Here is a 139,445-nt window from a genome sequence, read left to right as displayed (position 1 = left end):
ACAATCAAACACGATATATAAACAACACACAACACATAAAAAAAAGAAATATGAATAAAAAGTGGTCGCACTGGTCCGGATGAGTTACAAACATGTGCAATGATCACAGATTAATGTTGGGAGTGTACTTTTGAAGGAGGAGAATGGGATGAATGTGTGAAGTTTAAGTGTTTGCTGCAGATGATTCCAATCACTAGCAGCAGCGAACTGAAATGAATTATGGCCAGAAGGAGGTGCGGGCTATTGGAAAGACCAGGTTAATGTAACTGCTTGAACGTAGGTTTAGATTACTGATCTTGTATTTAAGTAGTGAGCCAAGATATTCATTTTGTAGATGAAGTGATACCAGTGGAGTGAAGTGAAGGCCAGTTGACAAGTGAGTCGAGGTTACAGTGATGGGTATTAAAAGGAGCACCCGTAACAAAGTGGATGGCGTGAGGTGGATGACGTCAAGTTTATTGAGAAGAGTTTTGGAGGTAGACCTATATACTATATCACCGTAATCTAGAATTGGGAGGATTGTCATTTTTACCATGAGCTTTGTCTTTTTATTTTATCTTCCATCATTACTTTCTTAACCCTGTTAGTCAACTCTGCTATGATGTCCACCCTTAGTTGTATTGTTATGTGACTTAGTTTTCATAAAAGTGATATACCACCATGCATAACTCAGTTTTTCATTCCTAAACATGACCAAGCAGTTCATTCCTAAACATGACCAAGCAGTTCATTCCTAAACGTAACCAAGCAGTTTTGCTTGCTAAATATGACTAAGCAGTTTTCACAGGCCTATATGAAGAATGTGCTTCACTCCTAGAAAGGGTCAAAAAAGCCACAGATTTGTGTTTAACAACTGACTGCTAGATGTCCCAGACGACCACATCCTACATGTCAGTTACAAACTACTTTGTTGAACATTACAAAATGATGTCCTGTGTCCTCAATGGTTTTCACTGACAGATACATATCTGAGAGGGGTTGGTCAAAGTAGCAAAAGAAGGAGTTGTGGAAAACAAAGCAGTGTGCTGTGTCATGCACTGCTGGTGAGGAAGACTACTGTGGACAGTGCAGACAGGTACAGTATACAAATCTCATCATTATTAATTTCCATCCATATCTTGTTTATTAATTGTTGGCAGATTCATAGGCATGACATGAAATATAATAAGATATTAAACAAAAAACATATTTTTAACACCTATTGTTTACTCTTTTTCAGCTATGTTACAGCTTCTAAAATGTTAATCCTGTGCAAGGGTCTTCAGAGACTGACGGCTAAGCACAATACCACAGGAAGCATGGAGGAAGTGAAGGAGTGAGTGGATGCTCTCTGTGCATCCATTAGATAAAAAATGTCACAGAATGGCATATAATGCTGTCCTGTCAGAAAACACCATTCTTCACTCAAGGTTCAAAAAGTTTGCCTTCAGTGGCCATATAGTAATTGAGGAAGCTATTCAAAGAACAACTGCAGCAGCAGCAAGATCCAGCCAGTCGACTGCACCCTCAGGGGGCCAAGAACGACAAGAGGGAGAGGAGGCTGCAGAGCATGAACAGGAGGAACCACGAGCATCTGCTGTATGGAGGCTCTTTGAAGAACAAGCAACTGGTGACACTTTAAGCGGGAATCCATCAGCATGCCATATTGGAAGTGAAATCCCATCTCGAGGATTCCCTTCTCCAAATCAATCAATCAATCAAATTTTATTTATATAGCACCTTTCATCCAGGTACATGAAATACAAAGTGCTTTGACATTTTGACTGAAAAGTGAGCGTAAAAACAAAAAAATAAAAACTGGGAGACCAAAAAAAATAAAAAATAAAATAAAAACTGGGAGACAAATGCACACTGACATACAATATACTTAATTAAAATGAAAAAATGATAAAAGTTCAAGGATTAAGGCTAAAAAATCATCAGTCCACAACAATAAAATATAATAATAAAAACATTACAAGAAATAGATAAATAAATAAAACAAATACCTTTAAAAATGTTAAACAGAATAAAATTATAAAATTTGATGCTACATAAAAGCCAGACCAAAGAGATGGGATTTTAGTCTACGTTTAAAAATGTCCACATTTCCAGCTCCTCTCAGATCCTCCTGCAGGCTGTTCCACAGTTTTGGAGCATAGTGGCTAAAAGCAGCATCACCAAATCTTTTAGTTCTACTCTGTGGAACAGCTAAATAATGAAGAGCCAGAGGATCTGAGGGCCCTTCCTGGTTCATAGAATAAAAACATCTCTGAAATATACTCTGGCGCAAGCCCATGTAGCACTTTATAAACTAATAAAAGAACTTTAAAATCAACACGAAAACTAACAGGTAGCCAGTGTAAGGATTTTAAAATGGGCCTAATGTGTGCTCTCCTTCTGGTCTGAGTCAGAACTCGCACTGCAGTTCAAAGAAGTGTTCAGTCTACCCACATCCTTTAGGTGCATGATGGTACATAGACTCTATACTGCAGCAACATATGTCCCTTCAGAGAGAATATTCTCCAAAACAGGACATACAGTATCATAACAGAAAATAAAACAGGATCAAACCTTCAGAAATGAATCACTTGGTTCCTTTGAATGCAAATTTTTCTCAAAGACAAGCAACTTTTACCTGGACGCTGCTTTTTTGTTTTTGCACATTTTAATTTATATTTTGTTGGTATGTCCATGTTGCGTTGATCACTATAATTGTTAAACAATACGGAAAAAATATTACACATTTTGATAAGTTTTTGTGTTTGTATTTTATGGTTTATTTTTTGTAGCACTCAGAGTATGTGGACCAATAAAGCAATATAAAATAATACATACCCAATATAATGGGTTTATCATATCAGTAATTCATTTTACACATCATTTGGTAAAACTTTTATTGAAGCAACAAAAAGGAGGAGCCACTTTGGAGCCAAAAGAGACAGCTCTTTTTAGGGAGCATAACCAAAAAAAAACCCCATCTCTCTAAAGAGAGATGAAATTCTCATCACTTTTGTCGAGTCCTTACCAACAATTGTAGCTTTTTTTTTTTGAGAAGCTGTGAAATGTTTCAGATATGCTCATATACTGTATGTCATATTTTGCGAGTGGATGGGGCTGGGCCCTTTCATCATTGCCAATAAGCAAGAGTACACAGAGATCCAGAATAGTGTTTTATCAACAGAAAAATGTTAAGAACTTGCGAATATTATACACAGAAGTGCAGTAAACAGTTGCAAGCTTCAGACTATCTGGTTCAGATACAATTCAGTTTGTGAACAAACAGATAACTGCACCATATGACCTCAAATGCCCCTAAGCAATGAAACTCTGAGTCATTTGCAGACTTTTACTGTATGTCTTTTCCACTGATTCCGGTCCCTGTCCATTTTTTATCATCATATAAAGGCAAAAGTTACTTAATCTATGTATTTAATTATTTTCAATTAGAGCCCTCAGCACAAAGGGCAGATGACGAGAGATCATCCAAGCCTTTTTAAATCAAAGACATCATGATGGCATATACACGTATAACAACCAATCAAACTGGATATAGCACAGTTATAAATACAGTCTCGATCCAAACAAAAAACATTCCAACACCAAGCAGCTAAGTGAAGCAGCGTAAAGAAGAGAATTCCAAATGCTACAAAAAACAACACTAAATGACCAGCTGGTACATTCCTCAAACTGAGACCTCAGACGATACCAAGAATTTAAGGATGGCCACTCTGAAACAAACAAAAGTTAGCTGGAAGCCAAAGAAGAGCTAAATAATAATAATAAAAAATAAAACACCTTCACATTCTGCAGCCCAAGTCCGACGTTGGTTTTATCTTTGATGTTTTGACATCGTAACTTGATTTCTGGTGCAAAGCTGTCTTCAGTTGATTTTGTATCAAGTTTCTGAGATAAATCAAAATGATGTATTATAGAAGGCATCTAAGGAACATACAATCTTACTTTGTTCTGAGTGAATAATTCTCAAAGTAACATTTTTTTCTGAACTGTCTGGTGATTCAAATTCAATGGGTGTGTCACTTACCCTAATCCGCCAAGAAGTTTACGAGACACGATCTTGCATAAACAAAGCTCAATGAGTGCTCCACCTAGTGTAGTGTACCTACTATACACACACACACACACACACACACACACACACACACACACACACACACACACACACACACACACACACACACACACACACACAGACACAGACATACATACATACATACATACATACATACATACATACATACATACATACATACATACATACATACATACATACATACAGTACGGGACATTAAAAACCTCAATGTCACAGGTATATGTAAATGTCCCAAAATTAAAATGTGCTATAATAACCAAATTAGAAAGTACTCTTGCAACTAAAAATTGCAGAGAAAATACATTGTAGTGGGATCCATAAATGGATGTTAAAGTTATCGCGCATAACATTTTCAACATTATAAGATCCTGAAACCACCTTTTCTGAGCTGCAGCTCATTGGTGATAGACTGTCTAAATCTAAATCTGAATAAGAATGGCTTTAATGGAGAGGGGAAGCCAGGGTACCTAAAGAAAAGCCTAGACTGGCATAAGGAACACATGCACACCTCAAACAGAAAGGCCCCAACTGAGATTTAATTTTAAACCGGGCTTTATAAATATGCTTTATTTTCATTAAAATGAGAGGTGAAATTCAGAAGCTGAGATGAACATCAACATTAAAAATGCCCTTCCACTCAGTCTAAATGGTGTGTCTAGTTCAGTGTCGCTCACAGCTGCTGATACCCTTAAACTAGCGCATACTAGTACACTGGAAACTGGAAAGTGCTGTTGGGGAGCCCAACACTGAAATCAGAAGGTTGATTCTGATCTAAATCTGCTTTGTGTGCAGTTGGATTACATTAAAACTTTCACATTGGTCAGTGTTTAGCCTCCCAGATTTAGTGGTGATTAGATGTGTAGCCTCCAGAAATATGGCTGCAATCTCATTGAGCTAATTACACACAAATGATTGGTGCTGTTTTTTGTAATTTAAAATTGAGATGTTTTGAATAATTTAAAAATACCCAAAACTAAAAATCTAAAAATAATATACCTAATGTTGAGTTACTTGCAGAAAAAGGCATAATTCTTGTTACACATTAATCTTAAATCCATTACTGTGCACATTACAGAAACTTTATTACTTTTTTTTTCTTGACGGAGCTCAGGCTGTGGTAATTCTTTATTAATTATTGATTGAAAATAAGTAACCCTGCTTACTCTTGAGACTAACAGCAGAGGACTCCTATTTCAAATCTACATTAATTTTCCGTGCTTTATTCAGGTCGGTCAGCTTGTGGAACATTTGCTCCAGCTGCAGGTGTAAATCTGGGAAGCCTGTGCCCCAGTTTCTTAATAAAATAATCCTGCTGGAATTTGTGCAAGCCCTCTCCAGCTGTGACACCTGTAAACATCAACTTTAACCTCACCTACTAATGTCTATGTGAATATGTCAGTTTCCGCTCAGGCTAGCAGTGCCAGACTGCACAGAGAAGATGGGTTCATTTACGGAGCGAACTGATGAATGAGCTGTGAAGGTTTCTAACTCCATTCGGTCTGCAGTTTAAAGTGTTGCAAATGCATGATGGTGATTACAAGACCAGCTTAATGTCACTGCTGGAGTGAATATAACATATTGGCATTTTTACATGGGCTTTATGTTGAGAGTAAGCAAACTAATTTCAAACCCTATTTCTATCACAATTCAAATCTAACTTTCACTTAAAGTCGTGTGTTGAGATTCCTGTGTGCATCAACTTGAAATACTCAGCATCAATGCTACACTTTTATAGTGGTGGCATTTATTGGGTAGTGTGGGCATGCTACATGCCTCATTATGGACATGTTTTCTAAAGTCTGTATGTACGTTTCCTGCATCCTATGGCCAGAGGGATCATTTACTGTAACATTTAAAGTGCTTCTACAGTGCGTTAAAATGTATTGCTTGTTGCTTGTATTGCTTGTTGCTTGTTGTGGGCTTGCCTCCCTTCAGGCTGCAAATACTAGAAACAGGTTTTACAGTACAAGCGGTCTTTAGGTGAATTAACATTTCAACACAGCATGCCTCCATGTCATTCTTCCACAGTGCAGTCATGTCTCCTAACAGAGAACTCCATCTGCTGGAGAAAGAGAAGTACTGGTGGGTGAATGCAGGCAGACGTTTGTGGCCACTGTTCAGTCCTACTGGACAGTGTAGAACCTTGATTTATAGATATGTTTGATATCAGTTGACATGTGACATATTTCACATTTTGGACACACAAGACAGTGACGCACAGACAAATGTTGATCTCAAACAGTCAGCATGTCCAAATGCTGTATCAAGTCTTTCTATGCGCTTCAAAGTGCAAGGGACTAAATAAATATCTGATCGATCATGAGTGATAGGCAACCTTTGGACAAACATTACAGTCTAATGAGCTGAGTGAGACCACTGATCCACGCTGAATGAATGAACGCACATAGAGCAGATGTTGACTCGCAGAAGAGAACATGTTGGTTTTGCTTTGTTACTTACAAAGCAAAGAACTATATTACATGTAACTATGTTACAACTATATGTTTACAACTGAATGCATACGGAGCAACATTGTCCTTAAAGAACTCTCACCAGAACACGTCTTACTGCAATTTAATCCCCTAAATCAGGGATTTTCAATTCCTTGGGCCTCCCTGTCTTGCATGTTTTAGATGTTGCCTTGCATCAAAACACCTGATTCTAATTAATGGTCCTCATTAGTTTGTCATCGAGGTCTGTACAACTCTGTTGATGACACAGCTCCTTGTATCATGGTGTGCTGAAAGCAGGGTAGCATCTAAAACAAGCAAGGCAGGGGGGCCTGAGGACCGGAATTGAAAACCCCTGCCCTAAGTTATTAATACTTCTTTTGCTAAAGTTTTGTACAGTGAACTATGTTTACAGACAGTGTTCCTGAGTCCATGCAGTGATTTCCAGTAGAGAAACAAACCTGTGTTGAATGCAGTACTGACCGAGGGCCTGAATATAATGAGCATTCAGTTTTGAACTTCAACCTTGTCCAACGTGCATCTTCCCTACTGATTTTCTGACTCTTTTGATGACTTTACACACCGTATATGGTGGGATTGTAAAAGTCTTTGCTATTAGGGAAATTCTCCTGAAATTGTTCCACAATTTTTTGCTCCAGACCGGTGAACCTCTGCCCATCTTTACATCTGAGAGACTCTGCCTCTCTGAAATTCTCCCTTCATACCCAGTCATGTTATTCATCTGTTGTCAATTAACTAAATTAGTCAACAAACTCCTTGATTTTGTTTTGGATTTATGCCAATTATGTTTCCAAGCTTTTGTTGCCTCTGTTCCAACTTTTTTTTTTGATGTGTTGTTAAGATTAAATTTAAAATGAGTCAATGTTTTCCATGAAAAGGTTAAACGTCTCAGTTTCAACATCTGATATGTTGTTTATGTTTTACTGGGAATAATGCATTGGTTTAAGAGATTTTCAAGTCATTGCCTTCTGTTTTTATCCATATTTTGCACAGCGTCCCAGCTTTTTTTGGAATTGGGGCATAAATAAAATGTATTTTTGAATTTAACTTAATTTCATTTTCTAATCGTAAACCCTTAGGATTTTAGAAGATAATCAGTTTGGTTACTTTCTGGTATAACTGCATTACAAATCCCCAGACCCTTACAAGACCTTGATATGATTAAACTTCTTTCTTTCTTTTATACAAATCTAAGTATCAGAAACCTGTGAATATCAGACTGGAAAACAGATGTGTATGTATCTCCATGTATCTGAAGGTTGGAAAACATCAGCGTGGAAAATACCTCTTCTTTGTCGATATAATCACTTCTGCACACCCACTTTTTCTCAGATGACTTTTCAACTACTCTCTTTTTGATGAGTACAGTCTTGTAAGCTGCATTAAGTTATTTTCATTACGATTCTGGTCTAGATCTTAGAGTGCATATCTTAAAGGCATAATTCAGATTTGCTTTGCATTTGTGATGAATGCACCACTTGCGTTGTTGTCATAAACAATCGGTGTGTCTGCTATAAAGAGTGTGGAAAGTGTGATGCCAAGAAAAGTTTCCATTCTCAATCTGCTTGGTGCCTTGTGACAAGTCTCAGACAAGAATTAATTTCTTCTCATTGTGAGCAAAGATTTCTGTCTTGTTGGGCCGTTTTTCTTTTCAAAGGTGAACTCATCAACGCTGATGGAAGCCAAGGACAACAGAAGTCCATGGATCCCCGAATGTTGACGAGGGGCTCCTTTTTAAGTTCCTGCGTCCTGTGCATGATTTTTATTCTGTGCTCTTGGAGAGATTTTGGCAGAAAGAGTTCTTGGAAGATTCAGCAGTGACTCGGACTTTCTGTGCAACTAAAGCATGAAGCTGGCTGGGATTCAAAGGAGCCCCAGAGCTTCTGGAAAGACATCAGAAATACATCCAAACTGACAAGCATCAACTTCATTCCTCTGGAGATGTTGAATGATAGCATTTGATTTTAATGTGGGATGACTCTTAAAACTGTGTGCTTGTGACTTTTTTTCTCATGGTGAGGGCCAAAGACTGTAACTGCACCCGTGAGATCTGGTCCGGGAAAATGTACAACAGAACGGGGCATTTTATTTTGCTTTTACAATACATCAAATAATATAATATTACCTGACTCCAACTTATGTTGAAAATTAGGTAGTTTCCTTTTCATAGAATAGTTTTAAATCGATCTTTCAAATGTAACGCTACAGCAAAACAAAAAGTATAACCTTTATGATGGACATACATCTTTTCTATGAATTTCTAAGTTGTTTTTTTTTTTTAAAGAATAATAATGGCTAACTAAACCCATACTGAGCAGTGAGGTGTTGGGTAAATCAGCTTTCTTCAGATATAACATGAACGTTGAGGCCGTACAACTAGTCTATAGTCCCCCGGTAAACAACCTGTTTCAACACTTAGGTTTTAAGTATTCGGACAAAATAAAGAGTCATTTATTCCCTCTAAGGTCATGAAGCAGGGAATGCAAGATGTTAATCAGTATAATTATTTATTGAGCAAATCTAAGCCAAATGCAGCAGTATATGAATATAAAGAACACACCATAATTCCATAGCTTGCAGAGCCATTGCCTTTATGACTTTATCAGTGTCTCACATTATTGTGGAGGGATTTCGATCCACCCTTCTTTACAAAGTTGCTCTATTCAATCGAGCTTTGTGGGAGTTTAAACCTCTTTTGAAGTACAGACAGCATTTCAGATTCACTTCTCATCATAGGTTGAGGATCACCAAGACCATTGCAACAACTTGTTTATTATCACTCTTTAAAAAAAAAAGAAAAAAGTGTTCTGATGTAGATTTACGGTTGTGCTTGAAATCTTTGACTTGCTGCATTAATTACTTTTACTCAAACTGTACCTGTTGGACAGATCACTTCACATTTAACTCTAAAATACCATGGTCAGTGTGATGGTTTTGTGAGTACACTCAAACATGGTGGGCTTACAGGAAATGATGCTAGTGAACATTCTCCCTTGTCTGCACTAGCGGGTTATTAAGATGATAGACAATATGTGTTTTCACAAATTCCAAACGAATGAACCAAATTTCCCTTGTTATAGATGTAATCTCTTCCAGTTTTAGTAAATGATTCAAGTTGTGCTCTCATCGGCACAGAAGGCAGATGAGCAGCATCTCTTTAATCTAAAATGTTGAATATTCCACAAGATAGAAACCACTGAGTGTGAAGCATCCTGAGTTCAACGCTTACTTTTCTGACCGTTGTGACCTTACCAATGACTACAATGTCTCCAGGTCCTGGGGCTGCAAAACGAAGCATCACCCCCTCACCACCACACTTGCCAGTTGGTTTGAGATGTTTACACTAAAAACACTTCCACTTTGTTATCTGTCCATCGAACACTGTTCTGCAATGCTTATAAATACGTAAATTGTTTAAACAACATTTTACAGTCTTAAACTGTACTGTAAGTAGTATTTCCACTGACAACCTTTCCAAACAAGTCACACTTGTGCGATTTATTTTTAAGTGTACCATCATGAAATGTAATATTTAATATGCACGTTTAGGCCCATATTGTTTAAGACCATAGCTCTTGGTTTTTGGTGTATTTCTTCTGAGCACTATGCAGTTCTAGAGCGAGCTTGCTGGGATGTGCACCCCTGAGGAGATTGGCAAGTGTCTTGACTCTTTTCCACTAGTGACTCATCTTTCTCACTTTCTAGAAATGATGGATTCCAGATTGTCTGGAAACAGCCATATACCCTTCCCCAGACTGATGAGCAGGATTTGCTTCACTAAGATCACTACTGATGTCTTTCCAACACCCACCAGAGTGTGAGAAACAAGCGCCTTCCAAAACGTCTTTAATACATGTGGTCACACTTGCTCGTGATAAATTAATCAAGTCCGTGCGATCAGCAACACCTGGCTGCTCCTCACCCTCTTTCTTCCTGTGGAAGCAGTGAGACTGTGCTTTCACTTACACACACTGCTTCTGTATTTTGTCTTTGTCAAACAAAAAATGACGTGCCGTGATACGTCATGTTGCTGTTCATCTGTACTGGTTGTATTTTCCTCATTTTTTCCTCATTTTAAGACCAGATGATTTTAATTATGTCCTTAGAATTAGAGAGAGGAAGAGATTGATGAGCATCTCTCGGAATAGAAAATGCCAGAAAAACATAAGGAGAACACAAACTTGTGAAGACAGCAGTAGAATAAGCTATCACAGGTGTCACATTTCTCTCGTGTGAGTGGTTGTGGTTCCAATTGACTTGAAATTCTCTTTAAAAAGCAGCTCTGTGATGCGGCTGCTGTTTGACATTGTGAGGGAAATTCCATCTTATTAGAGCTAATTATCATTCTTCAATCTGTTTCTTGTTAAATAACGTCCTGACAGCAATCAGCAAACGCACACAAACACACTCTTTCCTCAGCACACACACACACACACACACACACACACACACACACACACACACACACACACACACACACACACACACACACACACACACACACACACACACACACACACACACACACAAACACACACACACGCACACACACACACACACACTCAATGTGGTCTTAATTTTCATTAACATGAGGGTGCTCTGTGGGTTGGCAGCGGGGAGGGTGAGTCTCACGGTATAAACATAAACCATATCTAATGCTGTGATTTCATTAGCAGAAGTACATAACATAATTTTTCTCGGCTCCATACCACACACAGGTGGTCAGGCTCAGTGCTCCTGAGAGTTCACGCTCCGCTCTCAGTAACACTGAGATTGCCACAGGAGGGCAACATAGGGCCATAAAAACTGTGCGGCAGTTACATTTTCATAAGAAGTCTATTTGACCTCATTCACCACTGGCTGAGCATTTAGGAAACAGACTGTGGGCTGAAAGAAAACAGTTTCTACAGCAGTTATTAGCCCCTGGTAAGATGTGGAGCAGGACCTTTCTCCTTAATGTCATCCAGCACCTTCCTCAAACAAGGGAAACTAAGCAGGGATACATCTTTTTGACGCAACTTTTCCCTTCTTCTCCCCTCAAGGAATTGGAAAGGTTTTCAACAATTTTTCACCACTAGAACATAACTCTTGTTTTTCTCTATTATTGTTTGCTACAGAAGTTCTTTGCACACGTTATGAAATGACAGTGCATGAAAGGTACGCTTGCTTTGTTGCGCCACCAGGAGCCCAACAGGGTGCAAGTAGGCATGTTTGGCTCAAACATGACACCCATCTGCAGGTGTCTTTGGCCCGTTGTGACTGTGGCTTTCTGAACTCCAGCCACATATCCACCAGACATGGACCAAATATTCAATCTCTTCTGTCCTTCGGGACATGCCGTTACCCTTCTCAAGACTAGTTCATGCCAAAACCCAAAATGGCCTAGTTCATGACCCATGAGACATGTCTGGCTGGTATAACACTTCCCAGAGTCATAACTGGGCCATTATGGTCCAAAGGGAATCCAGATTAGGACCAAAAGTGATCTGGGTACTCTACAGAGGGTACATTTTAGGAACTACTTGTCTCAGCATTTAAGAAAACTATCCTGTGCTCGAGCAATGATGTAGCTTTTAAAATGGTTATCAAATAAGGAAAAAAGTGAAATAGTGACTAAATTTGATGAAAAGAAGCTGTGACTCACAAATTGTAATGAAAAAACTAATTTCATTAGTTTAATAGTTTGAAAAAACAACAACAACCCAAAAAATAGCTAACAAGAAAGTCAAGTCTGCTTGTCTACATTAAGCACATATCGTTAGTTGTGATGTTTTTGTACCATAAACACCGCTTTTCTGTCTCCTGAACCTTGGCACCAGCTGCTTCACTGATCATGTAATTTACACAGACTTAATAAAAATGGCATGCATGAGCAGCCTAAACGTGTGTTTGTCAACAAGCTAATGTGTGAATTTAGACACTACATGAGGTCAAAGCTGATATCAAAACTGTTGTGTAAAGTCACATGTTTGAAGCAAACCGGGATTTCATTTTCATCACTATTCATCATACATTGTTTTCGATTACTGACAGTTTAGTAGATTTCTTTGAAAGTTTTGTTGAATTTGTTGAAAAGAAAAAAAAAAAAAAATAAATAAATATATATATAAATATATATATATATATATATATATATATATATATATATATATATATATATATATATATATATATATATATATATATATATATATATATATATATATATATATATATATATATATACATATATATATATGTATAGGATTTTGTGCCAGTTTAACTGAGGCCTTGCATATTTTGATCAACATAAGTAATCTGAATGAATAACTGGAAAGGCTGGAGCTGCTTGCTCCAGTTTACTTTTTGCATGAAAAAAGGATTTTCTTTTCTTTTAAAGCTTCCTACTGAGTAGATTTTTTTTCCCTTATATGAACGTGTTCGCTTTTCAATCCTTCAGTCAAAATCTAAAAAATGATGGTATTGAATTATTTCAGCTTGGTAAATTCTGAATCAGGCACAAAACAAAAATAATATTTTTCTGAAGATGGACATGAGTTGTACTTTTTTTTTTCTTCATGATACTCAGCACGCCTTTCCAAGTAATGGATTTCAGATGTACGCTGCTTTGTGCCTGAACCACAACCTGTGATGCTGGACTGGACTCAGTACCAACATACATCCAGCATGCATTGTAAGAGGATGTATGTAAAGGAACACCATTTGTTATTTCTTAATAATGTATAATGCTTGGACCCAACACAATGTTTCATTTGCTTAAATTTGACTAAACATTGAGAGAAAGTAAATGTGGAAAGTATGAAATCTGATGGATTTGACAAGAAATGAAACACTATCTCCAAAAATGAACTTTTACACTTTTTAAAACTTGAAAAACAAATGTTCCTAACATTCATCAATCCATCCATCCCTCTATATTTGTGTACTATACCCCCTTTGTATGGTCACGGGAGGTTCCCGACAGTCAAAATATTGAGACTGAATTTCTAGATTAAATTGTTTTGCATACATGTATTTATTAACAATCATTTTGTTCAATGGTTTATGTTTTACGCCAGATTAAGACAGTGTTATATACATGTAGAAATCCAACAGTAGTTTTAGTAATGTCCTCCTACAAAAGCCTTCTGGTCAGATTTTCTGTTCAGATGTGAGTTAAACTCCACCATTAGTTAGTTTGGTTTCAATCAGAATTACGGGTGTTTGTTCATACTGTATCCCATAATTTGTCTACACCATAACAAGGCACACAAGCATATCTGACACATTTTTTCTAAAAGCACCGTAAAGTCGAGCTCTCTTAAGTCAGGGAAGGGTCAGGAGACTAAAGTTCAATACCAAACTGTTATTTCAGATTTTATTTGAATTTCAAAGCCTACAGCATGCTACAAGACTTCATAGTGTAGGTTGTACGGTTTACAGATCCACAGAAGATTCCTCATGGGAATCTCCCGGTCACTAGACTTTACAAAGCTATTTTAATTTGTAAATTACGGTTCATAACACCTGCTTGGAAAAAAACTGTATGGCCCCATTTATTTAAGGAGGATAATTTCATTTCTGGCCCTGAACTGCCCTGAAGCCTTGTTGCCTGCAGGGACAACTCCAGCTTCAAGGATGCTTTTTTCAAACACACTGCACACATGTTCAAAAACAAATATTATATCTGAGCTTTTATTCTTAATTCGCTTCTCTCTTATCTTACATTTAATCTGTCCGGTGCAGTTTTTCCATATGATTTTATGGTCTGCTTATAACTTGTTAGGGCAGGAGCAATCATAAACTTGAATTCCAACTATTTATTATTCTGGGGTGTATCGTATAATGTTTTTTGTTGGTCTGCGATATTTGCTTTCCATTTGTGTATCCTGTTACATACCCAAGTCAAGTTGAGTTCTGGGATGATAATCAAATCTTATCCTATCTTATCTTATCTTATTTAGGTGAAATCTGATGGGTTTAGATTGAAATATTTAAAAAATGTTACCTTTGTATCCACTGCTGACCTGTTCAGAGTCTACCCCCCTCTCTAGTGTCAAGGGGGAGACTCCAGAAACGAGTATGGACAGTAGATGGATGGATAGACTTTAGATCACAATCCTAATCCTAAAATGTAGTACTAAGAGAATACAGATGTGTGGAGAAAAACATTTTGTCACGTTACCATTATATGCCATATAAATCTGGGGAACACAGGAACCCACGAGAGAAACATCTCTCCTTGTGGAGAAGCTGGTTTGCAACAGGGAAATTAAAGCTGTTTAAATAGTTTGGTAGCTGAAACTTCTCAGCTGAAACAAACTCAGTCTTTCCTGCTAATGTTGTACCAGAACAAAAATCCACTGTTGATTTTGTGGTGTAAAAAAAACCCCAAAAGACAAACAAACAAAAAAACACCTAATTTGTTCAGAGTTTGCATGACATGACATGGAGATGTAAATCCAGATAGACAGAAATCAGAAGCTGCTCTTACTTGAAACACGAAGGAGAAGAGGACGGAAGGAAAAAAAATGAATGACAGACAGAAAGAAAGTTCTCATGGACTGCCTATCCATCATTAGATTAAGATTAAATCAGATGAGGCGGAGACCATAACCTTTTGAGTTTCATTTTTGGAATGAGGAGATGCCATGCTGGCAAGAAATGAGATGAAACTTTTTTTTAAGTGATGGTCAGAATTGAAAGAAGATGTGGAAATGGAGTCCAGGTTGAATGTGGCCTGAATTATAACTTCCAAAGAACACTGAGACCTTGAGGGCACCGTATGATTACCGTTGCTGTTTCTCTGCACGCTCCTGCTCTGAAGTTGAATGGGCAGAGCATGGCACTAGCTGTGCAGTGGTTAGGGGTTGGACTCCCACTGTGGCTCCTCAAATTGAGACTGTATGTTTGCACAGTACTCAGAGGCCAGTAGTAAAAGCTACCCTCCAAATTGCTTGTGTTACATTTGTACCCTGTGAGGTATACAGGTGCCTAATAGTAATTAGAAGAGTCATTTTTTTCCCACAGGGACTCCTGCTGCATTAAAACGACACCACCGCTGAGAATCAAAGAGATTCTGCTGTGCTGTTGAGCCCGTTTGCCCAATTGAATATCTCCCTCTGGCTTGAATTATGACATGAAGCTTTTTAAACTGGAGGCATAGAGTGAAAGGAATCCTGAATGTGCATAAAACCAAGCACAAGTACAGCACAAGCATATTCGCATAAATATGAGATAATTACATGACAGCGCTACCACCGCCGGCGACAGCACATGATGGATGAGGCAGGGAAACGAAAACATGAAGGAGGCGAGCTGAGAAAGAGACGGGGCTACTGGTGTAATATTAACTCTGGATGGAGGTATGAGAATGAACGGAATAACAAAAGATGGACTAAAGCATGTGGAGGTAATGCTGAAGGTCTTAGTGTCTCAGGCCTCAAGTATTAGCCTCCACTCTCGCATGCCTGCGGTTTCTGCCTTTTAAGGAAGTTCATAACTTCTAGTAGATAATGAGTGCCTTGAAGCAGATGGAGGACAACGATGGAAGAGAAGAAAAAAAAGGTGTGTGTATGTTACAACCTGATCTCACAAAAATCCGTGAAATGCCCACGACCTCTCACCACTATTTTCCGTGGTACCAACACGGAAACTGGTAAAATTACGTGTGGGCACCACGGATATTGTACCATGCAAAGTCAATGGGATCCGTGGTCGTGATATATACACGGATTATGACATTATTATTATTTATATATTATTCTTTGTTATAGTGGCTAAATTATGCGTTTTTGTCGCGCAAGGTACGGTTTTTTACTGTCAGTTTGTAAAAACATGTTTTTAACGCTGTTTTAGCAGTGTTTTAATGAGGTTTTAATCTGAGCACCACGGATATAGTACTATGCAAAGTCAATGGGGGCGTGGTCGTGATATATACACGAATTATGACATTATTATTATTTATATATTATTCTTTGTTATAGTGGCTAAATTATGCGTTTTTGGCGCGCAACGTACTGTTTTTTAATGTCAGTTTGTAAAAGCCCGTTTTTAACGCTGTTTTAGCAGTGTTTTAATGAGGTTTTAATCTGAGCACCACGGATATAGTACTATGCAAAGTCAATGGGGGCGTGGTCGTGATATATACACGAATTATGACATTATTATTATTTATATATTATTCTTTGTTATAGTGGCTAAATTATGCGTTTTTGTCGCGCAACGTACTGTTTTTTAATGTCAGTTTGTAAAAGCCCGTTTTTAACGCTGTTTTAGCAGTGTTTTAATGAGGTTTTAATCTGAGCACCACGGATATAGTACTATGCAAAGTCAATGGGGGCGTGGTCGTGATATATACACGAATTATGACATTATTATTATTTATATATTATTCTTTGTTATAGTGGCTAAATTATGCGTTTTTGTCGCGCAACGTACTGTTTTTTAATGTCAGTTTGTAAAAGCCCGTTTTTAACGCTGTTTTAGCAGTGTTTTAATGAGGTTTTAATCTGAGCACCACGGATATAGTACTATGCAAAGTCAATGGGGGCGTGGTCGTGATATATTCACGAATTATGACATTATTATTATTTATATATTATTCTTTGTTATAGTGGCTAAATTATGCGTTTTTGTCGCGCAACGTACTGTTTTTTAATGTCAGTTTGTAAAAGCCCGTTTTTAACGCTGTTTTAGCAGTGTTTTAATGAGGTTTTAATCTGAGCACCACGGATATAGTACTATGCAAAGTCAATGGGGGCGTGGTCGTGATATATACACGAATTATGACATTATTATTATTTATATATTATTCTTTGTTATAGTGGCTAAATTATGCGTTTTTGTCGCGCAACGTACTGTTTTTTAATGTCAGTTTGTAAAAGCCCGTTTTTAACGCTGTTTTAGCAGTGTTTTAATGAGGTTTTAATCTGAGCACCACGGATATAGTACTATGCAAAGTCAATGGGGGCGTGGTCGTGATATATACACGAATTATGACATTATTATTATTTATATATTATTCTTTGTTATAGTGGCTAAATTATGCGTTTTTGTCGCGCAACGTACTGTTTTTTAATGTCAGTTTGTAAAAGCCCGTTTTTAACGCTGTTTTAGCAGTGTTTTTATGAGGTTTTAATCTGACCACCACGGATATAGTACTATGCAAAGTCAATGGGGGCGTGGTCGTGATATATACACGAATTATGACATTATTATTATTTATATATTATTCTTTGTTATAGTGGCTAAATTATGCGTTTTTGTCGCGCAACATACTGTTTTTTAATGTCAGTTTGTAAAAGCCCGTTTTTAACGCTGTTTTAGCAGTGTTTTTATGAGGTTTTAATCTGACCACCACGGATATAGTAGCCTACTATGCAAAGCAACCTGATCTCACAAAAGTCTGGGAAATGCCCACGACCTATTTCCGTGGTACCAACACGGAAAGTGGTATAATTCCGTGTGACCACCACGATATAGTACTATGCAAAGTCAATGGGATCCATGGTCGTGATATACACACGGATAATGCCCACGACCTATTTTCCGTGGTACCAACACGGAAAGTGCTATAATTCCGTGTGACCAACACGGATATAGTACTGTGCAAAGTCAATGGGATCCGTGGTCGTGATATATACACGTTTTTTGACATTATTATTATTTATATATTATTCTTTGTTAAAGTGGCTAAATTATGCGTTTTTGTTGCGCAAGGTACGTTTTTTTACTGTCAGTTTGTAAAAACATGTTTTTAACGCTGTTTTAGCAGTGTTTTAATGAGGTTTTAATCTGACCACCACGGATATAGTACTATGCAAAGTCAATGGGAGGCGTGGTCGTGATATATACACGTTTTATGACATTATTATTATTTATATATTATTCTTTGTTATAGTGGCTAAATTATGCGTTTTTGGCGCGCAAGGTACGGTTTTTACTGCCAGTTTGTAAAAACATGTTTTTAACGCTGTTTTAAGAAGAGACAGGCGATATTTAAAGTTTCTCCCATTTCGTCAACCACAGGGGATTCCCTGGGCGTCCCCTCTACGTCATAGAGTGACGAGGGGGGATCCTGATCACGTGACGGATCCCCCCGAATAATAATGATAATGCTAATGATAATAGTAATATTAATAATAATAATAATAATAATAAGAAGAAGAAGAAGAAGAAGAAGAAGAAGAAGAAGAAGAAGAAGAAGAAGAAGAAGAAGAAGAAGAAGAAGAAGAAGAATGATAATAATAATAAGAATGATGATAATAATAATGATAATGATACTAATAATAATAATAACAATGATGATAATAATAATAATAATAATAATAATAATAATAATAATAATAATAATAATAATGCAGAAATTAATTAATTATTTATATTAATCATAATATTAATATTTAGTATAATAATAAATACACCTGTAGCACAAACCAGTGTTTATAGCAAACATTCAGAGACATTATCAGACAATGATTAATGACGCAACACAGTCTCACTCCGGAGGCGCAAATAGGCTCCTATTGGCTGCAATGTAATCCCGTCTGCGGCTAGATTTGACGCTCGGAGCAGGTGATCACCGCGAGCGGCTTCCCCATTCCTCTTTTTTTTTTTAAATGCATATACTTCAATTTAAAAGATGGTTTGATGACATTTCTAGCGAGAAATTTTCAGACACAAATAGAATACACCAAATTGTATGACACTTCCAATGTAATCCCGTCTATATGTGACGATCAGAGCAGTACTTCAATTTAAAAGTGTGGTTTGATGACACTCCTAAATTAAATACTTACCTGCTGTATTCTACTGCCCTTATTTTTAACAGCTTGTGCTCTTACAACGCCATATTAAAACAAATTATAAACCACATTAACACTTCATAGAAACAAAGATCGAGGGATGAGGTCTTGAAACGTTGTTTAATACGTTACGCCACTGAACGCAACCCTTCCTGTCGCCGAGATAGGCAGCAGGACAAAACGTTAAAATAGCACTAATAAATGCATATATTGATCTTTTCCATCACATACATCTACTCACGATATAAATATACATTTTATGGTCACACTTTGTCTGTTGAAAAATGAGCGGATATATGATTTCTGAACCCTAATGTCAACATCTTAACCCTAAACCGGAAGAGGTTACAGAACTACAATTTGCGCCAAGTTACAATACACAGCATTGTGCTACGTCATAGCTTTTGTAGTTCCAATGAATTAGCGCTTATATAAAACTGTGATCACGAACTTTGCAAGCTTATTATATGTTTTTAAGGGTGGGAAGCACGCCTGTTCGGTCTGATTTTGACTTTTGTATTGGTAAGAGGGTGAAATCATGTTTTTTATAGGTTTTGACCCTATTCAGTGGCGCCCCCTATTGGACTACTGTCGGGCATGATAGTAGAGGTGCAGAGCTTTCCAAAACTGTTGACCCCATGTCTCTAGCATATTTTGTTGTTGAATTATAGGCCTTCAAAAGTGTCACAGGTACAAGGTTCAAAGGGCACACCTGGGTAGCAGGAATTGCCCACAAATCTCATATTGACATATGTTGCTCCTGAGGTTAAGACCTTTCCAACGATGTCTTCACTGTTGTCCTACGACAAAGTTTGATTTTCTTGTTGGTACAGATCATGGATGTTTGACTTGTATATTCAGAGACCTATTTAAGGGGCTGAGCTGGAAACAATCAGTCAAAATCTTTTAACGAGTATTTTGTGGCCAGATTTCTTTAAGATATCGATGATAGTATTATACACAGTCATACTATTCAATTTGGACCAGTTCTGAGTTTATTTTCCCCTTTAAATACTGATTGTTTCACCTTTTGAAATTTTCCCATTAACTTAACATGGCTATTTAGAGACCCTTTAACCGCTTCCCCAGTCTGACAGGATGATCCTGGATGATCAAGGATGATCAAATGTATAATATATCATAGTGCTAATACATTTCTGTGTGTTTAAGTTATGCAAACACATCTTAAAAAATGTTTTTAAAAAAAGTTCAAAAGTTCTGGTAACCTCCTTCCGGTTTAGGGTTAAGATGTTGTTTGTGTTCAATAAATGGAGAGGAGACATGGAGCGTTTCTATCACTTCAGCAGTACTTTAATCAAAGATACGCTATACAGTTTATTGAACGTCTCTGCTTTAATTAACGTTCAACGGTTAACGTTCGAGACATCAGCTGTACAGCACTTCCTGTTTAACAGTCGGGGCAAAACGTTACCATGACAACACCGGAGGGGGCGGGGCCTCCCACTATAACAGAATCTCATAACAGATGTTGACATTAGGGTTCCGAAATAATATATCCGCTCATTTTTCAACAGACAAAGTGTGACCATAAAATGTATATTTATATCGTGAGTAGATGTATGTGATGGACAAGATCAATATATGCATTTATTAGTGCTATTTTAACGTTTTGTCCTGCTGCCTATCTCGGCGACAGGAAGGGTTGCGTTCAGTGGCGTAACGTATTAAGCCACGTTTCAAAACAGATCTTTCAGACCTCATCCCTCGATCTTTGTTTTTATGAAGTGTTAATGTGGTTTATAATTTGTTTTAATATGGCGTTGTAAGAGCACAAGCACATGCCTCCGGAGTGAGACTGTGTTGCGTCATTAATCATTGTCTGATAATGTCTCTGAATGTTTGCTATAAACACTGGTTTGTGCTACAGGTGTATTTATTATTATACTAAATATTAATATTATGATTAATATAAATAATTAATTAATTTCTGCATTATTATTATTATTATTATTATTATTATTATTATTATTATTATTATTATTATCATCATTGTTATTATTATTATTAGTATCATTATCATTATTATTATCATCATTCTTATTATTATTATCATTCTTCTTCTTCTTCTTCTTCTTCTTCTTCTTCTTCTTCTTCTTCTTCTTATTATTATTATTATTATTATTATTATTATTATTATTATTATTAATATTACTACTATCATTAGCATTATCATTATTATTCGGGGGGATCCGTCACGTGATCAGGATCCCCCTCGTCACTCTATGACGTAGAGGGGACGCCCAGGGAATCCCCTGTGGTTGACGAAATGGGAGAAACTTTAAATATCGCCTGTCTCTTCTTAAAACAGCGTTAAAAACATGTTTTTACAAACTGGCAGTAAAAACCGTACCTTGCGCGCCAAAAACGCATAATTTAGCCACTATAACAAAGAATAATATATAAATAATAATAATGTCATAAAACGTGTATATATCACGACCACGCCTCCCATTGACTTTGCATAGTACTATATCCGTGGTGGTCAGATTAAAACCTCATTAAAACACTGCTAAAACAGCGTTAAAAACATGTTTTTACAAACTGACAGTAAAAAACCGTACCTTGCGCAACAAAAACGCATAATTTAGCCACTTTAACAAAGAATAATATATAAATAATAATAATGTCAAAAAACGTGTATATATCACGACCACGGATCCCATTGACTTTGCACAGTACTATATCCGTGTTGGTCACACGGAATTATAGCACTTTCCGTGTTGGTACCACGGAAAATAGGTCGTGGGCATTATCCGTGTGTATATCACGACCATGGATCCCATTGACTTTGCATAGTACTATATCGTGGTGGTCACACGGAATTATACCACTTTCCGTGTTGGTACCACGGAAATAGGTCGTGGGCATTTCCCAGACTTTTGTGAGATCAGGTTGCTTTGCATAGTAGGCTACTATATCCGTGGTGGTCAGATTAAAACCTCATAAAAACACTGCTAAAACAGCGTTAAAAACGGGCTTTTACAAACTGACATTAAAAAACAGTATGTTGCGCGACAAAAACGCATAATTTAGCCACTATAACAAAGAATAATATATAAATAATAATAATGTCATAATTCGTGTATATATCACGACCACGCCCCCATTGACTTTGCATAGTACTATATCCGTGGTGGTCAGATTAAAACCTCATAAAAACACTGCTAAAACAGCGTTAAAAACGGGCTTTTACAAACTGACATTAAAAAACAGTACGTTGCGCGACAAAAACGCATAATTTAGCCACTATAACAAAGAATAATATATAAATAATAATAATGTCATAATTCGTGTATATATCACGACCACGCCCCCATTGACTTTGCATAGTACTATATCCGTGGTGCTCAGATTAAAACCTCATTAAAACACTGCTAAAACAGCGTTAAAAACGGGCTTTTACAAACTGACATTAAAAAACAGTACGTTGCGCGACAAAAACGCATAATTTAGCCACTATAACAAAGAATAATATATAAATAATAATAATGTCATAATTCGTGTATATATCACGACCACGCCCCCATTGACTTTGCATAGTACTATATCCGTGGTGCTCAGATTAAAACCTCATTAAAACACTGCTAAAACAGCGTTAAAAACGGGCTTTTACAAACTGACATTAAAAAACAGTACGTTGCGCGACAAAAACGCATAATTTAGCCACTATAACAAAGAATAATATATAAATAATAATAATGTCATAATTCGTGTATATATCACGACCACGCCCCCATTGACTTTGCATAGTACTATATCCGTGGTGCTCAGATTAAAACCTCATTAAAACACTGCTAAAACAGCGTTAAAAACGGGCTTTTACAAACTGACATTAAAAAACAGTACGTTGCGCGACAAAAACGCATAATTTAGCCACTATAACAAAGAATAATATATAAATAATAATAATGTCATAATTCGTGTATATATCACGACCACGCCCCCATTGACTTTGCATAGTACTATATCCGTGGTGCTCAGATTAAAACCTCATTAAAACACTGCTAAAACAGCGTTAAAAACGGGCTTTTACAAACTGACATTAAAAAACAGTACGTTGCGCGCCAAAAACGCATAATTTAGCCACTATAACAAAGAATAATATATAAATAATAATAATGTCATAATTCGTGTATATATCACGACCACGCCCCCATTGACTTTGCATAGTACTATATCCGTGGTGCTCAGATTAAAACCTCATTAAAACACTGCTAAAACAGCGTTAAAAACATGTTTTTACAAACTGACAGTAAAAAACCGTACCTTGCGCGACAAAAACGCATAATTTAGCCACTATAACAAAGAATAATATATAAATAATAATAATGTCATAATCCGTGTATATATCACGACCACGGATCCCATTGACTTTGCATGGTACAATATCCGTGGTGCCCACACGTAATTTTACCAGTTTCCGTGTTGGTACCACGGAAAATAGTGGTGAGAGGTCGTGGGCATTTCACGGATTTTTGTGAGATCAGGTTGGTATGTTAGTGGGGTGAGTGGACTGAGAGGCAGTGAGAGACAGTGGAAAGAAGAGGAAGATTAGAAGTGATGAAGCAAGAGAGGCCAAGCTGAACGGAGATGTGTGATAAGATCATGCATTAACTTAAAAGAGACAGAGATACAAAGATGGCTTTCAGGAAGGTTGGGAAAATACATGTCCATAGCTGACGTTTTTAGCTCTACTTTTTGTGTTTAACCTGAATCCCAGACTCTTATCATTCTTCGCACTCATCACACCTCCATATTTACACTCTGCACAGCTATAGATGGCTTCCTTTTCCTTCTCCACCTGTCATTTTTGTTTTCAATTTACAGACGGAGAAAAAAGAATGAACAATCCAAAACTTCCTGTTCAGATTCAAGGAGGCTATGAATTCATGATCGGTTTCAAAACAGGAACTACTGGAGGATACTAGAAAAATGTGTACTCCAATGGTTTTGTAGTTTCAGAAAATTGGCCGTAGAGAACTATACTTAACTTGAACAAAGTCAAAACATGAAAACCTCGCTGCTGCTGCTGCTGTCCTGTCTGGGTGAGTAATAGCAGTCTCTAATTCATTATAAGTTAATTTGCTTTTCAGTGGGTAAGAAAATGGATTTGTGGTTATGAGAACCATTATGAGAACCATAACCATGTTTTTTTGGCCATTTGCCGAGTGAAACATAAAAGGACTGTGAAAAATGTTGTGTTAGAAGGATGCCGGACGCAGGAGGTCTTGCATGAAAATCTGCAGACTAACATGTTCAACCCCCCTGCATCTATCCATTCATCATCTACACCTGCTTCTTCCTGTTAAAGTGGCCTGCTGGAGCCGATCCCAGAAGGCAGGTAGACACTGCTGGAGAGGGGGCCAAGCAGCCACACACACACACTCCAATGGGAAATTCAAAATCACCAAGTAGCTTAACAAATACATCTTAAAGGAAACCAGTGCAGTTTGGAAACCATGCAAGTACGTATGCAAACAGAGGAAATGCCCCAGCCGGGGTTCAAACTATCAACCTTTCAGTTGCAGCCACCGTGCTGCCTTCCTCATAGAGCAAGGCATGAGCTTTGTTTCTGGAGGGAAGTGAGCAAAGAAAACACATTTTTAATCTTTGGTGTGAAAGCATACCACATCAGGTTCTGCCGTGACACAGAGCTACAGACAGAATCCCTTTTGATCTCTGCGTAATTACTCCCATTTACACCATTCGCCAGGTGAGGACATGCAAAATATCTGAACAGATATGTGTCACTTAATCAACTATGTGTTGCTAAATCAAGAAAATGCACTTTAGGCAGCTTTCCATGAACTTGGGCTGAACTAGTCTGAGAAGTTATCATACCAGAAGGTGGCAGTATGAGCCAGTTTACACATGGCTAAAAATAATGAAGAAGAAGTGGTGGTTTAAAAACCAAAAGTCCCAAAGAGTAACCTAACTAGCATAGATGGCTTTTGCATGAATAAAAATAAAGATATATCTTTAGTTAGTTACATTTTTCAGTTTGCAGGGGATATGCTTCTTTTAAACAAACAGAAGTTCAAAATACACTTGCAAGTAACTTACGAAAACCATATAAAAAAAAAAACACAATAGAAAAAAATCAAGAATCAAGCGTTTTTGGAAAAAATATGTGCATTTTTGCAATAAGACTCGAAAAACAAACTTGCTTAATAAATACTGGATGAAATACATCTATCTTCATTTATAAGGCTGGCCATAGTACCTAAATTACAGCAGCTGTAAAGCTAAACTGATGTTTCAGACCCAATCAAAACCCAATCATACTAAACCAAAGAGAAAACAGAAGATTTTCTTGTCAGCTTCTTTAACCATAACTGTGACATATCTTGGCATCCCTGAGTTAAAGTTCAACTTTTCTTCTTTTTTTTGGATACCATTTCCATTTGAAGATTACAACAGCTGAATAGTAATCATGTGATTTAAAGGAGAAAAGAAATCAAATCTTTGTCATTATTTAAAAACTCTTCCTCTGCTTTTACAGTGTTTATCGGTGCTTTTGGCTCCCCATTTGTTCTTTGCTGTTTTTAAAACAGCAGTTGTAGGAAATCAGTACCAGCTGTCAGCACTCTGATTTGATTGTAGAAAGTGTCAATCAATGCCGACCAAATTGCACATAATCGAACTCTAGTCGGTCATTATTTTTGGTTGCACTGCGGTTTTTGCAGAGGAATTAAGTTTGACTGTGAAACATAACCACGAAACCCGGGCTAAAACTGACCAGCACTTGTGATCTCTGCATGAAAGCATGCTTATTAAAAACAACTTCTTCTGGGTTCCTTTGAATACTTCAATTCTCCCACTAATGACTTGTGCATAGCAGATGAGTTTATACTTTATAAACAATGAAAAAAAAAGACAAAAAGAAAAAAAAGGATTCAAATGGATTCAAATGGACAGGAATGAGATAAACAGGAAGTCGGCCCAGTTACAAACTCTGGGAATCCCTTCTCTGGATATATGTAGTGGTTGTTCTGCAGGTTTGAGATGCAGAGTTCTGGTTTCAAATACGGTACAAACTGTAAATGAAAAGTGAATCCAGCCCACCAGTTCATCCATCTAGTGAGGTCTCCGTTTCTTCCCCTAAACTTTTCTTACTTGCTCATCCTTGTCTGTCCTTTCAGGCAGACCCAAGCATGCCTCACTTGAGTTTGTTTTGGTCCAGTCTTGTCTCAGTGTGCTCAAATGATGAAAGACCACAAAGAAATTAAAGCAAAAGCAACTCAGACAGCGTGACGGAATGAAGAAACGGTATCATGTTACCATTTTTTTTAAAAGACAACCGTAAAAAAATATGCCTGGTGGACCTTCCAAGCACGGAACAGGAAAATATGTCTGTTTTTCCAAATACTGCACAGTGGGAGAACAAAACGGTCAAGATTTAAAGAATTTAGAGAGATAAAAGAGGAACCTGAAAACAAGCATGACGAAGGAAATGTGAGTTATATTTGTGTAAGACCCTGCAAGGTTTGTGAGTCGTGTTTATGTATTCTGTTTTTAGGATCAGCTCGGAGATCACAATGAGATTGTGAATATATTTAAACGAGGTTAACTGTTCTTGAATTGTTCTTTTAAAGCTGGCTCATATCATTTCACTCATAACTCATAATAAGGTTGACAACTAACAAGAAACTTTCAAGCTCTCAAATGTTTTTGACTCATAATCCATTAGTCCTTCACATTTTGGTTGTTCAAATTATTTTAACATTAAAGATAATAATATTAAAGAGGATAGTGTATTAATAAATTCAAGATTCTTGTGTTTGAGAGCTTATATTTGGGTGTCTGAAAGGCAACTTAGAAACACAACCACGTAATTTTGTCTGTAGATGTCTAGGTTAACAAATATATAACACAGTGAGTTAAAAGATTTTTTCTGGTACATTTCAAATAATATAAAATAAAACCTTCAGAAAAAGATCTACCACGGTGTTTAACAGCATATTGTCATGATCCGTTTTAGCGTTAGTTTAAGCTTAAAAGGTGAGCTAATCATCCTCTATCAATGTTTATTTCCTTTTTTTTTATACATTCTGAGTTCTAATTTGACAGACTTGAATTTTTCCCAGACAGTAACTAGAAATTACAGTTTCCTTTTAGTTTTTGAACGCGGCACCTTTGTTCGCGGCATAAACAATACACATGAGAATGGCTTTTATAAGGGGGGAGAATTATACCGTGATTGTTATCTTACTTCATCGTTCCTGCAATGTTTTAACAACTTCACCCAGTTCAACACAATTTACATCAAATTAAAAAAAAAATATGAGCATCAACTGCCTGTAGCCAAAAAAAATTGTGTAGGTATCAGAGCCCGAAATGTAATATTTATATTTTATCAGTTATTGTATTGTAACCCAGTGTGAACTCTTTAGTACTGCATGCTCTCATATATGGATCTTATTATGTCTCAAGACGTATTGAGTGGTCTCTGGAAAGCACCTGGAGACAACTTGTATTGCAATAGACACTATATAAATACAACTGAGTTCAACTGAATTGAATAGAAGATCATGCTGTGAAGGAGAACGCTGGAACAGACTTGAGTGGATGTCGCAGGATGCTGCAGACTTTTCAGAATGATTTGGGGAAATTGTTTCAACTATGGGGAATAAAGAGCATAACTTGCCTCCAATAAAACTTTAAAAAGCAGTTTTAAGCAAACTACTGCAGTGTTTATGGCGGACTGTTTTGAGTTATGCATTAATACTTCTTTGATGGTGTAAAAGTTAATTTTATTTGCAGAAATTGTGAAGCCCAATTGGTTTTGAACAGTTTTTGGACAACACTGGATGTCTGTGAATTATTAACACGAGCTACATCATGCTATGGCACACATGTCTCGTGAAAAAATACAACAGTATATAATTTAACCTTGACACAAGTCATTCATGGACACAACTGTACATCTCGGCACACATGAGTATTTGTGTATCCGTGTAAACCAAATAATGTCTAGGGGTGATGACCCACCCTGTATTTTTAGCTTTAAACTTGATTTATAGTTCTCTTTGGTTCTTTGCAATGCCTGAAATGCAGCCTACGCAATCGATTTGAACTGTTGTGAGCAATTGTACAGACTATAGTCATAAACACCATCCGGTGTTTATGACTATTAAAACTTCTGACCCTATATAGCTCAGAATAGCTCTGAAATAATGAAAACGGCATGTAGCTACACAGGCAGAGTTATTGTGTTGGCATTGCGAGGATGTCTTGTGCAATAACCGCCATTTACATTTTTTCCTTTTGCTTGCTTTTTTTTCTTGAAAAAGTCATTATCCTGTATTTTAACAATGCAATAGGCTGCACGAACAAAGAATACCAAGCAGGCCAGTTACCGTTGTTGTGGTCTAAGCTGTCAAAACGTGTAGTAAAACTCGTACATTTACATTCATGTATTCAGCAGATGCTTTTATTCAAAATCACTTAAAATTGAGGAATGCGTGGAGAGTGGTGCGGGCTTCAGTGTTTTTCCCCCAAAGTACAGTCTGACAAGTAAACAAAGAACGCCAAGGATCAAACTAACCTGCCTGCTGCTGGACGAGCGCCGTACTTCCTGAGCTACAGCTGCCTGTTTATAGCCAGGTGCACATCAGGGGATGGAAAAGCTATGACTGCCGTTACGACTTCATGGATGAGATGGTTGTCTCTGCATCCATCTGATGGGGAAGCACAACTTAACTATTCTGTATTCATTTTAAAGCCGTTTAATGAGAATCAGCCAAACTTGTAAAGATGAAATGTCCTGAAGTGTGTATTTTTCTGCGATGAAACTGATGTTTCTTTTCTTTTGTTAAACTACAACAGTTATTTACACATTTAAGGCTGGGATGTGACATGTACTTTTAAGGGTTAAGATGGGTCTCTGAAGCTTGAATGTACCATCTCCAAAAACAAGTGTCTTATTGTGTATGTATAGGGGTGTCTGTAGTTCTTCCATAATCTCCTGTCTTTGTGTGACGCGCAGACAGTTTAAAAGCCCTTTATTTACCTTTTCTACCATTCTCTCCTTTTTCAAGTCATGGTGGAGGTGTTTCTGTCAGTGTGTGTGCGTGTGTGTATGTGTGTGTGTGTGTGTGTTGAGGGAAAGAGAAAGAACAAGAGAGAGCACTGTAAGTCCTCCTTGTGTGGGTGGACAGCTGGTCCAAAGCAGGCGTTTTAGTCTCTAACAAACCGTGACACGTCAAACATGTAACTTCGACTGCGAGTCTGCGACACGGCAACATCTAAAACGCCTCATTAACTCCCACCCAAAGCCTAGGGGGAGAAAAAAAAATCTAATGCTCCAACTTATACCATTAATCATCTGTGAAATATTACAGTGGATGTGGAGGAATATGATCATAAAGTGTCATAAAATGAGCAAAGCAAATGCTCCGAGGGATGTTCCTGGCGTTAGCTGCTGGAATGACCTCAAGACAGTTTGGCTTAGGTAATAATCATGCTGAGATATAACTTGTGTTTGGATATGTGTGTTTACCTCGATCTGTTTCTCGATCCCCTGCACGCCTCTGCTTTCCCCTCCTCTGCTTTGCCTTTATTCATCTGTGCTTTTGTCCCATTCCCAACTTATTAAATGACATCAAATGTCTTTTGGTCATCCCGCTTGGCTTTTGTTTGTTTCTCTCAGTCTCTCCCTTATTTTCTTTCTCCTCATTAGAAAGAAATTCATTCATAAATGTTCCATCCCTCCATTCTTTATAAAAGCTTCAGTCCTATTCAGGGCCACTGGTTGTTGCCGGAGCGTATCCCAGCGATCACTGGCTGAGAGGCACGTTGCACCCCAGACAAGTCAGCAGTCCATCACAGAGACAGATGAGACAAACAAACGTACACACTCACTCCTACGCTCACTTGAGCATCACTAATCAGCCTTACTTTCGGGTTTTGGGATTTTTGAGGAAACTTCACTACTCGGAGAAACCCCAGTCGACCGTGGGGAGAACATACAACTCCACACTGAAATGCCCCAGTCTTTCCAGCTGTGAGACAGGCTAACCACCGCACCGCCACGTAGTCATATTAAATGCAAATCCTAGAAATAAAGACAATCAGACATAAAACAACAACAACAACAAAAACCGCTTAAAGCACATTTGCATTTCAGTTTTTAAACTTTTTAAGCTTCATGCAGAAAGATCTGCACACGAGAATACAAAAGTCTCACAAGTCTGACATGACTTAAAACAGATTTACAGCAGCATCTCCTTTGAACAAAGCAAACACGATGTCTGATTGAGCCCATGTGGTAGCATAGCAGGTAGTGGAAAAATTATTGATAGCCAGTGTTGGTGCTGATGATGTTTCCATCATACGACTGGAACATAACTAGCAGGATACAAACCTCTGATTGTGATGAAGAAAGGTTGGAAAACTTCAGAGAAATAAAAAGAGATTATTTTGTCAGGTTACCAATCCAAACTTCTGTCACGAAAGCTGGACCCCAAAATTGTAGGAACCTCAAAAGACCGGTTGAACTGGATGTGATTTTATTTTGCGTTGTGTCCCGCCACCTGCTTACTATATTGTTGCCACCTTTTCCCTTCATAAAGCTTTATCTGAAGTTGTCAGAATACAAATGATAATCTCATTTCTCACACCACAATTTAACCGATTTAAACGCAACAAAGCTGTTGAGACTGATTAAACCCATTTATTCCAAATGATTGTTGTTAATTGTATGAGTTTTAACTCTGATCCAGATCCTCCTGTCTCTGTATATGTTGGACACATATTATATATACTAGATACTAGTTTTATTGAGCGCAACAAGCACTGTTGCCTCACAGCGAGAAGGTTCCCGATTCGACTCCCTGGCCCAGCGTGGGTCTTTCTGTGTGGAGTTTGCATGTTCTCCCCGTGCTTGTGTGGATTTCCTCTAGGTACTCCGGCTTCCTCTCACAGTCCAAAAACATGCATAGTAGGTTAATTGGTGATTCTAAATTGCCCGTATGTGTGAATGTGAGTATGACTGGTTGTGTGTATACAAGGCCGTAGGTTTGGTCTCAACATTGGTAGGGACGATATAACAGCATAACCTGCATGTTCACTTTTTGCTGGGGACAGGACATTAATAAGACCAAACAGATTGGGTGAACGGAGGTCAGGGCTACATTTGTCACGAATATGAACCTAATTAATTGATAGGCTTAATGATCAATGCAAAATAAATCTGTATTGACTTATACTAACTTTCATGTGTATTGGTTCACCAGATACACGGTTCCATTCAAACCTTTGTTTTCAAAAACTACTAAAGAAACATTTTTAAAACTTACAGAATATTCCAGGATTTTATTAGCAATTTAAATTGCAATATTTGAACATAATGTAAATTATATTAACATACACAATAAATGTATTAAGTGTACTTATTAATAATCTTTTAACTATCCAGAATGTAAAAAAACATTTAAACATTTGTCTTAAGACCACTCAACATTGTCTGTCTAAATAAATAAATAAAATATAACTGAAAAAAAAACAAAAATAAATATAAATGGAACCTTCCTTTATGTTAAACACTACTGCTTTTGTCCACAAGCACAGCCAAACTCAAGTCATCAGCCAATCAAACGTGCGTTTGAGGAAAAAAATGGACCGGCAAATTCAGCGAGTGAAAAGGGGTAAATGTAAGTCTGAACATAATGAAAATAATTCACTTAATAATGGTAGGGTCAATTCTATCCTTACAACATTTGGGAAGACCATTTAAATTACCTTTATATCTGAACTCATTATATAATGCAAATAAGGTTGCTTAAATGTTGGTGGGGACAATTTGAGCCTCCTGAAAAGTTGGTAGTGTTATGTCCCTACCGTCCCTATGCAAACCTACGCCCTTGTGTGTATATATGTGTCCCTGCGATGGACTGGCGACCTGTCCAGGGTGAACCTGCCTCTCGCCTGTAATGAGCTGGGATAGACTCCAGCAGACCCCCGGGACCCTGCAAAGGATAATGTGGGTACAGAAAATGAATGGATGGATAGTTTTATTGACATTACACCCTCCTACACATACTTCCCCAGGGTTTGGCCCACTGACGGCTCACCTATGCTCGGTCAGAAGACTCCAGCCACTATTCTGATGAACCAGAAAACATCAGTGCAGCCTTTAACCATATAAGCCAGCCTAACACCAAACAGAACCAGATCAAACCCATCAACTCTCCTAAGCTGTTAATCTTGTCGAGACTGTTTTTAATAAGAGTGTGAAAAAGAAAAGAGTCAGATTCATGTTCAAAAAATACTTTGGATTTCTTTTGACACCTCAAAATGTTTTGATCTGATCGTTATTTTAAGTCAAGCCATATGAGGCAACAGGCAAGCCGCGGCTCAACCCGACGTGTAAGGAATTCATACTTTGTGCCATCGTGAGGATCTTATGCTTTGTGCAGTTTTCTTTTCCGCACCTCTTCCTTTGTTCTTGTTCTCTTACTCAATAATTCTGTTATAAAAGAATCACATTGCTCTCTTTTGCGTAAAACGGTTGACTGCTGAAAATAACTGGCTTTGATTCTGCAGACCAGTTGTATCAAGAGTACAATTCCTTTTAGTTGTCAGAGCTGTGGACAGCAGCTCTCGGCATGTAAGTCTCTCTTCATCCATCCATCCATCCATCATTCATACCTGCTTTATCGTATTCAGGGGTCATGGAGGTCTGCTACCCCATCTGTCTTCAGGCAAAAGGTGTTGTACATCCTGGACAGGTCCCCGGTCTTCAGTCCTCTTTGACCCTTTATGAATGATAACGAAAGACTTCAATTTAACTGTCAACTTAATGTTTGTCTCTTTCTGTCAGTTTTAACATCTGATTTTAAACTAAAGCAATATAAATGGGCCTGACCCACCAGTCTGGCCCTCGGCAGGAGGGTCCCCCCTTATGAGCCTGGTCCTGCTCAAGGTTTCTTCCCTCCTAAAGGGGAGTTTTTCCTTGCCACTGCTTGGCTTAAGGTTTTTCTCCCACTAGGGGAGTTTTTACCTGCCATTGTTTATGTAATAACTGCTCGGGGGTCATGTTCTGGGTATGGGTCTCTGTAAAGCGTCTAGAGACAACTCTGTTGTATTAGACGCTATATAAATAAAATTGAATTGAATTGAATTAAATCAGTCAAATACACCAATCGGCCATAACAATATGATTACTGATAGGTAATGTGTGTAAATTAGTGCTAATTTCGTTACAGTGCAGTGTTTCGCTGTGAAAACTGGACACATGACATTTGCATACTCTTTTTCATGTTCGTTATCTTGAACCTACTGTATGTGTCATTAATTATCATTGTCTTTCTCCTTCCTATCACTTTACACTCCAACCGGCAGAGACAGATGACAAGAATCTGTAAGTTCAGTAGTGTTTGAGGTTTTTTTTAGACCTGGTAACCAGACTTTTCCCCCTCTCCACTGCTGCTTGTGCTTACTTGCTTAAATTAAATACTTACTTGCTGTACTCTACTGCCCTTACTTTTTAACAACTTGTGCTTTTTATTATTTTACCTCTTTTCTTATCATTTTATTTAATTTTATTAGTTATTTACTGTTTAATTGTGTCTTGTTGCTTTTAATGTTGATGTAAAGCACTTTGAATTACCTTGTGTTGAATTGTACTATACAAATAAACTTGCCTTGCTTAGGATGGTATTGCACCAAAGCAATGAAGCAATCTTCCTTTCCTTAGCTACTCAATTTTGGACTAAACTGTAATGAAGTGGATTATGTGTTGCACGGTGGAGTTGGGTCCTAAAGGGTTGTATTAGAGTTTGTTTGAATATGACAGTGCTGTTTTTATATCTGTTCTTTGTTTCTTTGGCTTTTTTACTGACTGCACTGGAACCTGAATTCACATGTGTAGATTATCCCTGTCACTGGAAATTCCTGACCACCAGTGGGAGGTTGGGCCGGGACGCCAGTTTCAGGACCAAAAAAACTTTAATAAGGTAAACAAACAAACAAACAACGTTTCGGTCCACAGGCCCTGTGGACCGAAACGTTGTTTGTTTGTTTACCTTATTAAAGTTTTTTGCATTTGACTTTACAGTGTGCGGGAGACCCCTTTTTTCCTTGATTCACTCCTACCTACTCCAACGCACCTGTTTTACCAAGTCTTTTTTACGTGTGCATCAGCCTCCAGACCTTTACTGCAGTTACATTTGCAAATCACTCGTTAGCAGGGAGCAAGTGTCTAACAGTGGTAGAAAGTAGGGGGTGGTAGGGCCAGTGGGAAGCCCCCTACTTTCTACCACTAGCCCTCCCTCACTACCACTACCCCTAAAAAAGAAGCCACAGATTTTAGGGCACAATCTTCCCAGGGCCCTGTCCCAATACACCCACTACCCCTACTTTTCAGCACTACCCCTAAATTTTGCGTGCTACGTCACTGCGTGGTTTACGTTCGGGTACGTTAGCGACTGCGTAGTTACGTTTGCACATACGTCACACCATATCAGGAAGCCCAGAGCCAAAAGCTGTTTTAATTTCAGATGTAGCGATGTTAATATGCCACTTTATTACGTTTTAATATTTTTTCAGGCGTAAAAGTAACCGTTAAGAAGATGCCCAACCTGGGCTCAGTTTATCCAAATAACGCCTGTTAAGAAATTTGATCCGATGTTTTCAGAGAAGAGCCGCCGGCCCGGGGCGCAGCAGCAGCTCACGGCCGGGTCAACCTGCGCCGTCGTCCCGGGGAGAAACCTGCAGCTCTGTGGAGAATTACCGCTGGCTGAAATAAATCATTTAGGAAAATAAACGTTGGTTTAATAGATGAAATCTAACAGTTGTAGCTATGCCTGTTAAGAAATTTGCTCAGAAAATTTCGGGATCAAAAAATGCCTGCCAGCTCGGGAGCTGATTTATGGTTCCGCGTTAAATCGACGCAGAGCCTACTGCGTAGGTTACGGCGCGCGTCGCTGCGTAACCTACGCCGTAGGCTCTGCGTTGGTGTAACGCGGAACCATAAATCAGCCTTTGTTCTGGCGAGGTTTGAAAAAGACTTCGCAACAACGGGCAAGCGAGTGATTATATACATTCACTGAGTGAATATTATGAAAGTAAAATATATATTTCTCGCTAGAAATGTAATCAAAACGCATGATTATGCAGAAACTAATTCAAAATATTGATTTTATTCACTAAAAATAAGAAATGTCCGCCATGTTTTTTTTTTTTTGATTCAGTCCGCAAATGACGTCCACAAATTCTGGCAATTTATTCTGGCCCTAGGTCAGCTAGTGTGCATCTGAAGACCCTTGCTCTGTAGGGCTTGATTCATACCCCCTAAGCCTCGATATGTGCACTACCCTAGATGAAAAGAAGAATTGGGACACCACTACCCTCGCGGGCAACGTGCAAAATTTAGGGGTAGGGCTGAAAAGTAGGGGTAGTGGGGAGTATTGGGACAGAGCCTTACATCCCTCACTTATTTTCTGAAAGATTTTTTTTTCCTTTTCTTATCTTGAGCATCTTTTTGAAAACTGTTTCCCTCATCTGCTTGCCAGTTATAGCTGCTTAGCATGGAGTACAGGAATATTTGATCATATGAGGGGAACTAAATAATCAGACAGATTTCCTTTAAATTATTGAACAGGACACCTTTACTTCGAGTTGCGATTAAAAGATATTTACTGGTCAAATCAGAATTAAGCCTCTTTGTGACCTGAGTCACATAAAAAAAAATAATAATAAAGTAATAATAAAGAGCCAAATTGCAGATCAAAAGTAGGGATTGAGGTTGTGGTTGACTTTTCCAGCTGAGATCTTGAACATAAAATGTTGTTTTTTAGTTCTCTGTAAAACTTGAACAACCAGATAAAGGAGCACACGCTGACACACCATTCAACCATCAGTTGAACCATTTTCTCCCTAATTACTTTTAAAAACATAGTAAGGAGCTGAGGAACATGGGGAGTGACAGCTTGTGGTGTTTTCCCGCAGGACTAAGTCAACTAGCACAGACACTGACATGAAAGAGCTCACACACCTCTGTGGTTTTGCTCACTCGCACAGACAGCCAATTGATTAACTCGTAAATCAGCCTCATCCCAGGCCCCGGGCCCTGGAGAGCCCCTCCACCCCACCAACCCAAAAATAACGTGGTGAGAAGGTGCAGCCCAACCCTGCGCCCTGCAGCTAAGTAAGTGGAGGCGGGATGTTTCACCTCATGGCAGAAACCCAGCAGGAGGGAGAGGCCAGGTGGAGCAGGTAGAGTGGGTGCTATAAAGGGAAAAAAATAGGGTGGGGTCATCAAAACGACAGGTATGGGATTAGTTTGTGTTATTATAAAGACAGGAAGGGATGGAGAAAAAGAAACACTGAGGGATTTAGAGGGATATAAATGTGTTAAAAAGACAAAAGACAAGATAGAGCTAATCAAATTCTTTGTAGTGCTGCCAAAACTCAGAGAAAAAAAGGGAGACAGATATGGAAACAAAGAAGGAGAGAAAGCATGGAGGAATGCAGTAAATCCCTGAGCGACTGAACTATCCTCTGGAGAAAGAAAAAGAGGAATTTTTATGTGCTGCAGGTGAGCCGAGCAGAGAGGGAGGGAGGAAGAAGAGAGAAAGGAACAGACAGATGGAAAAAGATGGAGGGAACGCGGGGGTGGCCGAGGGAATTTGAAGGAAGCGTGAAAGGGTCTGATTGTAACAGAGAAAAGTGGACACATGGGGTGAAAATGAAGCAAAAGTGAACCGAAATGAAACAAAATGGCAACTCGTGGCGTTGGAGAGGCTGGCACACGTATGGACACAGAAAAACAAGGCAAATAGACATGTGGAAAAAAGATTGGGAAACAAGAAGGAGGGAGCAAATAGGAAAGACACAGACAGAGAGGAAGAGGAGGTCTGGAAACAGCTCAAAGTCTTTGTGTTTGAGGGAAATATAATGGGTTTTAGGAGATGGACTTCGAGGAGTTCACACAGCAAACCTCCAGCGTGGCTGTCTACTACTGGCCTCTACGTCATTATCACTACTTCATACGTGTTCTAGGTATTTTGGTTGAGAGAGTACTTTAGCGTATTTTATTGTAAAATTCAAAGTCATTCATGGACATTTCGGAATTACATCAAACATTTTTTTTTTTGATCAAATTTTTATTTTATTTTCTTTAATTTTATTTTCATTTTATTTTCATTCAAACAGCATCAAACATTTTTTTTATTCATAATTTCCTTTATTACATCCTCATTCAGTGTTTGCTGAATTAAACAAATTCATTATGAAATGAATTCAAAAAAAGGGTAGGGTTAGGATTAGGGTAATTCTTTATTAATCCATCATAGGGATTAAAATATAAATGATCAGGTAGAAAATATTGAACAAAATTATGTAATAAAATATTTAAAAAAAACTTTTGGAAAGTCAGAAGTGTAGTCGAGAGAGCGGTGGAAATCTCCAGAGACCACGGTGAATGTTTCAGGGTGTTGTGTCAGTAGCCTGGCAACCTCTGAGCTCATGATATCACTTGCAGTGTCAGCGGATAACATGGACGAACCCTCTCAGTAGACAACGCGGATGGAAAGAAACAGCTTTCATATCTGGGGGTGCAGACACTCCTTCACAGTAACATCTCCAGGATTAAACCATCTCGCTGCTGCCGCTCCTTCTTTATCCACACCACCTTGGTATTCACCAGAAAAGCAAAAGTGCTCTTTTCCAATTATGTGTCAAGTGTACATTAAAATATCAGGGGAGCAAAATGACCTCTCTGTATTATGTAGTGGGAAGCTCGTCTGCAAAAACCCAGTATCATTTCAATTAATTACATCACTAATGGTTCTTTACAGAGAAATAATAAATAATTGGATCTTGTTGGGGAAACGTGGAGAAGAACTCGTTCAGCAATTTGAATTCATTTTGAAAATGAAAAATGAAAAAGTTGAATGCAATAAATGAAATCACTTGAATTTGCGTCAAGAATTGATGAAAAAAAGGAACAACTTAGTGTTCATAGTCAGTGCATTGGCATCCATTACGTTTGTGGGGGTCATTCTCGCTTGTTTTATGCCTACAAGAGTTGATTTACTGACAGGATTTGGGGAAACTGAGTGCATCACTTAATATTCTCATTTTCATCAGAATCAGGATCAGAATCAGACTTTCATCATGACATTTGCAGTGTGAATAGCAGTAGTACTTTTGTTGCTTTTTTAATTTAATCCAAAAAATGCTTTTATGTATTTGACTGGGCAAGACACCACCTGGCTTCAAGTGTAGTGACTAGTTTTTTGGCTGAGTGAACTGGCACTACTTTCCTGTAGACGCTTTGCTTTGGCAAAACACACTTAAATCAGTGAGAACTCAAGTCCGAGAACTCAAGTCCGTCAGACCTCTGTGTTAAGTTAGGTGTTCGTGTTGCACAAAACTGACTTAGCTTTGTATTTACTGCCAAAAAGTCATATCAGAGTTCCCTATTTGTTATGTCAGTGAATCATCCTGAGGGGTTTCATGGCCTTAAAAGGAAAAAACAGTACTTCTGGTGAGGATTAAGAGCTCACCAATACCACAGAATTTATAAATAAAGATACACATTTTTATATATACAAAATAACATCAGAAAATAATAAAAGAGCAGGACATTTGGCACCAAAGCGTGCATTTTCTGTGTCATTCCCTTGAACAAAAGTTAACCTACACGATAAGAATCAGCTCAGCTCTTCTTCTGCAATAGATAATGGCCTGTCGATCAGAAAGACATGCTTGTCTGAACCTGATACACCCAACAAGCCTAAAACATCTGAGGTGTCAGTCGGTATCTGCCCTTATCGAAGGGCTTGCCTTCTGAGTCATACTAACAGGGCTCCGCTGTCCTGTTACGCATTAGTTCCAGGGTTTCTCTCCACCTTGCCGCCAGAGAGTGACAGGCAGACACGCAGAGAGCGAGACAACGGTGAGTGATGGCCGTTTGATAGTTATGCATGACAAGCCTTTCCAGCAAAGCTCTGACACATAGAGATAATGATTCACACACGTGCTGCACTTGCAAGCCCACACACAGGCAAACAATAAGCACACGCACTGATAACTGTGCACACATAGACCCCACAAAGCTGCCTTTGTTGACGACTGGAGGCCCCTCAGTCACTGCTTACTAAATGTAAAAAAAAAACACACAGCGCCTCGTGTGTGTGTGTATACATGTGTCATGTGTTAACCGGTTCTACCTCTTAGTGAGAATCATGACTGTGTCACATCAGCACTGATACACTTGACCTGCTGTATTAATCACTTCCTGCTCGGCTAAGTCTGCTTTGGAGGCTTACATGTGCACCAGTCTGCCAGCGTAAATGTCCACTTGGTGTGTTTGGTCCAGGGTGGGAGAGTGCGGTTATGTGCAGGTGTGATGGAGGGGGATTCTCATTGATCCTTAAATGTCCGGCCCGAGGCGAGGAGGGAGAGCCAAAGATTCATGCTTCAGAGCATGTGGGAAACAGTCTAGTCGATAACAATGAGCCCAAACAACGGGGAAGGGACAGAGATAACAGGTGAGCTGGCGATAAAAGACTGGAGGCAGAGAACGTGCAAAGACATTGACAAACAAAGGAGGAATAGTGGTGTTGACACAGACACAACAACAGATTAAAAAGGGTGTGTTTTGTACCTGTATGGATGTACTTTTCATAATGTTACAGGTCTGAGCTGTGTTTTTGTTATTTTCTGGAGAGGAGATGCTCATGAGATAGTGTGATGAGAAAAAAAAAAGATTAAAGTGGGAATGTGGGGTGATGCAGTGGGGAGGTGGAAAGACGCAGATGAAAGGAAGAAGACCGTAAATTTTCACCAAGACAGACAAATAAAAACCCTCACATCCCCCCGCTTCTCAGCTCTTCGCCGTGAATGTGAACCGGCCTTTGTTTTTTAGCAAAAGCCCTGACCCCAGAGTCCTCTCCCCTCACGCCCATCACCCAAAACCATCCCTATAAAACAAAAACCATCACAGACAAAAACCCTTATGCATTTCTTTAGTGTCCTCTCATAATGAGCTCCCAAATGACCAATAACACCATGCTGTGTACAAAAGCTAGTATTTATTCTCTCTCAAGTTACAATACAGTATTTTCACACTGGAAAAAAATAAATAAACATCTTGTTCAATAAATAGTGTTCATATGATCAATAATTTTTGGTCATATCATCTAAGGCACATTTCAAAACACATAACGACAAATATATTCTCAAAAAAAGAAACATCTTAACTTGGAAATGGGAAAAGCTCAGTGTATCTGATTTTGATTTTGATTTGTTTTCTTGGCTTTGGAACATTAATAGTTCAGCTTTTTGGAGGAAACGTGTTTTCTTTATTTTGAATAAGCGTCCTGTTTCAAGATGGCACAAGCATCTGATGTAGATGATCTACTCTCGAGTGGATGTCAGGAAGTACTGATGGGAAGGCACCAAGGATGCCCAGACCTTCAGGTCCAAGACTTAGATAACTTTCTGCGGTGGTCTGGCCAGATCATTTCAACTCAAATGTGTTTGGAGACACCTCCTACTTATATGATGAGCCTCCTACTTAAAAAATACCCAAATAAATAAAAGATTATACTTAGTACCAGCAGATATTTTTAAACTTTTGTATTTACCATTCACTTTGCATGTTGGTGTTAGTCACTGCCGATAAAAATCAAGAACTTCTAAGTCGGTGACTGTGCAGTCTGTTAAATCGGAGGCTGGGTTGGGAGTCATGCATCAGCAGACTGAGGTGGGTCCAGATGTTAATTGCAGTCCAGGAATGGATGCACTACTGAACAATGCAGGTGTGGGTAGATGCATGTTTGCAAAATGTGATCTGTAAAGGGACCACGAATGTGGCTTTTGCCAACAGAAACGATGCAGGACATGTTTTTGTTTGCATCCAGAGCAGTGTGGTGAAATCTGATCACAAGGGATCATTCAAGACAGCCATGAAGATATATTCCGACACTAAATGTGAAGTGACGAACAAGACTTTAGGCATGCTTAAACAATAAAGACTATAAAAGAAATGCTGTAATTGATTCCTGGTATGTGATTGTTTGCCACAGCGAGGAGACAAACGTGTCAGACATGGATGATGGCATTCTTGTTGAAAGATTGGTCTTTAAAATAAAGAAACTGGAAGCCTTGCTGGGTTTAGTTTCTGGTGCATATCTTGTGACAGTTATGCTATTGTACCAAACTTCAATGAAGCTAGCGCTAAAATGGTCTTTTGCGTTCAAATAAAAATGTAAATACCAATATTTGTGTTTTAAGGTACCTTACTACTTATGAAAAAGCAGCAGTAAGACTTTGCTGCATCTTCTGGAGTCTCTAATCATTGCTTGGAAGTTTATTGATGTTATTTTTACACCTTAGGCTTCAACATGATTAAATAAATTCAAAATGGTTTGACTAAAAGCTTGAGCGGGTGAATTTTTCTGCCTGTATGCTGCACGTTTCTGTACATCATGAGAAGCTAAGCTGAATGCCTGTTGCTCCTGTCGTCACATTTATTGCAGAAATGTGATTCCAGTGCCCGTCAAAGCAGGATTTAAGGGAAAATGCTTTTCAATAAAGATGGTATTAAATATTTCAAGCTGTGAAGTGAAATGATTAGCGGTAAGAAGTGAATGGTTTTTTAAGGCGGAAAATAAGACAATAAGTGTGTTTGAGCGCTCTGACTGGAATGTGTCTGGTATAAGTAGCGCTCTTGTCGGGTTACTGTAACTGACTAGCTGATCAGTGATTACTCAGCAATACCACTCTGCTGGTTATTTCCAGCACTCAACGCCTGACTCACACCTCCTCAGCTTCCTCTCTCCTCCTCTGTGCTCTCATCATCCCTTAGGCCATTTTTCCTCCTCTTTTGTCTTTTTCCCCATTCAAAACTGTTCTCTCTTCCTTTAGAGAAAATGAATGTTTGCTGATTCACACATATGCGGTCACTGAATTGGTTTCTAACTCAATGGCTGTACTGTCTGCCTCGCCGCCTGTCACTCGGACTCGGTCTCGTCTGTATGTGTGTGTGTGTCTAACCACCTACAGTGGTATTTCTGTTGATCTATGAGCCGTGAAGTCCCGTAACTCAGACGCCATCTCACCAAGTTTCGCTCAATGACCTGCTATGTGTATTAGCGACATTGCCGGTCATGTGACAGCTTTGTGTGTTTTATATTCCAGTAGCAAGTCTGGTGACCTGCCAAATAGTTCTTTATTCATTTATTCCAGTACGGTATGAATGGATGTCTTGGGCGTGTATGCGCTAATCTCCGTTCTTCCGTCAGAGTTCTTAGTTTTCTTCCCCTCAGATTTGTGTGGAAAAACGATTGATTTCCGCTGTGTTGTGTCTGTGTCTCACTGTCTAAACATCTCAGGCTCTGAGTTTCCTCTTGAGGCGGTTAAAGTCCTTCGCTGATCTCCACAACCAGCTCTGCAGCTCTCTCAGTATCCAGAATCCCTCAACCTTCCTGGCGAAATCGTTCATGGTCGGCCGCACTGACAGGAGTGAGGAGGGAGGTGAGAGGAGGGAGGTGCCCCCTGAGAGAGAAAGGGGGACAGTCTGAGGGAGGAGGGAGTGGTCTTCACCTCCTTCAAACTGGTACAGGAGAGAGATGGTGGGCACAGGAGGCTGAAGGGAGGCGGACAGGAGGGAGCGAGGAGCTCGACGCTGCTGAAGATGGGAGAAAGAGGAGATGACCTCTATATCCGGTTGCTTCTCCTCATTCACCAATAAACTTCTGCTTTTTTCTAAAATAAATCCATCTTCTTCTCTGAGTGTGTCAAAGTGATGTGAGTTCAAGTTGAAGCTGAACTGGTTGCTGTTGTCTGTTTGTATTTGGTGTATTGCTCCTCCCGCGCCCAGATAAGACACTTCCAGCCTGAATCCCAGCTCCCTGTCCTGTTCCCCTCCATCCTCATCGATACTCAGCAACCTTCTCTTCCCCCATCTTTCCACGGCCTCTTCCTCTATCCCTGCCGTCTCCTTTTCACTGACATTCATCCCACTTCTCTCAGGCTCTTCCCTCTTATCTCTTCTTCCTCTTTCTCCTCTTCCCCTCTCCCTCACCCCACTACTCCTTCCTCCAGATGTGGCAACATCTGCTCTCTTCCCCTCTTTCCCTTTCTTTCTCGTCACCAGGTCCACACGGACACCGTCTTCCCTCTCTCCTCTGATCACCTTCGCCCCACTCTTTCTTTGACTGCCACGCTGGCCGGACTCTGTTCTTGAGCCGGCTCTGGATCTGTACAGGCTCTGGCTCATGAGCGGTGCTGGTCGGTTGCCCCCTGTGCCCCTCTGCAGGTACTGCAGCTCGCCAGCTATGTCTCCCATGTTTGCAGACTGAGATGAGTAACCCAGGGTGGTCATCAGGGCAGAAATTGAGCCCAGCAGCCCATCCAAACCTGTGCAGAACTGCAGCAGGGAGGTCTTGAGGGAGGGGCACAGAGTTGAGCGGGCCAGCTCCCTGACGGCTGTCAGCAGGATGGAGTAAGCCCTCTGGTTCTGGGCCAGCCGTGCTTGGTTTTCCAGGCCGTGCCAGAGTTCCAGCCGAGTGGCGGCACTCGGCAGAGTCAGAGCGGTGCTGTTGGGCCGAGGAGGGGAGAAGTCTTTTTCATTGAAAGGTGGACCTAGGTAGGTCAGCTGGAAGACAAGCAACAAAATTAAAGATTATTCAAGTTTGGTCCGGTTTTCATGGTTAACCTATAGTTCATTACAACACCTGCAGCTGCTTGAGTGAAGCTTTTCATATCGAATGACATGATTACTCAGATGATTAGACATCACACATAAAACAACAGTTTAGTACATTATTGAAAGTGTTATATTTAAACGCGTTAATAGTAGTAGTAGTAGTAGTAGTAGTATTTCGAATATGAATCATATAAAAAAAAAAGAAAGAAAATAAGACAATCGTCTTAACATGAGACATAACAAAGTACATATTCGAAAGGGAGTTAGAAGAAGTAAAACTTATAAACTCTCACCCCCTCTCCTTAAATATGACTAGCTAACACATGCGAACATAACATTATGCAAACATAATTTAAAAAAAAATAAATAAATAAATAAAAATAAAAAAACAAAAACAATCAAAACAAGACAATAAAAACATTGTAGCAACATAAGCTACTGACTAGTGTAAGAAAATAAGGATAAAAATAGATAAATAAAAAATAAACACTGTATCATTGCACCCAAGCATTTTGCTCATCCCTGTACCTCTGAAAAATAATATATTTGTATTTTATTTTAAACAGTTTAATATTTGGACATTGCTTTAATTCCATTGAAAACTTGTTCCATAGCCTCACCCCGCTGACTGAAACACAAAAACCTTTCCTGTTTGTGCGTATTAATGTGACATTAAAATTACTTTTGCCCCTTAAACCATATCTTCCCTCATAAATACTAAATAATTTCTGTATATTTGTTGGTAACAGATCATTTTTTGCTTTGAACATTATTTGCGCTGTTTGATAGCCCACAATATCCATAAATTTGAGTATTTTGGACTTCAGGAATAATGGGTTTAAAAGTGAAAGCTTCTGTCATGTCTGTCATAAATCCAGGAAACAGAAAAAAAATATTCCACTAGAAATACACTCAAGCAAGGCTGCATGGGACAGCCAGCCTCTATAAAGTGAAGACTGATAATGACTTAGCAGTTTGGCTTTGTTTCTCATACGGGTTAGTTTGAAAATAGTTTGGCTAACCTCTGTGTTTCAAAAAAAAAAAAAAAAATGCTGCCACAGTCCCATATGTCAGAGTTCACATAGGAAAAATGATCAGAATTCAAAAAATAAGACCAGTAAACACAATGAAATGCTGCACAAAAATATTATCAGTCTACAAATGTAATTTACTTTAACGCATTACAATCTAAAAGTTGTCCAATACATTGTCCAATAAAAACTTTTACTTCTGAGTCTGAAGAAGGAAGAATTATGACATGAAATACAAACCGATTAAGGGGATAAAACCTAACTTTTATGAACTATTTATACACTATTGACTTGTGCTATTATGATTAGAATAAAGAAAGAAAATTGTTTGTGAATTTTACAGTTTTTCTTTTTAAATTAAGAAGAATAATAGCATAGTAGATATCAAATATGCAGAATTTAGCTAATACAGACCACATGTGTCACAAGTGAAACGGTCATTGTTGTTTTAGCTCTTTTTTGACTTAATGACAACTGTTGAAGTAGCCTAAATATCTACTAATATGAATGACTCTTTATTTACATACATCATTTTTTGTTTTTATGTAAGTCAAAGAAGTTAAATGTTACAATTGTGACAAAGTTTCATAACAAGTGAGTTTTTATATTTATTTGTGCATGTGACCTCTATTTACCTTTAAATTTATGAAGACTGTTGTAGTGAAATGAAAAATTCCATAAACCCACTTACATATACATCTTTGATCTCCTTGAGCTGGTACTCCAGATATTTGGTCAGCTCATAAGTACTTTCAATAGAATTCCTCTCACTGGCCAAGCTGCGGGAAGGATGGGCACGCCGCACCACGGCAGCAGCCACGAGCAACGCCAGCAGGTGATTAACTGCAGAGAAATCAAAAACCCCAAAACAATGATTAATACTCCGACAGACACTGCAAGATGTTTCTGTGAGGGCATGCACATCTTAGGTGTCCAAGCGTTAGTTAACACACATTCCAGAGGTATTTATAATACACAAAACTAATGAGACAAATTTATTTCAGCCTTAAGTTTCTTCTTTGATGATTATTTAACTTGGATGTGGATTTTTGTTCTGAATTACTTTAATTGTTGTGAGGTAACTCCAAACGTCCCTCATGTCACTGTACCATCATATTGTTTATGGGATTTCTTTTTTTTTACAGTATTCTAGTTCATTTCTCTGGTTATATGACAATGATGCTGTGTGTTTACATAATGCGAAGTCAGAGTCACCTGACACTGCCAATAAAGCTTTTTCCATTTCCAATCTAATTTTAAAGATCTCTGGTTGTTGGAGGTTTACTCTTACTTCAAATAAAACCTTGCTTAATGGCTTCGGACAATGAGACAAATGGCTCCTATGTTCAGTGTACCAGTCTGTCAGGCAAACAGTCCCTAAACACACACACACACACACACACACACACACACACACACACACACACACACACACACACACACACACACACACACACACACACACACACACACACACACACACACACACACACACACACACACACACACACACGCGCAGACACAAACATACATTCATTCCTGACCAAAACCCCCAAAACCAAGACATGTGGCTTCCTTTACAATCACAAACATAAATGTGTTTGAATCACTTGCATGTTTGCTGTGGACCTCTTGTTTAGGCTTCAGAGTAGGTGCTTTATGTCACCATGTGAGTGTTTGTGAGAATGTTCGTCACCGTAATTATGCATGTGTATTGAATTCACTTTGCTGTGAGTGTATACAGTGATTTTGTGTGTGTATATGTGTGTGTGTGTGTGTGTGTGTGTGTGTGTGTGTGTGTGTGCGCACGTGAGTAAGAGAGAGAAGAGAAAAGAGGAAGGGGGGTATGTAACACTGGAAACCTTTTAGTGGCCCTGTCTCTGGCTTCAAACAGAGAAAATTGGAGCTGAAAGGTGGTTTTCAGCAGTAAAGAACTTTGTGTACGTCCGCTGCTCTTTGGTCGCGCTCTCTGGATGCTTTCACTTTCACGCCTTCCTTGTCTATTTGCTGAGTGTCTCTCAATACTTCTTCCCTTCACTGGAGCACAAAACATGTTTCTTTTTGCCGTCCTGCTGTCTGTTATCCTTTTCCGTCTTCCCTGCACTCCCTATCATCCTCTTTTTACAGACAGAAGGGTGTGATTCATACTTGTAAAACATGCTGCTGTTCAACAGGTGTGAAATATGCATTGCACAATGTGCGAGACCCTATGGCTTTTTGTCCCTCTTTCACTCAATCATTCTCGCTCCGGCTTAGACACACCTCGGGCGTCCGGTTGCCTCACCAATTCGATCCTTTTCTCCTTTCAGATTAGTCACACTGCACTCAAACTTTCCTTTATTTTTTCCTTCATGCCTTCCTCCACACTTTTCCACATTTTCTCCTCTCATGTTCTTGTTGCTCGAGAGCCTCAGGTCAAAAATAACAGAGGCCAATTAACCCTGATTAGCTCTCCTTCTCCTTTGCTGTTGAACTTTTCTTTCTTTTTCTTGCAGTCTTTTATCTTTTTACGATGGGCCCCACAAGAAGATCTCAGGGAGACTCTCGGTGAATCGCTTCAACACCTTTCAAAACATTTACTCCTACCACGCTACTGGGCACTGTTAAAACAAAACAACAAAAAAAGTCAACACTTTTCTTCTCTGACTCAACATCTTGCATTTGTTGTATCCATAATCAGTCTCAAAAAGGGTTGGGCAGAAACTCAGCGATCTTATGTATTCTATACTACTCAATACACAAAAATGTTCAGTCTTTTGTAAGACTTGGTGGGCCAGTTGGGTAATAGATGGAGTTCAAAAGAAGTGTGGAACAGAATAAAACCTCTGGTTGAGAAACTAACATTTTACGTAAAGTGAGCACCAGCTGAGATTAGAAAGTAATAATGAAGAAAACAAAATGAAATAATACGTCAATTTGTTACAAATTACAATAATGACAGGGTAACAAGTGTCTGTGATGAAGCATAACTTCCAAGTAATCCAAACCCACCTAACAAGCTCGAGCTCACTTGAAGATGTCTGTTCAAGTTTTCATGACAGATTGAGTGGCAGACTGGGAAACTAGCAGTTTAAAATTAAGAGGATTAGAAATGCCTGTCACTATCGTGACATGGACAAAATCTGACAAAAAAAAACCATCCAAAACAAAACAAAACAAAACAAAACAAAAACCCAGCTTTATAAGTGCTGACCAAAAAGAAAGAAATATGATGGAGCTGCCAACTCCTCTGCTACCTGCTGATGCTGAGTTGTTGTGGACATAAAAACAACCCCAAGATATTTTCTAAATCCCTTGAATTTGGAGAATTTGCCGTGCGACTCCTACATGTTCCCACAACACGCACACACACCTTGAACTCAGTCAACCAGGACGGCTCCTGTCAGCCAAGCCTCCTCTGTGCTCCATCAACGCTAAAACCTCATCACCTGTCAGTTGCAATTATTTAAGAAGAACATTTGGAGCTCGTCGAGCCACTGGCTCCGACCACTGAACCTCCTCCATAAGTACCGCAAATTCAGCACATCATTGTCTCTCACGATCAACAGCCTTGAGGGGAAAGAAGAAAGAAAATGAGCTGCATTTAATAAGAATAAACAGGTAGCAGGAATCTTGGATAGAGATGGAAAAATCTTCTTGGCAAAAATCAACCTAGACTTTTCCAAACTGTTTCTCCTTTTCTGCAGCCACATGCATGGAGATGATTGCCAGACGTGAACGGCTCTTGTTGTTTTGAGTGATCTCTGACATTTCTAAAAGCAATCTCTGTTGAAACTAAAAACAAACCGTTCTTTTGTACCAGCAAAGCAGGATATTTCAAACCGAGAGCTGTGTTGTTGTACAATTTTAGATTGGGTAACTACACTATGGTCGGCATATAGCCTGACTTCAAAGTAAACCCCGCAGGCTCAGGGCTAAGTCTGTGTACCTGCCAGTGGAAGCAAACTCCACAGCGCAGGGTTGAAAGCAGAGCATTCTGCCCGGGAGGACTGCATTAATGCAACCGGGGTACGCTGCTGACCACCACGGTGCATTTGTGTTTATGTCTCTCGATGCATGCACTTGATAGAGTTGGATAAGCGGACGCTGAGGAGCTCCATTATCCCCAGCAGAACGTGGTTTTTATCTTCAGTTTGTACAGTCAGATGTGGCACTCGGGAGTCTGGCTGCCATCTGCAGAACATAACAAAGATGAACACACGGCTTTGCCAGCAGAGCTTCTGAGCCTCAAATAGGTCAAAAAATTAAACATCACAGCAGTGTCAGAGCTCAGAGTTGAAAGTGGGGTCATAAGGACATGTTCAGGGGCATATTTTCAACTCTAGACGACGCTTTGGTAAGCCAGTGACCCAGCATTTGCGCATGTGTTTTCCCGCTTCCATCTGAGACGACTAGTATTTCACCCTTTCCAACTTGAACCACCATTTGAGGTTTTAAACAAGCACTTAAAGAAAATTTGGTATGGTGGGAAAAGTATGAACATGTAAATCTGTCCAGGCTGGTTCAGGAAAACATGCCTGCCAAGAAAGGATGCCCTCCATCGCTCTAACCACTTGAAAGAGGTTTAAAATGGAGAGGAAACCTACTGGACCTACACAGAAGATGTTGTTAATCAGGTCGAATTACTTGAATCCTGAACACCTACTGCAGAGAACCACTGTATTTTGATACACCGCAGAACAATATCAGACAGCATGAAGGACAGAAATGAGAGACGTATCCAGATATAGTTCATGCTGTTATATTAAATGATGATGCGAGTGACGGATGAAATCATCCCAGGAGTTTTATTTTTATATTACTATAAACCTGATTTGATGTAAATTTGGTCAATTATCATTATTAATGTTGTTTTGTTCTTTCAGATTTTTTTTTTTTTTTAAAGAAATCTAATAGTTTCAACAAAGTTTCAACAAATTTGGAAAAAAGTCATGTTGCTGCATTTGGATCATTTGGACATAGATTTAAATATATTCCTGTATCAGTAGGAAACTATAGAAATCGGTGATACGTGGTACTTTCTTTGTTTCGTGTAATACACAAAAAAGGGAGCTTGTTTGGCGGGAAAGAACTGACTTCAAAGCGGAGCATCAGTATGATACGTTCCAGTCAGGCGGGAGGACCCAAACATACCAAACTGGATGTCATTACTATGTATATATCAATTACAAAAATCAAAGGAAGCAAGTGAAAACAGAAGGAAACAAGGCAAAAAACATAAGAATAAGAGCGATTAAGCGTGATTAAAGTACATTCAGAGATCTGAAACATGTTATATGTTTAAAACGGCAGTTTCTAAAAATACGTTCTAAGACAGAAGTTATTATTTTAACTGTATTGAGGACTTAGACCGCTTAAAAGTTTTTTTTTCTCATTCTGAAATCAAAAACAGGTTTTTAATGTAAACAAAGAGTTAAACACTGTAGTCCTATAAACAGATCTATGAAGATGCGTTTAGAGTATATCCATAGATAGATACATAACTTTTCTGCTTTAATGACAGAAATGCATATTTCCTGAAATAATTTGGGCTGCATATTTAACATGCAAAGAAATAAAACAGGTTTAAAAACAGTTTGAATTTCTAAGGACTGTAGTTGACAATAGTGGGAGGGACTTCAAACCATCTCTGAGAAACTGATTACTGCTGGACAGACTCAAGGCCCATTATTGAGGATGTTTTGCAAATAGTTACTAAAGTAATACATATTGCGTGTCTTTAACAAACCGTGGATTATATTTGTCAAGAGATAATCCTGCACCATGCAGGTTAGAGGGCTATGCACCTACCAAAATAACCACAATTATTGGGGTAAGACTATCAACACAAGCCCCTTTTTTACCTGGTAGTTTCCCAAGATTTCAGGGGACACAGTTGAAATGAATAGATAATCTCAACTAGGTCCATCCTTGCGGCGCCGCTGCATCACTGGCGATGCCCACATTAGAATACTGAGTTCTCCCCTCAGATGTTGCCCTGGCATGTTAAGGATAGAGGATGTAATCAAATAATTAATCCAATGGATTCCTAAAATACAAAACTTTTTTTATTCATTTTTTATTTTTTGTCCTGAAAAAACAGAAAAGACGACTATTGAACTAAATTGAATTAACTGCTTTATATGGTAACAAGTCGGTTTTTCTGACTTCATACGTAAAAAGTGGAACAAATATACAATAAACAAGAAATATTTGCCTCCAACAAAAGATGAAACACTCTTTTGCATGTGCTCTGAACTGGACTATACTGAATTGAATTATAACTAGAATGAATATGAGGTCATTATAATGAATCTAAACTGAAAGTGTTTATTTCTACTGTAAAGTACCCTTTGATAAAATATGTTGGGAATTTCTAATAAATAATCTGAAATTAAATTAACTGAACTGATTGAATTTGAACAGATTATATTTCAGCTGATGTATCAGTTAATGCTCTCCCATGACAGAAATGGAGAATACAGAAAAATGTTACGTTTAAAATTAACTTCATTACCAAAACATTTAATTCCATTTTAAATATTGTTCCTGTTTTAAAGTTATTGGCTTTATTTTCCAGGGTAAAGCAGGAGATGGGGATACAGTGATCCATGACTAAAAGGGATTTGGTGTGCGAGCAGGAAGCAGGGCAACCAGAGGGCCTCCCTCTGGCTGAAACAGGTGAGACTAATAAGGGTGGAGCAGGCGGATTCTAAAGAGAGAAAACACACAATGGACAGATGCAAAATCAACAGCTATGCACAAGCTTTTCATTTCAACAAAACCCAGAACTGCGGCTTTCCTAACTATGAAATGGCTGTCAGTTTTTTTTTTAAGATTTGAAAAAAATCTCGAGTGTGGACCAAAGGATTCTTATCCCACTTACAGTGTATTTGACAGTTCACGGCAACCAACGGTCTCAACATCCAGCATGCATCAGTGCTGCATCCAAAACCAATGTTTAAAGAGCAGCAGAGATATCAAACGGAATAGCTTCAATGAATAAAAACCCAGTTAATGTTATTCCCTCTGTCTGTTTACACAGATTATGCATGACAGATAAAAAAAAAAAAAAACATGATCCAAGCTTGACCGGTTTTCTCTCATTGTTTAAAAACAACAGTGCCACAGATTACTGTGAGAAAAATCGATTTAACAGTTGCATATTACTACGGCAGACAGTCTGCAGAACTGTGTACTTGGTTCATCGGCAGTGTGGGTGTTTTTGCAGACAACTCATGACGTATTAGGTGAACAACTTGGAATAAAGAGCAAATCCCTTATGAGTTTGTTAAAATATCAGGAACTAAGTACATTTTTCTTATTTTTCTCTGAATGCTCACAAGTCTGCCGCCTTGACTTGCATAAAAGTTGTGTGACTAACGTGGCAGAGGCCGAGCTCGAGAGTCGTTGTGCCCCTGTCGACAAAAACTCAGAGAAAACGTTTGCTTTTTGCAGAGTTTTTGTAAAATGATGCAGCTGAACTGTACCCAGTGACAGTTTTTCACACATAAACAAAGCGGTAGATGCAAGGGGGAGAGATGCATCGGTGGACTAACGTCAGGGACAGAAGCACAGGTGAAAGGGACTCATGCGTAAACAGTAGGTGGTGGCTGAGTGGTTGACAATGTAACGTGAGGGTCAGCTTTGTGTGTCTGTGTACAGTTACGGACCAAATTTATGTGCAGTCTGTACTCAATCAAATGTGCATTCCTTTACTAACTCAACACACACACACATATGTATGAAGAGTGTGAATCTGTATATTCACAGGCATTATTCCCAACAAAAATGTCTAAAGAACCATTGTGTACTTGAGCACACACTTTTCAATCTCATTTTACATCACATTTGTTTGTCAGATTTTGTTCATGTTGAGTATTCAAGTCAGCTTCTTAATGATAAACACACTTTGCAAACATCAGTGTCCACAAAAACAAAGACAAATAAAAACACACATAAAAAATCCTATAAAAATTATATTTATGCAAAGGAACACTGTGCGGCTATTCCCCCTCGTAAACTCGACATCCGCTTCTTGGTCTTCCTTTTTTTTTTTACTCTGTCCCTTTCTTCACCTTATAAGTCAATCTCTTCTTGACTTTTTTCTTTTTTTTAATCTGTTTCCGTTGCCTCATGGTTTATCGCCATGTTTGGTTTCAATTCCTTTGTCACTTCATCCGTCCAGCTCTGTTCCCTAAATCTCTGAAACGTCAAACCTCCATCTGAAAATGTCCTGCTCTTACCCTCTCTTTTTCTCTAATTGGCTCCACTCATTTTTCTCCCTCAACATCTTTCATTCCCGTCATCCACTTTTTCAGACCTTCAGTTTTTGATTTACCTCTAAACCCTCTTGCCTGGCGCCCCAGCCCCGACCTCGTGCCTTTTGCTAGAAAACAACCTTTACAGCGAGACAATCGGACAAGAATCCCTGGCTTAGTGGCCGTGCTGGGAGACGGCAGGGAAGACGAAAAGCTTCGACCGCAAGGTTAATGTCCGAAGAGGTGAAATATTCAATGAAAAATAGGCTGATCAGTCCGTAACCGTGTCTATAAGCATGCAAATTTCTTTAAGTATAGTATTTCAGATTCTTCAAACGCTGCTGCTTTTTCTACTTTAAGTATACACAAATAATAAATAAATATATATATTTTTTATAAATCAATCAAAGACAATATCTTGGGTATCCAGGAAATCTGCTTTCTCAGAAATAAGCAAAAAACAACTGATAAAAAAATCGTTTCTTCAAAAATGAAATGGTTTCATGCATAGCTGCATAACTACATTTGTAAAATATGATATGCAACTTGTGTTATTATTAGCCTTTTCTTTATTTCTTTGATATATTTTCTGTTGTAAGCCATTTTTATTCTTTTTTTTTTCTCACTGAACAAAGATTCATTTTATTAGACCTTTATATCTTAAGGCTACTACAAAGGCAAAAATGATATACCGGTATGATTCTGCTCCAATGACCTCTCCCAGTGGAGGCTTTTGTGTTGTGAAAGCGGAGTGAATATAATGGCTTATTAAGCGTCAACAAAAGCTATTAGTCAGAATAAACATGAAAGAACCAGCTACATTGTGAAACTACTCTGCATTGTTTTGGTCCTGCATCGCTGGCGTGGTTCAATGAATCCCTTCACTTCTGCTCCGTGACAGTTATTTTCAGATTCATAAAAACTATATTTATCCTGCGGGGCAATTGAAAAATTGAGCGTAATTAAGGGTAAAAATCTGAAATACGTAGTGCATCTTCAGCTATTTTGGATGAATTGGTCACAGCTGCTAGGATTATTCTGAGAAACCGTCTTGTTAAAATACTGAGTAAATGCACTGGTTCAGACTGCATCTTGTCTGTCCATACTTGATTAAAAGAAAAGCTGGGACGATACAATTGGAGATCTGTTTTCTACTTGCAGCAAAACCAGCGAAGATCTTGTCTGCTTGTGTTTTGTATTGCTGCAAAGTAGTTTATAATATTTTTCTTTATGTGTATTCAGTTAATATTCCAGTTGCTGTCTATACGCAGAGAGAGATGACTAAATGAGAGACTTTGTTGGTTTTTACTACCCTCATTTCTTTTTGCTACTTTTGCAGAAACTCAAATGTTGTAAACACTTAAATATGTTCTCTACTACTCTTAATACCTTAATAACCAACAGCAACATACATGCAACAGTGTGATTACATGTGAATCATTACATGCTGTCATAACACAAGTACAATTCCTAGAACTTTTAGAAAACCTGCATCTTGATCTGAGAGCGAGGGAAGATATTTTGGAGTCTTGAAGGATAGAGACAGGGGAGAAAGAGGAGGAGGAGGAGGTGGAGGAAAAGGTGGAGGGGAGGAAGGGTTTTCTGAAGCGAGGGGCCATGTTAATTTGGGAAAAATGTAAACAGCATGTGTAACTGTTCAAAGCGTGACCGACTCATTTTATATCAGTCCCCCCTTCGCTCTCTTCTCTCCTCCCTCTGGGTGCTGCTAACTTCTGTCAATCTGCACTGCATTAACCCCTCTGCCGCCAGTCCCCCTCTTCTTCTCTATTTACTTTTATCTATCTCTCCTCCTCTACACTCGCCCCCATCCCAACACAGGCGCACGGCCTCCCCCTCCACACATCCTCTTGACATATATGTACCATGAAGAATCAAGGATGGCTTGAGCGAATCAAAAGATGTTAAAGGTTCACTTTCTCCTCCTTTTCCCATCTCTCTCTCTCTCTCTCTCTCTCTCTCTCTCTCTCTTGTTCTTGCTTTTGCTTCCCCTGATTGGCTGGTTTATTTAACATACACTAAAGCGTTTTATCTATAACACACATAATTCAAGTGCCCCTGGAATAATAAGCTTTTTCTCTGGGTATCACAAGAGTTATGTCCATTTAGAGTCAAGCATGAAAAAATATACACCTATACCTCTGATTTACCTGAAGAGATAAACGCTTTGTTTGTGTGTGTGTGTGTGTGTGTGTGTGTGTGTGTGTGTGTCAAATCGGCTTCAGCGGCTGAAGTTCAGTGTATTTATTTGATCTGCATGTCAAAGGGTGCTGCTAATCTCTCCCTGTATTATCCTCCTTAACTCACGCTCACTGATGGCTGACTGCTTAACACAATGTGACCACCTAGAAGGGACGAGGAGGGCGAGGGAGGATGGCGAGAGCAGCAAAGGAAGAGAGGAAAGTGGGGATCTTTTGCTCGGTGCACAGTTTCATCTCCTGGCCATCCCTCAATAGACGTCCTCCTTTATTTCCCCTCCTTTCACCTCCTTTCACAGACAAGGAGCAGCAGCCGCACCACTCATCCCAAGAGGGAAGAGTGTGTGTTGTGTGTGTCTGTGTGTGTGTGTGTCCTCTCACACCCTGACTAACGTGAATCATGTACTTTCTCATATCAGTGACAGCTAACGAGACAGGGGCTTTAGCTGCTCTGACCCCATCAACCCCTGTCATGCTCACACACATTTATTTACTTTCCTTCTGTGAGTTTTTGTGCTCGAGTCTAACATTCCAGCCTGAAAAACCTTAAATTACTCTAAAAATGCATTTTTATGCGTGAAACTTGGTTTCATTCATACTTTTTCCGTTTCTTTTTTATTTGAGTTATCAAACCCATGTTTCCTTCCTCACTTTTTTTTTTATTTAAAGAAATTATTAGACTACTCATGTTAACTATTTTAGGATATATAATAAAACGGATTGGATCATTTGATTCTTGGATTTCAGATTGAAAAAATATTAAACCACATACTAGAAAACACAAGACAATTCTGCTAATTCCACTTCCATGCTTTTTTCTCAACACATTTGTAGTCCATGTGTGAGACAATGAATAGGAGAAAAAATGGGAAAATTGCCTGCTTGAGCAAAATTTTCTGACACAATATTTGTTTATAAAGTTGCTATAAACAAAAGTTTGACATTTCTGGTCTTACCTCCACAAAAGCCTGTCATTGTCTCCAGATCCTTGAATCCCGTTCAGAGCTCTCTCGTAAATTAGAGAAATCAAAACCTTTTCATCACGTGTTGGTTCAATTAAGTCTGCTCTCCTCAGAGTTGGGGAAGGTGAACCCAGGTGATGTCTTCGGTCCCTCCTTTAAATTGACTTTTTGTGGAAAAAAAATTAAAACAAAAAATAAATAAATAAAAATAACAGCTACATCTGTGACGAACTCTTCCCAGGAAAGTTTAAATATATAGACGGTGCTCTGACTTGTGTGGTCTGTGTGACAGACTGAACGACGGCGCAGCCTTTTTGTACCTCCTCCTCCTCCTCTTTTTTCTGCCCTTTTTTCCTTTTCCTCCCCTTCTTTCCATCCCTGTCTCCTCTTCTTTTCTCCTTAACCACCTCCTCCTCAGCGCGAGTGATTCACCGGGCTGACGCACCGCGGAGCGACTTGACAGAGCCGCCGAACCACCGGACTTGTCACAATTCATTTCTGTCTCTCATCCCCCAGTTGTCATCCCCGAGAACACAATCTGACCAGGACCGTTTGATCTTTAATCTGCTGCTGTAATGAGGCTCAGCGAGTCCAGCAGATCAATTTGCTGCAGGCCACGAGGTGCTGCGACAGGAAAGCGCTCCAGGAAACACGGAGTTACGTGCGCTCGCTGACTTTTTGTTTAAAAAAATAAAATAAAAAGGAGAGAGAGAGAGAGAGATAGAGAATTTATTTTTGTTAATACCACCAACACTTTTAATTCTAATACCATTTTTGACAAAAGCTAAACATTTAAATAAATTAATTCAATTCATAATGCGCAATTACTTTTAACTTATCTGTCTTTACGCGATCTTTACGCACAAAGACAGTCAGAAAATAATTTAAAACGTACAGATCGAAATTATCCATGTATGGAAATTGAACAAAAAACTACTTTAAAAAAATGACTTAGATCAAATATGCGTATGGAGTTTCTAGGCTACTTTGAGTCAAAGATCTAAAATGTAGAGACCAATGTTTAGGCTAATCAATTAATTAAATGCAGCTGATTGCAATTCTCAGTGGGTTTCTTAAAGAGAAGTAGAGAAAAGTCTTTACTTCTGAGATTTTTTCCCCCACTTCTCTCTCACTCCCCGTGTTTTAGTTTTTATAGATGGCGAGATTATCGATTCTTCTCCTTCTTCTCCTCTCATCTTCTGCGGTCACTCGTTCAATTTGAGGCAAGCATCTCTACCGAAAATGTATTTGTCCCAAAGGAAAGAGGGAGATTTCCCCCGAGGATCACGGGCCTCAATTAACCGAGCGGATATCCAAATCCGTTAGGTTGAGGGGTTTATCGGTTTGAATAAAGACGCCTGTTATGCGGACTGACAGCAGATACTCAAGGTTGGATTAACGTGGGATAAAAGGGTAAAGCCCAGAACTTCCAGTCCATATAAAACTGCGCTTCTGTGACTGGAAAATTTGTTTGAGAGTATCCAGTAACACAACCAAAGATCTCACCTGACACAGTAAAGGCTGTACCTGCTGATTTAAGACAGGCCTTAAGGGCCTGTTTTGAACAGACTCCATATCGTTTGGTCAATTTAAATCTTAGCCTGTGGTTGTGTTACAATTTAATACATTAATCCTGTTAATCAAATAATAATATTAGAATAGAGGAATCTAGACAAATACTACCGGTTCACACCAGTTTAATTATATGCAGAGCTTTATTACACCACCATATTTGTTCTGCGTCATATAAAATTAAAGCGTAACTATTAGTTAATACGTTGGACAAATATGAGGTGTGTTGTTACAGCCTGCGTTTGCTATTTAGATGTACTATTTTGTTCCAGGTTTAGGTGCGCATCTTGCCATTAGTTGTGTTTGGCGCCCCCAAGCGGTGGTTTGTGGTCACTGCAGGCCAGTCTGCTCTGCGCAGACTCCGTTTGAAAACATCAAATTGTAATCAAGACGAGAAGCTCTGTTGTTCATTTCACACAGGGACTGGTGTTTTGCTACAATTCATATTGTATGTGTCTACTTTCCACTAGACAAGTTGATGGTAAAAAGGGATTTATTTTTCCAGTAACCGGAAGTAGATACAACACACGTTATAGTTTCCGGTGACGTAGGCTAGCGCCCGATGCTACACGCGGGAAATAGGCGAAGCTGCACATCACATTGATAGTAAGGTTGGAATTGTGCTTTCTAATGTTATTAGGACCTAGTCTTTTTGTGTTTCTAAACGACAGATGCAGAATGCGCATATATGTTTTATGTGAATCAATTTTGCTTTTTAAATCGATTCTAAACATCACTTGCTTTATTAATGCCGGCCTAGGTCTTGTGGTGCGCTTGATTTAATGTCCGGCGTGTCTACGTGGGGCGGTGCTGCAACGTGTGTTATTTTCTACTCGGGAAAAGTGCCGCTTCCGCCCACCCGTGTGAGGCAAAACAAGCCTACACCTTGCACTTAAAGTTAGCCTAGCTATTGTGAGTTGCGGAGCATGGGTGTTATTTATTGACCATATTGAGAAATTATGAAAACCCGGGTTTAATTTCCAGATTTATGTCATAAGTACAGAAAGACTTGAAACATTCACAAAACTTTTGATGTCCCGTTTTCACTGCTGTCATTTAACAACATTTGTGTTCTGTTAACTCACAAACTTAAACTCTAGAGTTGGAAATTGTTTTATATCATGAAGAGCAGTATTTTTTCAGTTTGTGTTGTGTTTCTGCAGTATGACTCAGTATTTCAGTAACAGCATGTCGTGCCTTAAAGATCAGTGAAACATGATTGTGTTGATGATACAGTTTGGTCTGTCTTGTCTTTAGGCGACATGGGAGACACGCTGGAGTTCAACGAGATCTACCAGGAGGTCAAAGGCTCCTGGGTCGGTACCCTCATCCTTTTGAGAAGAAACTAATCAAGCTTTTCTGAGACTGGCCAGAAATAATTTTTGTGATTTAAGATGTCGGGTACCGGGATGTGCCAGGATAGTGGATAAATTACCTTCACACTAATGAACTATGTCTCTTTTTTTTTTTTTTTTGGAACTTAATTTTTGTTTAGTTTCAACAACAATACACCACATACATTTTCTTCTTTCTTTTCCCTTTTTTCAGCTGCATACAACATCTGTACACATTATACAAGAGAAGAACAACAACATAATTATTCACTCCAAAATATACGTATATAATAACAAACCCATAAATTAAAAAAAAAAAAGAAAAAATAGTAAAATCAATAATAATAATTGTCCACTCCAAGGCACAACGGTGTGTATAGAAAGCAGGCACCATATTTACTCTAGGAAAAAATGGCTATTGGCAAATCTGTGTACAGAGGGAATACAGTAAGAATTAGGCAGGAGGGCCGAGCAACATTGGGTAATAGACCTCATTGTATTAATAAAGCCATTACAGGGCTCCACCGCTTAATAAAGGTAGATTTTTGGAGCCTTAATGAGTAGGTGATTTGCTCCATTTGATAGAGATCCCATACTTTTTGGATCCATATATTGTATGTGGGGGGGGGGTCTGGTTTCAGCCATCTAATGGTTATACACTTCAAGGCTGCAGTAAATAATATATTTAAAAGGTATTTCTTGGCCCTCCCGTCCAGGCTTTTGGGTATTACTCCCAGCAGTGCCACTGTAGGGTCCTATGGGATATCCTGTTGAAAAACCTCTTTGAGGGCATCAAATACCTCTCTCCAGAATACACTTAACTTAGGGCATAGCCAGAATATATGGGTGTGATTGGCAAACTATGTCTCTTTTTGAACCTACAACTGAACACGTGTTTGTATAATAAGTAATTAAGTGAGACCTGAGTTGTGACTTTACACCTTTTGTGTTTGATGTAAGCATTAACTTATATTTTTCAGCTGTGGAGAAAACTGTATTGTAGAAAACTAAAAAGGAAAATCATCAGCAGCAGCAATAGTGAGAGAGACTTCAAGCACATAACCCGTCACACTTTTTCCTTATTGGGTGTTATTTATTTTGCTTAACTTGCAGTTAAAACCCAAATGTATTTCATTTACTGTAGACGAGCACAATCTGAACATGCTCACAAGTTTTTGTAAATGATGAGTATGTGGCCTTTCATCCAACAACAATCTCAAAAGAATTGATTGAAGTTATTATTGCGTTGCTAATCTCTTTTCCACTTTTCCATGAACAAGGCAGCCGTTACGGCAGTAAGTCGGAGGATTTTGACGCATCTTTTCGTTGTTACCTCAGAATGACGGGCGGCTGCGGTTCAGCAAGCAGAATGTTGTTTACAAAAGCAGCAAGACGGGGAAGGTGGACAGCATCCCCGCTGGTGAGCTCAACCACGCGCAGTGGAGGCGAGTGTGTTTAGGTCACGGCATCAAACTCAGCACCAGCTCAGGACACGTCTACAAATACGATGGCTTCAGGGACACAGTGAGTTCTTGACATACCTTCCAGCTTCATCATAGATCATTTTTGTAATTGTGTGTCTCATGAGGCAGTGGTTTTACATCTTTAGCTGTTCAGACCAGACTGGATCGTCTGAGCTTTTTTTTTTTTTGTTTCTAGACTTTACGTCTTATCTCTGTCTTTCTGTGAAGTAATTATTACCCTCCTCAGAGGAGAACCGTGGAATATTTTAGCCTGACGCACACTGCTGGTTTTGGTCAGTGCTGTGTTTATGAGGGGTAGCCTAACGCAAGCAAAGGGTGCGCTGATAAACAGTTTCCATTCCTTGCCTGACATTTCCACAGTAAAACACTTACCATCTTACAAAAATGCCACTACTCCAGTGTGCGTGAGTGTGCGTGGGGGTTTCTGTCAAGATAATGTGAATGAGTCCACTCTTCTTCTCAAAACTACTAATGGGATTAATGAGGGAAACCAGCGCAAGCATGTGTGTTTCATAAACACTGTAATCATCGGCTCTTGTGACTCAGTGTTTATATCAATCCACTGAAACAATTTGGCTCAGAAAACAGACAAGTTAGAAAAAAGAAAAAAAAGATGTGGCTATGTTTATCAGGTTTTCTTTTCTCTAAAAAGCAGTTCTTTCCCCTGGTGCTCTGGGTGTATGGAGAATGTCATCCCCCTAAGTGCAGTACGGGGATGGACGAGTGGGTATGACCTGGAGTCTGTGGCCGTCTCCCGGGGTTAATCAGCATATTTTTTCTTGGGGGGGAGATGGATTCCCTCCTCCTGGAGCACAGGCTCTGATGTCATTGTTTATTATCCCTCACTTAGTGTCGGTAATCGAGAATTGGCTGGAGGTTAGCTGCTGGAGTACATAGCAGACACTTTGATTCATCTGTACCTATGAGGTGTCCTTGAACAAGACGATGAATCTCTGCCAGAGAGTCTGTTATATAGCTGACCTGCAGTTGTCATCAGGAGAAAAAGCATGTGGAAAGGCATGTAGGTTACCTCTGCCTCTTAAACAACAAGCAGCCTCGACATTTAAACCACTGTCAGGCGTTGATGGCGACTTCAGTGGTTTGTTTGGAAGACTTGTTTATCAAGTACTCTATAAGAAAAAGTGAGGACAGCCACCCCAGGATGGTGATCCAGACCCTGGAAACCCCACATCCCATTCTGAACTAGCATTTGTGAGATGTGCTGGACCCACAGTCTACAGATCCCAACACGTCCCCTCTCGTGCCTTTCTGTGCCGGATGCCCTCCTCTCACCGGGCGTCCATGCGTCACATGTGGAAAGCAGTTTTGGTGTCACAAGGGAAACTACACTATATTAGGCCGGTGGTTTTAGTATTGTGGTTGTATGTTTACGCTGTAGCTAGTTTAAAACGCAACTGCTGACATTCTGTTGAGTTGAATGTTTGCAGCTGCCCACTGTGTTTACGTCTTACCTTCACAGCTGGTTATCGAGTCTCTGAGCAGCTTTGACTTCGAGTGTCCAGCTGTGGAGTTCCCCAAATCTGATCAGGATTGTTGGATTAAACGGGATCAGAAATTCATGTTTTAGAACATTTGTTGAAGTTATGAAATTTAAATTTTTCTTTTTTTGTGAGGAAGGAAAGAAAAACATGACATGGTGTTTCTCCCCCAAATAAGAGTATTTGATGCTTTACAGATGAATTTATAGATTTGTTGAATTTTTTTCAAAATCAAGACACAACCAAAATTTGTATGAGTATTGTTTGTTTACAGTCCAAACAATGATTTGCTCTGTTTGCACATTGTTCAAATAAGAACCTTTATTGAAGTCTGTAGTTTTTGATTTTTTGCTTTTCTCGGGGAGAAGCCTCGCATAATTTTGTTGTAACTATTAAAATGACAATAAAGATGATCATGATGGAGGAAATTACTGTTAGTTGAAAGTATAATTTAAGACTCATCAGAGTGGCTTTATAGTCTTTTAAAGCCACCCTGCAGGTTTTAGATGTTTCCCTGCTTCATTGCACCATGATACAAGTGACTGTGTCATCAACAGAACTATCCAGACTTTGATGACAAGCTGGTGACGATGATTAATTAGAATCAGGTGTGTTAAAGCAGGGAAACATCTAAAACATGCAGGACACCGGCCCTTCTGGGATTCAGTTTGACACCTGTGCTGTAACAAGTCATGTGTCACCAGTCATCATAATTACACATAAATATATATACTGCTCCAGTTCTATGTTTTCTCACCAGATTTGAGCTTTTAAGGTCATGTCACACCCTGACGATTTTTCCAGTGTACATCAATAGTCATTATTGATCTGTTTTGTCTGTTTTTCTACAATTGTGTGTGTATACACGGTCTATTCATTACAATTTGGACATATGACGTATACACACTCTATTAGGAAGTTGTGTGGAACATTTCAGTTACATAGATGAATTATACCAACAAATCTACAAAGTATAAATAATGAATCGTGCGCGGCAGCGTATCGCAACGTTCACCTGTTGAAGCCTATGAAAAGGCTGCCACTCAAACCTGCACACTAGACATCGCAGAAGTCACAGTATCAACTAGTGATGCACCGAATGTTTGGTAACCGAAATTGTTCGGCCGAAAAAATAGCAAAAAAACACTTGCTTGTTCGGTGGAATAAGTGGGGAAAAAAACTTTATTTTAATAAATAATATATAACGGCGTGTGATGACGCAATCAAACAGCGAACAGCGTGGAGTGAGGAATGTGCGGTGTTAAATGCAGCAAACATATCAGCATGTCAGATCATTACTTGGATGTTGGGAAAAAGCAGAGGACACGAGAAATGATCCAGGCTGAGTTGGATTTGGGAAAGCTGCTTGGTGATGGAGACGGTAACGGGACGCACAGCAGAGAAAAGTACAACCGATGCGGTGGCGAACCCTCACTGTCTGATATGACGGGATCCTCCAAGAAAATAACCCAGATTTGTACAATTATTATACAAGGCTTCAAATTGTGGAGATCAGCACCGCCCCGACGCAACCCGATTAACTGGATTTGAACGGGAGAAAATGAAAAAAGATTATGAGAAAAAATAAAATAAGTACAGTAAGATAAATTGTGACTGGCGGGTATTTCACTGCACATTTATTTGATTTATGCAATGGTGAAAAAATTGGCAAAATAAATGAAAAACTGCGATGAACCATTGTTTGGTATTATTCGGCCAAGTGTTTATTATTGTTTCGGTTTCGGCCACAAATTTTCATTTCGGTGCATGACTAGTATCAACATCCCCCTCATGCCAAATACACTGAAGAACACTACCAAGAAGTCTCCTGGTGATGGGCGTGTGTGGATGTGAGGAGTATCCATCATTAGCCTCACGCTCTGATGGAGATGATGCCGGTTCCATCCCCTCTCGCCTTTGTCAGTGGCATGAGTAGCTGCGTCAATGGTATCCACCTCCTCTCACCCAACGGCGTTCCACCATAAGCTGGTCATACATGCCAAACTGCCGTCATCTACTGATCCATGGTCTCACCCAGTTCCTTCTCCTGCGTTCACCTCTTCTCCTGACATTATTGGCATGTAACTAGTACAGCATCAAACTGATGAAGTCATGCTGATGTTGGAGGACAGCTCGTACGTATTCTCATCTCACATTTGCCATATCCTCCATCTCTTGGATGGAGATCCACTCACCAAAAGCCCCGTTTCCATTATACAGATTTCGACTTGCCTCAACTCTACTCGCCTCGGTCTCAGTTGTTTTATATTGCAGTTCAGTACCACCTCAATGTGGTTCGGGCCTTCACGGAGACGGAGCCGAGTAGTTATTAGCGGAAATGGCCTAATGGAGTCTTGAGTTGGGCACTGATGGATTCCTACTGTGAAGCATGTTTTTATATACAAATTCTCCTAAACTACGACCAATACGCCCTTGTGTGAGAACTTGAGATAAATTCAATATAAGTTGCACATAAGTCCAAAGCATGTTATTCAGATTAGAAATAAGTTCTGAGTACGCTAGACATTTACTCAACATTTTTCAACTTATGAGTAGCTTACAAGTAACCTATGTGTCAACTATCGCATATCCTATGGCCCGAGTATGCAGAACGTATGAGTTGTTCCACTGGCATACATCAGGAAATGATGTGCATGCACAGCATTTTTCACTCTTGCCAGCGTATTCGCCCAACGTGCTGTCTGTATACGCTGACTAAATTATCAAGGTGTGACAGCGGCTTTGAAAGAAGTAAAGGGGGTTATTGAAATAATTTAATATTCATCCCAGCAATTAAAGTCAACAAATTAAATTGGCTGTGCATTTAATATAAAAACGCATGTCATATGAGCAAAATATGAAATTGACCCGATATTATAGCTGATGTTGATCATGTGACCAGTAACCAAAGGAAGAATTAAAAAAAAAAAAGTTTTCTCATAGGTTGAAATGCATTTTAAAAGACAGTCATTCTGCAGGAGAGTGTGTGTGTGTGTTCATGCGTCTGTGGTGGATATGAATTTTATATTATTATTATTATTATTATTGTTAGATAAGTTCCAACAAATTGCACAGACTCTGGGTTTGTGCATTTATGCATCGCTCACACATGCTCTTATCTAAACAGTTCCCTAATCCAGGTCAACAAACATCCTGATGAACTTGAGCACACACACACACACACACACACACACACACACACACACACACACACACACACACACACACACACACACACACACACACACACACACACACACACACACACACACACACACAGACTTTCTGGCCTCTAATTGGCTCTAATAACCTTATGGACAGGCAGATATCCAGGTGCGTAAATTTGCTTTCCCACAGAGTCTCATTCTGCCCTGCACACACTCACACCACAATCACTTCCACATGTTTCTACTGCTGGGACTGTGTGTGTGCGTGCGTGTGTGCGTGTACGCGTGTACCGTTGACCATGGGCTTTTTTCTGTGCACGAGTCCTTTGCAGTTGTAAGGAGGACTGAAGGATAAATAAACAGGCTGATTGTCAGTGCTGGTGTGGAGGGCGGAGGACAGAAAAGGCGGATGGATTACATTCACCTCCTGTGTTCCCAAGCGGCACAGTTACAATTGCATTGTGATTAATTATTCCCGTCTCTGTCTAGGTGGTATTTTTATAGGCTTTGAACCATCCAGACCCAGTGCTTTTACTGGCTTGCAATTTTGGAGACCTTCTCTCCCTCTTGTTTTCATCGTTTCCTCTCCCGTCGACCTGTTTGTGTGACTTCACTCATGCTTCCTCACCTATTTCCCCCTCTGCTGCCTTCACCCACCAGGACTTTGAAAAGATTTCAGAGTTTTTCAAGGCCAACTACAAGGTAGAGGTAACGGAGAAGGATGCGTGCGTGAAGGGCTGGAACTGGGGAACAGCCAAATTCTCAGGTAAAAAAAGTGTATATATATATATATATTTTTTTTTTTACTTGTCAAAAGACTACTTTTTATACAAAGAACAGAAGTAAATGTCCCACTGATTGGCGATGCCCTTTTTTCTCCATCTCCTGCCATCCCAGGGCCACTGTTATCGTTTGATGTCAACGACAATACGGCATTCGAGATTCCCCTGTCCAATGTTTCCCAGTGTGCCACGGGCAAGAATGAAGTCACCCTGGAGTTTCACCAGAACGACGACACAGAGGTCTCCCTTATGGAGGTCCGATTCTACGTCCCACCTGCCACGGCTGATGACCGACAAGACCCCGTGGAGGTGAGCAAGGATGATCTACTTCCCCAGGGATTTTTTTTTCCCCTTCTTAATGAAGTATCATACTATTTTGTGTCAATGGTTTCATTCATAAGTTTTTATTTTTCTCCCTCACTGTTTTAGGCGTTTGCCGCGAATGTCTTATCTAAGGCCGATGTGATCCAAGCCACAGGAGACGCTGTGTGCATCTTCAAGGAGCTTCAGTGTCTTACGCCCAGAGGAAGGTAGAAGACCGCCGTTTAAACATAGTTATCCACACGTTTCCTTTCTTATGTCATCCCACTGACCTACAAACAAAACAAAACCAAAACACTTCAGCGCTTAGTCATTTATCCAATCAAATTGATTTCCTCATAATTTTGTTCAGTTTTTTTTTAAAGCTCAGTAGTACCCTCTTTTTTGTCATTGCACAGTTAACTAAACAAAAAAATTAAAGAGGTCTTTTCATTAGAAAAATTTGAGCGATAGGGAAATGCTTTAGATATTATTTTTGCCTTATATGAGTAAATGTGTGTGAGAAGACAAATAGGTATGTAGAATTGTATTTGGCCAAGATCACCGCAGTCTTTCAGAGTCATGCACAGTGTAGCTTAGGACGCACTGACTGTCGAGGGCCAACTTACTTTATTTATTAATGTTTCCTGTGAAACATTTGACCATTTCTTCAGTCACGTCACCACTATTGGATACTAACGTCACGTCCCTCCTTCACCTTAGTTTATAAACTAAACAGTTAATTGAAGGCTCTGACGTTTGTAACAAGGAAAATGTTATTTATTTATTTATTTTTTCCCAGAAGAACTTTTTTTTTATGTGATCATCAGATTTTTCCATACAAAAAAGTCTTGTTTCAGAAAGTTTGCTAAACTTGGGTTTATATAAACAGTTAATGACACCAAGTGTCCAGCCAGAGCTGCAGAGAAACATGCAACTGAATCAAGTGAAAAATAGTGAATAAATAAACTTGTGATGACGGAGAGCTTAGCGGAACAAAGAAACATCTCACTGAAATCATGACTTCTGTACGTCATCACTTATTTACTGAAACTGTTTCTGTTGCATTTAATTTACCATTTAACTGTTGTTTGTCTCTTCCAAACATTACATTAATTAGATTTAAACATCTTTTGTTTTTCCATGAGGCTGTTTTTATATACAAGCTGAGACTGTATATTGAACATATTTAAAAAAACAAACAGCCTGTCCTTCGCACTAGAAATTACTTTTCTGTTTGGGCCGTATGTCCTACCCCTCATGTCTCTCGTTACTACTTCTTTCAGATACGACATTCGTATATACCCGACATTCCTGCACCTGCATGGTAAAACCTTTGACTACAAGATTCCCTACACAACCGTCCTCCGTCTTTTCCTGCTTCCACACAAAGATCAGAGGCAGATGTTCTTTGTGGTAAGTCTGTGTGTTTTGTGGCTTTTAAATTTTCATATTTAATCTTGCAGCTTGTTTTGTTTCCTCCTTGTTTCACCTTCATTCTCTGCTTGTTCTCATTGCAGATCAGTCTGGATCCTCCCATCAAGCAGGGTCAGACGCGTTATCACTTTCTCATTCTCCTTTTCTCCAAAGAAGAGGACATTAACCTCACACTCAACATGAGCGAGTATGTGGCTATAAAGGATGCCTAGCTTTTTGTGGGCCCTGTAGCGTGTTGCTTTTGTAAAGTAATGGCTCAGTTATGCAATTATGTTGTAAAGCAGATCTCCAGAAGGGGGAACCAAAGGTCTCAAAGACTCATTTTCATGAGTTAATAAAGCTCACGCATCAGCAGCTGCGTTTTTGCATTACAGTTCCTAAATCCCTGACAGGTGTTGTGTCTTTTCTTTCACAGGGAGGATGTGGAACGTCGTTTTGAGGGAAAACTCAGTAAAAACATGTCAGGGTCTCTCTATGAGATGGTCAGCAGGGTGATGAAGGCCTTGGTAAACCGCAAGATCACTGTACCAGGAAATTTCCAAGGGTAGGCATCTTGTACACCCAGATCAAACATTTAACCTTTATAAGTAAGAACATCTGGTAAAACCTACCCCTCCTTTTGGCCTCCTCTCTTCCTCAGCCACTCTGGAGCCCAGTGCATCACCTGCTCCTACAAGGCATCTTCGGGCCTCCTTTATCCCCTCGAAAGGGGCTTCATCTATGTCCACAAGCCCCCTGTTCACCTCCGCTTTGAGGAGATCTCCTGTGTTAATTTTGCCAGAGGCACTACCACAACACGCTCCTTTGACTTTGAGATTGAGACCAAGCAAGGAAACCAGTACACCTTCAGCAGCATCGAGAGGTGAGGACACCTGGCACACACTCCTCAGTCACTCCTAGGGCTGGGCGATTTTGGACAAAAATAAAATCCCGATTTTTTTTCTCTGAAAACCCGATTTTCGATTTTGATTTTTTTGGTAAAACTACAAAAGACAATGGAATAAATTGTTTCAAATATTTTATCTTTATTTTTAAAGAAAAATAGCAAACAAATTTCCCTATTGGGAATGAAGTGCAATTGAAAGATACTGTAAATCCTCCTTGAGTTCAGTAAAGTGACAACATTTACAATTTTCTTGACCAAACAAAGATGACTAGACGCATGCAGCCAGCTGCAAAAAAGGAAAATCGATTTTTCCGATTTTCCTTTTTTTAACATCGTCTTGATTAATAAATCCGATTTAGATTTAAAATCGATTAATTGCACAGCCCTAGTCACTCCTCAGTATTTTTGTTTTGTTTTTTTAGTGGGTCGTCGTTATGGTTTTGATCGCACAGGAAGGATCACAAGTGAACCTCATTTTTTAAATTAAGTTTCTGTTGTTTTGTAGCAACTTCATCAGACGAGGATGAATCTGTGCCTTGTTTTTCTTTTACTACTCTGGTAGTGTGGTTGTCAATCTTATTTCTCCTGATGTGACATAATACCATTAAGCACTAAGTCGTCATCTGCTTGAGAAATTTCACACTTTTACTATTGATTCGTATTTTACTGTCTGATTTTTGTGCAAAGACAAATCAACCTGCATCATCTCTCTTCCTTCTAGAGAAGAGTATGGCAAACTGTTTGACTTTGTAAACGCTAAGAAGCTCAACATCAAGAACAGAGGCTTTAAAGAGGTAATACACAAACCAATAAACATCTCTGTAAGTCAAACATTACACATTTACTTTCTGACTTTCATCCCAGTTATTCATGCTTGTTGCCCTTCTCCTATGTGTCTGTTCTTGTGCCGCTGTAGAAGAAGGTGGGTATGTTCTGGGGCGTCAAGTGTGGATTAGGCACTTGATTTGGCTTGTGTGGAGTGATTTCTGACTGCATGGTGTGCTACTGGTGGATGTCCAGATTGTGTGTGATAATCAAGAGTTTGGTTTCATGTTGCCAGTGGGTTTGGTGCCGAACCAGATAAATATTGACTGATTTATGACTAATCATGGGACAAATGGGGTGCAGGAGTGTGATAACTGTGTGTGTGTGTGTGTGTGTGTGTGTGTGTGTTTGCATCGTGCTGACTAATGAGGGGCTTTTGGTGTTCTGTAACGTTTGAAACGGTTGTCGTCATGGCCACTGCTTAAAGCGTTGATTGCACTACCCGTAATGTACTGATGACATTCAGGCACCCGGCAGCTCCGACAGCAGACGAGGATCTGCTTAATTTTGCTTGCTGTGGCCATGGTGATGGGGTCAGACCTGGATGGACCTGCGCTCCATTTCCTGCGGGCATTTTTAAATGGCAGCATCCCTGCCTTGTGGTTTCTGTCCACTGGCAGACATGGACATTGATGCATGGGAAAGATGTAATGGCAGCAGAAGAAAATAGTTTGACTGTGGTCTCCATGCCGATAATGCAGTCGGTCTCAAGCCGCAGAGTCTTTTAGCATTAATTGACCAGTATGTTGAGCTCTATGGAAATGAGCACACAGGACAGGATTCCTCATTGAAACCTGAAAATAAGCTCAAGTAATAACTAATTAATTTAACCACTGAACATGTTGTGCATAATATTTTATTGCAAACTGATACAGTTGTGGGTACTACAGTCTACTTGTAGAGTCAAAGACTAGAGGCCTCAAGTGTATACATCTATAAAGTCACCCCAAACAAAGTAGAAATTAGACATCTGAAGAAAATGTGAAAACAGGAGAGAAAGTGTCAACCTCTGCTGATTATGGATTTGCACATTTCAAACTGAAAAATAGAAATGACAGCCAAATTGAAGTCCTGGTCCTGTCGGGAACTTTAATGATATATATTTACATGTTTTTGTCTTGTATTTACTTTGCCTCTTAACAGCCCAGGTTGGGATCACTACTGGAACATGTCATGAATCGCCTGTTACAACTTTGTTGATTATAATGATCAAATTTAACATAATACTTTCTTTTGTTGAAACATTTGGCTGCAGTTGACTTTTTGGTCTGTTTTTTTTGCCCGTTTTCTGTGTAATGAAGTGAGCAAAGAGGCTTCTGTGAGTGTCTCTGACAAACTCCCACGTGTTGTGAGTGAAATGGCAAAAAGGAAAACCTGTCTATTCAAAAGCCTTTATGTTCGAGTAACTGACTTCCTTAAAGATGCGAAAAGGAGAGCTGTTTATTGAATAGTTATTTTTAACTTACTTGGCAAAAAGACTCTGCCCCTTTTTTTTTATACCTCCTTTTTAAAGGAAATTTAATTTTTAAAACTTGTGAACTTTGTGAAGTTATAACAGTTAACGATCTTTATTTACTACAGTGTGGTGTGGTTAAACCATTGCAGCCGGGTAACGTCTTAATTATGAAGGTGTTTTTTGTGGAGGGGTTATGTTGACTGTGCAGTTTACTTCCAGGGCATGAAGGGTAACATCAATGAGTACAGCGACTCTGATGAGGACCAGCATGACGCCTACCTGGAGAGGATGAAGGCTGAGGGCAAGATCAGGGAAGAGGGCAACGACAGCGACGAGTCAGATGGCGGAAGCGGTAAGTAATGGTTAAAGCACAACAAAGATACGGAGCATACTGAAAAGATCACCAAAATTGAAAGAGAATTATTATTTTCCTTCTGTCTTCTCAGATGAGTCTTTCAACCCTGGCGAGGAAGATGAAGAGATCGCAGAGGAGTGAGTGGCCCTCCTGGCTTTGGCTGTTTAACTACTATACACGGTTCGAACCATTGTATCTGACTGGCTCAACATAACTTTCCATATTCCTTCTCTCAATCAGGTACGACAGCAACGCCTCTGCAAGCGACAGCAGTGATGAGGAAGGGGATAGCGATGATGAAAGCGCCAAGAAGAAAAAAGCCAAAAAAGTCAAAGTGGTGAAGGAGAAAAAAGAAAGGAAGCCACGCAAAGAGGTGAGAGTCCAGCTGGAGAAAAGACGAAGTAGAACGTGAAAGCGGTCTGGCAGACGGATGTAAACCAGACTGTAACTATAAATGTAGATGTTTTTAAATTCTGAGATGCCCCTCAGTGCTGATGTGAAAAGTCCTGCATCTGTGGAGTCCAGGAACAAAATTAAGTGTTCAACAACCCAAACATCACAGTATAAGTTGCCTGCTAATTTTTTTTTTTTTTTTTTTTAACTCTGCAGCTCCAACGCTATTATGACTTATTCAGTGATACATGAGATGAGGATAAAAGTGTGAGAAAACCTGCTAATTGAAGTAAATTAGAAGGAAACACCTGAGCTGTTTTCGTCCAGACCAGGGGCCTCGTGTACAAAGAGTGCGTGGATTTCAACGTGAATCCGTGCGTGGAATTCTTGCGTACGCAAAAAAGAATTCAGATGTTCAAAACTGCGTACGCCCAAATCCATGCACGTCTCTTTGAACATGAACTTGAACTTTGAATATGATAATGAGGATAAATATCCATTAAAAACCGGTCATCCTAACAAAGAACTTGCAAAAACAAGTAGAACAAATTGAAAAAAACATCGGCTGTGAGCTGGAGACACTCCTGTCCAAAGTTGAGGCTGGAAACATAATTTATTTGGGGCATTTCTTTCGTTTTAAGCTGTAAAAGAGAACAGTAACGTGCTGTAGTTGTCTTGACCGCATTTTATTATGGGTAATATTGTTCTTTGTGTTGCGTTCCGTGAAAAATTGTGGTCTTATGATCGTAAGGGTTTGTCATCATCATTACGCTCTTGTTCTTGTTTGTATTTTAAGAACCGACACCAGAACTTAAGTTGGTGGGACAAAAAACGGCTCCTCGTTCCACTTTATTGTCCCGAACTGATTAAGCTCAATGTTCACGTGTATTGAGTCTTACACATTGTGGATAAGTATAACAATGTGAACAACATGAATTTATACTTAAAACATGAAGCATCACGCTCTGATTCCTCCGCTGCAGAAATAAAGGCAAGTTGTGCCAAAAGGATTATCGAGGTGCAAATGTGAGAAATAAAGAACAAAGTCGCTGTAACTCGTAGTGTTGCAGGCGCAGGAGGAGAGACTGGTCTCGGTCCGGCCTCCGTCACAAGGAAGAGAGACCGGTCTAACACTTTCCAGAGAAACACTTTCTGCAGCACCTGCAGCCGACTCGGTGTAAGAATCTGAGAGTAGCCTAAACATTCAATAAAAACTTTATTCATTCATTGCTGACTCACATCAGTTCGTACCAACCAACCTTTTAGTGACATGTTAGTTTTATTTTAAAAAGACAACTTTACTTTACTGAACCAGTTCTTCGCTACAAATTGCGTTTTAATGTTTGTCTGTTCAGACACAGTTATAGGATGTTTTAAGGATCTGGCTTTTATCTCGAGTAGTCGTCCCATACGGTCGTCATGGTGACTGAGAGATGTCCGACCTGAAAGCATCATGTCGGTCTGAACCGGAGCAGCTGGTCCAGTTCAGGGCAGAGATCCAGAAGGATCCTCTTGGTACCTAAACCAGCTGATGGTCCAGTCTTAGTCCTGGACCAGCAGATCAGTGTGGTGTCTGAAGACTCGCTACTGATCCTGCATCAGCAGGTTCCTCTAACGGAGCCAAGGCTGCCGTTGGGATTTGCGGGTTACATTGTTGGGCTCCTTCCTTAAAGGAGCTTGAGGCCGGATTGTGGCAGGATTTATGAAAAAAATCCATATACATTTTAAGTTTTCTAGTAATAATGTCAGATGAAGCGTTCCAAACCCAAAAGAATGAGTCCTCTAGTGTATCTCTCCGTTGCTTTGAACAGGCTGTGTGCTGCAAAATGTGCTGCAATTCGGTCCTGAATTTCCTGCGCTGTCCTGCGGATGTGACGTCACATGACGCTGCATGCGCGTTCTCCCCGTTCTCCCGTGCCGGCTTCACTGTTGGCTGCAGTACCCCCAACGGCCGTCGTGGTGAAGGGTGGCGCTAGAGAGTCTAATTTCTTAAAAGGAGCCTCAAGCTCCTTTAAGTTGCATGTTCAGACCATGTGGTTGATTGTGAGATTGTTCCACCGGTGTGTAACTTATGTGGACTGTCGTGTCCTTCATGTGGTCGTGAACTTATTGTTAACGTCATGTTTCCTCATATTCTGGACTTCACTGCATCACCAGTTAGTGTCGCCAACAGACAAAACTTCAGGAAAGTGCGTACGCCAGCCTTGAAGTGTGCGTGAAAGACCGCAACTTTCCACGTTCAAATCACTTTTTGAATCAAACTTTATCAATCATCAGACCGTGAGAGTAGAAAGTGACGTACGCACATTTTAGTGCACCGCACTCTTTGTACATGAGGCCCCAGATGTGTTAAACCTTCAGCATGACCAAGAGATGGTTGTGGGAGGAAGTCAGGCTACGCCTAAAAAAAAATAATGGATGCATTTTTTATATTAGAGACACTTATCTGTTTTGTTGTTGATCTGCCTGATTGGATTAGTTAAAGGAGCTGTATGTAAGAGCAATAATAAAACGAATCATAAAATGACCCCGATATGTCAACAGACATTTAAGAATCATGTTCATTTCAAATACTTATGTCACTGACAACAGCACTCAAGCCAGGATATTCCAGTTTAAAAAGAGGAGTTGCAGCCCTCAACTGATGTTTATGTTGTCATTTTTTGTTTTGGCCTGAAGCTCCACCCTCCACCTATCTCCCAATCACCAAGTCAGTATTGTTTCTGAAGCTCCACCCTCCACCTATCTCCCAATCACCAAGTCAGTATTGTTTCTGAAGCTCCACCCTCCACCTATCTCCCAATCACCAAGTCAGTATTGTTTCTGCATCCGGGTTGCCAGCTCGGCTCTAATTATCGCAGCCATGGCAGCCTACGTTCCTGCTGCATTCTGCAGCCTACCTGGCAACCTCTGGTCGGGGGGAGGAGGGGGAGGGTACACGCCGCTCAACAATATTTTGAAAGTGGCTGCAGTACCAGTTTTGGACATTTCTTACAGACGGCTCCTTTTAATAAAGTAACTGTCTGGTTGAATAGTAGTTTAAGGATGCAAAACATTTGAGATTCATCAAAACGCATCTTCAGTTGTGATCCAATCACCAACGGTAAAATTATAATCAAATTGTTTGACTAGCATTATTTAACATCTACTGTGTATAAACCTGCACAAAGATTTACTAACTGAATTTCTTTTTTTAATCTATTAGAAGAAGCATAAAGATACCGGTGGGCCCAAGAGGCCGATGAGTGCCTACATGCTTTGGCTCAACGCCAGCAGAGAAAGAATCAAGTCAGAGAATCCCGGCATCTCCATCACCGAGATCTCCAAGAAGGCCGGAGAGATGTGGAGGCAGCTGACCAAAGATGAGAAAGAGGTGAGAGGCTGAACACTGTCAAAAAATGTGAAAACCTGCAGTACTTTAACCTTAGAAGTAAAGTAGAAGTGGTTGTATTTCTAGAGTGGTGTTTCAGTAAACCTAGACACAAACTCTCATGCTTTCGTTTTCTTCAGGAGTGGGAAACAAAAGCCGGGGAGGCAAAGAGGCAGTATGAAAAAGCAAAGAAAGAGTACAAAGAGAGCGGTGGAGGTTCAACCTCAACCCCTTCCAAGAAGTGAGTCTCTTGTACTCAGGAACTTTTCTTTATTTTTTTATATAAAATATCTCATTAGGACCTTTTTTGAAAAAAAAAAAAAAAAATATATATATATATATATATATATATCTATTATATCTTTGCTCTTCCTTTCACCCGTTAGGGAGAGTAGAAAATCTGGAGGCAAAAAAGACGAGAAGAAGAGGAAGTCTGCCGGTGGAGACAAGGAGAAGGATCGAGGCAATGACAGCTTCAAGAGCAAGGAGTTCATCGAGACCAGCGAGGATTCCTCAGACTCCGACCACAAGAGCAAGTCCAAGAGGAAGAAGGTACGGCCATGATGATGGGGGGGGCAGCAACGATGTAAATGATTCATTTTCAGTGATTAAAAATGTACTTGTGTCGTTCCCTTTCTTGCAGTGTTGGCATTTGACACAGAAATGTATTTTATATTGAGCTCTATTTAAAAAGAAAGAGGGGGGAAACATTGAATTTGGTGGTAAATGACTGAGGCATTTTCCTGTTGACACATGCCCACTGTGAGAACTGACACTGAGCATAGAAACACAAATAACAGTTGATAACTGCAGTTTTGCCCAATCTGTGAAGGAACCTATGCTTTCTTTTATATATTTTTTAATATTCTGTCACACAAATAAGTTGTGAAACAACATATATAAACAACGATAAATGAAAAAACTTGTCTTTTGTGTGCAGTGGGTGAAATACAGGTTAAGAACAGCTTTGCTCTCTTATTGATGATGATGATGATGATGATGATGATGATGATGGCAGCCACAAGCCGATCCTAAAATTTAAAATATAACATTATCTTTGTGTCATATGATGAGACAAACCGTTTTTCTTTTTTTGATGTTTTTTGCCTTTTAAGCAGGACTCTGATGAAGAGGAGGAAGAAGCCGCATCCACACCTGCCAGCTCGGAGGAAGACTCTGACTAAACACACACTTGCAAACCGCACCCACAAACCAAGGACCAACCGTTTCTACCGATTTTTGACCAGTGAACAAAATTGAGTTGTAACTTTTTCTTCTACGTGTTTAGTTTTAAGAGTGCAATTTCTAATCTTGTGACCGGGCGCTCATTGTTTGTGACGTTTGAGCAGGTTTCACTCCGACAGGTCATGATTGGATACGTCAGTGCCATTTGAATTCTTAAATGGAGGTGGTTGGTGTTTCATTGAATCTGAGGATTGCGAGTTATTCATGTGGATAAAAGCAAAGAGTAGCAGATTTTCTTTCCCTCTGTGTAGTGCTTTTTAAAAACTTTTTTTTTTGTGTTTTGCAATGTCATGTTTTCAGACTGAAATAAATAATTTTCAGTAAATCCTCTCATTTTTCTTCCTTTTTATTAATTTCAAATTTCAGCATTGCAATGCGATATGATTTCAGTCCATCACAAGTTGTCACAAAACAATTGAAACAAAGGCCAACTGATTTAATTTTGATCCTCAACATTCAATCCAACAAGCAAAAACAGTCAAAAGCTTAGAGGGGAAAAAAAAAATATCCCATCCACTCAGATCACATCTGGTTTACTGTTATTTTATACCTCATTAATCCTGCACATTATGTTGCAGAACGTTAGAGCTTTTAGTGGTGATTTTGCCAGAGGATTCCTGTTTACTGTGGCACAAGATGCTCTCTTAACCAGGCAGGGTGCTTTGGGGGAGTGTGTTAGGTGGTGTTATAGAGACAGTGGTTTCAAACGGGAGTCTGGAGCCTAAGTAGATGGTAGTTTTGTGTGAGTGAGTGGCTTTTAAGAGGCGAACGTTGCCGGATATGAGGTTTACTTTTAGTGTTGGTTTTTAGATAAAGGACTCTCCCTGGCACCTCCTGCAGCAGGAGTCACCAGATGAACCTCTTGTGTTTTCCTATTAGCTGAAATATGAATGGGCTAAGTTTGTATTTGCATGTGTTGAGATATTTTGTAGGACTTCCAGGGAAATCATTCACTGCAGTGTCTTGCACTTGAAAATAGTATGTTTTTAGTTTGTGTTTCGTTGTATTTGTTATGCCTTGGTTTTGTGTTTTAATAGGGATGTTTTTTTTTTTTAATACTTTTTGTGTGCAGAGAAATCTGAGATAATGATCACGTCCATCGTTATCTGACGGTCCTGAACAATGTCCAGTCTGACATTCGTTCCCTCTTGCCGATATGTTTCACGGCATCATCAACCATTACAGGAATGCTTACAGTGTGTCATTGTGATAAACAGTTACAGTTAAATGCAGCTTGAAAGCTTGTGTTCCTGTTTGTACAACCAGAGCCGGTGGGTTTGTGTGTATGTCTTCGGTTACCATTAACTGACCACAATCATAATGGAGCCACTTAAGAAATAACATGCTGTCTAGGCACATGCATACACGCACACATGCCTGCTGTCACGTGCTGCATTATCTCTCTGATGTGAGAGGATGTAATGCTGCTGATCCTTGTGGGTGTGTGAGAAACGCTCGTATCATGTGTCACAACTTTCGCAATCAATAATGCCACAGTATGTAATTTATTACAGTGCACTTAGACGGTAAGTGTGGCATCAAAGAGTTCTTTTGCTATACAGTCGATGTACAGAAATGTGACACAATTACATTTAATGGAGAGCTATTGAGCATTTAGGACTTTCTGAGTAGCTTCATATAAAGTGATGACACTTTCTCAACTTTTTATGCTATTCACGAGAAACCATAAATGGTCCAATGTAAAGGAGAAATGGTATCTAGAGTTAATAAACACTGATTTCACATTTATCTGCAGCCTGTAAATCCATAAGCCATGGGCCTTAAATTAAATTAACCCTTTAAAACTGGACAAATCAAATAATACACAGATAATCTTTTCTCTTTTTTTCATTTAAAATGTTTATTATATATTTGAAATTAAAAAATACATCCAATTTTGTCTTCAAAAGTTTCTAAATCTTTATTTTTTGTGTTGTCATAAAAACATTTGGTGATTTTTATATTTTATTATATGAAACTTTTTTATGGGGTTGTTTCAGAGGTCTCAGAAATAAATGTATCAAAATATTTTTTCAGTATACAGTATATTATTGTTACTATTGTTAAGTTTCTTTTTTCTGAAGGGAGATGGAGAATATAATTACAGTGTAAAAAGGTAACAGAATGGAAAAAATTTACAAACTGAATTTGACCATTTCTATGTGTATTAAAGATGTTCCATCCCGCCCTTACTATCCACCTTCATTATCCGTACGTTCTTCCTCCTATTTAGGGTCACGGGGATCTGCTGGAGTCTATCCCAGCTCTCTTCAGGTGAAAGGCAGGTACGCCTTCAACTGGTCACAGTTCATGGCAGGGTTCACCCCCAGTGTTCATGTTTGATTTCCACTTAAATTTAAAATCTCCACATGATTTAGTTAGATGAACAGGGCATTTCCTATTTCATTTTTAAATAAAGGTGACAGGACATTTGCATTTTGGAGGTATATTATTATACTCATTCTTTGTCTCTGTTCATTGATGTCCAAACTGTGCTTACAACCTGTACAGTAATGTGAACCTTAGACACAGAGTAGAATCACCAGTGTTGTACAGATGCACCGTCCATGTCAAAACTTTACACTCATTCATGTAAACACCATGTGAGTAAAAATAACTGAATCAGTATTTCAATCCCTGTTGCATGAAGTTTATTGCTTTTCATTAGACATTTATTTACTTAGCTGCATTTTGGCAGCAAATGACATTAACCAGTAACAAATGGTGGTGAGCCTTTGTATTTCGGAATGTATTTGTGGTGAGAATGCAAAAGATGTTCAAAACTACACGTGGTGTCATCATCCACACACATGAACTGTGTGTGTGTGTGTGTATATATATATATATATATATATATATATATATATATATATATATATATATATACACATATACATACAAAAAAGGACGTTTGCATTTCATTTTACTGTTTTCTTCCTTTGTACAGAAGTGATAAAATTAGTCCAAACAAGTAAGTTGTGTTAATAAAAAACAAGTAAAATGTGTGCACAACAAAGGAAATACAGATGCCATACAGTATATCACCATATACATATACACCATTGTAATAAATGACACAAATGCAAAAGAGATCATTTGGAGAAATTAAAATAAACATATTTTTAGAAGTTTGTACCGGAAACTGTCTGGAATGACACAGTAATTGTGTGCAGACAATAAATGTGACACCGTGATTTATTTACAGTTAGTCAACCAATGATGTCAACCATATTTTGCACTTAGTGTTCCCATTGGAAAAAAAATAGAAATCACAGAAACTCCTGCCATGGTAAATAAAAGCACTGTTGCTGGTTGCTGATGAGAATAATGGAGTAAATCCTTTTGAATAAAGCATTTTGATTAATGTTTGAAAGACAGAAATCTGTATATAATATACTGTGTACTCTTATCATGTTTAAAATGTTCTTCTCTTCATTTGCAGACAGAAAAAACTAACAGAATGGTGTCTAATTTCATAATTTAATCAAAGGTTTATCAAACGTTGATGAGGAAATGTATAATTTTCCAAAGTGATGCATTTCCTCATTCATGATAGAGATTTTTAACCTCAGAGAGGTGTTAGAAAGATTAAACAAGAGCATCACAATCCAAAACCTTGATCTCAGATGAAAAGCAGCCAAAGTGTCTGACTGCTTCCTGTTTCTATGTGTGGACTGAGGCTATTTGTAAGAGCTTAAATTAGTCTCACGTTTATTTGTATTTTTTTTTACTACAAAATGACCGAGTTATGTATCCTCCCACAAAAAAATAAATGTCTTCTGACGATCTTTATTCCTTCATATAAAGTGGTTTGTAATTATTAATTAATTAAATGAATGCCTGTACATATCTGTTTTAAGTTAGTCTCTAAATGTGATTCTCTGTACCCTGACAGAAAGTAAGCCAAAGCCAAATTCTTCATTTATGGATGCAAACCTGGATAATAAAGTTGATTCTGTTTCTTGATTCTGGCAGTCTGTCATAAATGATTGAGCAGAAAATGAAATTGGATGTTTGGGATATTGATTAGAGGGGCTAATTGTTCACATGTTTGTGTGTGGCTTGTGTGTTTTCTCTTTGAGCCAGAGAAAAAAGGCATGGGAGATGGGGATTTGTGGTGGGGAAGGAAAGAGACTTCTTCCTCTGGCTGGTTTGAGTGAAGAGGGGGAGGTCCGCTTTGAGTTATAAACCAATGAAAAAGAGACAGTTAGGCAGAGGAGAGAGACGGGGAGCCTCCGCCATCAAAAATGCAATGAAGCAGATGAACAAAGACCAGATCAAGGAGGGACAGAAAGAAAAGAAAGCTTAACTTTAGCTCCAGCTCAGAAGAGTCTCTCTTGAGCCTCAAAGCTTTACTGTCCCAAGTCCACGGAGGCACCTGTTGACACCAGAGAAGAGCTGCAGGTTTATCTGAGAGTCAGGAAGGTCCTGTGACTCGTATCCATCGCAGCCATGGCCTCCCTGATGAGGGGCTGGGTCACTGGCTTCTTCACCTACGAGACCACCAAGTCGGTGGTGGTGAAGAGCTGGTCTGTGGGGATCATTAACCGGGTTGTGCAGCTGCTCATCATCACATATTTTGTTGGGTAAGTGATCTGTTTGATTCCTTGTGTCCGTGTGACTTGTTTGACCAAACTTGATCTGTCATGTCCCTTGTCCTACAGCTGGGTCTTCATCCATGAGAAAGCTTACCAGGTAACTGACACTGGTGTCGAGTCCTCTGTCATGACTAAAGTCAAAGGCTTTGGGAAGTACAACGACCTTGTGATGGATGTGGCCGACTACATCTACCCTCCTCAAGTATGTCATTCAAAATATCATTTTCAAAAGAAATTGTGACTTTAGGGACCTTTCACAGTCTTCTTGTAGTTTCAGACGACCGCATCTTACTGGAATGAATGAATGAATGAATGAATGAATGAATGAATGAATGAATGAATTTTATTTTTGTGTCATGTCCGAAGACCCATCCCTTTACGGGATTATAAGACACCAGAAACAAAAAATCATCAAATACACAATATCACACACACTTAATTGGGAGCTGCACAATGTACACCGGAAAAAAAAATAAATAAATAAATCAAAAAACAGAATGTATATTCTTACATATATGTTACTTTTTTTTGCCTATCCCACGCTTTCTCCAAATAGTCAGCAAGTGCAAATATTTTATGATCAAAAATCCATTTGAGTCTCTCAGCATCGCTTACCCACATCAAATCCAGATTCTTACACCTATCAAATAATTGTTGACGCAGCTCATGATACAGAGGACAATAAAATAAAAAATGGAACTCATTTTCAATATCATTAATCTTACAGTAAGGACAAATCCTCTCTTCTTCTGGGACCCCTCGATAACGTCCATACTGGAAATATTTGAGAGTGATTAGTTGTTCCTGTGAAACACCTGATTGTTTGTCTAAAGCCTCTCTTTAACCCTGAGCGGCCTTAAGTGGTTACAAAAAATTCATAGACAGTTGAATGGATCCTTTTTTCTATGCAAGAATAGCTGTGCATAAACAATTTAAACAATTTCTTTCGTGTTTCAGGGTACGGACGTGTTCTGCATCATGACCAGAATCATCATCACTGAAAACCAGTTCAGAGGACGATGTCCAGAGGTGACGACACATTCAGATATCTGCTCTTCGGTTGCTTCTTTAATTACCAAGGTGGAGCTTAGGAAGATTTAAAATGTATCCGGCTTATGACAAGATTTCTACCCGAATGAAGAAACACCCCTCCCCAATATGAAGATTGAACTCTCTCATAACCTTTTAACGCTAAGGCAGAACTTTACAGCTTTTCCAAACCTTCTTGAGTATCTGAATTTATCAAAGTAGTTTACCAATTAAAGTCAGGTCCAGAACTCCCTGGACAATTACATAGTTTCTATGATTTTGGCTTAATAAACAACCTGACACTGGACTTAATATAAACCTATCAAGATGAGAAAAAAAGAGTATATTTTCAGAGGCTTTGGAAAAATACAGTATTTAATAATTGAATGAATTGCCTTTTAAAGAAAGTACCTCCATATTCAAGCTCTGAATAGTATTTGGAGGAAAGGAAGTTAATTGGCCAGATTTGCTCGGCTCCTGTTTTACACCAAGACAAAAGAAGCAGATAAAAGATCTGGAACTAATATCAAGTACTGAGTTGGTACGTGGCCTGTGTGAAGGAGGCCAATGTGAGCCCAACAACATCAAAAGATCTGGAAGACCATGAGAACTAAAGTCAATGTTCACAGAATCCAATCCTTGGTGAAGAAAAATCTCTTTGCAACACCAAACAGAAGTCGAGAATACGCTGAGGAAGGTGTGTCAAAGACATGTTGAAGAAACCAAGATAAACTTGTATCAGAACAATGGGAAGATTGAAGTCTGAAGAAGGAAAGAAACAGCTCACGATCCAAAGCTCATCACATCATAATAATACTAAACACACTGAGAAAGCAAATTAAGACTTTTGAGCTCAAGGACATATAATATTCTTTAATGGTCTATGCTCAAGAAAAAAAAAGAAAATAGTCTTTCATTTAAAGTTGTAAAGGAGTTGCGGCCCTGGATAGCTCAGTGGGTTGAGTGGGCACAGGTTTGAGTCCGGCCTGTCGCTCTGAACTGCACTTAATATTATACCCATCTCTGTGTTTCAGGCTAGAAAAGATTTCCAATGTTCAACAGATGCAGACTGCCACAAGCATTTGGGCTCTGTTCGCGCCAATGGTGAGCTTACTTTCCTGAGACAAATGGCATGATTAACACAATGCTAAACTGTTTTTATGTGGATATTTTCATGGCATTATTGTCCCAGTGTGGGTTGTTTGTGGAACGAGCAGAGACTATTGGTTTGTGAACATTGGTCTGTGAATGGCCATCACCATCTTGGTGTTTCTGGATCCACAAGTGACCATAAACGAAAAGGAGAGTAAAGCTGATTTTATTCAATTATTCAATAAATTAAATTTCTTTTCAACAGGTATAATAACAGGTGCTTGCATCGATATCTCAGAGTCCAAAGGTCGTTGTGAGATTGAAGCGTGGTGTCCAGCTGAGAACGACAAAGTGAAGAAGTAAGATTGACAGTCACACACAGGGCTGGACTGGTAATCTGCCGTACCGGGTATTTGCTTGAATGTTTAGATATTGTGTACTCCACAGCCCCAAGACTGGGAGTTGATAAAGTGTGAGCTTTTAGCAAAAGTAGCCAACAAACAGTGTGTTTTAGGAACATTGACCTTGTTAAAAGCCTCAACTGTTGTCAACCCTGTTCACAGCACACCAATGGCGAATGTGGAAAACTTCACCATCTTCATCAAAAACAGCATTCGCTTCCCGCTCTTCAATGTCACCAGGTGGGTCTCACACACACACACACACACACACACACACACACACACACACACACACACACACACACACACACACACACACACACAATGATTGACATGGGCTCGTTCAAAAAGTGGCAGCATGTTTGTTTCACAAGCAAACTTGTTCTTTCTTAGAGGAAATTTTCTGTCAATGAGTGAAAAACAAATCAAGACCTGCACCTACCACCCAGAGTTGAACCCCTTCTGTCCCATCTTTCGCGTGGGGGATGTCCTGAGCTACACCAATCATACTGTGGATGGACTGGCAGAACAGGTCTTACCTCTTATTAAAGTTTCTGTCTTGACCCTTGAAACAGAAATGCTGCTTGTACAGTTTTGTTGTTATGCATGAAAAAGGCAACAGAGGTGTAAAGAAAGATGAATCCAAGTTCACGTTTGTCAACAGATTGAGGATGTACCACATTAATATCCTCTGTTTTTAAACCTTTCTCTGCAGGGAGGAGAAATAGGAATTAACATTGAATGGAAGTGTAACCTGGACAGAAATATTGAAAACTGTGTGCCCAGGTACTCTTTCACTAGAATGGATGCCACATTCACCTCCTCTCCCTCCAAAGGATACAACTTCAGGTACTGTAAAAAGATTGTTTTCTTTTTCATTTGTTTTCTGTTGATTTACAGTCTTTAGTCACATTTGCTTCTTTTTGAATTCAGATTTGCCAAATATTTCAAGACAGAGAATGGGACGGAATTTCGGACTCTTCACAAAGCTTATGCGATCCGCTTTGACGTTATGGTCACTGGCAATGTGAGTTGTGTTTTAGTGTTATATCTGAAGTACTGCAACTTCTTTCACTAACTAAACATAATGATTTAAACACACAAACAAGAAAACACATTTTTGTGGTGTTGATTGTTAGGTTTAAATCAACATCAAACCCAGTTCGTAACGAAGGAAGACCCCAAAGACTGTTGGAAATGATTTTTAAAATGCGCCTCTGCAGAAGGGGAAGCAAAGTCGGAGCTTTGCAGAGCAACACGGCTCTATGGATGCTCCTGACGAAATGCCTCCGTAGTTACTCTTTTGCATCAGCTTTTTATTGAGAATTTTAGACAGATACTGATCGTTTGTACACAGTGTGTGTGGGAGGAAACAGATATCAGGGGTAAAGGTGAATCATGACATTTTTAGTTAAAGAGGAACTGAGAATTTTCATGTCTGGTGGAAAGAAACTTAAGAAAGTTTCAAAAGAACAATGAAGCCCCAAACAAAAACGGGAAGTCTGCACAGCTGTACAGTTTTAACCTTACAGATTTGAATTTTGTGTTTAGTAAAGTACTGCACAAGTACTGCACCTCAAACTGCACATACAGAGCAGTAGTATTAATATGTAATGTATACTGCTGCAGCAGTCGTTGTTGGTACGTACTATGACCTTGTAAAGGAGAACATTTCTTGAAAAGCTTCCCGTTTTGAAAAGTTGTCAATAGGGCTCAGCGATATGACATCAAATCAATATCATGTTGGCAGTTTTACTTCGATATTTCGTTTCATCCATCCATCAGCCATTTTCTTGGGTTTCCCTTCTCGTTCAGACTGGATTGGTGGTGTAGTGTGATTACAGACACGCCGTAAAGGGGGAATACAAATTGCCTATCAGCATGTACGTACGGAACCGTATTGCATTCACTTGGAAAAAAATTATACCTAAAACAGGGCGGAAAAAATGACCACAAAAAACTGAAACAATTATTCCTAAAAGCAGGGCGGAAAAAATTATCCCGAAAAACAGGGCCAAAAAAATAAAATACCACGAAAAACAGAAAAAATTATCCCGAAAAATAAAGCTTTTTTTTTTTCTCAAGGGAATGCAATACCCTTCTATAAAAATCGACTAAAAAGACATTTCTTTTCTTTTTTTCTTTTATCAAAACACTGATTCATCGCATTGAATGTCGGTTACGGTCAATTTTCAGTTTATCGCCCAGGCCTAGCTGACAGTCTTAGCAGACATGAATGACCACTGCTGTAGTGGCCCAATTAATTATGGGATACAGTATGTGAGATTGACTGGTCAGTTTCCAGAAGTAGCGTGACTTCCTACAAATATTGTAACTGTTCCCAACCTGCATACTGCATACTACATTTGGTCAGAATCAATATGTATTAGTATAGTTTGTGGTTTCAAAAAGAGCCTTGGTTTAGCTAACGCGCCGGTCTGGGAGACGTCATATGTAAAACCACAGCCTCTCTTCTCGTGATGTGAGCAATTACTTAATTGGATGTGCACTGTACCGTTTCCTTTATTTGAAAAATAAAAGACAATTTAGGCAAAAATTCAAATAAAGTATTGGTGTGGTGTGTGTAAGTTCCTGCTCTACAACCAAGTTTTAACTCAATAGGTTTTCTTTTTTCTATTTGTTAGGTTGTTTTTTTTTTTTAAAAAACATAGGAAAATCTGAGATTTGGGGTCTTTAAGGCTTTTCAAAGTTTCAAAGTTTATTTAGACGGGACAATGCATATTAATTCACACTACATTAAGCAGTGGGAATACACCGGGTTTTAGCAGATATGCTAGTTTCCACCCGCAGTCCCCACAAACAACCAGACACACTCACACCTACGGGCAATTTAGAATGATCAATTAACCTAGCATGCATGTTTTTGGACTATGGGAGGAAACGGCAAAGAAAGATTAGACATAACTTAAAGCAAACTTGTGCCAAAGTAAAAAAGGAAAATGCATCACAGTTTCTAATTGTGACTGTTCAGTGACAAACAGCACACAGGTATTGCACAAAAAAGGCAAGTTTTATAGTGTTTTTTTTGCTAGAAGGGTCCAGCTGAGGAAAGAGTGGTCAGCTGGGAAATACAATCCAACACAAACTCAAAATGTGTTGTCTTTTTCACTCCAGAAACACAAATGTCACACTGATGTGTGTGACTGTCCTGGCACTCACCATGGCAAATACATTTCATTTAGAGTTACGATCCCCTCTTAAAATAGCAGCTGTTTAAGGCAAACCTTCAGGGTATTTCAGTTCGATCAAAACTTAACCTGCAGACCAGCATGGAAATCATGAACTGCCAGTCAAATTGTACAGCTGATGAGCAGCTTCTCTGTTATATCCTATATTTCACCAACGCTTTTGTGGATTCATATTATTGAGATTGTTTCAACAAGAGATGTTGCTTGAAAAAATGAAATATTTTTATGTAATAACTCTGTGGAGAGCATCTTTGTGAGAATTAACCTTCTTTAAATGTCTTTCTTCCTGTTTGTTCTAGGCAGGAAAGTTCAGCACAATCCCAACACTGATCAACTTAGTTGCAGCATTTACCTCAATTGGACTGGTATGAATTTCTGTTCTGAAGCTAAAACTGTATTTTCTTGTTACTAGATACTGTTTTTACTGTTTATATGTTTATCTTCAGGGCACAGTTCTCTGTGATATCATCTTACTGAACTTCTTGAAAGGAGCTGATCAGTATAAGGCCAAAAAATTTGAAGAGGTAAATTGTTTTTTTAAATAGTTAAGATAGTCACACTAGATTAAGTTTAATCCAGAGTTTTGTGTCCGTCTAGGTGTCAGACGCTCAGATAGAAGCATCCATCACTCCCAGTCCAGACAGCCAGTCGTCCCTCAAACCAGGTATGAAGAGCTCCTATGACTCTGGAGCCCTTTCCCTCTGCACGTCTGACTGAAAACCAAAGCCTGAAGAAACAGTAAAGCCTCTTGCTTTTTCTTTCACTTATTGCCTGTGTGTCCTTTCCATCGGCCTTGATCATGTAGTGAGTTTGAATTTGATACATTTCTGTAGGTGAATAGAGAAGAGCAACATTGATGTCATCTTCCCAATTCAAGTAACAAAAGTAGGAAACAGAAGAAAAGAATATGGCTTTCATTTAACTCATCAACATAAGTTATAAGTTATAAGTTATAAACACTTAAAGAAAACATTACTTATCTCAAAGGGAGGCATATAATCGATCAAGTGCTATTTTATTGTACACACCCACATTTTACAATGTTGTACCTGCAATAATATGTAATCTCTTATTTATTAATCAAAATGATTAAAGCTCCCCTCTCTCTTTTGTTCCATGTGTCGATTAAAAAAAGCCATAGTTGGACAAAAAACTACTGAAAGAACTATTTGCATTATATTTTTGAATATTCATCTTTTGTCATGTTCACATGATTACCCATCCTGTCCTCACAAATAAAGTGCTCAAGCCTCTTATCAGTGCACAGGCAGTTATTTCTGGTGGTGAGTGAGTGAGTGAGTGAGTGAGTGAGTGAGTGAGTGAGTGAGTGAGTGAGTGAGTGAGTGAGTGAGTGAGTGAGTGAGTGAGTGAGTGAGTGAGTGAGTGAGTGAGTGAGTGAGTGAGTGCGTGCGTGCGTGCGTGCGTGCGTGCGTGCGTGCGTGCGTGCGTGCGTGCGTGCGTGCGTGCGTGCGTGCGTGCGTGCGTGCGTGCGTGCGTGCGTGAGAGAGGAGGACGCAGCAGTGACATATGTGTGTATTCTTGAGGTTCCCAGGTGGAGTATTATTAGTGTACTGTGGGATGATGTGGCCAGAGGTGGACAGAGTACTCGACCCCAGTACTTGAGTAAGAGTACAAATACTACTGGTCAAAATTTACTCCGTTACAAGTAAAAGTAGCTCAGCCAAAATATTACTCGAGTAAGAGTAGAAAAGTTTTTTGCTTTTAAAGGTACTTAAGTATCAAAAGTAAATGCTTTTAAATTTACTTTAAGTAAAAGTAAGAGTAAGAGTAAATTTCTTATTTTCCACATCAGTAAATTACTATATTTTTTCTAAATTAATTTAAGGATCTTTTAACTCTTGTTTCTGAGAATTAACTCTTTGAAACCAGCTGCACTGATGTGCTGCTTTTAGAACCACAATGTTATATAAAACCTGCAGAAACACCAAAAACAAATCAAATGAATGGGATCATAAGAGGACAGCAGATGATGCAGAGTTTATTAACAATCATGAGTCCGGCTCATTATCAGACTCAGACGACTCAGCGGATTGTCTTTCTTCTCCTGACGCAGGCGTAGCCATCGTTGCGGCTCTGTCTTGACTTGTTGCGGCTCTGTCTTGACAAACGCAGGCTACTTTGGCTGTATCGTTTTGAGGAGGCTTGACGTATTTCCGCTTTACGTACATCCCAGTGGAGAGCGTGCACTGTGATAGGTCTCCTCCTTTGACAAAAACAGCTTGTGTCCAATAGGATTTTAGGGAAGAAGAAAAAAGAGCAGACCTGAAAGTAACGAGTACTTTTCAGCCTTCCTAGAAATTTACTCGAGCAAAAGTAAAAATATTTGTCTTGGAAATGTATTCAAGTAAGAGTAATAAGTACCAAAGAAATCTAATACTCAAGTAAAGTACAAATCCTCTGGATATGTACTTAAGTACAGTACTCAAGTAAATTTACTCCGTTACTGTCCACCACTGGATGTGGCACAGCAGGAGATGCTGCCGTACGCGCTGATGCACGGATGAAACTGCTCTTTTAGAACAGATGATCTTAAAAGAAAAAAACATTCTAATTTTCTTGTTTCTCTGAGTTTCACCACAAACATCAAAGCTCTACCATGTTGTCCTGAGTGCTGTCTGTACATTGCTGCATCATAAATCAATATGTTTATTTCACTTCCTTCCTCTGTCCCCACCCCCGTCAACTTAAACTGATCAGGGCACTAAAAACATCAGCTAAAGAGCTTCTTAATGACTCTGACGGTGATTAACATGAGGTAATATGTGTGAGGCGAGTCCTCTGGGGAGTTGGCTGCAGTTAGTCGCAAATATTGGTGCACTAATTTAATAATACAGTATAATCCTCATAATGCACATAATGGAAATACAGAGTGCTAAACAGTACTTAGAATGACACAATGCGTCTGTACACTGATTAAACGGTCTCTCCAAGTTCTCTGACTATTATAAGCATCAAAGGATGTCAGATGAACCATATTAATTTGAATTAAAAAGTGTCTAATATGCTCATTTATATGTTCATAATTACATATTTGAAGTCCACAACAAAAGTCTTGCATGCTTTAATTGTGATCTTTAGGCCCTCTGCCAAGTAGATCTAGGTTGACCGTCTGCACCAGAAAGAGTGCCAGACATAATGTGAAAGGGCATTAGGACCGCAGGGCCAGCACTCTGTCCGGAAATTATTTTGAACCGTAACAATTACACACGAATGCATTTTGTTTGGCAGGCCTTCACCGGGCTGAACTCTTGACGTGCCTTTTTTTAGACAAATAAGATGCTGCATTTCAAAGTGCACTAAAAGTTTTAAATAGTGCAGACTTGCAGTAACCTAAATACTTGTTTTAATTTCATTTTACTTTATTTTAAATAACTGATTGGACAGACGAGAGTCACTTTGGATTTGTGTCATTAATACCAACAATTCACATCTACATTTGGAACTTAAATTTACAACTTTTTTTTTGTCTGACGTAAAAGTTGAGGAAACCTTTCCTTGTTTTAGGTTGGATAGGATTCAGCTTTGTTTTTGACTTTTTTTTATTTGTAAGATGTAAAAACGTTGTTTGTTTTTCATAGATGTTTTCTTACTTTCTTCAAAGTAAGAAGTTTAAACATCTTGGAAAACTCTTTAACTTTAATCAATTGCATATTACCTATACAATAAATTAAATAAATGTTATGCTGTTAAAGATTTCTTTTCAAGAAAAATGATAAAAAGATGGTTAATTTCGTTCAATGGAGAGATCAAGGAATACGGTATTTACAGCACGTAATTGTAGGAGGACAGTTTGTACCTTTCAATACACTTATTGTTCAATACGGAGTTAGCAGGAATACATTTTTCAACAACTTAAAGTCATAATAAATAAAACATACAAAATTAGCCAATTAGATTTACAACTTCCCGCTAAGATAATAGATTTATTGAATCTAAGCACTTTAAAGTTGTTATCAAAACTCTACAGGTTAGTGTCTAAACTGGACGATTCAGTCTCTCTCCCGATCTCCAAGTGGGAGGCGGATCTCTCTCTGAATACCGACCAGTTCTCTTGGTCACAAATATGCTTAAATACGTTTACTATGACTAAAAACCCAAACTTACAACTTATACAGTACAAAGTTCTTCATAGAATACATTATACTGGACAAAGGATGTTCCAGATGGGCTTTGTCACCTCTAATATCTGTTCACAGTGCACAGAGAACACCCCAGATAATTATATGCATGCTTTATGGTTCTGTACACCGGTACAGAGGTTCTGGAAGGAGATTTGTGAGGATTTATCCACATGGATCAACCACAGAATCCCAGTGTGCCCCACGGTATGTATATTAGGTCACCTGGGAAACACTCAAATAGAACCTAATTGGACACACCGGGTTCTCACTGCCTTATGTATCGCAAAGAAAACCATTCTAGTAAATTGGAAACAAAAATCCAGTTTATGTATCAACCATTTTAGGAATCTTTTATCAGATCATATTAGTAGTGAGATAATGTCTGCCTCCACTGAACAACATTCGACTGAATTGCACTCTCTGTGGTCCCCGATTATTGGCTTCGTTACCTAGTGGGGGCGGGGGGGTGGTGATCTCGTAGCCCTTGGGGTTGGGGGTCGGCTTGGGGGGTCTGGGGCGCGGGCCTCCGGTGGCCCCTGGGGGGCGGTGGGGGGGGCCGCGGGGCCCTGTCCCTGGCCGGTGGGGGCCTTGGGGGCCTATGGGGGGGGTTGCCTCATGGTGATGGGGGCGGTGGCTTGGGCGTCTCCGGGGGGGCTGGGCCGTGGACGTGGGGGTCCCACTCGGAGGGCCCGGCCCTGCCTGGGTGGGGGGTGGCTGTCTGTGCTGGGGGGCATTGCTGCCTTGGTCCTCCGTCGCTGGGCAGGGGCCGAGTGCCCCTGCGGATGTGGGGACTCCGTGACCCTTGGGGTGTCCGCCGGGGTGGCCTCGGGGGGGGGGGGTGGGGCCGGGTCCGGGGATCGGGCCTGGGGGGGTGCACGGGCGGGCGCGGCGGCGGGGTGGCACCATTCCCAGGTGTCTATGTCTTATGTTGTCAGTATGAATGGGAGGATGTTGGACCATTTCCCCCTCCGTCTGGGGGCTCCGGCGGCGCCGGGGGCGCCCGTGGAGGTACGGTGGGGCCCTGGCCCGGCCCCCGTCTACTGGATGGCCGGTGGCGGGCGCGGGTGTCTTATCAGGGCCGGCTTTGCTGGTCCTGCCTCCTGGCTTCGGCCTCCGCTCCCCCTCCTTCCCCTCCTACACGATTCATACGCACATAGGCGAAGGGCGGGGGGTCCGGGTCGTGGGGGGCATTGTCCCCCGTGGCCCGGCACTCCCCGCCTCACGGTTTTAACAGCAAAATAGACACTGCACATTCAACACTTAATAAATACATTTGACAAGGACACGTAGTTCGGGAGGGGGGGGGTCGGTGTCAAATCGATACTTGGCCCTCCCCCTCCCTGTTTTTATGGCATTAATCACATGCACTCAACACCAGGGGCTGGAGGGGGTCCCACATCACCCGCGTTCCCTCACCGGCCTGGGATAGGTGGGTCGGGATACCCGGGCCTGGTGGGGCTCGCCGTGCAGCCTGGGGCGCCTTCTGGCGGTGCTGGACCCCCCCGGGGAGGGGGAAACGGTGCGTGATTGTGTGTCTGTGTCGGTGAGAATGCGGTATGGAAGGGTCCTGCCATGGAGGATTTGAGCCTCCATTGGCAGGACAACAAAACTTAATAATTTATCAATATTATATTATACAAAGATGGTTATTATTATTAGTAGTAGTATTATTAGTATTATTATTATGTATAGTATATCATATTATTATTAGTATAGATATCAGATAGGTGAATGGATGAATGAATGGGATGCCTGGGTCTGGGGCCCTCTGTTGTCGGGCCTGCACGGGTGTCGCCTTGTTGGGGGGTTCCCTCTTTCCGGGCCCGTGTCCGGTCCCCCCCGCTGCCTCTGCTGTTATTGTTTTGGTTGGCTCCCTGCCGGTTTCGTGTTTTGTTTGTAGTTTTTTGTTGCAGATTTCCAGTGCTTGACGTGTGTTTCCGTGTGTTCCTGCTTCCTGGATTGGCAGTGGATGTCGTCACCCCCCCCCCCCCCCCCAAAAAAAAAAAAAAATCACTGGGTTTGTATGTGTATATTTATGTATGTGTACGCATATGTATGCGTATATATATGTATATATATTAAATATAGTAATAATGCACATATATATACTTTTGGTTTCTACCGTCATGGTATCAATCATTAATATGTGTGCAGACAAGGGAAAAAATTAAAAAAAAAGATTTCTTTTCAGCTAAAAATCATTTGAGGCAACTGAAAGCACTCATAAAGATGTATTTTAAGGCGTATCTTCAAACACGAGGCCCTCGTAGGATGATCACACCATCATGATATGACAAAAACAACTAAGAAATGTTTGGTTCATCCTTGGGTACAGACGGTACCAAATACCTAAAGGTCTCCTGTCATGACAAAGAGTCATCATACTGCTGACGAAGGAGACGGCTGGTGTGTCTCGGAGTTGAACTTGTTTTGATGGAAATGTTCAAATGAACTCCAAGAAAATTCAAAAAAGATCTTGGAAATGTGGAGAGATGAGCAGGAGCTATTCAAAAAGCTGAATAAAGATTATGCACCGACGCCTTGTTTACACCCAGAGATCCCCAATCACAAATCAACATCAAGTACAGAAAAATACACAAGTCTCTCGGTCTCCCCATGTCTTGGACTCGGATAATTGAGATGCAATTGCACACACCAAGGCTACAAAATTTTGTGATCACCAGTTCTTCCTCTTGTTAATGTACAGTTTTGTAAACTATTTGCATTTTTTATTTGATTTAATGCATGTTTTGGTGCATCTGCATGTGTGTCTGTATTTAATTACAGTATTGTGTTTATATCAATTTATTGTTTGAATAAATATATGGCATCATTGGCTTTTGAATAATATTTGCATATTGTTGTGATTAAGCATTGGGTCTATGCCATTACAGTGATACTGATATACAGTGTAATTTGGCTACTATAATGGTAAACATGTCGATAATTGTGTGTATCTTTAATATTTAAAATTCACGTTTCATCTACAAATTAAGAACAACCAGTAACAATTACTATTCATTAGACTTCTGAGGAGGAGGGGGGGTGTTGGAAGCTTATTATTTTGTTAGATGACTTTGGGACTAGTTAGTAGTCATGTCAGTCCTCAAATAGTGTAGAAATAGCAGTAGTGCAATCACCACACATATTTGATCTCAGCTATTTGATGAAAAAAATTATAGTGAGTTCACACACTGTCTCTGTTTTATTGTGCTGCAGTTGAATACAATCTCATACTAAGCAGCTGCACCCAGGATGGCGTTTATGTTCTACAACTCACACAAAATGACAAAATAACTACTTTTTTTTTTGGTGTCGGTCTCAGTCTAGAGCTGAACTACCGTAGTCTTGGTCTTGACTTGGTCTTGATACGCTCTGGTCTTGGAAGTGTCTTGGTCTCGGTTTAGGTGGTCTTGACTGCAAGTATACTGTCTGGTCATAATGTTATGCTTGAAGGTGAAAGGGAAGCCCGCAGGTCTCAGAACACCATCCCAAATGTGAAGTATGGGGGTAACAGCCATATTTTATGGATTGACTGGACACAATGCAGACAGCATTGAGAGAATGAGAAGATTATGTGGCTATACTGAACCAATAGTTCAAGATGTCAGACAAAAAAGTTAAAGTTTGGGCATGTATGGTCTTCCAAAAAGACCATGACAACAATCACAATTGTATATGTATTTATCAAGCCTGGACTACAAAGCATCTCCTTGGTAGACTTTATGCTTTTTACCTACAGACCTTTTATATGCTTATAAAACTGTGACGCGTGGAGGAGGTAATTGGAGGAGGTCTTTCAAGGTCAAGGGGACAATGGAGACAAAACAAGGTTAATACACCTATTGTTGCAACTTCTGACTACAAATAACTAAATTATAGTGTGGTAACTTTAAATACTCGAAATGGACAGAGCAGTTACCTTGGTTTACTCCAGAGTTAACTAACTGTACATCTGTTTTTTATTACTCACCTAATAGCTTATATTTATGTAATTCACACAAACTGAACTGCAGAAGTTATATTTTAAGGAACGTTTTGTCTTGAAAAGTCAGAGTGTAATCAATCTGCTCACCACGTAAAAGCAAAGAAACACAACACAAAATTGTTGAACTGCTCTTTTAATATTCTCCTTAAATTCTAATATAAAACTTTAATATTCTTAAAGATTGTGAATCCTGAGATTTTAAAAAGTATATAACAGTCATGACATATTTGTTCTATATCAATGATATGTACATGATGTTGATGATGATGATGCACATGACTGGGATGAAGAGCAACAGTCAGTCAGAATCTGCTGACTGTCTTTAGCTGGCACTTCAGCGCCATATCACATGTCCTTCCTCCTCTGGGATCAGTTTCTGCATTGGACTGACAGGGAGCCATTATCAAGAGACAGGATATGTTCAGAGTCAGTGATCCAGACGGTCAAGCAGAAAGCAGTCTGCTGCTGATGGGTCTGAAACTAATGAAAGTGGTAGAAGAATATGTAAAAAAAACACAACAGTAAACTGGATTAAAATTAAATGCAGTCCAGAAAAAGATGGAACTGCACTTTTTTTTGAAAAAAAAAAAAAACAACAAAAAATAAAGGCAAAATCATTTTAAATTAAACTGATAGTCTATAGATAAATATCAAAGTTCTTCACGTTATTACAAGTTTAAAAAGCAGGGTGACAGAGGAAGAAGGTGTGGTAAGAGGACCAATTCTCCACAGAGGATTAAACTTGGTTTTTAATACTCTTTTTAATCTTAAAAATCAAACATTTCAGAGAATGAGTATAAAAACATTAGATTGCAATGCAGCCCACATGTTTAAGAGCTGTGACTCTGTTGGTCTGACTAGACTTCTGAAAACACACTTTTCTACAATATTTCAACCGCAGAGAAATCTCTTCTGATACAGACCGTCTCAGTAAATTAGATGACCTAAGAAGGTCAGTGGTTAAAAGTCCTTATCTGTGCTTCCTCCCTCTATTCCTCTTCTTCAGTGCCTGTATCCAGGCAGGAAGGACAGGCCGACGGACCGATGCCACCTCCGCACTCACTGCCCGGGCCGCTTCACAATCCTGCTCCGTCATTGAGTCCTCCTCTGCTCCTGAATCCTCCTCTGAATCTGAATCATCCAGGTCCATGTCTGGAGATGAGATGGTCACTAAGTCCTCGGAGAAATGTACCCGTCGGTTCTCCTCAACCCGTCTCTGATTTTAGACACACACACAAAACAAGACTTACTGATTTTTGTCACAATAAAAGTATTAAGTTTATAATAATTAATGGTATTTCAAAACTGTACAGTAGTTTCTGATGTAGATTCTGTTTCCTAATATTTACAAATATATGTATACATTTAGCATTTTAGGCAGTTGCTTCATTCTTGCCTTTGGGAAAACAGTTTTTTTTGTAACTTTAAAACAAAATTTAAGGTCACCAGACAACATCCTCCAGTTCTACAACACAATCTAAAACCTGCATATAGTCTCAAATTAAACGGTTTTTCTAGAGGGATAATTTTCCTCATCACAAACAACATTTTCAGATGCAAAATACATTTAGCGAGATATTCAGGAATAATCCTTAATGGGAGTTTCTTTTGCAGAAAAGTACAATTGTTTATGAAGCATTTCTGAATTTCACACCACAAGGAGGCGCTGGGATAAAAAAATAAAAAGCTAACCCTTTTTGTGATCGTTTCCATTGAGGCCTCTGACACCTGGGACATACTGTGTCTGAGGACACCCCTGGGCGCAGGAGCAAAAGGGTTAGACGAGGACAAAGATGGCGAGGCAGGAGAGTTTTGGCTGTATAAAGATATAACAGTATCCTGCTGCAACTCTCCGGTTTTATCCATCGTGTAGCAGCTGGATGGACGCGGTGAACACGTTGACCTTGCTGTAAAAGTGAGAGACAAAACTTAGAAATTAGTGTGTCTGCAACTGTAGCAGCTGTTGTGGCACCTGTTACAACTGACAACTAATGTCCACGTTCAACTCAAAGACTGAAACATTTCATTTAAATAAAAGTCAAAAATATAAAAAACCCTTATTCTTAGGACAGGACAGATAGGGAGCCTCTGATTTTACACCGGAGGCTTTCCAGTGACTGATTATTGGAGAGTGAAGTTGTTCTGACCTTGTTCTGCTTCTTCTCCATCACTTATTCCCTTTAAGTGAAGCCTCTGATCCGTTCCCACAGCTGAGTGATGCTGCCTCTTTCTGGTCAGGAGTCTGCTTTTTACCACTGAACTGTATGGAGTTTCTGCAGGCTGCGAATGAAAACAGTCATTTTATATGCCAATAATATACCTAAATGTCCTTTTAAATTTCGGTTAGAATACAGATGTGGATATGTGACCTGTATAAATGATGAAGGTCTAAGACGCAGCTCCTGGCCACCGCCTCCTTGAAAACCTGACTGGTTCTGACCATCTTCCATTGCTTCTGAACGGCCAGTCTCTCTTTGAATACTCTGTAGGTCCATGCTGACAGGCGGGAAAGTATGAGGCCATGACTGTGCCATGCTCAAGACTGTAGCTGGTGATGATTCGGCGGTCGTGAAACCACCAGGGCCCATGCTTGCAGGTGGGAACTGGTCGTGCCCACCTGCAAGCTGGTTCAAAATCCCAGGTGACTGATCAGTACTGTGATGACATGGTTGAACTTTCGGGTGGATCAGCGACTGCTGTGATGGTCTGTGATTCACTAAGGTGGATGAAACGTTGGGGTTTATGAACTTGGCCCACTCTTGACCCTTGACTATCTCATCCAGCAGACTGAAAGACCCGAGGCCGATCTCAAAATCACTGGTGGACCTAAACATGAGAAAATTAAACTTCAGTTTTTGGGTAATGTAATAAAAATATTGTCAGTTATATTTGTTAACTCCTGCAGAAAAAAATCTTTTACTGGTTAATACGTCTGTGTATGTCATGTCGGCACACATGAGTCCATTTGTGGCATGTTATGAAAGTTTCACTGCAATTTTTATAGTTTGAAAGTGTGACTGCAGAGGGTGGATGATAGATACTGCCAGCGTGAAAGGGGTGTGCTTTGTACATTTAAACGTTAATAAAGAAACTTGAGTAATGTCACAGCTATGACTGGAAACATCTCAAATACCTCTCATAGTTCATAGATGATGCTTATAAGGAACAAAAACAAATCAAGACAAACCTGACTGGGTGTTTAACAAAGCTTTATTTCTCAACTATGAAACTATCTACATTAATCACCTGTTTTTAGACTTTATAAAATGTGAAAACTAAATGTAAATTTGCAAGTTAATCACCTGTTGTTGTTGTCGGTAGTGTCTTCCTCCGTTTGTGCAGGAATTGTTTTGCTTTCTTCCTTTTGTGGCATGCTGATGACATTTTCTCCCATCTGTACCTGGTTTGGGGTTAAAATATGTGGAATTAATTAAAAATTGAAAATGTCCCTTTAAAGTAGGGCTGAACAATAATGGCAAAACACAGTTTGCAATATAATTGTTCAAAACAGCATTTATGATGTGACTTACAACATACTGTTTAGACAAATACTTCAGTACATGGTATTAATAGACTTCTCTATTACTTCTAACACAGACCCATTAAATAAATAAGTTCACAGACACTGAAAAAGAAATTGATTATTTCTATCCCAGCAACATTTTTTAATTAAAAAAATGCTATATTGACATTTGCTGCAGTACTAGAGTTAAATTTAACTGAGGTGTTAAATTTAACACCTCAGTTAAGTTTAATTAAATCATAAAAAAAAACAAAAATTAGGTAAGGCCACCTTCAGGTGAAGGTGTTGTCAAAGAAACTATCATGAGGAACAATCAAGGTTCCTTAAGTCCTGTGCAAACTAACTGTCTGGATTTATGGAGCATATCTTCAACATGAGCCTTAAGCTGAGAGTGGTACCACAGCAGCTCAGCAGCTACAGCAGCTACAGACCGGTGGCTTAAACACCCCACCTGATGAACACTCTGGAGAGACTGATCTAGAGAGACTGATCCTGGAACATATCCGCTGTGAGGTGGGCCCCTCCATGGACCCACTACAGTTTCCCTACGGTCCTAATGTTGGAGTGGTGGACACTTCTATCTTCCTGCAACATCGAGCTCTTTCTTAACTGGAAAAGCCCGGCAGCACTGTGAGAATCACCTTTTTCGACTTCTCCAGTGCGTTTAACACCAGTCAGCCGGGGATTCTGAGGGACAAACTGGAGAGGACGGGTGTGGACAACTAGCTGTCTTCATGGATCATGGACTACCTCACAGACCTATAGAGTGGCAATAGCCACTCTATAGGGAGTGGTCTGAATGAACAGATCATCAGGAAATCCACCTCTGTCCTGGGCTGCCCTTTGGAAGGTGGGTGACAGGAGAGTCCTGGCTCAAATGTCATCCATGCTTAGCAGTGAGTCCTGCAGCTATTAGACTCCACACAGAACAATCTTTATCTATTTCTGTATGTTGTTGCAAACTGCAATTTCCCCATTGTGGGACAAATAAAGGTTTTTCTTATCTTATCTTATCTTCAGATTGGGCATCTGTCTGACTTAAAATCAAAATACACTATTTTTTATTGTCATTCTTTGTTTATTTATTGCACTTTTAAAAAAATGTCAGCAAGCAATCACATAATATAAAGATACACTACTCACCCAGGTTCCTTGCCCGATCCTCTGGTCCGCTATCCCTCCGTCCTCTTTTCCCTTTTTGCCAGAACTCGCTTGTCTGTCCTTCCATCTCTCCTTAATCTTCTGTGTCCATCTTTTTGTTTTATTCTCAGATGATCGCTGCTTTCTCCTGCCGTTTGCTGTGTTTTGGCTACTTGACACAATCTGCGTGTATTTATTTTGCTCCAAACCTCCACTTCCTCCATTTCCCAAATGCAGCCCTTTATTCTCTTGACCAACTGTTTCAGAAAATATGCTTTCTGTGGACCAGAAATTACCTTTAGGTGCAAGCCCATGGACCTGGTTCTGATTTAGTCTTGTGCCTGAAAAAGAGTCTGCAATAGGAGAGATGTGACCTTTCAGTGAAATGCTGCCAAAACTCATCATCTCCCCTTCTGTCCACTCAGAGGAAGTGAGATCAGCATCCTTAGGTGTTTTAGCAGGAAACACCTGCCCTGTCCCTCCCACCGGGATGACCCTGGGCCATGTGGCCTGTCCCAGAACATAGTTCTCACCCGTGTCACCATCAGTGTGGACTTTTGGAAAAAGGAAGGAACCTGGATGTCCACTTGCTTCAATTTGAGGACGTGGTTGCTGCATTTCAAAGTTACTGTTCCCAGGGCTTGCAGAGATCCTGAACTCTTTTGAGGCACCTCCATTAACACCAAACGCATTCACGGGACTGTTGGCAACTTGCTGGACGTTGGATACTCCTGTCTCCCCAACTTGCCCTGATACGGAACCGGCAGAGAAGTCCACAGGTGATTGTGCAGATGTCTGACCCTGTCTTCCAGGCTGGAGCTTCAGTTTCTGCAGCATAGACTGCAGCAGGGCCTGCGAGTCTGGTGGAGGATGTGACTGAGACATCTAGAACCAAAACTTCAATATATCAAATCCAGAAGTCACAGAAACATATGTGATTAATTTGATGTGTCCAGCTAAACAAGGATTGGTTCCCAGTGTGGTGACGTGCTGAGCCTGAAGACCATCCCGGAAAGATTTGTAAATCATGTCACCAGTCCAGCTTTTGTTTGGGAGACCCCTGGGAGGACTGCTTTCCTTTTCATGGAAATGTGGTACCTTCCCTATCATGCTGACAGGTATTCATTGCAAATATATGTTAATCTCCACAATGCCTCTTCTCATACATAGCTTGTTGTCATATTGCGTCCACTTACTTTATAATGCAGCAGAAATTGGTCTCTTTTCCTGTTGTTTGGTACAAGGAGCCAAACACAAAACAGTTCCAGGCTAGAGTCTCCTTTTGTCCTTAAAAAGTCTCCTTTTCACCAAATTTCCATGGATTCAATACAAAAGGATTGTATTAATTCCATTTCTTCGTCTTCGATATCACCCGTGATGACAGGAGAGGGCTCATGCGTGTTCCTCATATCTTACGCACTGAAGCAGACCAACAAGAAAGACCAGTGAGGTGAGATCATTTTGCTTTGACTGAGTGACTCGCCCTGTCTTTATACTCTCTCTTCTTCCTATTTTTCTTTGACTGTCTGACATGTGCACACAAACCCTCTTCCCACTGTCGCTGCCAACTGATAATTACAAGGAGACTTTGAGAGCTGCAGCTATTTTCAGTCTGTTTCCTCTGAATGAAAGATATAGTATAAGGAAATGCCTGCATTTATCTTTGGCAAAACCCATTTCATCTGAACTCTCTGAACTCTACAATTCTTGTTTTGTTCGATATTTTTTAGTTCAGATTTGACAAATGTGTGTTTACTGTTGTTGTAGGAATTGACAGTAGCTCTGACCATTAAAATGTTATTTTTTTCTGGACTATTGTGCAGAAGTACAAAGAATAAAAGTACTCATAAAATAAAAGTGAAACACATTTTTATGTTTAAAATCTTTTATAGAAAACACAAAAAAATGGCAGTATGTGATGATAAAATATAGCTTTGTTCTTCTCTTTTACTTATTTTTTCTTTTTCTATACTAATTTTTATGTATTCCATCAACCTGCCCAGAGACTACAGGTGGAAAATAGCAAGTTGCTACAACCTGGCACAATGCATATTCTCTTGCAAAAGATTAATGTCTTTAATTTAATGTATTGTGCACTGCCCCTGTTTTGAAATAAATAAATGAATTACAATTACAAATTACAAACAGTATGGAATCAAAGAAGTAATATATATCAACTAATCCCAAACTGAAAGCAGAGAATCTTTCAAAAGGTCATTTCTCCATCTCATATATATTTACGCACGCGCGCACACACACACACACACACACACTTGCAGTATTTGAGTACAACACTCAAATATAATCAGTATACCATTAATATAGTAGTTACAACAAACTTTGTAAGTTAGTTAAGAAACTACCCCAAGCGAACTGACCGATAAACCCAATTTCTTTACAACTTAGGTCCACTGAGAAACATGAAAATAAAATAAAAAATATAATAAAAAATATATTTTTTTTTTCAAAATAACGTTAAACGGTCCACTGAGAAACATGACAACAAAATAAAAAATAAATGACTTTTTTTTTCTTTTTTTTTTCAAATAACGTTAAACGCTCAGTGCGCATGCGCCTTGTCAAACACGCTCCTTCCTTCCCGCCTCTCTGATTGGTCGACATCACGGAAGCTGTTAATGGCGGCGTAAACAACGTGAGGCTGGTCGAGCAGTTAACATCAAAATAATAATAATAGTACAGCCACAAATGAACTCAACTTGTTTTCGAAAGGCAGATATATACTCAGCGCCCAGGCTATCGAAATGTAATTATTTCACTTCATGGTGTTTTATTCCGGCCACCTTTTAGCAGTAGTAGTTGTGCGATTCAGCGGAAAAGTTTGCAGAAATGCAGTGTGTTGTGACGGGAGGAAACGTGAAAGGTAGCACGCATTTCCTGTCTGTTCAAATCTTTAATTTTTTTTAGATTGAGCTTGAGAATATCCCATGAATTAGATGTTGACAGTACTGATGTTGTGTGTGTTTGTACCGGTCAGTGCTGGCGAAAGCCGTCCATTCTCTGTCCAGAATCGGTGATGAGCTGTATGTGGAGCCGCAGGAAGACGGGGTGAGCTGCTCTGATGAGATACTGTCACACACACCAACACCTCTTCCTGCCATGCATACAGCCTGGTTGCTTCCTGTTGGTACACAGTTTCCGTCAATGAATGATGACTTTTTTTCTTGTTCTTGCTCTCTTGTAGCTGGCCCTGCGGTCTGTGAACTCTTCTCGGTCGGCATACGCTTGTTTCCTGTTCGCACCGCTCTTCTTCAGCAGGTGCAGCCTCTCCCTCCTCTCTCCCTCTATTAATTAGTCCATGGGCCAGACCACATATCAGTGCCACTCAAGGTGACAAAACTTGCTTATAATATTTTAAATATCCATGTCTGAAGGTGATATTTTGGTATGTTAACCCTTCCTGAGTGGCAGCTGTATCATAGTTAACCAGCCCCTTCAGAAAATTACATTTTAGATTAGGGCTGGGCGATATATCGAGTATATTCGATGTATCTCAGCTTCTACTCTGTGCGATGTACAAAATGACTATATCGTGAATATTTGAGTATACATTGTCACGCATTTGCTTTTAGCCGCGGGCATTAAATTACAGGCTTTTCTCACTCTCTCGTCTCGTCTCTCCTTCTCAGAGACATAAAACAAGTGCACCTAGTTACATACATCAGTCACGTGCTGTCGTGCGTGCATCGTCATACACCCCCCCACCCAGCTGCAGGTGTAGGCGCTGCTGTCCTGTTAATGTAGACATATAGAAGCATCATACTGGTATGATTGTATGCATCAAAGGCTAAGGCAAAATATCGAGATATATATACATCGTATTGTGACATGGCCTAAAAATATCGAGATATTGATAAAAGGCCATATCGCCCAGCCCTATTTTAGATGCTGGTGCATATCCTGGTTTAGACTCATGTAAAGGATATCTGTCAATGTTTCACAATATTGCCTTTGCTTAAAAGGTCCCCTTTAAAATGATACCATTCATTCAAGCTAAGATGTGTGTGTACATTATACATTTCCTGAATCCTTATGGTCCTGTGAGTATTCCAGTTTTTGTATTTTGTGTCTCTGATATTCCTAGATGACACAGGGATAAAAGATAGTATACCATTTAGGTGAAAATTGTGTAAAAATGCGTGTTGTTTATAGTTTAAAGAGCTGCAGTGACCTCTATGTTGGTCAGAAAGATTCACATCTTGGCTTGAATGAATGGTAAAAAGGTCCCCTTTAAAATGATACCAAAGACAATATTGTGAAACATTGACAGATATCCTGTACATGAGTCTAAACCAGGATATGCACCAACATCTAAAATGGCATTTTCTGAAGGGGCTGGGTAACTTCATGAGCTGATAACTATGATACAGCTGCCACTCAGGAAGGGTTATTATACCAGAATATCATCTATAGACATGGATCTTTTCAAAAATCATAAGTAGGTTTTGTCACCTTGAGTGGTACTGACAAGTGAAATGTTGGGCTCTGGCCCATGGACTATCTGTCTTGGTGGGTCAGTGGACATCTCATTTGTGTAAGCTGTTTAAGGCAGCATCTCCTTGTTTTTCTTGTGCAGGTACTCCGTTCCCAATGGGGTAAACTTCCGCTGCAAGATGGCAATAAAGGTGTGAGAGATGCTGATATATACAGTCTGCTTTTGCTCACATCTGTGCATGTGGTTCTCAAAGATGTTTTATTATTATTATTATTATTATTATTATTATTATTATTATTATTATTATTATTATTATTATTATTATTATTATTATTATTATTATTATTATTATTATTATCATACTTATGTACAACCCTGAACTTATCAGATGAGTTTAAACACAATGACTGTCAGTATTTTAATTTGGGGTATTTTCTTTATGGCAGTCCTGAATGTTTTACACTTTTCACACTTTTCCATCATATCTAGATCTCCACATAGACCCGTTTTCTTAGTTGTCATTACCATATACTTAACTATGAAAACAGATTCAGATTGATGTTTCAAGCTTTTAGTTTTTCTGTTTTTGTGACAAAAGATAGGCATCACACATATTCTTTAACTTCATCTCTTTTTTGTCATCTATAATAGTTACGTAGATGTGATTTAGCACTGTGTAATACCATTTTTTTTTATTGATTTGAGTTGCCCAACATTCTTTCGAGACCTGTATTGTAAGAGAGGTACTTGTATGTCCCAAGAGAATAAGTAAGGTTAAGAGTTTGACATTCTTGTCCCGGTTAGAAGATCGGCAGTAGAGAGACAGGAAAATTATTGAACCTAAACATCTTCCTGCTGTTCTCAGCTTGTACCATTATGTGCTACTTTGTACTGTAATGTTGCAACTCAGAGGTTGTGGTTGTCACTGTGAAAAACCCATTTAAAGAAAAAAAAAACTGCCAGCTTCCTTCTTTGACAAAAAGTGAAACTGTTGATAAACAAGCGTAAAACACGCACCACTTTACATTCAGAAAGTGTATGCGAAAATGCAGTTCAAATGAAAACGGTTTTGGAAATCATAGTAAGCTGTATATATGTCTGAAATATCATTTCACAACTTGTCAGTTTCCAGTACTTTCCGCTGTCTATGAATGTAGTCGAGGTTTGTCTTGTATGTTTATTAGTTTTTCTTCTTCTTTAATTCCTGTGTGCATCAGAGTGTGCAGGCTGTGTTTAGATCTCTGGCAACGTTGGAGAAAACAGTGGAAAGGTGTCACATAGAGCTGGAAGAACAGAAGGACCGTCTCACTTTCACCCTGCACTGCAAACATGGTAACAGTGCTTCACTCCCATCTCAAAGGGCTTCACACTACTTAAAAGGGGATACTTTTATATTCACTGTAGTACATTGTGCAATAATTGCATCACATTTCACGTCATATCCTTGTGTGCTCTAATGGTTTTCTTACAGGCTTGATGAAGACACACAACCTGTCTTATCAGGACAGTGAAAGCTTACAGGCAGTGTTTGATAAGGATGCCTACGCAAACACATTCAGAGCTCACCCCAGGTCTGTAAAAATCTGTCTTTAGTCTCTGTGTTCAAACTTAATTAACTTTTTTTTTTTTAAACTGATAAGCATATTTTTTAGACCACAACTTAGAAATAAAAATAAATGTCTTTGAATTCAAGTGTAATTTAAGCATTTATCTTGTCTTCAGATTGCTGGTGGACACAGTTGCGCACTTCCCACCATCTCTGGAAGAAGTAACTGTGACAGTGAGTGACGAAAGGATGTGGGTCAGGAACCACGTGGAGGATGAAGCAGGTGTCAAAGCTGTTTTCGTTTTTTCCACTCAGCAGTTAATAAGATAGATATACGGACGATTGGTTCTGTTAATACAGCTGGAGGCCAGGAACTGAAAACTGAAAACTGATTAACAGAAATTGATTCTAAGCATTGATATTTACCAATACAACTATCCTTATGTCTCAGCGTGATTAAATAACTTTGTGAATAAAAAATGATTTCATGTTGCTATAACTAGAAAGTAAGAACATGTATTTAAACCTGGTGGGGTTTAAATAGGTTTCCTCCAATGCTGCAAGTTTGCAATGCCAGAAAATATATTTTTATTAAGTTTAAAAGAGCAGAAAATATTTTTAGTACTTATTTTTGTAAGCTCCTGCTTTTCTTTCTTCTCAGAGCGGTCCAAGACCATGCTGTCAGAGCTGTGCCTGGCTTCAGATGAGTTTGACCATTTTGCCATGAAGACTCACAACAGCATCACCTTTTGTCTGAAGGAGCTACGGGTGAGACAGATGATAGTTAGAAATAAAAAAAAAATAGAATAATTGTTCACGGATTGAAAGAAAGTTTGTTTAGGACCTGGGTGAAAAAAAATCAATAAATGGGTTTCTTTCTACACTCCAAAAACCCATTTCTATATATTTCTAGGTATGGCTTTCGCTAGTTTTAAGAATTATAACCAAGAAAATTGTCCTACCCCATTGGCAAAGATATTTAGCTTAAAATAAGACTATTTTGACTAGATTTAGGAATATCAGAATGTTTTCTAGATTAGCTTTTTTTTTGCAGTGTACAAGTTACATTCATTGCCATCTCTGTTAGGGGATGCTGTTGTTTGCAGAATCAACTGGTCTCCCAGTGTCCATGCACTTTGGTGAGCCGGGGAGGTGAGCATTTTCATTGTCAGATCACATACATTAAACATGTGCATCACCTCTGTGTATTGATGTGAGTATTTTGCGTGAATATGTTTGTACATCAGCCCGGTGGTGCTTTCAGTAACGGACAGTGTCCTGGAGGGAAACTTTGTGTTGGCCACACTTTCGGATGATCCCAGCCTGCATAAAAACAACAGCCGAGGGTAAGCAACTCTACTAAATGATGTGTGAAAACATTTGTGCAAGCTGGACGTTTCTCCTGTATTTGAAGTACAGAAGTTGTCAGTGAGCTTTAGAAAAATGCCAGTAACAAAACCAGAAATAAAATCAGCTATTCTGCTTCGCTCACTGACTGCTTCATTTCAGTGACAGGAAGGAAGTTATTACCATAGACCTACCATGCCACCTTGTGGGGGAGCTCAAAATAGCCAAACAATGAAGAATATTAATGTTCTGTCTGTCAAAAGAAATAATCCACAAAACCTAGTTTTCACATATTCTTTTATGTCTGTAAAAACATCTGGATTGGACCAACTGTCTTTTTACTTTTCCAACACTGTTTGCCATTTCCCAGCATTTACACACCTTTCTATTCTGCTTTGAGGTTCTGAATGTTCATATTAGAGAATTTAACTTCTTATATTTGAGAAACCGTAATTTTAATGAGCACCTGTTGACATTAAGGTTGTGAATTTATGTTCACAACCTTAATTTATGTATTCTGATTATTTTGTTTTTGTTTTAACCTGTTTGAATAAATAAATAAATGAAAAATGAAATGAAAAATTTTGTTGTAAAGTCAAATACCACAATGTCTTTTGGGAGCCTTTTGGTCTTAAGCCCAGTGAAAAGGCTGGGATCAGTACCTTTGGAGATAGCGGTTTGGTAGATTTGAAGCAAACGTTTGTATTAATACAACCAATCTGAAGCTTAGTGGTATACAATGAACAAAAAAGGAGCTAATTGAAAATCGCAGTCATTTGTGTTGTAAGTTTTCCTCTAAATTTCAGGATCATCAAAGCGGGCACAAACAGATTAAATGTCTCACCAGAGATTTGAAATATGAAATATAATACTGAAGAGGACCAGTCTAATGACAGAGGGTGGAAAATGACAGATTGGTGGGAAATGATTTTTATATATATATATATATATAAATAATATATTTATAATTATATATATATATATATATATATATAAAGAATATATTTATAATTATATATATATAAATAATATATTTATAATTATATATATATATATATATATATATAATGTTCGTTCATTCGTTCGTTTTGGTTTATTTCGAACATGTAAAATCTATAAATAGCTCACTGTAGCTCTGTGAATAGATTGTCTTTCTGTCAATGTCTTTTCCCTCGGTTGTGTCATAATTTTCTGTTACAAACTTCTTTCCCTTTCCTCAGCGCATCGATGCCACCACCACCCCCTCCTGATGACTTCATGAATGATGACATAGACTGCTATTTAATCGCCATGGATACCAGTATTGCACCAGGAGCATCTAGTGTAGACCCACCTGCACCATCGTTAGCTGATTCTGTAACATCAAAACATTGTGCTGCCACCAGTAACAGGACAAGAATATGCCTGGAGGAAGAGGAAGAGGAGGAAGATACTGAGTGTCCTCCTAACAAGAAGGTAGGATTTCGTTTTGAGAGGCAAAGGCCCTGCCCTCACTGAACCCCCTCGAAACGAGCAGATTTTTCTTTCATTCAGGAGAAAAAAGGGACAGCATAAAATGTTTCAGACAAAAAAAAACGTTCCAGATGGAGATGGAGTCCACTCGTCACTTGTACGTGACATTATTCTGACCTTTCTGTTTTCTTTATTTATTCAAGTGTCACATAAGTGAGAAAATAAATTTAAATATACTAATACTAAAAACACAAATTAACACATGGCACTCATCCAATTATACTCACATGTTACTAACATGTTTAAGGCCAATATAAAGACTCTCCAAAACCATTAAGGAATAAATTACTTGACACTTGTTGTCTGATCAATCAACATTAAATGGTACATACATGAGAATATCTTGACGACTTATTTATACTGTAAAAACATCTTTGCACTGTCTTTGTACAGTGACTTTGTACACACTACACTGCAGTCCCTTCACGCTCGTGGTGGCCACAAGATTTAGCAAATGTTTTGTACCACACACACCACAGATTATTTTTAATCTCTAACAGTTGTGATGAGACATGGTTACCAGACCAGGTGCAGTCATTTATTAACCTTTCTTGCTGCAACTGGAACAGAAACGCTGCTGAACTCTGCATAAAGATGGGATTAGTTAGTACATGACCTTTTCTGCGTACACCGGATTACATCTGACTTTTGTTTTTAGAGTTAGAGGCTACAATCTGCCCTCATTGCAGGATCAGATAATGCTGCTGTACTTTATTGCATGTATTGAATTTGCTGCTTCATTTTGCCCCCACCCATGTTTCCTTTCTGCTGTTATTGGGAAATACCGTATTTCAAAGCCTTTTTGAAACGTACCCGATTTGAACTTGAAATATATTCAAATACTTTTGTTTGAACGCTGTCCTAATGTGTGGGGAAAAATCTGTCAAGTTAGTGCTGACATTTACACAAGATTCTAATGTGTGTTGTCTTTCCCTCATGTGCTGTTTTTCCACAGTTCCGGTCCCTCTTGTTTGGATCAGTACTCCCGGCGTCTCCTCAGATGAGCAGACGGTCAGTGATGACCCAGGAGGTGCTGGCCAGTGACAGTGAGGATGATGCTGATGCTGAGTGACGGTCAGAGAGTCATGGACAATCTTGACAGTGGGTCAATGTGAGAGCACTGTTACGGCGTCACACCTGGACCACTTTAGCTGAACAAATTGGACATTTTGGACTTCACTTTTCATATCAACAGTCCAGAGTGCGTTACATGGAGCTGGTTTGATATATGGAGGATACAAATGGTTTAATATACAGAGGCCGATACTCTGGACTCAAGATCTGGGATTATATGAAACTAATAAGGAAGCACTTGTATGTGTGTATGTGTGTGGGGTTTTTTGTAATATGACTGGTTTGTAATGCAGATGCATGATGTTGATGCCCCTCAAATAAAACAAACCTATTTTTAAAGAATGTAAACACCATTTATTAATTACTTACATGACAAAAGGATCAAGCCTAAACCAACGTGGCACTCAGACAAATCTCTCACCAGGTAAAGTTAACGACAGTTGATCTAAAATCAGTTTTTTTTTGTTTTTGGGGGGCAGGGAGGGGTCAAAAGTAAGACTCAGCATAAGAAGCAGAATATCTAAGTGTCTGTGAGCCAGTCTTTACAGGACAAGTGACATCATCACTACTTTTTTCTCTTTTTGCTTGAAAACCTTTCCCCTTTGTCTGTGGTTTCCTCCTCTCCTTTTCCTTCTCCTTCTCCTTTTTCTTTTTCAGTCTCTCTTCCTCCTTTTCCTGTCGTTCTTGCTCTCTCCGCTTCTTCCTCCTCTCCTTGGAGTTAAGTTTTTCCTGCTCCCCCATGTCCACTGTTTTCCCTGCCCCCGTCCCATCGCTGAAGTCCTGAATCAAGATCTTAGGTACCTGCATCTTAGCTGTCGCCTCTGTCTTGGTGTTTTTCGGTTGCTCTCCTCTCAGCTTGCGGAGAAGACCGAAACGTTTGGCGGTGTCGGGCTGCTCCGCTTGTCTTATCGCTTCATCCTTTGTCCCTTCCCCAGCTGGGGTCACATCAGGAGCCGTCTCGGCGGCGTTTACTGGTCTATGTTGGGACTCTGGGTGATTAGGAGGGGGTTGTGACTGCTCGGTCTTCTGTGGGGTGGTGAAAAGATCTTCAGAAAGCCTACGTGTCATCCTAGATCCTCGCGAGTATGAAGACCTGCGTACACAGAAATCACCAGAAGAACGGCTGCCACGATGCCCGCAGGCTTGTTCCAAACTGCTGTCACGAGGTTCAGACGGGTCTTTTATCAAGGCAGGATCATCATCTTGGTCTTGTTTGTTGCTGTCAGCAAGTGTCCTGTCTGTCCCTTCAGCAGAAAAGAAGACGTCATCCTCTCCCGCTGTGTCTCCTTTAACATTTTCTGGTTGCTTTACCTCCTCATCATTGCCGGAAGTGGCCTGATTCAGTGGTAATTCAGGTGTTTGCATGTCAGAGATGCTGTTGTGATCAGGTTCAGGTTCAGGTTCAGTGGTGTGGTTCAGGGCTTCATCTTGAGTTAAAGCGACAGAGTCTGCAGTCTCCTCTTCAACTTGTGTTTCCTCTACATTTGTTCGATCACAGATGCATGCCTCACTTTTTCCCATCTCAGCTGTTTCTTCTTTTTCATGCACAGGCTCAACTCCTGTTTTTTCATTGGACTCGTTTATTACATCTTGGGAAACTTCAGTCTTTGTGTCAGTGATCAAGTCAGTATCTTCTTTTTGTTGGATGCTATCAGGTGGAGACTCTATTAATGTTTTTTCTTCCGCATTTGCTTCCAACTCTGAATCTATGGGTTTTTCTGTGTTCGTTTGTGTTATGTCATCCTTTGCAGCTACAGTTTCTTCTGTCTGTTCCTGAATCTCTGCCTTTATATCAGTTTCTGTTTTTGTTTGAGTGTGTAACATTTCTTTCTTCTCTGTTTGTACTAAAGACTCCGTGCTGTGGTGTTTTTCCCCAAATGCATCTTCCTCAGTCTTTGTGATTTGCTCCTCTCGCTCCTGTTGTGTGTCTGTCGTTGGGTCTTGGTATTTGACGGTTGAAGCCACGATGTCCCCGTCTCCGTCTGAGTTCAGAGTCTCAGTGTCTGACGCCTCTGTGACTGTGGCCACCTGCAGCAGTTGCACATTTTCAGTTTCTGTGTCTTCCGTTGGTTTCATATCACATTGTATCGTTGGTTCCTCCCTTGCTCTCGTCTCCAGCTCTGTGTTTATATCCGCTGGGGCCTCCACCTGTATCTCATTGCTGTTGTCCTCCACAGCAGTTGTGTGTTCCTTGTCTTCCACAGGTGGGTCCGTCTCGTCATTTATGTCTTTGACCTCAGTTTCCTGGGTGTCATTTCCATGACTTTGGTCCTCTGGGAGTTGTACCTGACAGACTGTCTCCAGCCTTTCCTTATGCTCACCTGGAGATGAGAGTTCTGTGGGCTGGAGAGTGTTTCCAAGAGTCTGATCCAGTTTTTCAGCCTGTTCTTCGATCACTTTTTGTCCTATGTGCTCTATTGGTGTGTTTTTTGTTTTGGGCTCCCCTAAAAGTTCATCTTGCTTAGGCTCTTCTGCCACTTTTGACTCGTTTTGTGTTCTGTGTCGCTCTGAAATTATGTCTTCCTCTTCCTTGAGGTCCTGTACTTTCTTGAAATTGAAATCAGTAGAGCTTCCCCAGTCCTCCTTTCCTCCCATGGAAAAATGCCTCTGCACTTTGTTCCCACTCACCCAGTCACCTGTGTTGACTTTCCCACCTTTCCTCCACTTCTTGTGAAGGAGTGAAGGGGACAGCGAAAGAGTGGAGGCAGAGCGACCAAGAGGGACAGCCAGGTTTCCTTTTTCCCTCTCTTTCTTCTCCCGTTCTTGCTCATTATCTTGAACCTTCATCCATGCCATGCGGTATCCGTGGCAGCGATGTCTGGGGTCAAAGGTGGATGAGGGTCTGTCTTTTCTCCACTTTCCTAACTCCTTCTCCGTTCGTTTCTCCAGGTCTTTTGACGAAAGTTGCACAGAGCACACCTTAAATGAAGAGGGGGCATAAAAACAAAAGAAAACAGTTGATCTGACTCTTATTTTACTTAGATTTATAGAATCTGGAAGGTCAAAAAGATAAATCAACTTGGGTAACTTGTCTAGACGTGTTGTTGAGGTTGGTTTAAAACCATATTGTGATTCAGCAAAGTTGTTTTTTAATTCAATAGTCTCTTAACACAAACATTTGTTTAAGGTCTCCTGTCCTATTTTATTAAATGGGACCTATTATGGCATTTAGGCCTTGAATGTCTTAAAAACGATCTAAAGTTTGTTTTTATACATAACCAGAAATTCAGCCTGTGGGCCATGTCGCTAGTTTTACCGCTTCTAACCTCTTTTCTGTGAGTGATCCTGAGGGGAGGGGAGGCTATGATAATGAGGCTCTGCGCTGATTGGCTGCTTGAATGACGTGTAGCAGGGGAGGACACAAAGCCTCGCTCCGGCCAGAGCAGCCGGCTGCGTACACAAAAGCGTCTCTCATTTAAAGGTCCCCTTTAAAAGTTACCTTCTTCACTGAACCCATTTATGGTTGTCACTTCGCCATCTTTTATTATTTCTTAGATGTTGTTTCTCAGAACTTGTATTATTGTTGGTGAATCTTTTTTTTTTCTGGAAGGAAAATATCTGCTGTGTGTATGTTATCAGCTATTTCTGCAATGTTAAAATGACAAAACAAATATATGTACAGCAGCAGGAAAAGCATCATCTATAAGGTGATCTGCATTTATATGCAAATGTGCAAAAGATTATCCTTTCTTTGAATTTACTACTTGTCTGTAAACAATATACACCACACCGCTTGGGTTATAAAAAAATTGTGCTGTTTGGTTTAGATTAGCAATATATTTAGACTATATTTTTACCAGGTAAGTTTTTTTTTTTTTGTTTTTTTTGTTTAACACAGAGCAACCATTGATTTTAAAAAGATTAAATTTTATCTCTTTTTTTCATGTGGCCATGTCTTAAATACATAAATACATTTGTCAAATTTACCTCTGCTATGAAGGCCTCAGCTTCCTCCTGGACTTGCTCTCTGACGCCCCTCAGCCTCTCCAGAGTCTCCATCTGGCCCTGACACTGCTTCCTCTGCTCGGCTCGACCCAGCACCCGGCGCACCAGCACCACCGCCACCTGAAGCAGCACCCGCACACCTGGACAGACGACGAGAGGGAGATCAGTGGGACTGAGAGGGGACAGGATTCAGGAGATGAGAAGCATACACTGTGTCATGTCGAGAGCATCAGAGTCGATCCAGTCAAGGTTGAAATATAAATAATGCATTACTTTACTTTACTGTTCTATATATTTACTGTAATTTTATCATCAGTTTTAGGAAATGGTTGATGGGAATAAAAACAAAAAGACTCACCATAGCAGAAGAAGAGGTCCCAGACTCGGAGAAGTGTGTTGAATGGCAGGTGACGTGTGAACAGACACATCAGCCAGTCTGTAGCAAACATGAGGGGCTCCACATTGTGCTGCTGCAAGTGTTTGTGTGCGGCGGGGCACATCCGCTTCAAAACCCAGGTGAGCATGGCCGCATCAAACAAGACTCCTTCCTACACAACACACCACTGCAGGCTCAGACAGAGACTTACAATGCACAAACTTTAACTTAGAGACCAATTATTTCTAGCACAAGTTTGCAAAATCCACCTTCCAGAGTGAATTTAATGTCTGGCATGACTGACGGGATTAAGGAAAAGGTCTCACCAGCATAGGGCTGTAGTAACCAGGCAGGTACTGCTCGCTGATCTGAACCAAACACCAGAAGGCCTCCTGCACAAGGTAACCAAAGTGGGAAAGATTAGATGCTGTGATGTTTAATAATTGTTGTGTATTGCTGTCAAAGTCATTGTGGGTTTAAATATGTTTTATAAAATTATGGTAGAAAGTAGAAAAGGAAAAATATTCCAGTGGATAACTGAACCAAAAACATTAGATTCAAAGAGACCCAGTCCGGATAGCAGCTTTAAAAACCTACACCAGATATTAGTCCAAAACATGAAATAAAAATCCCAAAACTTAAAAAAAAGTACAGTGACCTGTTTTACTGTGTTCTTACTATTCACCTACATTTTTGTGTTGATTGTGTTTAAATTCGGTCTAATTCGAGAAGCTTTTGTTTTTAAGTTCTTTCACAATCAAGGTGCACACTGAGATTGATGACATACAGTTGCTTGGAGGATTATCGCTGGTAACTAGAGGAGCTCAGACAGTAGAGAGAGCAGAGGCTGTGGTTTGATCTTAAGGCAGCATGGACCAAAATAGTACACCATTAAACCACATAGAGGACTATTGTTGAGTTGGGTCTGCAACTACTGTGTGAGAGAGAAGAAGTGTTGTTGCTCTCTACCTCAGCAGGCATGTTCATGAGCAGCACTGCGGCCACCGGGCCTTGTGCCTGGCAGTAACCCTCCTCTGGCTGGTACTGAGTGTAAGCTTTCAGCACCCGGAACAAACCACGCTGGCTGCACACACACCAGTCATGAATCATAAACGACACACAGGAGAAATAAGCAGGCAAGTGACATGAAAATAGGCAATTTACATTTCACGGATTAAAAACATTCAATCAAAAAACACAAGGAATGAAAAGAAGGACCAGCTATCGGCTTATTAAAAATAACAAAAACTGTGGAAACCTTGCCTACCCATGCCCGTCCTTGGAGAGGAACATCTCATGGAAAGGGAACTGTCGATCCAGGTCTCTTTCGATTATATCCACCCAGTTCTGCAAACCCGGCTGTGAGTCCAGAGACTGAAACAACAATCCAAAATATGTTAATGAGTATCCCCTTTTACAGGCCACAAAATGATCACATACAGAGAATACGATTTTCCGTATCTTTAAATGTTGACAGAGCAAATATTCACATTAATCATTTCAGCGCCAGTTAAGTAAAGTTAGTAGGCTGTTGCTGGTAGTTGAACTTATTCACTGTGAGAAAGCTTTGTTTTCTTGCCTCATAGAGATTTTTGTTTTGTTTCATCTTTTCATTCGCTGCACAGAGGAGAGGCCAGCACTTTGCTCGGAGAGAGGCAGGAATTCCTTTCTGACACTGCAACTTGACCTGCACAGACATCCCCATCAGATGCTCAGGATCAAGTCAGACTGGTCACACATTCTCACTTATCACAGGAAGAAAAAGTCAATAGTTAACGACATCCATTCTAGTTTCCTATGACTCACAAAATAGCAGAGGCCTGAACTGAATTGCATCTCAAACTGGGTTTGGGGGTTGATCTCTATTACCGTTATTGACTATGCATGTCTAAGACAGGACACACCTTACTGCTCTTCTTCAATAAGATGCGTTCCCATTGCCCAATGAGGTTTATCCACTTGGCCTCCCTCTGCCTGACCAGCTCAGGGGATGGACCCACACTGCTGACACAACACAGTATACAAAACACAAAGTGTTAGTTGCTCTGTTATTGCTCTGTTATGCCGAAAGCATTTAAAGCAGGTTTTGTGAGACCTTTAAGTCAGAGTGCTGGTTTTGCTGTGCACAATTTATGTGTTGTCATCGCTGCACAGAAGCACAGTGCTCCGAAAAACAAGACAGGAAACAGGAAAACCACACGTTAGCAGTATGATGTCTCCATGGCAACGGCTCAGGATGTTATCAATGGGGAAAAGGGTGAAGACAACAGGTAGCAAGCAGTTTGTTCACCCCTTCACATGCTGATTTGATACTACTTCATCTGCTAAGATTTATGCTTGTTCAAGCAGTAATGAGAGGATTCTGTGAAAGTTTGAGACAGTTTCAGAAATGTAGACAGAATTGTGAAATATATTGCTGCACCACCACAGTTTGGTGAAATGTTAAATAAAAGTGAATTGTTTTCATCTAAATAAAATGTGCTAATTTTTTTAATTCACTTTTTCAGTATAGTTGTGTCTTCGCAATGCCAGTGTGATGCCAGTTTGTTATTTTGATTTGATTTATTTTATTTTTGTACATGTAAAAAAAAAAAACAACCCTTCATGAGAAGTTTAAGAAAACAAAACAACAAAACAAAGAATTTCATCCTTTAAAACTTGCTATCTTGATTTACATGTGCCAAAAAAGGAGTAGAAAGAAGTGTAAACTTATTTAGTCCTACTCGCATTAATTTTAAAGGCGATGTTTATAAGGAATATCAGGTTTACAAGGCGTATAAGGTTTACACATCCAGGTTTTATTGTTAACCACCCTGATGAAGATATGGTGTGATTAAACATGCTCAGCACTCTAACGCACATCCAAAGAGTGCCTTAAAACAGTTTAATTGTATCATTATTCTGACTTGGAGCCACTAGTCCTCATATTTAAGCTCACTCAAAGTGACTCTGTTTCTGTGTAAACATGGCTTTCTTTCACTCTTCATCAGAAGTAATTTAATTTTGTTTTCTTTACATTTTGAATTATGCATTTTATTATATTATTAGCCCTGTTGGTGCTGTTCTGAATCATTAAGATACTCATCTTCAAGTCTGTGATTTCTTCAGAACTACTTCGTCTTGCCAAGGAAGAAGAAGATGGCTTTGTTGCTTTTACATGTGCATATGGAGTCAGTTTTAAGCTTTCAGGAAAACAAGCAGATATAGATTCAGATGAACTAAAAATAACTAAGATTGATTATTCATCAAAATGGGAATAACTGTACCCTTTTTGGTCATATTGATTACATAATAATTCAGGGAAATAATTGTTGAATCATGAGGTCAGAGTGATGGGAACATATGTCCACATGTTAGTTTGATCAATTATTTTAACAACTGGAGAATATAATTTAGAAATTAATCTTGAAAATCATTTAAATTAGTTTTGTAAAATAGTGTTAAGTAAACAGGGTTTTTTTCTATTTGTATGTTGTTGAGTTTTGACTTTTCGCCATCAATCTGAATGAGTCCTAAAGTGCATAACATTTTCTTTCATCTCAACATCTCATTTGTCCTTCTACCATTTCTTTAAATGAAAATGTATCTGAACAGGGACTTAAAACACAAGACACTGTGCCGACATCGCTGACAATGCTGTAACAGTACTCAAGCTCGGCGTGGACGTGCTCACCCAGCAGCGGATCCATTAGTCACGATGAAGCCAAAGCGGTCTGTTTCTGGTTCTAGGCTGATCTCTGACCCTGCATCAGATCCAGAGTTGTCCTCTTCACTCAGGTTCCTCTGGGCTTGACTTGACTGATTCAACATCATTCTAATAAAGACGACAAGACTCTAAAAACATCCACTCAGTAACTGTGTACTCAATCATCATGTTTACGAGAAGGCATTGGGGCTGTCTGTCTTTATAAGTTACATTCACTCATTTCACCCCATGCAAAACATAGTTCAAGTAGTTGTTGTCAACTTGTTGCCATTTAACCAGCAAGATAACAATTAATGCATCTTGAAGATTCAATTTAAATATAAATACCTTTTACATTCCCTTCATGTTTGATTATTCTGTTGCCGAAAAGGTGAACTGAGATCCTGCACTGATGGAAGAGGAAGGCAAACTTTCTCTCTCTCTCTCTCTCTCTCTCTCTCTCTCTCTCTCTCTCTCTCTCTCTCTCTCTCTCTCTCTCTCTCTCTCTCTCTCTCTCTCTCTCTCTCTCTCTCTCTCTCTCTCTCTCTCTCTCTCATATATATATATTTGCTCTTTCTGGTTCCGCCCTTATTTCTCACTATTGATAATCTTTCATCTAAAAAAATCTTGAGTAATTTTTGAACTTATTCAACAGTATTCCATAAATAGTTGTGGAAGGGAGACTCAAATATGATTCAACAGTCATGACACACAAGTTATAAATGTGTAATGTCTTTTTTTATGCCATATATAGTGCGTTCTGGAAACTATTCTGTACTGAAAGTCTGTGGTAGAAGCTGCAGTGACACACGATAGTAATTTCAAGGAAGCGGAATATGTGAAATGTATGACGCCACTGCTGAGAATGTAAAAGGGGAATTAACGATATACCTGAACGCAACACGCGTTGGACTGCGCAGGTCAGGAAGTTGTGTCTGGTTTTGTTTTTCAGCGAACAGTCGGGTCAGAGCAGTGAAAAGGTTTGTTTTTAAAATGGTAGCGTTAAAATTAGTCATTAATGATTATTTTAAACGCGGTTGACTTGAGAAGGGTGTTCTTTGCATTCTGCCAATTTCTGCAAACTGAACTAACAGTGGAGCAGGTTAGCAACGTAACAGATTGATATTACGGTCACCACGAGTCATGGATGGACACATGAAATAAGAAAAACAGAACAAAAAAACCCTTCAATACATTAACAAACAATTTGGTAACGTTTAATTTGTCAGGTGTGCTGATTATGTAATGAACTTGCTTTAAATCGGCTTTAGTCCCGTTTCAGGGTCATGGGGGTTGGTGCTGCATTTCCCAGCTGGCACCGGGCGAGGATGCGTTCAAGGTCCAATACATCAACCGAATACTGTGCAATACTGTTGAGCACCAAATGCCGAACATATTTGTTACAATAAAAATGAAACTTAAAGCCGTTATGTTTTAGTTTTTCTGACCACATTTAAGCGTTACGTAGTTCTAGCAAGCATTGCAGCTCAGAGTCGAGGAAGGTTGTTTTTTCCCATTCCCCCGGCGTTCCTTGAAGGTGTCATGTCGTTCACGTAAGAGCGAGGATTTGGAGCAGCAGATTACAGACTATAACGCTGCTGCTGCTGCTTTCAACCACATTACTCCACTGGTTCCCTTTCAGCTCTCTCGTTTTCAGAGTAGTCTCTTCTTTTTTGGCTGTTTTTAACTTGTCTGTTTGCATGAACTCTTCTGTGTTCTCTGCTCAGATGTCGACATCACTGAGCATGCGCATCCTCCGCTGCTACTCCAAGCAAGGTACCAAGTCACGTGGTTTTGTAACACGTTATTATAAGCATGAAATGATGAGACACCTCACATCACATTTATATCTCTCCAGGCACGATTGGATGGAGCCCTGGCGCCACACGCTCATTCAGCGTGAGTGTGAAGAAGGAGGGTTATAGTGAGTACTGCTACATAAGAGCTGTCCACATGTGTGTTGTCATTGGTGACCAGTCTGACAGATCAACTGACCGCATCTCTTCTTCTTGTTCTGCTGGCAGAGTATGTGAATGCTCAGGAGTTGCCCACAGACCTGAAATCCATCACTGACCGGGCTGCTACAACTCTCCTATGGACCGAGCTCTTTAGAGGTACAGTGTGCTTTCTTGGCATAGTGTATTATGTTATGCAGAGAGTTAAAACTGAAGCCTGCTGATATCCTGCATTTTTCTTATGATCAAACCACACAAGAAGACCAATATTGGATCTTCAAATATCGCTGCCAGTCATTGTGCTGAATGACCTTCATTAAGATAAACACAGCCACCTCAGTATGTCATTTCCACATTCATACCAAATGCACGTTAAACTACACCAGATTTTACATTTATTTTAACATATAAGAGAGGGGTGACAGAAAATTGCATACTGTGAAAAGAAAAAGTAGAAGTTCCTTGTAGAGAACTTGTTTTTCTTCCTGGAAAATTGCCAGAAAACTTGATCTGATCTTCATCAAAAGTCACAGTAGTAGACAACTACTGTGTAAAATTGTATGCTTACAATTTTACTTTTTTTTCCCTGCCTTATTGAAAATTCATAATAAGCATTCACATTGCCGGAGGAAAAGTAAGTGAATCCTTGGATTTAAAGCTAGTCAGATGTCCTTTAGCTCAAGATCAGACTTGCACAATGCGTAGTAGGGATTTGTTTTCTTTTACCATTCTTCTTTACAGAACTGCTTCAGCTCAGACGCATTTGTAGGATATTTGTGAATGGCTCTCTTGAGGTGTTTACTAAGTATCTCTGTGGGGTTAAGATCAGGGCTCCAACCGGGGCGACTCCAAACAGTAGATTTTCTTTTTATGAAGCCATTTTGTAGTAAACTTAGATTTTTAGTGTAATTTTTCCCCTTTCTGAGGCCATCCTAAATGACGATACTTCCTCCCCTTCAGCAATGTTTTGATGTTGATAAGCTGTGCCATTTTTGCACCTAACAAAAGTGCCAAGTATACACCATCATTTTTGCATCAGCATGGTGGATAATGTCAGGCATGCTGCAATGATTTTTTTGGGGGGAAGGGGTAATAATAGCTGGTGCTTCTGTAACATTTGGCAAGGACAGCCTCCTCTTCAGTGGTTTATGTAAGGTAGACTTATACACAGAGATGTTTGCCAGTATCCGTGATGTCTTGAACCCATTAGCTGTTACATCATTGAGGATTCTTTCTTGTACCTTTGGAGTTATCCCGACTTGCTTCCCACTTCTAGAAAGTGTAGCCACAGTGCTAAACTATTTCAATTCATAAACAGTTTTTATGGGACAGATAGATGCCTAAAGACACTGAAATTTAGTTAAATCCCCTTCTAGCTCTTGATTTTTGGATATCTGTAGAGATTCCCTGTTCGCAAGGCGTAGTTCAAATCAGCACATGCTTCTTATGAACAGTAGACTTAGAAAGTTTGAGTCTTTTATCAATCAAAGTTATTCCATATCACACCTCCAAACTCATTTTATTAATCAGACTTTAGTTGTGCAAACTACTCACCTACAATTAGATTTTAATCAAATTAATTTGTTACTTTAATCGCTTTTTCCACATCTGTTGGTATGTGGGTGTGTTCAATAATGACAGGAGAAATTGTGGTTGTGTGTTATCAGCTCCAGCACATTGAGTGTCTGTAACTGTGGCTCCAGTGATGATCAGATCACATTTTATTTGTGAAAACCAGTTTATTACAAGAAGTTAAAATACTTTTTCCCACGACTGTATTGTATGCAGAGGATGACGAGGATGGCTTCAGTTTGCTTTAAAAAAAATGCAGGGTGCATTTGATTTTAAAAAAAAGCTTCTTAAAGTGAACCAAATTTTCCAAAAACAGTTGTGTGTAGGTGAATGTCAGAAAGCATGAATCCTTAAATCTTGTCACTCGTTGGTTTCCATTGAACACTTCACTGCAGGACTTGGAATGACCATGAGCTATCTGTTCCGTGAACCTGCCACCATCAACTACCCGTTTGAGAAGGGGCCTCTGTCGCCACGCTTCCGGGGAGAGCACGCTCTCCGCCGCTACCCCAGCGGAGAGGAGCGCTGCATTGCCTGTAAGCTGTGTGAGGCCATCTGCCCCGCTCAGGTGAGCACCAACACACGTTTCCTGTCATAAGGATGTAGCTGCATTAGAGATGCAGATGTATTGATTGATGAATGTGTGAAGAGCTCAGTAACTTCCTTTGAAAGCAAAATGTTTATTCCAAGTGGTAAAACTTGAAGGGGTTTTTTAATTTGCTCCACCCTCTACAATAAAGACTGGAGTCTGATCATTGCTGAAGGAGTTTTAATGAACATTCCAGTTTAGCAGTTTTTTGTCAAGGGAAAAAACTAAATACTTAAAAGCACTTACGACTGCACCGTCAGAATTTATTTCTTTTTTTTCTTTTTTTTTTTACCGCACCGTCAGAATTTCAACAACTCAGATAAATCTGAAGCAACATCTCCTAATGTGTTTGAGATCACAAAGTTTGCTTTTTACCATTTCTTTGCCTTTCACTTTCAGAAGTTGCCGATTTAAAACTATTTTAAAAAAGGAGTTGCGTAGGTGCTGCAAAACTCAGTTGTAATAAATACATTAATTAATTAAAAAAAATGTTGGAGGGGGACACATCAGTGTGTAACTAGCTGTAAAAACTCATGACCGCTCTAATAATCAAGGTAGAATTTTATGTCAAGAAAAATGTCAAGCCTTTAAAACTGATTATACTGCAGATATTTGAAGAGGAAAATTAATCAGAATATGAAGAAAAAAAAAAGATTGCACAAGCTGGGCATGCATTAATGTAATTTCTTAATATAATGCTTTGGTGTTTGTTTTTTTTCAGTTAATTTAATTTGATGATTGAATTTGATGATGATTTTCATGAGAACTTGACTACTCATGAAAATGTGTAGTATATGTTAGTTTTAAGTTCAAAATGAAAGGTTTGTCATGTTAGAGTGAAATAAGTGAAATCCAATCACATTTAAAGTTCTGCATGGGAACTTTCATATATAATCATTAGCTTAGTAATGGATTAAAGCTGTTTTAATCAATAATTCATTGGGTCAATAGAACCAATATTTGCTGAAAAGGAAATCCTCTTGTTCAGAGGCAATGAGAAGGTGATTAAAGGTGCAGAAACCAGAAAAGTGTGTAGACTGCAGTAAAACAATGGACCTTATTTAAACTTGAATGTGGCCTAAAGAAAATTAAGTAGCAAGATCCAAACTTTTGTTTGTTATCTAGTTTCCTGTTCACATAAATGATGGAGTCTGGTCTTGGAGCCGAAACTCCCTGGCAGAAACGTGTGCCCACTGCAACCCAGAAATCTTCAATTATTTTCATCAGAGTCCATCTGTTAACCCTTATAGTTGATTTTTGGTTGCAATTTGATAAACAACGGTCATATATAAATGACTTACACGATGCTGCTAATGTCCCCTCCTTATCTCTTCCTTTGCACAACCCCCACAAAATGGACCTTTTATTAATAATCTGAGAATAACACAGTGTGTCTAGTGAACCATATAGAACATGTTTTGACTCCAACACGCATGCATATTTGTGAAAAGATGTACAAATTAATGTTGTAAAAATTCAGCACCGTTCCCCAAATCACCAGCCTGTCTGAGCTCTCCTTAAAAAAGAAAAAGGGGTTTATTCTCATTGCAGTTACCTAAAATGAAATGAGTTTTCCTCTCTCCTCCTCATGTTGATCTAAGGCCATCACCATTGAGGCTGAGACTCGAGCTGACGGCAGCAGGAGAACCACTCGCTATGACATCGACATGACCAAGTGCATCTACTGTGGTTTCTGCCAGGAAGCCTGTCCTGTCGACGCCATCGTAGAGGTAAGAAAAAGCTCCTTATTAAACCTCATATGAGGACCTCTGGTTCAGAGATGAGATCAGTCCCACTTTTCCACATTTAGTATTTAATTAACATTTGTCCATTGCTCTCCTGTAATCCCTCATTCAGGGTCCAAACTTTGAGTTCTCCACAGAGACCCACGAGGAGCTTCTGTACAACAAGGAAAAGCTGCTCAACAACGGAGATCGATGGGAGGCTGAGATTGCAGCCAACATTCAGGCAGATTACCTGTACAGATAGATTGTTGTATCAATCCTCTCCCTGTAAAGTTGCATAAAAATGACCCATATTATTGTGCTTGTATGAATTAAAGAGATTATTTCTGTTGTGAAAGAAATTACTTTACTGCTTTACTCTCTTATAATTCACCAAACATCTGTTGTTAGATACATATTTTCTTTTTAATTAGACAATGGGTATTCTTGTATACAGATGTAACAATTAAATAATTTATCAAGAAAAGTCAAGAATCGGTCCTCATTGCTGTAGAAAATAAAACAACATATGTCTTGTGATAAAGTGAACGCCTGTCTTGGTGTGTTTCTGACCAATTTTTTAACACTGAAAGAAATAGAAGACTGTCATCCAACATACTTCTTTTATAAACTATTTGAACTTTTAAATAATACAGAAACTCCTTATATGCCTGTTAAGAGCAATACGTGCACAAAATACAGCATATTCACATGAATCCAGTGTCTTTACTGAGCTCAAAGAGCTTTCTGACCATGTTTTATTTCTTTAAGTAAGACACTGAACTTCTGTGTTCCGTTATTTAACAATTCCGTTTTTTCCCCCCTCTGGCTATAATACTTATATAATGCTCTGTGTAATGCTTCTTTCTGTTGCTGCTGTGACAAGTACATTTCCCCGGTGTGGGATGAATAAAGTATATCTTATCTCATTTAATTTAACAAGTGTACTATAAAGTCAAATCCTGAACACCTACTCTTTACTTGGTTTTTGTGTCTCCGAATTTATCCTGTGTCTTAATCTTGTTCATTCCCACTTGTGCCGGAAACAAGACTGGCTGGATCCCAAATGAACTGAACTTAGTTTCCCCCCTACACAGTTTCATCGAGAATCTGGTTGGTTGTTTTTTTCGGTAGTTTTAAATAATTGTCTGAACAGTTTTTTTCTCTGTTTTTACATCCATAGAGATGCTAATATAAGTATCATATCTGCTGTGTAAACTCTTACATAGTCGAAAAATCTGTTTTGACACACACATTTTATGTTTTGGACTTGTAAATGATACTCCAACATCAATGGCCAGATATATCATATCTTTTCACCTGCAGTGGTATCCAAGTTGCATTTGTGCTGGCTTTTCAAGTGTTTTAGGAAGCTGTGTTTAATGCTTTTATTATTATTTGTAAAAGAGAACGGTCAGTGAGGGCTGATCTTTACATCCAAAGTGAGTTTGCTTGAAAACTATTGAAGTGTGTTCAGCTGTCTTGAGATTTAGCTCAGCTGCTATCCTCCCACACTCCCAGCAATGTTTCTTTCTTTTTTACGCATTCTCTTTCATGACCATCAGCCAAGATTGCTGTGAGGGAAGAACCTCTGAAACCTCTCAGGGGTGCCCGATAAATGCTGGATAACAGCTTTTATTTCAAATGGTGGTGCAATTCTCCAAGAGAAGTAAAGCTTTTGATTCAAGTGTTTAAATTATAGCTAGTAGGGTGGTTGAAGCTACAATAGTCACTGCTGCACCATATTTATGATATACCAGTATCTTTTAGGGATTGTTCACTTGTCATCAGTTGAGCTTCAGTTAGGTGTCTTATTCCGTTCAAATCCTTTTTAAATTTTTTCAACTTTATAAAATATAGGCACGTTTATTTCTATTGCAAAGTGATTCAAAGTGCTTACCTGAGTGAGTCTATTAGAAAAATGTGATTTGAAGAATTTAAATATTTGTAGTTGTCCCCTCCATGCAGATGAATAATGTTTCATCTCTTTTGTCCTGTTTAAAGACGAACTGAATTGTTCTAAACAAGTGGAGTCCCAGATTTGCAGTTCACACCTGTATTCATTATAATTCAAGTTGTAATCTGTATGAAGATGGAACATGTTATGTGTAATTTCTGCACTTCCATCACTGTCTGGTTCGGATCGACCACTAAACTAGACAGGCACAGACTGCAACGGACAATTAGGTCTGCCGAGAGGATAACTGGGACTAACCTCCCATTTATCCAGGACCTGTACCGGTCCAGGACCAGGAAACGGGCATGTAACATCTCTGACCCCTCACACTCAGGACACAGTCTGAACAGAACCAAATTTACTTTCCTAAAGAGGAGCAGGATGGGGCTCAGTTACCCGATCTGAAAGATTTGTAACTGTGTTTTTAGTGTCTCTCACAGGGGAAGGACTGATGTCCGTCAGCTGCACCAGTGCTGTATAATCAGTCAGTGAATACCAGAGAGACACATGAGTGAAAATGACAAATTAAAAAAACAAACTTGAAGACAATCAATTTGCATATAAACTGAAAATATTTGGAATAAATAAGTGTACTTTAATTCCCTTTGTGTTTTCATTTAGGCTCTATTATAGGAATTACATACATAGGAATGTCCACAGCATTTCAGTGTCAACAAAGGTCAGCCTATCAGGCTATAATTGTAGCACATAATTGTAGTTTGTAAGTGGTTGACACTAGTTATTTTGGATTTCTCATAAATCAGTATTAAAATGTAAGATACTGGCGGAAAATGTCCCGTATTTTTAAATTCAAAACTTTACAGGTAGCCTAGGGTAATATATTGACCCCTGTGCTTTTTGTAATGACTCTGAAGAATCACTTGATCACATGTTTCTATTGTGTCCTGTCTCACAAACTTTTTGGCGTGAAATTCGAAATTGGCTATCTTTAAAAATGAATGACATTCCAAAATTAGACATTTTTTACATAGATACAATGGACAAATCAGTGTCCTTCTTGGTTAATGTCATTCTCTTACTGGCTAAGTATCACATACACTGTTGTAAGTGGAGAAAAATGAAGCCCTCTTTCCAATGTTTTTGAAATGATTTCAAAAGTTTTTTTGTCTCTATAAAAAATATTAAGTCAAATAACTCAACTCACTAAAAACCTATTAACCAATATATCAAAGTATCTTTTATTTTAAGTATCTTTCTGAAATGTCGATGCTATTTGCTTTAAAATGCCTTACTGTTTCTTTGTTATTAACTTTAATGGTCTAACTTATTTTTTGTGTATACCTGTATGTCCATCGTTCATGATACCTCCCAAAATGTTCTATTTTCTTATATTGTATTTCTTCTACTAGCAGCTTGTATAAAATGTGTTTTTCTTGTTTATAAATTGTGTTCAATAAAAAATATATATATACAGGACTGTCTCAGAAAATTTGAATATTATGATATTCTGTAATGCAATTAAAAGGACAAAAATGTCATACATTCTGGATTCATTACAAATCAACTGAAATATTGCAAGCCTTTTATTATTTTAATATTGCTGATCATGGCTCACAGCTTAACCCTTGTGCTGTCTTCGGGTCAAAATGACCTAATTCTCCTTCCTTCCTTCCTTCCTTCCTTCCTTCCTTCCTTCCTTCCTTCCTTCCTTCCTTCCTTCCTTCCTTCCTTCCTTCCTTCCTTCCTTCCTTCCTTCCTTCCTTCCTTCCTTCCTTCCTTCCTTCTTTCCTCCTGCTCTCTCCTTCCTTCTTCCCTTCCTCTTTTCTCCCTTCCTTCCTTATTTCCTTGTTTCCTTCCTTCCTTCCTTCCTTCCTTCCTTCCTTCCTTCCGTCCTTCCTTCTTTTCTCCCTTCCTTCCTTCTTTTCATTCTTCCTTTCCTTCTTTTCATTCTTCCTTCCTTCCTTCTTTTCTCCCTTCTTCTCTTCTTCCTTCCTTTACCCGAAGACAGCACAAGGGTTAAGACAACTCAAATATCCTATTCCAAAAAATTAGAATATTCTGGGAATCTTAATCTTAAAATGTAAGCCATAATCAGAAATATTAAAATAATAAAAGGCTTGCAATAGTTCAGTTGATTTGTAATGAATCCAGAATGTATGACATTTTAGTTTTTTTAATTGCATTACAGAAAATAAAGAACTTTATCACAATATTCTAATTTTCTGAGACAGTCCTGTATATATGGATGCTGAATCATGGCCTGTAGAGCATGGATCTATATTCTTCTTCTTCTCCTCTTTTTTTTTTTTACCGCTGCAGGAGTCACGTGACCAGGGCGGAAGCTGACTCACGCTGCACGCTGATTCTCCCGCGAACGCAGCCATTTACTCTCTCCTCTCCGCGCGTCCACACCGGTGAGTGCAGCAGCAGGCCGGCCCGGGAACAACTTTGTTCTCTTTGTCAAAGTCAGTTAAAAAAAAAGAAAGCCAAACGGGAAGCTGTATGTATGATTTGTATTTATGGTTCAGGGTGTTGCTATTTGAACAGCGAGATTTAGACGTATCTTTGTGTGTGCTATCTTAGCCGTTAGCCTGCTGGGGGGATAGCTCCCATGCCGCGCTAGCTCCCTCAGTTAGCAACCCCCCGCTCGCTGGGGGCTTTGTTGTTCAGGCTCGCTCGTATTTTTTTTCCACAGAGCGTGTATTGTCAGAACTAATGGTGCATTTGTGCGGTTATGTCGACGTTTATTGAGCCGTTTATTTGGGAGGGAGAGCTAGGGCAGCGTGGAAACTCGTTAGCTCGATTGTTCCAGTCGCTCCCGCGTCAGATGGCGCACTAAACTAACAGCAGCAGCGTGGCCGCTCCGCGTCTACTGGAGCCCACTGGGGGAAACAGTTCCACATTAAGCTGGCGTTTTCTGTGTAAAGGCCATGATTACATCTCTCTTTGTGTTTCTGGTTTGGTCTGATATCAAGCATTAACACCGTGACGCTGCTGTTAAAGGCGGAGAAGCTGCTAGAATAGTTGTCCTGGTGCAACAGACCGGCTCTTAATTGTTAAGAAAACGCGCTAACGGTGGTGAGCTGTTGAAAAGCGTTGTCGTTGTTTCGTAGTTGGATGTACTGATGCAGGATTGTGCAGATTGCTAGCTGAGGAGACGGAGCGTGCTAACATCCCGCCTTGTTTTCTGCTCAGGAAAGTCGTAACCATGGCTGACTCAATGGGACAGTGTGTGCCGGTGGCTGTGTTCAAGGTAAGTGCTTGCTTTATACCGATATCATATCTATTTCTTTTTCCTCAGGTGAGCAGAAATCGTCTTTGAACTTGCAGTAGCTGAGCTAGGTGTGCCTGTGGTGAACCAGAACTAACCAGTCTGATGTAACTGCCTTTTGTTTTGTTTTTTTCCCCCCCTTGCAGCTTGTGTTGGTAGGAGATGGAGGCACAGGAAAAACTACTTTTGTGAAGAGGCATATTACAGGAGAGTTTGAGAAGAAGTATGTAGGTGAGTACAACCCACACGAGATGATCTCCAAGCTATGGCTATGCAAATCTCTCACTTTCTTTTTGTAAAGAAAAAATCCAGGGTTCCTGCAAGTGTTTGGAAGGTTGCATTTGTAAACTTTTAGGAGTGCCCCACAAAATTCAAGTTTCTGCAGCTCATAAGTTCTCCAACTCATGATTATGCGTGCTGTTGTATTTTACTTGCTAACCCAAATTGTATGAAGATGGGGTATGTGAAGACTGTACAATGTGACAGAAAGCAAGCCAACACACGTACATGAATGCAGTCAGAATGTTTTCCTCCTGTTTCCCTCTTGGGAGAATAACCCATTCATTGCCATTAATTGTATTTAAAAAAAATATATTACATTTGTTTTAGTCTTCCTATGTAGAACTTCATCATACTTCACATAAGTGTGTCAGTTCAGTCACTTTTTGAACGGAGGTGATTGTGCCATGCATGGAAAAGTTTCATAAGCTCAAATTATCACAATTATAAAATGTGTGAATTTGGGATAACTTGAAATACTGTTGCCTATATGGTAGTTTGAGGGACAATTCAGAATTATTTTTGCTTGTACGTGAAAGTGATGGATAAAATGTGCTGTTGATACAGGGGAAGAAATGCTCTTATGTGGGGGGGCTTACTGTCTCCATCAGTGTTTCTTTTTCTCATCTACATTTCTAATTATAGCAACCCTGGGAGTTGAAGTGCACCCACTGATGTTCCACACCAACAGAGGACCCATTAAGTATAATGTCTGGGACACAGCTGGTCAAGAAAAGTTTGGTGGTCTGAGAGATGGCTACTACATTCAAGGTGCTCTTTCCATCCATAGGAAGCCCAAAATTAGCATCCCTTTATGTGGAATTTTACCCACCTGTCCCTTATTATGTCTGTTAAAACTTAAATGTTCTCTCAACAGCTCAGTGTGCGATCATCATGTTTGACGTAACCTCTCGGGTCACTTACAAGAATGTGCCAAACTGGCATCGTGACCTGGTGCGCGTCTGTGAGAACATTCCCATCGTTCTTTGCGGCAACAAGGTAGACATCAAAGACAGGAAAGTCAAAGCCAAGAGCATCGTGTTTCACCGCAAGAAGAACCTGCAGGTGAATATACTACTCAAATCAATTTGTTCATGAAGTTGCGTTTTTATTGTAAGAATTCTAGTGTTCATTTGGTCTAATGTTGTCTTTTTTTTTCGGTTTTTGTCACTAGTACTATGACATTTCTGCCAAAAGTAACTACAACTTCGAGAAGCCCTTCCTGTGGTTAGCAAGGAAGTTGATTGGTGATCCCAACTTGGAGTTTGTGGCTATGCCTGCCCTTGCTCCCCCAGAGGTCCAGATGGACCCCACCCTTGCCGCTAAATATGAGGAAGAGCTTCAAGTAAGTATTCTTTACACACTGTTATACCACACTTTGTAAATTTAAATATCTCTTCTTCGTTTGGGTATCATGTGGTTGAAAATTTACGTTTGTCGCCCACTTCACAGGTTGCATCACAGACAGCACTCCCAGATGAAGAAGATGACCTCTAACCTGTTTTCTGGTGTCCCTGCCCCACCCCACCCCTTCCCCAGCCGTGGACAAGAAGTTGTTGAGTTTTGCCCCCTTAACTGTAAAATCCCTTTTCAGATTTTTTTATTTTCGAATTTTTTTGTTTTAAAACTAAAAAAAAAAAAAAACTTGCGAAAGTTGTGGTTCTAATTTCACTGTATGACACGCCCACCCCAGTGTTGTTGGCATGGCAACGTGCTATTCATCAAGCACCTTCCACTGCACATACCCAGCTCACGGTATACTGGGAGCACTAAGGGGAATAAACTTTGAATAAAACATTCTCAATATACCATGTTCATGCTGTTGATTTTTCTTTCCTCCTTTTTTGGACGTTGTATTCCATGCAGTCAGAGGGATGCTTGTGTAGTTCAGAATTGTTACAAATGCCTTGTAAACTAGATTTATTTCTTCCGAGATACAGAAATAATAAAAAGTTGAATTACATATTACATGGTTTTATTTCAACACCTTAGCAAATTGCCAGTGTGAGCAGAATTTGATGCCCTATGATGAAAATGAATTCCAGGCTCTTTTGTACTGATTTAATGTAGGTGAATGTAAATATGTAATGCTGCTGATAACAGTTTAAACATTGAATTTTTAAAATAAGCTGAGGCACAAACGTGTGTGTATATAAACTTGGTACAAAAAGTAAGGAAATTGGTAAATTTCATTAACGATGCTTGTCAAAAAAAAATTACTGCTGGAAAGCCTAATCATTTCCCTTTTTAGTTGGTGCCACATTTGTAAGGAACATGTTTTTGTGGGATGAGAAGCAAAACTGAGTATGTGGGTTGCGACCATGTAAAATTTGGCAACATTCTGACAATGCCAACGACTTTGAAGTTTGAAAACACAATCCATTGGCAATTTAACAAACAATACCCTCAGCATGTGGAAGATCCATAGACGGCTAAATAAACAGCCTGGATCCTCATCGGCATGCTGGTCACCAACCTGGTCACACACTGTGGGATGGTATCCCACTCTTCAACCAGCATTTGTCCCAAGTCACCCAACTTGTCCTCAGTCACTGGCACAAACGGCAAACCCAAGTGTTAAAGGGGGTTGAGGTCGGGACTGCTGGCAGACCAGTCCATCCTCTCCACTCCCAAATTCTGGAGGTATTCTCTGATAAACCCCACTGTGGGGATGAGTGTTGTCATCTTGGAGGATAGAGTTCAGTCCCAGACTTGAGATATGGGGTTGCCACCGGTTGCAGAATCTCATCTCGATACCTTTGCAAAGTGATTGCCTCCAATGATGGCGAGCCTCATTTTTCCAGTGAGGGTTATGCCCCACTGCCTCCACTAAAGGATGTTACTTTTTCAGTGCAGCATTAAGTGTAAGTCTTCTCCACACTTTGACCTTACGATCCAACTATTGCAGGCAGGATCTGGATTAATCACTGAACTTATGTCTTCCACGTGTTCAGGTTCCAGTGCACATGTTGCTGACACCAGCACAAGAGTCAATAGCAACAGCAGAATAAGTTGTTTGGCATTGGCAGAGAAGATTTGGCAAATTTTGATATTGATATTTTGATTTGGTGGACACATACTCAACTCTGCTACTCATCCCACAAATGTGTTACCATCTAAAAGGGAAATAAACAGGCTTTCCAACAGTAGACGATGTATTGCCTAGAAGCGTTGTTACAACATAGAAATAATCTACCACACACATTTCCCTTCTTTTGCTAAATGTATATATATTTATATATGTACGGTACACTGGTTTTGGATGTTGATATACATTGATATTCAACCTTCATAGTGCTATACAATTGCATTAAATGCCAGTTTAGGAAGGTAACTGATGTTATGTCTTAAATTACTGAAGCAATACACTCTTAAATTTCCTCATAACTTTTGAAATCTTCCTGCTGCACCTCGATTGGCTTTCTTAGTTAGTTGTGAAAGTCCAAATTTGTTGATAAACCTCCTTTTAATGAAAATTGACTCATTAAAAACAGACATTGTTTTTAAATTGCAGTTCCACAGAATAATAATAAAAAACAAAACAAAACAAATGACACTGGCCTAGATTAATTATTAGGTATAGAATAGAATAGAAGACTTTATTGATCTCCCAGAGGAGAAATTCAATCGTGCAGCAGCCAAACACACACGCTCAACGGTTTATACAAAAAATGTAAATAGAAATAACCAATAAATAGCTAAATAATAAAAAAGAGCAATCTAAAATGTAGAAAAATGAGTAATGTACAAGAGAAAAAAAAATAGTAAACACAAAAAAACGGATAATATTTACATGTGCAAAAATACGTGAGGTATTTAGCTGGCAAAGGTTATTGCACTTTCAAAGAGACAGGTTATTGCACTTGGGTGGGTACAGTTTGTTATTATAAAGTCTGATGGCTGTGGGGATGAAGGACCTGCGGTAGCGTTCCTTCTTGCAGCGCGGGTGGAGCAGTCTTTGGCTGAAGGAGCTGCTGAGGGCTCCCACGGTGTCATGTAGGGGGTGAGAGGGGTTGTCCATGATAGTATGCTAAACTTAATGTTTTGTTGCACAGCCTCTTCAGGCAATCGGTGTAGTCAGGTGATTTCTGTAACTTTCAGATGTCAGCACCTACAGACATGTATTTTGGTCCACTCTTCATGAGCAACTGTTATGCTCCAACTGTCTCAGGTTGGAAGAGTTTTCTTCTTCAGGCTGCATGTTTTAGCTCTTTGTGCAGACATTCAGCAGGATTTAGATCAGGGCTCATAGAAAATTATGTCAGAACAGTCCAGTTTTTTATTGTTAGCTTTTCTTGGATAGTTTAGGTCATTATGCTGTTGGAAGACCTAGGTCTGCAACTGAGACCAAACTTTCTGATACTCAGAAGCACATTTTCCACCAGAATGCCTTGTTAGTCTTGAAATGTCATAATTCCCTACACAGATTCAATACACCCTGTACCAGGTGCAACAAAGTACCCCCAGATCATAACCAAGCCTTCAGTAGCATCAGTTTTCTTGTCTTTTAATGCTTTATATTTGAGTCTGTGAACATAGAGCTGATGCAACTTTCCAAAAACCTCCCGTTTTGCAACATCTGTACAAAGAACCTCCCATGGAAGCTTAGTGGGTCGTCAACATGAATTAAAAAAATCTCCAGTCTCAGTTTTTATGATTTGCTTTCAACAGTGGACTACTCTTCAGTTGTCCACTTTGACACAAACATTAAAGTATGATGTGACACCGATGTATATTGACCTTGGAGTTCACCTTGAATCTCTTTGTAAGTTTTTCTGGGCTCTTTTGTCATCATTTATAGTATCTGTCTCTTCAATTTGTCATCCATTTTCCTCATGTGGCCACTTCCAGGGAGGCTGGTTACAGTCTTGTAGACCCCAAACTGTAGAAATTTGCAGTTGTACGCATAGGAATGTCAATGGCTTGTAACTTTGCCTTTAACATGCTTGTCGAGAATTGTATTTCTGATCACGTCAGGCAACTTTCTCCTTTGCTTTCTCTGTTTGATGATCAGTGTGGCGCACACCATGAAAGGCAAACAGCAGAGTGACAACTTTACACCCCTGTAATAAATAGGGAGTTATTTCAGTGACTAATACGGCTTTTTCTTCAGGGCACCAATACATTTGTTCACCTTCTGTTCACATTTTAGATAAGCTCAGGGAAAGTAGTCAAATTGGAAAAAATATCAAGAAAATGTCAAGATTAACTGCCTGTAATCAATATGTTTTTTGTTTGGTATTAATTTGAATACTAAATGATAATAAAATAAATTCTGTAGAGAAACAATAAACATAAAAAATGAAGTCTGCTGTGTTGTTGTGTACTGAAATTTAATTGGATTTTTTGAAGTGGGTCAACGCAGGGACGGCATTATGGGATCACAACCAATCTATGATCATAAAGGCTGATTTATGGTTCTGCGTTACATCAACACGTACCCTACGGCGTAGGCTCTGCGTCGATTTAACGCAGAGCCATAATTCAGGCTTTACACCTTCCTGGCCACTAGGTGTCAGTAGTCTCCTTTAATTAGAGACGCAATTAGATTACATAATAAACTCTGACGTGCCCTTCTGGCTGATGTTGCGTGGATGCAAGTCCTTCTACACCATCCATCCTATGTATAGGGTTAAGTGAAGTATAAGCATGCTTATTTTTGTAATGTTCACACACGGTGAGTAAAACAACTCCAGTTTGCAATTCTGCAAAAAGACAGACATCAATTGGCAGACACAGCTACTTTGTGTGCAATCAGACGTGCCTGAACTGGAAGCATCATGATATATAAATATGTCAAGTGGGGAAAGAGAGAGGAGAGAGTGCGTTTAATAAATAAAATTATACTAAGAACAAAAATCCACAATTTTGTATTGCAGTAACTGAATCGCACCTTGCGCATCCTGCAGGCATGAATGTAAGAACATTTACAAACATTAACTGTGTAAGTGAAAATTTACCTAACCATGTTGGATGCTGTAGACCTCCAATATTAATCTATTTTAAATACTATAAACTTGTAAGTTAATTGACTTAACTTAACAACTTAAAGTGATTGCTCATTAAAACAATAGCAACATCATTTCCAAGTCCAAACTTCCAAGTCCTTTCCTGTAGTTTATGGCAAAAAAACCGTCAATGTTTCTTACCAAGTAAAATTGTTGGTCCTTTCCTAAATCTTCTGAATGTCAAAATACTTTATATTCTTCTATCAAGTGACTGAAGTGTAAGTAAATGAATAGGGTATTAATTCACCTTTGCCTATTATTGCTTCTCTTCAAATGTTTAGAAATGGTTAGATGAAACTAACAGTTCAGTAAACAATGATTTTAATCTAATGTTTCTTCGGTCGGGCAACTGGAGTCTGGTGGGGGCCTCCTGCTCGCTTCCCTGACGCCCCGGTCTGACCTCACCCCTCATTGCAAAACATAAATGACCAATTCTAACTCTAATAATTATGTCTGGCATTATCATGATAGGCCTATATATTGTTTCATATCATTATATTAAGTTATGAAATCTCTTGGGATGTTAAACTATAGTATTATATTGTAATATATAATAGTATGGTGATATAATTTGGTTATATGTTATAATATTTTATACAAATTATGTTATATTAGGATATTACTATATTTATTATGCTATATTTATATGATATCATGCTACACCACTCTATATGATAATTATTTATTTGTTCACTCTCGAATCAATATTCTCAATTTATGTACCTATTTTCATCACCTTATTTACACTCAAACACGGCACGCACACACACACACACACACACACACACACACACACACACACACACACACACACACACACACACACACACACACACACACACACACACACACACACACACACACACACACACACACATACTGATGCTGTCTTTTGTCATCGTTTGCACTGTATGTTAATAAATAAAATAAAAAATAAAATAATCTAATGTTTCTTGGGAATTCCCTCAATGTTACAAAGCTAATAACATTTAGGCGAGCCTTCATTCAACGTTGTTCAAAAAACTTTTGAACTTTCCGCCGAAAAATGTTCTGTTCATTTACTTAAAGTAACAATGATAAAATAAAAAATCAAATATTCACTATAGTGTTACGGTATAATGTTAATTTTTCTACAGCACCTGAACGCAGCAGCATTGCAGGTGGCACAAGGCGTGCCTTCATCTAAGTGGAAAAAGGACCGGGCTGCGCATGCGTGAGCCAGAAAAGTACGTTTTAGTATGATTAGAGCGAGGAGGGAGATTATACGGCTGTACACAACTGTTGTTTTAATCCCCTGCAAGAGGAGATTTAGCAAGAAAAAACACTGGCTTTAAACCCAGCAGCCATATTGTATGGAAAAAACAACGGAAAGACTCCTGTTTTCAGAAAAAGTCGTCTCCTCAGATACCTTTGTCAGACTTGTGAGGAGTTTAATTTCTCTTTTACTGGCAGTGGGTTTCTGCTGTACAGCTAGCCGGCCAGCTGGCTGAGGGATCCAGAGTTTGGGACTATTTTCCAGCATTTCTGTGCAATATTGGAGGTTATATTTCTGGTGTAAAAGTGTTACCTGAAACGCCGAATAATGAAGGACCGATTGGAGCAGCTTAAAGCGGTGAGTGATGTCCATTTGATCATTTTTTTCCCAGCATTGTGGGTTTGAACCATTTTGGTACCATGTCTTCAAACCTAAATGAGTAGTTGGAAAACGTACAACATTTTTACAAACAAAATGTACTGTTTCCACTTTTACTTCAACCAATTAAACCATAAAATAATGTCCAGTAGTAAATATAATGTACCATGTGACACATCTCATATGATGGATGGAGAAATCATGAATAGTGATTTGAAAATGAGGTGTTTGGTAAAGGTCATTCACTAATCCAGACACTTAGAAAATCACCTAGAGATTTAACACCCTGTCTCTAAAAACACACTGAAATGCAGATAAATTAAAAAGGTACTTTTCAAAGGCTGCACTTCACTCCCAAGTCATTTGAAGACGATTCTTTACAAGTAATTGTTCCCAACTTCAAAGAAGACTGGATAATTGCTCAGTTTCTATGTTAACTTATCTTTAATAATAATAATAATAATAATAATAATAATAATAATAATAATAATAATAATTATTATTATTATTATTATTATTATTATTATTATTATTATTATTATTAACCAAAAAAAGGAAATTCAAAGTTGATACATTTGATTATATACATTTGGACAATTGTTCACCTTATTCTAAGATTTTCCAGAATACATTCATCATATTTTTCTCCTAAATGAAGTCAAGTTTCTATTTGTCACAACTAAGACAAACAGTAAGCTGTTAACACTTATGGTCAAAGTTGAAAGTTGTATAACACAAATAATCTTAAACTAACTTGGACACTTTAATACAGAAAAATACTCCAGATGTTCCTTTAGCTTTGTTATGCTGCAGAACCGTGTTCATATTGAGGTGAATAAAATCCCTATGTTTTAAGTAGAGGCTGAATCAACACAAAATGTTTTGAATGTGCCCAACACTTGCTGCTAAAGTGCCTGAGGCCTTGATCCTATTGTAACCCAAGATGTGATGTGTTGCTATAGCTACTTGGAGCCCTTGACTAAATATTTGCAGAGTTTAAAATTGCTGGACTGCACCCCACACCCCTCTCCGCAGGCAGCTGGCTTCCTTTCAATGAAAGGAAGTACAGACAACAGTTGAAGCTGGCCTTTCACATGTTGGGAAGTTCAGTAATTTTATGTTCCTGTAAAGCTATGTAGAAATAATAAAGTAGAGATGACTTATCCTGCTCTCTCTTTCCTTTGTTTTCTCCTCACTTTCTTTATCTTTTTTTTGAGTTTCCTCTCTAATGTTTAACTAAATCTAGCATACACATATGTGTTTGTGCTAGCTATTGCTGACATGACCATATCACCTGACATCACACACACACACACACACACACAGATTATGGTGAAAGGAAACTCTGAATCAGTTTATTGGATTTATATATGACAACTTATATGGCATACTCTGCAAGCTGTTTGATTGGGTTTGCCTAATCAATCATGTAGAAAATAGTGACAAATTTGAGATGAGAGAAACTGAAGGCTCTGATATCAACATGGAAGCAGTTTTGTTCTGCAATGTTTCTGTCCTGGTTCCCTTTTATTACTCTCAGTCAAATCCACATCTTTTTCAGTTCTGTGCACAGGGATTCCCCGCTCTCTTGGACTGGTGGACCAGTGTATCACCACTTGAGTCACCACGAACGGTAGAATTGTAATGACTGTGATTTCATTGCTGCTTTTCTGTCACAACTAGAGGTTTAATTTCCTTTGTTAGAAGTCAGCTTTGCATTTAACATAACACTGGGGCAGCAGCCTTAGCAGAGAGGCGTGGGCTACCTCCTCCCCAGCTACCTCTTCCAGGTCTGGGTAGATACCAGGGTGTTCCTGGGCCAGCCAAGAGATATAATCCCTCCAGTGTGTCCATGGGTCTTCCCCAGGGCCTCTGCCATGTTGGACATGTCTGGAGCACTTCTCTGGGGAGGTGTCCAGGAGTCAGGACCAGGTGCCCAAATCACCTCAGATGACTCCTGTCGATGTGGAAGACCAGCGACTGTTGAGCCCCCTGTAAGGCCTCTTTCTCAGTACCATGAAGTATTTTTCCATCCTCCTCTCACCAGAGTGTGCTGGGTCATTTATGACCCTCAGTGGCAAAGTCTGACAGTTTATCGCCTCCTAGGTCTCTCAAAGATGACTGTCATGGGAAAGATAAGTTAGAGAAGATATAATATGCTGGGTCATTGCAGTTGAGCTGAGTGGATTACGTAGAGGTTTGTGTGAATTATAAAGACGATAGAGTCCACTCTTTCTAAGAGCTTTATCTTTCCATCTGTACATCCGACCCGCCTTCACTGTGTTTAAACATTTGTGTACGAAGCATCGTCATCACTTGAGTGAAACCAAAACGTGTTTTTAAAAGGAAAGTCCCTCCTTTAACTGATTGTACATGTTCTTTATTTTGGGCTATTGTGCTATTTAGTTGTATTGATTGTTTTAGTGATATAAGCCATACAGACGAGCGCATTTTCTCAAATTGAAAGGTGTAGGATGTTTCATTGTGTTTGAAGTTCCACAAAAATACAAGAAAATGCATACAAAGACAATGGCAATGTCAAGAAATCAGGAACCTGTTAGCTAGAGACATCCGTATACCTTTTTGTAAACAGTTTCATGTGGGAACTATTGAAGTAAAACTGTTACCGGTATCATTGTGTATAATCATGACGCAAGACATGTCACGCTATGAGTCAGTGTAAATATAAGAGACTTTATTGGCGGAGCTCTAATAATAGACGTGACAAGCTCCCTCATACAGCTCACCTTTTTTCTTTTTTAATTATAAATAAAGATCCCCAAACAATAGTTTTAAAATAAAATTGACTTGATGATTATTCGACCATGTGTTCCTGCTGATTTCACACCTT

The 139,445-nt window shown here is 39.3% G+C and overlaps 9 protein-coding genes across 24 annotated transcripts in view; 6 read left to right on the top strand and 3 right to left on the bottom strand.

Moving 5' to 3' along the window:
• Positions 1–40,347: 40,347 nt before the first annotated feature.
• clcf1 (cardiotrophin-like cytokine factor 1) lies at positions 40,348–49,057 on the bottom strand. Its single transcript, XM_061726045.1, has 3 exons — positions 48,991–49,057; positions 45,754–45,968; positions 40,348–43,980 (listed from the first exon to the last, which is right to left on the bottom strand). Exons 1-3 carry the CDS (start codon positions 49,055–49,057, stop codon positions 42,712–42,714), a joined length of 1,551 nt encoding a protein of 516 aa, XP_061582029.1. The 3' UTR covers positions 40,348–42,711.
• Positions 49,058–58,587: 9,530 nt separating this feature from the next.
• Positions 58,588–76,913, top strand: ssrp1a (structure specific recognition protein 1a). Of its 3 annotated transcripts, none has more exons than XM_061725492.1 (18): positions 58,588–58,658; positions 59,310–59,368; positions 60,725–60,910; positions 66,197–66,302; positions 66,434–66,627; positions 66,748–66,848; positions 67,905–68,034; positions 68,139–68,242; positions 68,471–68,599; positions 68,696–68,917; positions 69,663–69,735; positions 71,442–71,574; positions 71,669–71,714; positions 71,818–71,950; positions 75,176–75,343; positions 75,481–75,581; positions 75,727–75,892; positions 76,456–76,913. In XM_061725492.1, exons 2-18 carry the CDS (start codon positions 59,315–59,317, stop codon positions 76,522–76,524), a joined length of 2,115 nt encoding a protein of 704 aa, XP_061581476.1. In that variant the 5' UTR covers positions 58,588–58,658; positions 59,310–59,314; the 3' UTR covers positions 76,525–76,913. The 3 variants fall into 3 exon arrangements, with proteins under 3 accessions (XP_061581476.1, XP_061581475.1, XP_061581477.1); XM_061725491.1 differs by having other exon boundaries at positions 58,598–58,663; XM_061725493.1 differs by having other exon boundaries at positions 58,598–58,663; positions 76,459–76,912.
• A 3,912-nt stretch (positions 76,914–80,825) lies between these two features.
• Positions 80,826–88,159, top strand: p2rx3a (purinergic receptor P2X, ligand-gated ion channel, 3a). 2 transcript variants are annotated; one of them, XM_061726323.1, is made up of 13 exons: positions 80,826–81,171; positions 81,250–81,385; positions 82,141–82,212; positions 83,247–83,316; positions 83,570–83,663; positions 83,868–83,945; positions 84,099–84,237; positions 84,421–84,554; positions 84,639–84,732; positions 87,214–87,279; positions 87,361–87,438; positions 87,512–87,578; positions 87,748–88,159. In XM_061726323.1, the coding sequence occupies exons 1-13, from the start codon at positions 81,038–81,040 to the stop codon at positions 87,753–87,755; spliced, it is 1,170 nt and encodes a 389-aa protein (XP_061582307.1). In that variant the 5' UTR covers positions 80,826–81,037; the 3' UTR covers positions 87,756–88,159. The 2 variants fall into 2 exon arrangements, with proteins under 2 accessions (XP_061582307.1, XP_061582306.1); XM_061726322.1 differs by having other exon boundaries at positions 87,512–88,159.
• A 7,002-nt stretch (positions 88,160–95,161) lies between these two features.
• On the bottom strand, positions 95,162–102,926 carry zgc:113229 (uncharacterized protein LOC550612 homolog). 3 transcript variants are annotated; one of them, XM_061725488.1, is made up of 8 exons: positions 102,696–102,926; positions 100,904–101,126; positions 99,711–100,592; positions 98,347–98,444; positions 97,414–97,870; positions 97,192–97,324; positions 96,737–96,951; positions 95,162–96,260 (listed from the first exon to the last, which is right to left on the bottom strand). In XM_061725488.1, the coding sequence occupies exons 3-8, from the start codon at positions 100,590–100,592 to the stop codon at positions 96,015–96,017; spliced, it is 2,031 nt and encodes a 676-aa protein (XP_061581472.1). In that variant the 5' UTR covers positions 100,904–101,126; positions 102,696–102,926; the 3' UTR covers positions 95,162–96,014. The 3 variants fall into 3 exon arrangements, with proteins under 3 accessions (XP_061581472.1, XP_061581470.1, XP_061581471.1); XM_061725486.1 differs by having other exon boundaries at positions 99,711–101,126; positions 102,696–102,925; XM_061725487.1 differs by lacking the exon at positions 102,696–102,926 and having other exon boundaries at positions 99,711–101,369.
• On the top strand, positions 101,073–110,001 carry rad9a (RAD9 checkpoint clamp component A). 2 transcript variants are annotated; one of them, XM_061725490.1, is made up of 12 exons: positions 101,073–101,157; positions 102,703–102,773; positions 102,910–102,983; positions 104,302–104,350; positions 105,378–105,492; positions 105,632–105,731; positions 105,883–105,989; positions 106,368–106,474; positions 106,794–106,858; positions 106,954–107,052; positions 108,274–108,508; positions 109,521–110,000. In XM_061725490.1, the coding sequence occupies exons 4-12, from the start codon at positions 104,339–104,341 to the stop codon at positions 109,635–109,637; spliced, it is 957 nt and encodes a 318-aa protein (XP_061581474.1). In that variant the 5' UTR covers positions 101,073–101,157; positions 102,703–102,773; positions 102,910–102,983; positions 104,302–104,338; the 3' UTR covers positions 109,638–110,000. The 2 variants fall into 2 exon arrangements, with proteins under 2 accessions (XP_061581474.1, XP_061581473.1); XM_061725489.1 differs by lacking the exon at positions 101,073–101,157 and adding an exon at positions 102,335–102,588 and having other exon boundaries at positions 109,521–110,001.
• tbc1d10c (TBC1 domain family, member 10C) lies at positions 109,772–118,041 on the bottom strand. The gene is made up of 10 exons (XM_061726044.1): positions 117,634–118,041; positions 115,865–115,964; positions 115,540–115,647; positions 115,228–115,334; positions 114,930–115,044; positions 114,287–114,352; positions 113,943–114,132; positions 113,567–113,724; positions 110,328–112,558; positions 109,772–109,781 (listed from the first exon to the last, which is right to left on the bottom strand). The coding sequence occupies exons 1-10, from the start codon at positions 117,771–117,773 to the stop codon at positions 109,772–109,774; spliced, it is 3,225 nt and encodes a 1,074-aa protein (XP_061582028.1). The 5' UTR covers positions 117,774–118,041.
• Positions 118,042–118,539: 498 nt separating this feature from the next.
• Positions 118,540–124,427, top strand: ndufs8b (NADH:ubiquinone oxidoreductase core subunit S8b). Its single transcript, XM_061725485.1, has 7 exons — positions 118,540–118,625; positions 119,373–119,421; positions 119,504–119,569; positions 119,670–119,759; positions 121,568–121,740; positions 123,363–123,491; positions 123,619–124,427. Exons 2-7 carry the CDS (start codon positions 119,373–119,375, stop codon positions 123,748–123,750), a joined length of 639 nt encoding a protein of 212 aa, XP_061581469.1. The 5' UTR covers positions 118,540–118,625; the 3' UTR covers positions 123,751–124,427.
• Positions 124,428–127,732: 3,305 nt separating this feature from the next.
• ran (RAN, member RAS oncogene family) lies at positions 127,733–130,914 on the top strand. Of its 3 annotated transcripts, none has more exons than XM_061726318.1 (7): positions 127,733–127,817; positions 128,599–128,656; positions 128,821–128,905; positions 129,599–129,724; positions 129,831–130,018; positions 130,128–130,298; positions 130,406–130,914. In XM_061726318.1, exons 2-7 carry the CDS (start codon positions 128,612–128,614, stop codon positions 130,448–130,450), a joined length of 660 nt encoding a protein of 219 aa, XP_061582302.1. In that variant the 5' UTR covers positions 127,733–127,817; positions 128,599–128,611; the 3' UTR covers positions 130,451–130,914. The 3 variants fall into 3 exon arrangements, with proteins under 3 accessions (XP_061582302.1, XP_061582303.1, XP_061582305.1); XM_061726319.1 differs by having other exon boundaries at positions 127,799–127,903; XM_061726321.1 differs by lacking the exon at positions 127,733–127,817 and adding an exon at positions 127,825–127,868.
• Positions 130,915–136,189: 5,275 nt separating this feature from the next.
• stx3b (syntaxin 3b) overlaps positions 136,190–139,445 on the top strand; it is a 21,074-nt gene continuing 17,818 nt past the window's right edge. For all 8 annotated transcript variants that reach the window (XR_009782890.1, XM_061725482.1, XM_061725479.1 and 5 more), the window contains exon 1: positions 136,190–136,573. Coding sequence is in view for 7 of the 8 variants with exons in the window: in XM_061725482.1 (XP_061581466.1) it covers positions 136,544–136,573 (30 nt within the window). In the remaining variant the exon portion in view is untranslated. The remainder of the gene's footprint in view (positions 136,574–139,445) is intronic.

The sequence above is a fragment of the Cololabis saira genome, chromosome 7 (assembly GCF_033807715.1).
Source record: "Cololabis saira isolate AMF1-May2022 chromosome 7, fColSai1.1, whole genome shotgun sequence".
Lineage (NCBI taxonomy): Eukaryota > Metazoa > Chordata > Actinopteri > Beloniformes > Belonidae > Cololabis > Cololabis saira.
The sequence above is the reverse complement of the archived record's forward strand: the minus strand, read 5'-3'. Positions and strand labels throughout refer to the sequence as shown.

Bases quoted from the DNA above. Each gene is read 5' to 3' on its own strand.
- ssrp1a (XM_061725492.1), top strand. From the start codon at position 59,315: ATGGGAGACACGCTGGAGTTCAACGAGATCTACCAGGAGGTCAAAGGC. The intron at 68,600-68,695 runs GTAGGCATCTTG...TCTCTTCCTCAG, and splicing joins GTACCAGGAAATTTCCAAGG to CCACTCTGGAGCCCAGTGCA. The intron at 75,344-75,480 runs GTGAGAGGCTGA...CGTTTTCTTCAG, and splicing joins TGACCAAAGATGAGAAAGAG to GAGTGGGAAACAAAAGCCGG.
- p2rx3a (XM_061726322.1), top strand. From the start codon at position 81,038: ATGGCCTCCCTGATGAGGGGCTGGGTCACTGGCTTCTTCACCTACGAG. The intron at 83,946-84,098 runs GTGGGTCTCACA...GTTCTTTCTTAG, and splicing joins CCGCTCTTCAATGTCACCAG to AGGAAATTTTCTGTCAATGA. The intron at 87,280-87,360 runs GTATGAATTTCT...GTTTATCTTCAG, and splicing joins CATTTACCTCAATTGGACTG to GGCACAGTTCTCTGTGATAT.
- rad9a (XM_061725489.1), top strand. From the start codon at position 102,555: ATGCAGTGTGTTGTGACGGGAGGAAACGTGAAAG. The intron at 102,774-102,909 runs GTGAGCTGCTCT...GCTCTCTTGTAG, and splicing joins TGGAGCCGCAGGAAGACGGG to CTGGCCCTGCGGTCTGTGAA. The intron at 106,859-106,953 runs GTGAGCATTTTC...TTTGTACATCAG, and splicing joins CACTTTGGTGAGCCGGGGAG to CCCGGTGGTGCTTTCAGTAA.
- zgc:113229 (XM_061725488.1), bottom strand. From the start codon at position 100,592: ATGTCTCAGTCACATCCTCCACCAGACTCGCAGGCCCTGCTGCAGTCT. The intron at 96,952-97,191 runs GTCAGAACAACT...TCACTTTTACAG, and splicing joins TGGAGAAGAAGCAGAACAAG to CAAGGTCAACGTGTTCACCG. The intron at 96,261-96,736 runs GTTAGCTTTTTA...GTCTAAAATCAG, and splicing joins TGGAAACGATCACAAAAAGG to AGACGGGTTGAGGAGAACCG.
- ndufs8b (XM_061725485.1), top strand. From the start codon at position 119,373: ATGTCGACATCACTGAGCATGCGCATCCTCCGCTGCTACTCCAAGCAA. The intron at 119,760-121,567 runs GTACAGTGTGCT...ACTTCACTGCAG, and splicing joins ATGGACCGAGCTCTTTAGAG to GACTTGGAATGACCATGAGC. The intron at 121,741-123,362 runs GTGAGCACCAAC...TGTTGATCTAAG, and splicing joins AGGCCATCTGCCCCGCTCAG to GCCATCACCATTGAGGCTGA.
- ran (XM_061726318.1), top strand. From the start codon at position 128,612: ATGGCTGACTCAATGGGACAGTGTGTGCCGGTGGCTGTGTTCAAG. The intron at 128,657-128,820 runs GTAAGTGCTTGC...CCCCCCTTGCAG, and splicing joins TGCCGGTGGCTGTGTTCAAG to CTTGTGTTGGTAGGAGATGG. The intron at 130,019-130,127 runs GTGAATATACTA...TTTTGTCACTAG, and splicing joins ACCGCAAGAAGAACCTGCAG to TACTATGACATTTCTGCCAA.
- tbc1d10c (XM_061726044.1), bottom strand. From the start codon at position 117,773: ATGATGTTGAATCAGTCAAGTCAAGCCCAGAGGAACCTGAGTGAAGAG. The intron at 115,965-117,633 runs GTGAGCACGTCC...GTGTTGTGTCAG, and splicing joins ACTAATGGATCCGCTGCTGG to CAGTGTGGGTCCATCCCCTG. The intron at 112,559-113,566 runs GTAAATTTGACA...TCTTCATTTAAG, and splicing joins CTGAGGCCTTCATAGCAGAG to GTGTGCTCTGTGCAACTTTC.
- clcf1 (XM_061726045.1), bottom strand. From the start codon at position 49,057: ATGCAGTCCTCCCGGGCAGAATGCTCTGCTTTCAACCCTGCGCTGTGG. The intron at 45,969-48,990 runs GTACACAGACTT...ATGCCCTCACAG, and splicing joins GAGTTTGCTTCCACTGGCAG to AAACATCTTGCAGTGTCTGT. The intron at 43,981-45,753 runs GTAAGTGGGTTT...CTTGTCTTCCAG, and splicing joins AGGAGATCAAAGATGTATAT to CTGACCTACCTAGGTCCACC.